The sequence below is a fragment of the Theropithecus gelada genome, chromosome 9, assembly GCF_003255815.1.
Source record: "Theropithecus gelada isolate Dixy chromosome 9, Tgel_1.0, whole genome shotgun sequence".
NCBI lineage: Eukaryota > Metazoa > Chordata > Mammalia > Primates > Cercopithecidae > Theropithecus > Theropithecus gelada.
The window spans coordinates 64,787,731-64,931,909 of NC_037677.1; the positions used below are offsets into that span (position 1 = coordinate 64,787,731).

At 42.1% G+C, this 144,179-nt stretch overlaps 3 protein-coding genes across 6 annotated transcripts; all 3 read right to left on the reverse strand.

Moving 5' to 3' along the window:
* Positions 1-2,619: 2,619 nt before the first annotated feature.
* On the reverse strand, positions 2,620-32,534 carry SUPV3L1 (Suv3 like RNA helicase). 3 transcript variants are annotated; one of them, XM_025397495.1, is made up of 16 exons: positions 32,172-32,534; positions 29,752-29,886; positions 26,633-26,710; positions 26,120-26,227; positions 24,581-24,695; positions 21,777-21,945; positions 19,471-19,582; positions 15,944-16,021; positions 14,115-14,206; positions 12,366-12,546; positions 11,718-11,811; positions 10,459-10,678; positions 8,403-8,483; positions 7,882-8,058; positions 3,798-3,946; positions 2,620-3,136 (listed from the first exon to the last, which is right to left on the reverse strand). In XM_025397495.1, the coding sequence occupies exons 4-16, from the start codon at positions 26,181-26,183 to the stop codon at positions 2,701-2,703; spliced, it is 1,968 nt and encodes a 655-aa protein (XP_025253280.1). In that variant the 5' UTR covers positions 26,184-26,227; positions 26,633-26,710; positions 29,752-29,886; positions 32,172-32,534; the 3' UTR covers positions 2,620-2,700. The 3 variants fall into 3 exon arrangements, with proteins under 3 accessions (XP_025253280.1, XP_025253279.1, XP_025253278.1); XM_025397494.1 differs by lacking the exon at positions 29,752-29,886 and having other exon boundaries at positions 26,633-26,760; XM_025397493.1 differs by lacking the exon at positions 29,752-29,886 and having other exon boundaries at positions 32,172-32,528.
* A 7,076-nt stretch (positions 32,535-39,610) lies between these two features.
* Positions 39,611-88,765, reverse strand: VPS26A (VPS26, retromer complex component A). Its single transcript, XM_025397839.1, has 10 exons — positions 88,735-88,765; positions 88,011-88,623; positions 80,749-80,898; positions 56,605-56,680; positions 55,336-55,492; positions 54,293-54,457; positions 49,703-49,809; positions 46,761-46,829; positions 43,986-44,128; positions 39,611-41,281 (listed from the first exon to the last, which is right to left on the reverse strand). Exons 2-10 carry the CDS (start codon positions 88,011-88,013, stop codon positions 41,168-41,170), a joined length of 984 nt encoding a protein of 327 aa, XP_025253624.1. The 5' UTR covers positions 88,014-88,623; positions 88,735-88,765; the 3' UTR covers positions 39,611-41,167.
* Positions 88,766-101,299: 12,534 nt separating this feature from the next.
* SRGN (serglycin) lies at positions 101,300-118,569 on the reverse strand. 2 transcript variants are annotated; one of them, XM_025397840.1, is made up of 3 exons: positions 118,361-118,569; positions 109,341-109,479; positions 101,300-102,226 (listed from the first exon to the last, which is right to left on the reverse strand). In XM_025397840.1, exons 1-3 carry the CDS (start codon positions 118,437-118,439, stop codon positions 101,983-101,985), a joined length of 462 nt encoding a protein of 153 aa, XP_025253625.1. In that variant the 5' UTR covers positions 118,440-118,569; the 3' UTR covers positions 101,300-101,982. The 2 variants fall into 2 exon arrangements, with proteins under 2 accessions (XP_025253625.1, XP_025253627.1); XM_025397842.1 differs by lacking the exon at positions 109,341-109,479.
* Between the last annotated feature and the right edge of the window lie 25,610 nt (positions 118,570-144,179).

The following is a 144,179-nucleotide window of genomic DNA, read 5'->3' on the forward strand; positions in this document are numbered from 1 at the left end:
GAATGACTGCATCATAATTACAGACTCTCAGTTTTGAGTCATAAGAGACTCTAATTTGTGATAATAGTTTTATATATTTGTGATTTACAGTCACTTTTCAAGTGTTTCATTTTGCAGATTTATACTCTTCCACATATATAACATACAAAACATTACAAGTCACTGGATATTACTCTCAGTCATTTTCTAACCACATTTTATTAGATTACCAGGTCTGTATAGTGATAGTTTCTAAGCCTTAGTCCACATCCCATGTTTAAGTTCAGTGAAATCCATAATAATCCAAGGAGGGCTCTCAGGCAAGTACTTCAAAATCTGTGAGAAGACTGCAAGGACAGGAAAGGGCTTTCAGAAAGAGCAACATGACCATAGTGAAATGGGAATGAACACCTGGAATTCAGCTGGTCCTGAAGCCCACAAAGAAAGATAAGTGACATGTCAAGCTTGTTGCAGAGAAGGAAGACTAGGCTGCTTTCTTGGTGACAATTTTAGGTACACTGAAGAGAACTCTCCAGGGTCACTCCAATTCTACTCTTCCTGTTTTGCTTCACATGCTGCCATCTTTTCTTTAGTCTCTTCTTACTACGGTGCCCTCTTTTCCCTCCAAGGGAAGGAGGCCTGAAAGGGCAAACTATCACTATTTATAAATGCTCATTAGCTAAATGTTCAAGCAGCCCTTCCCTTACAGCACCTCCCACCCCCACCTCTCTTATTTGAGGCTTTAACTTTATTTAACTTATTTACTTATTTATTTAGAGACAGAGACATTTACTTATTTATTAGAGACAGCTCTGTTGTCCAGGCTGGAATGCAGTGGCATGATCACTGCTCACTGCAGCTTCCACCCCAGCCTCCCAAGTAGCTGTACTACTGGTGAACGCCACCACACCTGGCTAATTTTTAAAAATTTTTGTAGAGATGGGGTCTCACTGCCTTGCCCAAGCTGGTCTCAAACTCCTGGCCTCAAGCGATCTTCCTGCCTTGGTCTCCCAAAGTGCTGGGATTACAGGCATGAGCCACTGTGCCCAGCCACTTCCTTATTGAACATATTCAGGACTTTCCACTTGCCTTAGTTTTTAAGTGTCTTGCCTAAGTCTTTTCTCTGACTTACCAACTCTGGCCCCCAAACTGGAGAAAACAGGAGAGTTAACAGCACTATAAGTGATGTACCCCATCACTTAAATACAATGGGACCAAATCCCCTATTTGGTTCAGTTCATAGATATTTCTTGTAACCATCTGGACAAGCATGATTATGTCTGCTATGGTGTAAGTCACAGGGGTAAGCAAATTTTAGAAGCTGCAGTTGCCTCGTTGCAGAATATCAAGAGATAAGCCCTTCCAGGCATTTCACTAGTTTATCCATAAGCAAGGCAGATACAGATTGAGTGCCACCCACTTAGCCTTTATTTCCATGAAGGCAAAAGTCAGAATGAAGATTGTCATCTCAGTTAAATGTCACCTCTAAACTACCGAAGAAAAAAGCAGAGAGAGGTTGCAAATCTGGCTACGTTCCCTCACCCAATTTGAATCAAATCATATTTAATCCCTACTGTGATGTCAGCCTCAATTCAATAGTTGCTCAAGAAATTAGTTCAGTTGTCAGAATAATCTGAGAGCTCAATTCACAGCCCAGACTGGACCCAAACCTTCAGGTTCATTTATATAATAAAACGCTTCCTGTGTGCTAGGCCCTGTGCTAAATGGCACATGATCACATTTAACCTCCAAAACAACTCTAAGTGAACGTACTGACCATTTTCTTCAAATGTGAGATCAAGCCCAGAGACGGCAAGGCTACTAAGCTGTGAGTGATAAGAAAAGGAACCACATCTGTCTAACTCCAAAGCTTCCACCTTTAAACCCCTTTTAGCTAGGTTTCTGAACAGGGTTGAAAACTTTGTTGGACAAGCATAGGCCACTATGCATCAGACTGGCCTTTGGACAAGGGAAGACCACCCTACCTAAAACAGCCCATCCCTGCCACCCAGCATCACTCTTTACTTATTCTACTTCTTTCTAGCAGTCTTCTCTAAAATTACACCCATTCATCCCACAAAGACTGATCTCTGCTATATTCCAGACACTGTGGATGCAGCAGTGAAACAGACTACAATCTCTGTCCTCATCGGCCTGACATGATTTGTTAACCTGTTCCTGTCTCTCCTACCAAATATGAGATCCATGAGGGTAGAACATTGCCAGTCTTGCTTACTGCATATTTCCAGCACCTAAATAGCCTCTGGTATATGGGTACAATAGACAGCAATGTTTGTCAAAGAATTCCATCCACGACATCCTCAGCATGGCATAGGAAGCTGGTCAAACGATTCACCAAAACGATTTTATTCCCATGCAGAGTTCCTTATGGTGCACTGTCTCAGTACTATTCTACAAATGGCCATTATATAAAGATTTAAATTAAACCTCTATGATATCCTAGTATTTTCTAAATGTTGAAAAAAAAAACCAAACCAGTTTAGTCATCAAGAGCGATTTTTCTGTGCAAAAAAAAAAAAAAAAAAACCACACACACACACACCCCCTCTCCAACACCAAAAAACTCCCAGTACCAGATAGCCACAATACGAGAGCAGGGAGTAAATGCATATGAGGAAAAAGGATTCAAAATAGATTTTTATTTGCAAAATTAAATTTAAAAAAAGAAAAAAAAAAACAAACAAAACCAGGAACAGAAAACTAGTCCGAATCAGGTTCCTTCTTCTTTCTTCTCATCCCTTTTGGATGAGTCCCAGACTCCGTTCTTTCTTTGCTGCGTTCAGTCTGTTGTGTCATCCACTCTTTTTCTAGCTGTTTCAGCATGTCTGGAGTGAGGAGTCCTTGCTGCACCAATCTGGAAGCAAGGGACAGCTCTCCTGCATTGGCGCTGGGTGGCTCAGTAGCTTTACTCCCTAGCGCTTTGGTGCCGCGTGTCCTTCTAGCTTGGCTCTTTAAGGTTCCTGACAATCGTGACTGGCTCACTGATGGAAAGCTCTCCAAATTCAACAGCTTATGCTTCTCAGACACTTTAATCAATTTAGTGATATTGTGCACACCATCTTGGATAATACCATCTAGTTCCTTCTGGAGATCTCGAATAAGGCTGGCATCTGGAAACATATCCATAAATCGGTAGCTGGGAAAAAGACACATTAGCATTATGGCAACAGCTCTTACTGCAGTCACTGGACTACTCTCAATGGCACACCTACATCTTGACATTGATTAATTCTAAATGTTCTTTTTGCAAACTCTCTTCAGTGCCTTTGCTCAACCTTTATTTCTGCCCCCACACATCCGAGGAATATGTCATCCTGAGGGAGGGTCAGCACTATACCTCAACAGACTCTGATATACTCCTAGAGAGGGACATGCCCCTCCTTTAAGAATCACTGGCCTAGAACAGGACTTCTCAAATGATAATGGACAAGTGAATCACCCAGGGATCTTGTTAAAATGCAGAATCTGATCAAGTCAGGGATGGGCCTGATACTCCTTAGTTCTAACAAGCTCCCAGGTGATACCAGTGCTTTTGGTCCAAGGACCGTCCTTTGACCAGCAAGAGTCCAGTGGACCTTCCTTCTCACCCAGCCAACTTAACTAGAATTGTAATAACTCAAGTCATTTTTGGAATGGGTATAAACCATTCCATCAGTTGAACTGCCTTTATGGACAACAGACATAATATAGAGCATCTTGCAAATATGTCCATAATTTGAAATAGAAAAACAAATTCATAAAACCTTTAATTTGTCCTACTAGAAAAATGAGAGCACATAAAGGAAAAATGTTGGTACCTTAGCCACAGGTAAAGATCCAAGACATCGTGCACAGCTTCAAGATCCATGAGGTCTTTAATATTCCTAGGTGGAAGTAAAGGCCATTTGATGTATCGGCGTAACCATGCAAAGGTCAGGGGCTCATTCCTGCTATACTGCCTGGCAAACTGAGAGGGAAAGAGGAAAAGAGTTTCATAGAAGTGTCAGAATTCCCTTAAGTCTACAATTAGAAAGAGAAAAAATAAGGAAGCAAAACAAAAACATTAATTGTGGTTGTATTTCAATAGACAGGTGGTTTCTTTTCTCCTTTGTACTTTTCTCCTTTGTTAAGAACATTTAATACTTTATAAGGCCAGGTACAGTGGCTCACGTCTATAATCCCAGCACTCTGGGAGGCTGAAGCAGGTAGATCACTTGAGCCCAGGAGTTCGAGACCAGCTGGGGCAACATGGAGAAACCCCATCTCTATAAAAAACACAAAGAATTAGCTGGGCATGGTGGTGTGTGCCTGTGATTCCATCTACTCCTCAGGAAGCTGAGGTGGAGGATTACTGAGCCCGGGGAGGTCAAGGCTGCAGTGAGCCATGATCGTGCCACTGCACTCCAGCAGCGTGAGACCATCTGGAGAAAGAAAAAAAAAAAAAAAAAAAAAAAGATGATTTCCTTCTTTTTCTAAAACCAGGGTAATAATACGTGCAACAGAAGTTCAAGGGCTACTCTGGGCACACAACCTATAGAGTATCCCTGCTTCACAAGGAGCAGTTTAAAAAAAAAAAAAAGAAGAGCTGTAGAAGGACTAACTTTCCAGGGCCTGTCTGTTAACTCTTATTTAGGAATATGTGATGTTCTAAGCTATGGACAGACAGTACCTGAAGACTCCTATTTCTATCTCATTATGTAATAGTCCTATAACCTCAAATACGAGCTTAAGTTTATCTTGTTAATGTTCTCCCTTATTATATAGAATCCCTCTGAGGTGGCCTGGTGCAAGGCTGGTCGGAAGTCAATCTTGGCTCTGCCTCCTGCGAGCTGTGTGGCTTTGGCCAAGTCACCACTCTGTGCTTCAGCTTCCTCACTGGTAACATGAGACACCACAGCCCTGTCTTGAACCACAAGACACTGCTGGGGAATGTGCTTTGAAAACCATGTTGCATTCCAGACATTAGGCAATATTATACATCACCTGTACTACAGAAGATAGACATACAACCACACAGTAAGACCCCTCAAGCAAGGGTTTACATAGAATCTTCAGCTTCAAGATTCAAGCTGATTTCAAATGATTCATTTCCTAATTAGGGGAAATTATCTCTAAATGCTTAACCTAAACAAGGTCAATACTTCAGAGAGGAAGAGTAGTTTTAGATCAACTGTGTTTAAATAATGCCACAATTGTGTTAAATTCAGTCTGGTCCACTCTGCTAAGTTTAATAAATGCCAAGTAGGATAGCCATAAAAGACAGAAATGTGACCACACTGCCTGCCAGGCAGGACAGGCCAAGCATGAGTTCTCAAGTTATCTTATAAAGGCAGTAGCTCTAATTTTTTTTGGCCACAGACAACTAATGGAAGCCCAATACATAAAAGAGCTAAGTAAGGAGTTATGCAGAGAGGGCAGGGAGAGATGCCCGCCCGCCCGCCCATCCATCCATCCATCCATCCATCCATCCAGCAGCTGGCCCTAAAGGAGCTCCATGGAGCACAGCTTCCAAATCACAGTCCTAAGGGGCATGGTAAGTCATCAGTGTGATTGAGCTCTTTCATAGTTCAGTAATGACAAAGATCAAGAAAAAAGGAAAAGCCTCTAGATTTCATATTCTAATTTTCAAACAGAAAACACATGGAGCGGCCAGGCAAGGTGGCTCACGCCTATAATCCTAGCACTTTGGGAGGCCAAGGTGGGTGGATTACTTGAGGTCAGGAGTTTGAGACCAGCCTGGCCAACATGGTGAAACCCCATCTCTACTAAAAATACAAAAAATTAGCCAGGCGTGGTGGCGGGCACCTGTAATCCCAGCTACTTGGGAGGCTGAGACAGGAGAATCACTTGAACCTGGGAGGCGGAGGTTGCAGTGAGCCAAGTTCATGCCACTGCACTCCAGCTGGGGCAACAGAGGGAGACTTCATCTCAAAAAGAAAACACACAGCGCATCATGGCGCACACCTGTAGTCCTAGCTACTCAGGAGGCTGAGGTGGAAGGATCGCCTGAGCCCAGGAGTTTGGGGTTACAGTGAGCTATGATTGCGCCACTGCACTGCAGCCTGGGCAACATAGCGAGACCTTAAGAAAACAAGCAACTGTTGACCTGCACGTTCCAGAGACTCCCTACACTTTAGTAAAGAGCTTCTATTCACTAGAATAGCTCTTTAAAGGATGGTGTGAATGGGGCCAAGGCCATGGGACTGAGTTCCACTCAGGTCAGTTTACAGCAGTTTAAGATTGTTCCATAAACTTCAACCTTATGCTAGCTAAGTTTTTCACAAATGCCAGCTCTAAGAAACATATTTTCTAGGTAAACATCTGGACATGGAAGGTCTCTAACACATATTGTTAAGAGAAAAAGAAAAGGCAAGTTGTGAGTAATTCATTAAGATAACGTTGATGGGGCTGGGCACAATGGCTCATGCCTGTAATCCTAGCACTTTGGGAGGCTGAGGCGGGTGGACTGCTTGAGCTCAGGAGTTCGTGATCAGCCTGGGGAACATGGCAAAACCCTGCCTCTACAAAATATAAAAAAATTAGCCAGGCATGGCACGTGCCTGTAAGCCCAGATACTCAGGAGGCTGAGGCACAAGAATCGCTTGAATCCAGGAGGCAGAGGTTGCAGTGAGCCGAGATGGCACCACTGCACTCCAGCCTGAGCGACAGAGTAAGACTCTGTCTCAAAACACAAAAGATAATTTTTTACAGGGAAACGCACCCTTACAAATCTAGTGTTTCCATATGAACATGCACGTAGGCAAACGTAGTGAAAAACAGTCTGCAAAGATACACACAAACTTACACAAGTAGTTATTTCAGAGGACTAAGATTGGGAGGGAGCCACATTTAAGCTATCTGTAATGTTTTCATTTTGTATAAAGAGAATGTATGTATTATTTATGTAATTTTTTTTTTTTTAAAGGACAGAGTCTTGCTATGTTGCTGGAGATGTTCTCGAACTCTTAGGCTTAAGCAGAGTTGGCCTTCCTGCCTTGGCCTCCCAAAGTGCTGGGATTACAGGCATAAGCCACAGCACTGGACTATTTACTTTATTTAAAAAATAAGTTTAGAGATAGATTCGATTAGAATATAGCTCGTATGCAGAATGCTCAGGCCTACAGAGGAAATGGCAATGAACCTCAGTGAGTCAGGACAAGATTCAGAGAAGGGGAGGCCTTTGGGTTTAGTGGGGTGGGGAGAGCATGCAAAGCAGAGGAAATAGGGCGGGCAAGGTCCCAGAGAGGTGAGAGAACAGCAAGTCGGGGCAGGAAGTTCAGTGTCCACTGTTCTTCCTGGCCCCCAGGAATCCTGTGCTTCTCAGAAGTCAGAGATTTGCATCCCTGCTCAAACGAGTAAAAAGGGGCTAGATCCCTGGCATGGTGCTCATACAAGACAGTAACTCCTGGCTCAGTGCTTTACACTTAAGAAAACTGAACACGGCTGGGCACGGTGGCTCAAGCCTGTAATCCCAGCACTTTGGGAGGCCGAGACGGGCGGATCACGAGGTCAGGAGATCAAGACCATCCTGGCTAACACGGTGAAACCCCGTCTCTACTAAAAAAAATACAAAAAACTAGCCAGGCGAGGTGGCGGATGCCTGTAGTCCCAGCTACTCGGGAGGCTGAGGCAGGAGAATGGCGTGAAACCAGGAGGCGGAGCTTGCAGTGAGCTGAGAGCCGGCCACTGCACTCCAGCCTGGGCGACAGAGCAAGACTCCGTCTCAAAAAAAAAAAAGAAAACTGAACACTATTGCTACTATTAATCCCTATTTAAGTTTTTACAAAGTCTCTCATATTACAGAGTACTCTTCTAATTGTTTTATGTTGAATAACAAAGTACTGTTTGGGGAAACTGTATGAACCTGAAGGAACTCAAAATATCTTAAAGATAAAGGCTTACCTGTAACAGTGAAGAGCACACAAAAGGCTGCTTCTTGTTGATAGGGGCCGTGCAGAAAATATACCTCACTCGCAGACTTAATGGAATATGCTGGATCAACTCTGCAGAAAATTTAAAATCATCCATATTGCAGACAAAATACTGCCCATCAACTTGTGAAAAGTCTACAAAAATATCCTGGGGAAAAAAGACATGAAATTACTGGACTGCCTAAGTCAATTAAAATGAACAATGAATAACACTCAAGCCTATAAAAGGCAATCTCTTTAATCCAGAACAAACTTCCATAAAGGCTTGCTTTAATCACTCCCTCGTATCCTTCCCCACCTGAAATACTGAGAGGAAATTCCTCAAGACTAAAGTCCCAAAAGATTTTGAGAAAAAGTTTTCGCTTGTAAAATAAATTTTATAAATAGCAACTTCTCAAAGGCAGACTATCCATTCATGCTCATGAGGTTAAGCAGTAATCACTTGACATATCAACATTTTTAGAAGAGATTCGAAAGGGAGTTTCCACTTACAATGAGATTGGAAAGTGTTGTATCAGGGAGATGGTAGGCAAACATTTCAATCTGCTCAGCAGTTGGATGAAGACCAGCTGCCTTTTAGTAAAAGAAAAAACAATCATAAGCTGATTTAAAAAAAAAAAAAAAAAAAACGACAAATTTTCTTAAGTTATTGCATGATAAAGTCCTATTCAGGCTAAGCTCTCACCAAATAAATACATTCAAGCTAAACTCTCACCAAATGAAGTAAATGCCAAGAGTTTGAGTAAAAGAAAATATATCATTTTACCATTTATTACCAATTAGAAAAGCTGATGAGATGATTTAGTAAAAATGAAAGATTATGGCTACTGAGAAATTATCTTTTGCTTACATTTTAGTCATATTTCTAAAACCTATGATGATCTGACAGCGTATAAAAAACGATTTTATGGGCCGGGCGCGGTGGCTCACGCCTGTAATCCCAGCACTTTGGGAGGCCGAGGTAGGCAGATCACGAGGTCAGGAGATCGAGACCATCCTACCCAACATAGTGAAATCCCGTCTCTATTAAAAATGCAAAAATTAGCTGGGCGTGGTGGCGGGCGCCTGTAATCCCAGCTACTCTGGAGGCTGAGGCACGAGAATTGCTTGAACCCAGCAGGTGGCGCTTGCAGTGAGCCGAGATCGCGCTACTGCACTCCAGCCTGGCAACAGAGCAAGACTCCGTCTCAAAAAGCAAAAAAAAAAAAAAAAAAAAAAAAAGATTTTATGGCCAGGTGGTGTGACTCATGCCTCTAATCCCAACACTTTGGGAGGCCAAGGTGGGAGGATCACTTGAGGACAATAGTTCAAGATCAGCCTGGGCAACATAAGGAGATCCCATCTCTACAAAATTTATTTTAAAAATTAGCCAAGCATGGTGGTGAGCACCTAAAGTCCCAGCTGCTCAAGAGGCTGAGGTGTGAGGACCTCCTGAGCTCAGGAGATTGAGGTTACAGTGGGCTATGATCATGCCACGGCACTGAAGCCTGAGTAACAGAGTGAAACACTATCTCAAAAAAAAAAGGAAAGAAAAATCTGTTTTCCAGGGTAAAACTATTTTCCATGTCTCAATTCTCCTCACTGAATTAAAATGAATAAGAAAAACCCAGTCACTTTAACTAAGGCCATAAAACTAACATACATACACACATCTAGAAAGACATGAGAGCATTTTTGAACTGGAAGTGAGTTCTCTTCACTGCACATTACAGTGCTTAGACACGGCCACAGGTAAGTATAAGGAATGAAGCATGAAACAGAGAGAGAGAAAGTGAATGAAAAAGACAAAGAGGAAAAGAGGCAAGAGAGATTAGTCATGAGGGAAGAAGAGTTCAAGACATGAGGTGCCCAGGAGGGAGGCAGGGAGGTCACGGGAGCCACCCACGAACCTAACTGTACTGCTAATAAGTTACAGAAATGATTCTAGCACAGCCTTCCCCTGGAAGCTTCTCCCTGCATGATCTCATGTCTATATTCCCCTTCATCTAATGTCACGGACAAATGAGATAAGCCATGTAAGTGAATTTTCCAGGCAACTTTAAATTTGAACTATTAATAGAAAGTTTGTTTCAAATATGTACAATTGTAACTCATTAACTAATATCAACCAAAATTTAACCACCTCCTCACTGGATGAAGTTGTATTGTTTAGGGCTGTTTTTGCCCCATACTCAAGGGTTTCGTCTGTATTCAGGCTTCTGGTCATTTTTCAGCCCACTAATGTAGCTCTGTGTGCTCAGCTGAAGCAACTGCTTTCCTCCCTGTTCCTTCCCGCTGCTAGATTCCAGAAGGAACTAAAGGCAAATCAGGCTCACTAAACTTTGTCAATCTGGACCTTCACTTGCATACCATTCTCTGATCAAAGGATCTCCATGGCTCTCCAAAGCAATAAAGTAGGGCTTTTTTAAATGCAGTTTTCATGGCACAAAACTTTCTTTCACTTATGTCTGTATCCAGAAATGTGTCTGAGACGAGAGTCTGGATGGTGGGTGAGGGAAAGAATGACTGTCCTCCACAGAGAAGTAGTAATTAACATGTTACACCTTACCGTTATAGGATCCACAGGCCTCTTCAAAATTTCCTTTAATAAACTGAGATCTTCGTGATTCATTGTTGTGACCTCTCCTTCTTTAAATTGCGAGCTGAATCTGCCAGCTCTGCCAGCAATCTGCAGGGCTTGAGAGGTGGTGATTGGTTCCAGTTCTTTCTCTCCCTTTTCATTGATACTGGGCTTTATAAGGGAGTAAAAAATAATTCTCCTTATGCTCCTGAAACAGAAATAAAAGTGATCCTGCAGACTGTATGAAAAACTCTCCAATACTTGGGTCACTGCATAATGCTCACTCCAATACTAGCTTAGGTCCTCTTGCAACCTAAGCTTGACTGCCACTTAAAAAATTAAGGAACGTCTGGCACAGTGGCTCGCATCCATAATCCCAGCACTCTGGGAGGCTGGGGCAGGAGGATTGTTTTGAGGCGAGGAGTTCAAAACCAGCCTGGGCAACATAGCAAGACCCAGGTCTCTACAAAAAATTAAAAACATCAGCTGGGTACGTTGGTGTGTGCCTGTAGCTCTAGTACTTGGGTGGCTGAGGCAGGAGGACTGCTTGAGCCCAGGAGTTTGAAGCTGCAGTGAGCCATGATCATACCACTGTACTCCAGCATGGGGCACAGAGTGAGACTGTCTCAAAAATAAATAAATACATAAATAAATAATATTTAGGCTTAACATTGTTTTCATTGAGAGATAATAACTAGCCCCACATGCATACTAGGCACTTGGACACCTGACTGAAAAACTGAAAATAAAGTGACATAGTATGATAGGTTAGCAGTAGTGGAGGGCAGCACTCAAACGTCCTAGTGTGGGCCGAGTGTAGTGGCTCATGCCTGCAATCCTAGGACTTTGGGAGGCTGAGGTGAGATCACTGGAGGCCAGGAGTTAGAGACTAGCTTGGGCAACAAAAAAATAAAAAATTAACCAGGCTTTGTGGAGTGTACCTGTGGTCCCAGCTACTCTGGAGGTTGAGGCAGGAGGATCGCTAGGGCCCAGGAGTTCAAAACTGCACTGAGCTACAATTGGATCACTGCACTCCAGCGTGGGTAACAGAGCAAGACCCTGTCCCTAAAAAAAGTCCTGGCACTATTTAATATTTTCTTTTTATGGATAAATCTCAAATCTAGCCTATAATATTTATTCTCCCAAATCAAAGTGTTTGGTCATTAATGCCAATTAGAAAATTGAAAAACAAAAAACCACCATTCAACTCACTGAATATTCATGTTTATTAAAAACAAATTACTTACAAATTAAGTCCCATGCCAATTGCATCTGTAGCAACCAAGATTTTGCATGGGTCATTGGGATCATTAAACTTTTTTGCTTGAGCAAGTTTGGTCCCTAAAACAAGAACAATTTATGTTAAATCAGTGTTCTCAGTGTTTTATTACATCGAGCTAAGTACATCTTGGAAACCCTCACTCGTGTTCTTCCCATTTTTAATGATAAAACCTTTACTGTTTCAAACTTTATTTCTTTATATCCTCAAGGAGCTACTTATCCTTTACATCCATTCCTTCAAATACTCCGTCATATAGCAACACAATCCCCCACCACACTAGACTTATTCCTGAGGACACAGATTTCAGGACTACAACTTAAAAGGACATGGTCAAGTCCAGATTTCAATGACATTTCTGTAAGAAAATATTAGTAAACTCAACATTTAAGATACGGTCTAATAATAGCAGCAACTAACAAGAACTATAATGAAAATACTTCTATTTCCACTAAATGAAACAGAAAATTATTTATTTTATATGATGTTTAACAAATTACCAATACAATCAAGCAGCTTAATTCAATATTGTTTACTATGTTTTTTATACATATCTCAACATAAATTGCAAAGATAGGAGATTTCATATCTTGTCATGATGAAAGTCAATAATTACCAGGTGGGAGACTGCCATATATAACAGCTGATTCTAATCCTCGAATTTCAATCTGCCGACTCACAGAATAAATATCATTCTTGCTAAAACAGACAATGCAGTCCCCAGGCCGAAGGTTATCTAAAGATTCTAGTGCATGGTCCAGCACGGAAATGGCGGTAAGCCTCTTATAGTCTCGAACCTACAATAAAGACATGAAATGGCAAAGTGACACACCCAACTCAACTTCTTGTGACTAGTAATTAAGTGAAAAGCTTGCAATGCAGTTAAGCTAAAAACTGATAAGTACCAATTTTTTTCAAAAGAAAACACAGAAAAACATTTATTTTGTTATTTTAAGTGTTACCATCACTTCTCATTGGCATCTCTAAAGTAATAAGATGAAACACAGTGTTTCATACATTTTCAAAGCTTTTTCTCATATATTTCATTTTCATGGCAATGTGTTAAGTTCAGAAAGGTTATTAACTGCTATTTCCATTTTATATAACAGTAAAACTGAGCCCAATAAAAAATTAACATCTGAGGCACATTTTGCAAGTCTCACCTGTGACTTGTCTAAAGAATGCAAAGCTCACTTTGGGAGGCCGAGACAGGCAGATCATAAGGTCAGGAGATCAAGATCATCCCGGCTAACACAGTGAAACCCCGTCTCCATTAAAAATACAGAAAAATTAGCCAGGCATAGTGGCAGGTGCCTGTAGTGCCAGCTACTCAGGAGGCTGAGGGAGGAGGATGGCGTGAACCCGGGAGGCGGAGCTTACAGTGAGCCGAGATCGCGCCACTGCACACCAGCCTGGGAAACTGAAACTCCGTCTCAGAAAAAAAAAAAAAAGAAAAAGAGAGAAAGAATGCAAAGCTAAGAATGGCAAAACACAGAATGGACTCCAAAATTTCTTCTACTATATTCCACTATCTCTCCTTGAAAACTGAGCAAAAAACTAAAATAACAGGCAAATTCAAAACTATTTCCTTGGTTTATGCTTATAATCCCAGCACTTTGGGAGGCCAAGGTAGGAGAACTGCTTAAGCACTGGAGTTCGAGACCAGCCTTGGTAACATAGTGAGATGCCCTCTGCACAAAAAAATAAAAAATTAGACGGGTGTGGTGGCAAACAAACACCTGTAGTCCCAGCTATTTGGGAGGCTGAAGTGGGAGGATCACTTGAGTCCAGAAGGCTGAGGCTGCAGTGAGTTGTGACTGCACCACAGCACTCCAGCCTGGGTAACAGAGTGAGACCTTGTTTCTAATAATAATAATAATAATACTTCATTTTATCATAGAACTCTGGTAAAGAAAAAGAGAAGAAGGATTAAAAGGAAACCAGTTACTTCCAACTCTAAGAATCTGAAAAAGGAATATAAACTGTGTCTGGCAATTAGATGTGTATCAAAGGCCCCAATATCTGACATACAAGACTTTGAAAATGATGAACTTGGTGGGTCTCAAACTTCTAATAATACTGATTTATTTAATTTGAAGAGATCTACTCAAGCCCCAGAAGGTTTTGTCAAGAAGTGAAGAATTTCCTGTACTCTTGGAAGACTTAGGGTATGATGACCACTCTGTCAGAACTTCAGATCATGAGGTTCAATCAAATATATATGATCTAGTTGATCACAAGAAAATGAAGCTTTCTTTTTAGTTAAGTTCTGACATTGGCATTATCTAGGGCCTCTGAAGCCACTACCTAGGTACTCTGGACTATTTGATATGCTACCTGGAGACCAAAGCATCTAATCGAATACCTCCACTTCCTCCCCCGTTGTGTACATAAGCTCCGTCACCAGGTCAATAGCAGCAGGTTCTCCACACAAATGAACTTCTTCAGCACAGAGTCCTGTCAATGCAAAACTGGGTTTCTTAATTTTAAAGATTTATAATTAAATATGCAACATTTTACATAGCTAAAGTACTTTACGTTGGCTGACATATTGCTTTACAACCTTACCAAGTATTTTCAAAAATATTATCTCTGATGCAAACCTCGAAATAACCACCCACTTCTAGTGGGCCAAGATTATCCAATTTTTATTAATCTCAGGCCTTTTAAATTGCTTTGGCCAAGGTTTCAACTCTAGCAGAGTGACACCAGCCAAGATTACAAGCTGGCATTTGGATGTTTAGTACTGAACATAGGTCCTATACTTGTGTTTTTCAAATTAGGATCCATGGAATCGCTGAGGTACCTCAGAGGTTGGGGGTTGGAGGGCAGAAGAAACTCCAAGCTCCTTATCCCTGAGCAGATACACTTCCATCTACTTTACATAACAGGTTTCAATGTATATTCTTTGTTTAAAAAAAGAGTTCAGCTTTTTTTTTTTTTCTTTCATGAGACAGAGTCTTGCTTTGTCGCCTAGGCTGGAGTGCAGTGGTATGATCTCGGTTCACCGTGGTTCACTGCAACATCTCCTTTCCAGGCTCAAGTGATTCTTGTGCCTCAGTCTCTGAAGCAGCTGGGATTACAGGCATGCGCCACCATGCCTGGTTAATTTTTATATTTTTAGTAGAGATGGGGTTTCGCCATGTTGGCCAAGCTGGTCTTGAATTCCTTGCCTCAGGCAATCTGCCCACCTCAGCCTCCCAAAGTGCTGGGATTACAGACCTGAGCCACCGCACCCAGCCACGTTCAGCTATTTGTTTTTAAATTTGAAAACACCTGCCCTAAAACATGATCAAAAATTCACTCCAACATCGAGTAGCAGAAATTTTCATTTATGTCTATGGACCTCAAGAACTCCACTTACAGGAGGCTATTCTAAAGAAATAATTTTTAAAAAAGAAAATAATCTGGGTGAAGTGGCTCATGCCTATAATCCCAGCATCTGGGGAGGCTGTGGGAAGAGTGTTTGAGCCCAGGAGTTCAAGACCAGCCTGGGAAACATACGGAGACTCTGTCTTTACAAAAAATTTAAAAATTAACCAGGGGCACGTTGGCAAACAGCTGTCATTCCAGCTACTCGGGAGACTGAGATGGGAGGACTGCTTGAGCCCAGGAGGTCAAGGTTGCAGTAAGCCACAACTGTGCCACCACACTCCAACCTGGGCATCAGAGCAAGACCCTGTCTCAAAAAATAAAAAGCTTTGGCCACAAAGATTTTTACTGCAGCCTTATTAGTAATAGGGAAAAAAAGGTCCAACTCTATGGAGCAAATTACGGTATTGCCCTTCAACAGAGATATGTGATCATATTAATATGTAATATGAAAAATATCACATGAAAAACAGAACTGAACAAAAGATACAAAATTAGATGTTCTCAAAACACCATATGCACATACAAAAAAAAAAAAAAAAAGACTAGCATGAAACACACCAAAACATAAATTGTAGTTGTGTAAATATGAGATTTTAACATTTTAACTTTAATTACATAGTTATGCTAGTTTTAGCACAGGAAAAAATGGATTTCCCATTATTAAAATAATATTTAGAAAATAAAAACTAATACTTAGTTGACTTTTTTGTGTCAAATGAAAGGTTCTAGGTGACTCTATTTGGCAATGGCAAGCAGATAAAAATGCATCTCAGTGCAGATGTCATGAAGTTCGGGTTTTATGGCATTACCACCACCAACCTAGAAGTGCTCTGGTCCAGGCCCATCCTCTGGCTGGATCTCTAATCATTTGAATTTCATCAATTACAGCCACTTCATCTGAAAATTAAAAAGTTAATGTGAGCAATAACATCTACTTAAATAGTATTATAAACAAATTCCAATACCAAAATTCAAGCATCACCATCGCCACCACCACCATCACCACCACTTACTGGGTTCTTTGTTCTAAGTGTTTTGGCAGGTTTGTTCTAAGTGTTTTAGTGTTTTACCTCCTCTTAAGTACCTCCTCCTTAATCCTCACAACAAATCTATGAGGTTAAGTATTATCACTATCTCCATTTGACAGAAAAGTCAGAAGCCCAGAGAAATTAAGTTACTTGCCTTAAGTTATACAGTAAGTAAGTGTAGAGATGAAATTCAAACCCAGGCCATCTAGCTCCAAAGTCTATACTCTTTTTTTTTTCTTTTTAATTTAGATACAGGGTCTCACTGTTGCTCAGGATGGCCTTGAACTCCTGGGTTGAAAGTGATCTTCCTAACAGTGCCTCACTCTGTCACACAGGCTGAGTCCAGTGACACAATCATAGCTCACTGTAACTTCGAACTCCTAAGCTCAAGCAATCCTCCTGCCTCAGCTTCCAAGTAGCTGGGACTACAGGCACGCAGCACCATGACCAGCTAATTTTAAAAACATTTTCTTGGGAGGCCGAGGCAGGCGGATCACAAGGTCAGGAGATTGAGACCATCCTGGCCAACATGGTGAAACCCTGTCTCTACTAAAGATACAAAAATTAGCCGGGCGTGGTAGTGTGCGCCTGTAGTCCCAGCTACTCTGGTGGCTGAGGCAGGAGAATCACTTGAACCTGGGAGGCAGAGGCTGCAGTGAGCCACGATTGCACTACTGCATTCCAGCCTGGGCAACAGAGCAAAACTCTGGCTCAAAAAAAAAAATTTTTTTTTCTTTAGAGATGGGGGTCTTGCTATGTTTCAGGCTGGCCTCGAACTTAAGTGATCCTCCCATCTCAATCTCTTAAGTAGCCAGAATTAACAGGCACAAGTCACCACACCCAGCTCCAAGTCTATACTCTTACATACTCTACCACACTGCCTCCCAAACTGAGCAGTTCCACTTGTCCTATTTTTTGCAATCTAAGAGACAGCCTGAGGAATTTGCCTGATGAGAGCTATCACATCTAGACAGAAGTAAAAGAAGAAGGCAAGCTGCAGAACAAGGAGGTGACAGCCCTTCATTTACTAATGAAGCATCTCTACAACAGGAAACCAGGCAGCTCTCAGGAGTAGAAAGTAAAGTAGAAGGAATAATTCCTTGGGCCTCAGCCATGCTTATTCTTAGGGGTTTTAAATCTATCACTATGGCAAAGAGTAGTGTCTCCTTTTATTTTCTAAAGCTAAAATGCTTCCAAATATATTATTCCAATTCCTGTAATTCATATATTATATTTTTACTTTCTTCTCCAAATACCACAGAATTGAAAAGAGAACATTTAAAAATACAATTAATATACTTACAATGATACTTAGAAACGTAAAGAAAGCTAATTCTATATTGAAAAATCATCAGATTAAAAATTACTTATTGAGGCTGGACATGATGGCTCATGCCTGTAATCCCAGCACTTTGGGAGGCTGAGGCGAGGTGGATTGCTTGAGCCCGGGAGTTCGAGGCCAACCTGGGCAACGAAGTAAGACCTCTTCTCTACAAAAAAAAAATTTTTTTAATGAGGCGGGAGAATTGTTTGAGCCCAGGAGGTCGCGACTGCAATGAGCTGTGATCGTGCCACTGCACTCACACCTGGACGACAGGAGTGAGACCCTGTCTCAAAAAAATAAAAAAAGTACTTAGTGATCTGGATATGTACAAACAAGACTAGAAGAGAGGACACAGAGAAGAAATTCTGATTTATAAACTTCTGTGCTATTGTACAATATATTACTTTATAATCTATTGATTTTTTAAAAACTATTCATCTCATGAAGTTGATTATTAAAATGAAAAAAAGCAAGCAACCAAATAGTAAAGCACCTTCCTATTTGTTTAATATATACACCCACCATGCACACATAACTATATGCATACACAACATGAACACAGATATTGACAAAGTCTGGAAAATATATACCAGAGGGTTATTTAACACTTGTTGATTCCAGATAGATGGGATTGGGAAATTATGTATGTTTGTTTTCTTCTCTTTGCTTGCTTACATTTTTATATTTTCAATAACGAAGATATGATTGCTTACATAATAAGGAAAAAGTTAATTTTCACTTAAATGTTAAGGCCAGGCACGATGGGTTATACCTGTAATCCCACTGCTTTGGGAGGCCTAGGTGGGAGGAACACACAGCCAGGAGTTACAGACCTGTCTGGGCAACACATTAAGAACCCATCTCCACAAAAAATTTATTAATAAAAAATTAGCTGGGTGTGGTGGCTCACACCTGTAGTTGTAGCTACTCGGGAGGCTAAGGCAAAAGGATTGCTTGAGCCCAGGAGGTCGAGGCTGCAGTAAGCCATGACTGTGCCATTGCACTTCAGCCTGGGTGACACAGTGAGACCCTGACTCAAAAACAAAACAAAACAACTTTAAATAGAAGCTCATTGTGGCAGTGCACATAACAGGAAAAAATTTTAAACAACCTAAATATCCTTTAGCAAATGGGTAACAAATAATTTCAGTCCTAAGATGCAATACTATAAGACAGTTTAAATGAAGTAACTACAAATATGTAGCTATAGATACTTCAACAAGACTAGATAGATCTAAACACATTTGTGGAGTAAACAAGCAAGTGGGATAACAATAATAACATAATAATCACATAAATGTTTTAAAACACAACAATCTAGAATATTGACAAATAATACATATCAGTGATATAATATCCTGAAAAGAGACAGGAAAACTATACACACCAAATATCTGTTAACAGTTAGAACAAAAGAGGAGAGAGGAATTAAACTGGAGAGTGGTATAAAGGAAATTTCAGTTACACATATTAACATTTTAGCTCTTTTCAAAGAAAAAGGGCAAGAACTTCAGGTGCAAGCATTTGTCAGTGGTGGCAGGATCGCACGTTTGTCATACTTATTCTCTTCTTTTTCTAGATTTTAAAATTTTTTCTTCACACAAAAAAAATCATATTCCACATGTTCAAGTGTATTTTAAAATTAAAAATACCACAGCCAGGCGCAGTAGCTCACGCCTGTAATCCCAGTACTTTGGGAGGCTGAGGTGGGCAGATCCCTGAGGTCAGGAGTTCGAGACCAGCCTGACCAACATGCAGAAACCCCGTCTCTAGCAAAAATACAAAAATTAGCCAGGCATGGTGGTAGGCGCCTATAATCCCAGCTACTTGGGAGGCTGAGGCAGGAGAATTGTTTGAACTGGGGAGGCAGAGGTTGCAGTGAGCCGAGATAGTACCATTGCACTCCAGCCCAGGTGACAGAGCAAGACTCTGTCTCGGGGAAAAAAAAAAAAATTAAAAATACCAAACCAGTTTCTTAAATGGCATATACATACAAGGAGTTGTAACACTGCACATCTCAACTGTACAAGAAACATGTGAAGCCTGTTTCCCATCTGGTTGAACTGTCACACGCTCTTCACCTGTCACCAAGTCACATGGCACACCCTAGAAAGACAGAAAAAAACTAGAATTATTGAAAATAATGGCAAAAATACGTTTTGGATATTTAACAGTGTGTTCTCTCTACTACCACCAAATTAATTTGTTTCACAGTTAAAACAAAATGTTCCCATGGCCGGACACGGTGGCTCATGACTGTAATCCCAGCACTTTGGGAGGCTGAGGTGGGCGGATCACAAGGTCAAGAGATCGAGACCATCCTGGCCAACATGATGAAACCCCATCTCTACTAAAAATACAAAAATTAGCTGGGAGTGGTGGTGTGTGTCTGTAGTCCCAGCTACTCAGAAGGCTGAGGCAGGAGAATCACTTGAACCGGGAGATGGAGGTTGCAGTGAGCTGAGATCGTGCCACTGCACTCCAGCCTGGAGACAGAGCAAGACTCTGTCTCAAAAAAAAAAAAAAAAAAAAAAAAATCCCAATGCTTTTTTCCCTTTTATAAAAAACAAAGTAAAATAAGAGCCACTCTCTTACACAACCTGGGGAAACTTGGAAACATCTCAAATCAGCCAGGTAACAAAAGCATGAGACACTGCAGCAGTTTCACATTTTAACTTTGTACATCTCTGAACTATCTGACTTCATTAAAATGAATTGTTTCTATATTCGAGAAGAACATTATAAATACAATTTAAGAATGTAAAGACAGGCTGGGAGCAGTGGCTCACACCTGTAATCCCAGCACTTTGGGAGGCCGAGGCAGGCGGATCACGAGGTTGGGAGATCAAGACCATCCTGGCTAACAGGTGAAACCTCATCTCCACTAAAAATACAAAAAATTAGCTGGGCATGGTGGCAGGCACCTGTAGTCCCAGCTACTCAGGAGGCTGAGGCAGGAGAATGGCGTAAACCGTGGAGGTGGAGTTTGCAGCGAGCCGAGATCGCACCACTGCACTCCAGGCTCCGTCTTAAAAAAAAAAAAGAATGTAAAGACCTCCTATTATAATTCCCTGAGAAGGAGCAATATTAATGCTATATCAGGGTGATCAATCATTCTGCTTTGTCTAGGACTATTGGGTCCCCCAGAATGGAGGACTCTTGGTGCTAAATCTGGAGAAGTCTAGGCAAACTGGGATGGCTGGTCATCATAATGGCCTGAATCTAATCATGGGGAAACATCAGACACATCCAAACTGAGGGACAGTTCACAACACAACTGACCTGTAGTCTTCCAAAATGTACAAGTTATGAAAGACAAAGGAAGACTGAGGAACTGTCCAAGATTAATGGAAACTAGAGATGTGACAACTAAATACAGTGTGAGACCCTGAAAAGAACCCTGGAAGGGTGGAGGATGGGGTATAATGGTCAACTGATAAAATCTGAATATGGACTGTGTACTAAGTAAGAGTAATCTATCAATATTAAATGTCCTGCCTCAGACAAATATCCTGTGTAAAAGTCTGTTCTGAGGAAACACATACTCAAGTATTTACAGATAAAGAGACATTACGTATGTAAATTACCAAACTGTTCAGGAAAAAAAAAAAAGAGAGAATGCAAATTACCTACCAAAACTGGTTAAACTCACATTATAAAGTCATAATAAAACAATGAACCAAAATGTAGCCCATTTAGTGAAAATGATGCCTCAGACCACAGGGCTTCAGTCCTTTCAGTTTTGAAAAGGTGGCTTCAGTCTTTATCATTAGTTTTAGCTGATAGCACCAGAGGGCTAATCTATAAAAGGTAAATTAAATATCACAGAGTAGTGCTTAACTCTGAGGGGACAAAGGACTACAGAGTTTTGACTATAGCAACAATATTTTATTCCTTAGAAAAGTAAGTGAAGCAAGTATGACAAAATGTTAAGATATGATGAGGTGGTGTAATAGGTTCAAGCTTATTTGTACGTTACTTTCTGCATTTCTCTACATACGTAAAATGTTCTTTAATATTGTATTTCATTCATTGTACTGGGCACATGTTTTCACATTTTTGTATCTCTGAAATCAAGGTGCATCTTTAGAATTGATAGCATGTCAGAGTCAGTTGGTAGCATCTTTTTCTTTCTTAACTGTATATAAAATAATGGCACATCTTACAATTGACAGCCGCTTAGATACAATGAAATATGGTAATTTCTTGTTAACAGTAAGTTACTACAAACATCTTTTCTCACTCCCACCACAAAAGAAAATTAAGAAAAAAATGAGCAAATATTTGGTAATATACTGACAGCAGCATTACTCTTTTCGAAGATCTCATGTGCCAGTAATTTTAGAGGGCCACAATACACTCCAGACTTTGCTGAGAAGTATTTCTGGATTGCGTGATAAGTCTTTCCACTGTTTGTGGGGCCTGAATGAAATATTATCTTCCGCTGCACGGCTCTAGCATCTGGGTACCTAAAACATGAGTAGGTAAACAGCTTAATCGATTAACCTCAAAATCCATCCTGGCAAAGGTATCAAATGAAACAAATACCAAATGAAATATCCTCTTAATATTCACAAGATCAAGTCTTTGAAAAACTAAACAATGGGTTTAATATCCACATTAAAATAATGACTGGTTTCCAAGAATGGTATTTACTAACTAGAGGACAGAAAAACCCAAATGCAAATTAATGTCTTGATATTTTTCCCATTGTACAAGTCTCTTTTCCTCGGCGGTTACTAAAAATAAATTTAAACTGCTATCAGTTCCATACTATGTTCACATCATTCCCACAGCTCTAAACACATGACTAAAAGCAAACATTCCTAGGCCCCTGAATTCCAACATACACAAATATAATAATGGAGTCTTCTACCTCTGGCCATAGTGGAATAACTGGCACTAGACTTGCCCTCCCACTAAAAACAAGTACAGGTGGAGCATGGTGGCTCATGCCTGTAATCCCAGCACTTTGGGAGGCCAAGGTGGGAGGATCACCTGAGGTCAGGAGTTCAAGACAAGCATGGCCAACGTGGTGAGACCCCGTATCTGCTAAAAATAAAAAAAAACAGAGGTGTGGTAGCACACGTCTGTAATCCCAGCTACTCAGGAGGCTGAGGCAGGAGAATTACTTGAACCCAGAAGGTGGACGTTGCAGTGAGCCGAGAACACACCACTGCACTCCAGCCTGGGTGACAGAGTGAGACTCTGTCTCAAAAACAAAAAACAAAAAACAAAAAAACCCCCCAAAAAAAAGTACATATATGTATGTTGTGCCTCATATGTTGCAAAGAACTAAGGTGAGTATAGCCTACTAGATGTGGGCAATATCCAGCCTAGATGATTGGAAAGATACCAATTTAGGTAAACTTGGTAAAATCCAAGTCTTTTTTTTTTTTTCCAGAAACAACTACATTTTCTCATCTATAGGTAGCTAGGGGCAACACAGTTCCATTCTAGAGGGAAACAAAAGGGAGAGCCCCACAAAACTTTGGGGGCAAGGGAGAGACTCATCTGACACTTCTTTTAGAGGTCAGGGTTTGTATATCATAATTCAAGTTAGAATAAGTGAATTAAACTGAATTTGATGGAATGTGAGTAAACCTAGAACAGCATTGAAGCACTGAAGCATTACACAACCTGAAGACTGAGAAGGATATATAATCTGAAGGATCTTTTTATTTCCCCAAGGTCTTTTGCACTGGAGACAGCATAAAAGAGTGAACAAGTGTTGGGATGAGAGAAGATGACATCAATGTGTGAGTTCAGTATAACTGGGGATAAACTAGAAGTACTTGTGATTTTATACTCGTCTTATTACCTGCCAGGGCTCATCTAGCCATGGCAATGTTTGCCTTGAATGGCAGTAAAAGCCTTTCTTTGTTGAATCAAATACTACTACACTATTACACTTCCACATTTATTTGGGGATGGGCTGGGAGTGACAGTAGCCTAGTAGTTCAGCTACCTGATTACAGCCCCATTCTTTTAGAAGCACACTTCTGCCAAGGAGTGGTTTGTACTGCTGTATTTGGTACATTTAGTCTTTTTTCTGCTACAAGTTTTCCTTACCTGTCCTTTAGTGGAGATCTTATTCATCACAGGACAGAATAATCAAGGACAACCAAAATCCTTTTGTTAATTTCAGTACCTCAGCTATCAACATTTCTGAGGTATCATTCAATGTTCCTCTGCGTCATGGAGTGAAATTCTTGTTTTATGGGTATTGGGAGTGTGGGAATGTGATAACCTAAACAACCTTTGCTCTGAAATTCCATTTTTCCCTCTTTCCTTGAATTGTATTGACCTATAGAGTTAATTTCTTTTGTACTTTTTCAAAGAAAATATTAAAAATCAATGGTCTCAAAAAAAAAAGTACAAAGCAGGGCAAAATACATGCAGTAAATGTGTGGGGACACAGGCCATAGGCACTGCAGGACTGCAATTCTTGAAAGAATAGAACACTTGGGATGAGCCATACTGCACCCCAGTAAGGCATAAGGAGGTAGAACCCAAGCAGAATATGACAGTCTCACTGAAGCGAGCAGCAGAGATCAAGTTCGGAGCAGCTAAAATGTGAAGACCAGAGTGTGGAAGAGAAGGGTGCATAGAAGGAGAGCCCAGAAGTCTGTGTGTGGGTTCCCTGTGAGTTACTGGCCAAGGGCTGGGCTAACCATGTACAAGGTAAGAATCGGCAGGGTCTAGGAATGAGCAGCCTACCAAGGGTTTGAGTGGAAAGTCTCAAAGATGTCTCAAGTGCTAGGGCATGTTGCAGTTCCAGCCATGGTGGAAAGAACTCATTAACACCCAGGCACTCAGCTAAAACACCAGGAAGGCCATAGCTTAGACTTAAGGACAACATCGTTAAGTCACGGCTATTCTAGATCTGCCCTAATAAAACCTAAAACCACACTCAATGTGCATCAAGGTGAGATACCAGTTAATTGCCTAACAGAGTTAATTGCCTCTTTTTATTTTAGGAAAACAACCTAATCCAGACTCCTTATAATTTATTATCTAGAATACAATAAAAAAATAATAATGACCATGAATCATCCAAGATTAGAAACTGAAAATTTCAAATCCACAAATGGAGAAACTAACCAGTTAGGTGGTATTCTTAAGTCACTGATTTTACGTAGATCATCCTTACAGTCCAACACAGGAAATATTTGTTTGGCATGTCTCAAGAAAAATGGAAATAAATCATCCACATGAGCTGGAAAATAAAATACTGTATTAACATGTGCAATCTACATAAAATTCATAACTAAATTTAGTGAAATCTTTTTTCTTAGTAAGCTAAGGTGCAGGGGCATTGCCAGGATAAAAAGAAAAGTCCTCTCCAGGCGCAGTAGCTCACGTCAACAATCCCAGCACTTTGGAAAGCCGACCTGGAAGGATGGCTTGAGCCCAGGAGGTTGAGGCTACACACTGAGCTGAGACTGAGCCACTGCACTCCAGCCTGGGTGACAGAGCGAGACCCTGTCTCAAAAAAAAAAAAAAAAAAAAGGAAAAAAAGAAAACAAAAATAGAAAAGTCCTGAAGTTACAGGCTTTATCCTTTTCTGGGATCCTGTTTTGTCTTAATTTTTCCTTTTAATTTTATTTATATTTTCAGGAAAACAGGAAATTGGCTAGCAACCACCATGTTCTACTCTTTTAGTACAAACAGGCAAAGATTAGCATTGGCGAAAGTTAAATTAAAAATAAAGAACCGGCCGGGCGCGGTGGCTCAAGCCTGTAATCCCAGCACTTTGGGAGGCCGAGATGGGCGGATCACGAGGTCAGGAGATCGAGACCATCCTGGCGAACACAGTGAAACCCCGTCTCTACTAAGAAATACAAAAAATAGCCGGGTGAGATGGCGGGCGCCTGTAGTCCCAGCTACTCGGGAGGCTGAGGCCGGAGAATGGCATGAACCCGGGAGGCGGAGCTTGCAGTGAGCTGAGATCTGGCCACTGCACTCCAGCCTGGGCTACAGAGCGAGACTCCGTCTCAAAAAAAATAAAAAATAAAAAAAAAATAAAAAAAAAAAATAAAGAACCTAGACATGTACATTACAGAGATGAAGGTACAAACATTTTTTAAACTTCGAAAACCACAGACAGGCAAAACATGTGTTTGTTCCTCAGCAAGAATTCTCCACATCTTAGTGGCTCTGAGAGGAGGCTGGGGCATGTCCCATTCTGCGTTGTATCCTCAGTGCTGGGCACAAGATACAGGTCTAAGAGTCAAATACATAACCAAAACCAAACCGCCTGTGGGAATAAAATGATGATATTCTGATTTTTTTTTTCTTTTATAGCAAGAACTTTGTCCTGATATGAGGAAGAAGGAAGCCAGCGGCAGAAACAGATAGAATCTGCTATGTATTAAATTCTAACTTATATAAGAGCTTTATTTCACTGGGCCCCAGTCTTCCTCCAGTCTAAGACATATGGGTGATGTAATAACTAGCTCAGGGACCCAACATAAAAGCAAACAACCTAGAAGTCATCCTGTCAAAGCACTGAGTTATTTACAGAGGATGTTACCAGACCCATTCTAAACCAAATAAGCCCTTCTAGAGAAATGAACATGAAGTATGAGAAGAAATAGAAGGTATGTTCAATAGGATTTTAAAAAGTCTCTAAACACTTGCCTGCACCGAAGCAAATATCATTCAAAACAATGTGAATGTCCACATCTAGGGAATGAGACTGCATAATATAATTTCTAAAGCTTATGAAAGCTTGGTGGAAGAGACGAGCTGTAGAAACACAAAATGAAAAGATCTAAGGCTTAGTTCTCATTTTAAAAAGCACACAGAAACACCACACCAAACTCACCAGAGAGTCTTTTTTTTCCTTTTTTTTTCCTTTTTTTTTTTTTGGTAGTACAGCTGGTTTATTACGATCTGGGCTAAAACTGAGCTAAAACTGAAGTCCTAGCACAGCATGAAGGAAGGCCGCACCTGCAGCTCTTCTGCTGTGCAGTATGGCTCACCAGGTGAGCCTTGCCAGTCTCCCACCCAGCCAGAAGCAAAGGGCAGGGACGTGTCTCCAGACGACAACTATGTACTTATTTCCAGGTCACACAAGGGGTCGCACAATCCTGACCAAGCTGTACTGTAAGAGGTAATAAAATATCTCTATGAAGATGTTTTGGGCCTTACCATCAAGTCCATAATCAGCACCCAGTTTCTGAACTTCTTTCCTCTTGTAAAACTTGTCTAAGACCTTCTTTACTTCATCTAGAAGAGAGATGTCAAAATTTAACATGTTTCCTTATCTTAGATAAATGCTGAAAAAAAGGCAAAAGAAGCTTGAAGCAGTAACACTAAAGGCAGCAATTTAATGAGTGTTGCAAGAACTAGAAGGTTTCAGTTGATCCTTCTTTATGAACTGATATGCGATGGGAGTGTTAAGAAAAATGATCAAGTCAAACAATGCAACACCCTGTTATACCTCAGAGGAATGAGCAATGCACTCTGGGATCAGAGGCAGCCTCAAGCCTTCACCAGGCCATTTATACGTAGAGAGCCACAGTGTTATTCACTTATAACCATTCTGCACATCCAAACAGTGAGCAGCTAAAACACATCCAGAAAGACAACCAATATAGCAAGGACCAGATCCTCATGCTTAAGGAAGCCAGGCTGATCTTAAGTTTGAGGATGATGATTTCAGGGACAAAAGATTACACTTGTTCTGTGCTACATGGCAAAACTAAAGTCAGTGGGGGCAGATTTCAGTGGAATTTATACAAGAACTTCCTAACAATTAGAACAGTGAAAAGTGAGAGCTTCTTGACAATTGAATTACTCAAGCAAGGGTTAGATGACTGTCATGGGAGATAACATGCCACTATGAATCAATAATCTTACAGGTAAAAATATTTTAAACTAATCAAGCTGAGACTGTATTATGGCTGTATATGTTAAAATGCTGTAGTATATGTTAAAATACTACAGCATTATTCAATAAACATTTTACTGACTCAGCCACACACTATGTATTTCTAGGAGGAGAAGCCACAATGAGCACACAGCCTTTACCCACGAAATTCAGAAAGGCCAAGTGGCCTGCATTTTTACCTTCCACAAATGTGCCAACCACATTTTCACACAGTCCAATACACACAACACTCATTGAAGAAATCAAGCCTAAACAGAGCATCCCACTAACAAAACTTTGACAGAATGAGGAAATTTCAGAATCACTGGTTTAGCCACTAGATCTGCCCACAATTAACTATGAGATACACATACACACACAGAGCATGTGTGTGTGTGTGTGTGTGTGTGTGTGTGTGTGTGTGTGTGTGTATTTGTATTTCAGACCACAGGCAGATTTCTGGGTCTCTGTTACTTTGTGCTGAGTAGAACAACAGTTTCTTTTTTTTTTTTTTTGGAGATGGAGTTTCACTCTTGTTGCCCAGGCTGGAGTGCAATGGCGCGATCTCGGCTCACTGCTACCTCCACCCCCTGGGCTCAAGAGATTCTCCTGCCTCAGCCTCCCAAGTAGCAGGGATTACAGGCATGCATCACCATGCACCATGCCCGAATAATTTTGTACTTTTAGTAGGGACAGGGTTTCTCCATGTTGGTCAGGCTGGTCTCAAACTCCTGACCTCAGGCGATCTACCAGCCTCAGTCTCCCAAAGTGCTGGGATTACAGGCATGAGTTACTGCGCCTGGCCAACAGTTTCTTGGTATCAAGGGTAGAAAAATCAATGACAAATAAAAGATTGGAAAAAAGCAAGTGCAATTGCTTGGGAAAATTCTGCTGACCTATAAACTCGATACAAACGAAAGACAGATCACATTTATTTAGAATTAATCTATTTTCTGTGACTAATACTACCATGTTATATAAGATTCATGCTGCTTTACTCAAATTAAAATGCTTCCAAAATATGAAATTTCCCATTATGTAAAGTAAAAGAAACCAGTTACAAAAGACCACATACTATATGACGCTATTAATATGAAATATACACAACAGGCAAATCAACAGACAGAATGTGGATTAGTGGTTATCTGGGGCTAAAAAAAAAAAAGATACTGGGGACTGGGGGACTAGAGTGACTTGCTAATAGATATCAGGCTTCTTTTCATGGTGATAAAAATGTTCTAAAATAAAATTATGGTGATGATTATACAATCCTGCAAATATACTACCAATGAATTATACACTTTTAAAGGGTGAATTTCTGGTATGTAAATTAAAATTGTATCTTTCTTTTTTTATTTGAGACAGTGTCTCACTCTTGTCACCCAGGCTGGAGTGTGGTGGTGCAATCTCGGCTCACTGCAACCTCTACTACTACCCAGGCTCAAGCCACCCTCCCACCTCAGCCTCCCAAGTAGCTGAAACTACAGGCGCACACCATCATGCCTGGCTAACTTCTGTATTTTTTGTAGAGATGGAGTTTCGCCATGTTGCCCAAGCTCGTCTAACTCCTGGGCTCAAGCGATCCACCCTCCTGGGCCTCCCAAAGTGCTGGGATTGCAGGCATGAGACGCTGCGCCCAGCCTAGTCTTTTTAAAAGAACATTCTGATTGCAGGTAGAGAATTGAATGGAGGGATCAAAGGCATATGAGGAGACACATAAGGGGCTATATGTGCAGTCCAGTCAAAAGATGGAAGCTGGCAATTTAGACTAAGCTGGTTGCAGTGGAGAATGAGGGAAATGAATGAATTCAATATTTATGAGGTAGAATCAACAAGATTCATCAACTGGGCTTTCTCTGATTGTTAGATGTAGGGGTGATGGATGGACGACGACCAGGTTTGACCTGAGCACCCAGAGAAGCAGGCTGGAAGGAGGAGCAGGTCTACCAGGAGGAAGGTAAGTTGTCTTGACATGCTAAGGTGAGGTGTGTGTAAGAAAGACAAGTGGAGACACCTGGTAGGCAGCGAGATATATACGTCCAGGGCGAAGGAGAGGGGTCCAGGGTAGAGACAAAGATCTGAGAGGAATACTGAATTAGTGAGGGAGAGAGCGAGAATGAGACACCCCATAGAGAACACAGAATAAAGCAGCGACGTGACGCAGGACAAAGCCTTTAAGTACTTCAACTTTTTGGGCTATGAGTAGGCAAAAGAGATTGAGAAGTGACAGCTTCTTGTCCCGATTGCTAAGCTAAGTGGAAATCTGACACCTTAACCACATGGCTATATCAGAGTGTAGTAATTTAGCATCTTCTGTAGCCCCTCCTGCCATGCTGAAAAATCATTCTAGTAAATTCAACATCTGGACCAATCCCAGTCAAAGGAGATGAAAAATCACCTGGCACACAGACCCAATGAAGTAGCTAAGGATTCTCCACCAGAAGAAAATCTAGTGCTGACAAACTTATGTCTTTATTCCATCTTCTTACAGGAAGCAGCAAAGACATTTACACTTTCAGGTAAATTGGAATAGCTGCAGAAAATAAGAATTTATCAATATTTGAATACAATAAGGCAAATTATCTCATCCAAATTACCTTATGCCTTCAAATAATATAAAACAAATGGAAAATTGTTCTTTAATGGGTAAACTATTGTTTGAGTTTCAACTCTGCAAGATGAAAAAGTTCTCATCTATTTCGCAACAATGTCAATATACTTAACACACTAGTGAACTGTGTGCTTAAAAATATTTAAGACTGGCTGGGTGCAGTAGCTTAGGTCTGTAATCTCAGTGCTTTGGGAGGCCATGGCAGGAGGATCCCTGGAGCCCAGGAGTTTGAGACCAGCCTGGGCAATATAGCAAGACCCCATCTCTACAAAAAATTTAAAAATTATCCACGCATGATGGTGCATGCCTGTAATCCTAGCTACTTAGAAGGCTGAGCCAGAAGGATTGCTTGAGCCTGGGAGTTGGAGGTTACAGTGAGCTATGATCATACCACTACACTCCAGCTTGGGTACAGAGCAAGACCCTGTCTCTAAAAAAACAAAGTATGGCCGGGTGCGGTGGCTCAAGCCTGCAATCCCAGCACTTTGGGAGGCCGAGACGGGCGGACCACGAGGTCAGGAGATCGACACCATCCTGGCTAACACGGTGAAACCCCGTCTCTACCAAAAAATACAAAAAACTAGCTGGGCGTGGTGGTGGGCGCCTGCAGAATGGCGTAAATCCGGGAAGCGGAGCTTGCAGTGAGCCGAGATCCAGCCACTGCACTCCAGCCTGGGCGACAGAGTGAGACTCCGTCTCAAAAAAAAAAAAAAAAGTAAAATAAAATAAAAAAACAAAGTAAAGAAAAAAAAACTAAAAAAAGTTTAAAAGAGTAAATTTTATGCATTTTTACAATTTAAAAATAAATAATAGTATAATTACATTATCAAAATAATACACTCTCTGCTATGGTTTGAATGTCTTCTCCAAGACTCATATTGAAATTTAATTGCTATTTTAACAGTTGAGAGGTGGAACCTTTAAGACGTGATTAAGACAAGAGGAGTCTGCCCTTTTGAGTGGATTAATGCCATTATCACAGGAGTCAGTCAGTTATTGCAGGAGTGGGCTCCTGGAAAAAAAGGGTAAGTTCAGCTCGCTTTCTCTGTCTCACAGGCTCACTTGCCCTTCCACCTTCCACCATGCAATGATGCAGCCAAAGGCCCTCATCAGATCCTGGCCTCCAGAACCATGAGTTAAATACACCTCTATTGCTTATAAGTTACTCAGTCTCAGGTATTCTGTTTTAATAGCAGGAAACAAAGACAGTCTCCCAACTCCAAGTAAAAGTGAAAGGCCTTGCTTAACACTGACTTGGAAGAACAGGTCAAAGAATAACATATACTGTGAGTTCCATCACATGTTTAGTGAAAGTACTGTACTTCTGCTCTGAAAAACATATTGTAGTCTATATTTTAGATTTACAATAGGAGGCACCAACGTCGCTTGTTGAAATGAGACATTTCTCCTCCTATTCTTGGAGGCAATTACTGGATAGCATTTCCTCAACCTCCCAGTTTCATTTGGTCAGAGGAAACTCCCTTACCTCCCTAATCATCCCGAAACTCACCTTGAAAACATTCACATGCCTCTCTGTCAAAGAATCCATCCAAACTTACGTTTTGCTGAGCAAAGCCCGCTGCCACTCACTGATGCTACCCTCTTCTTTTCTCTCTGGAGCCGGGGATACCCTACCTTGTTCTACCTTGCCATGTTCTACCTTGTATTACAGTTCGCTTTCCATACACGTGTCATTCTCCACGAAACCGTTACGTTTCTTAAGAGGGGATCGGGACCTGAGTCTGGTTCCTCTTGGCAACCACCACACAGCCTAACAGCGCGGTATGAGTCGGCGCCTCCTCAATGTCAAAGAATCCTAAAAGAAGTCTCCGCTGGCTTTTCATTGCCACATCCCATTCCCCTTCTGGGGGCGGGAGAGAAACAAAGAAGAATGCAAGAAAGAGCGGGCGTCTACCTAACAACTCAAAAAAAGTCAAATCCTCCCAACACATGAGTGTTTAAACCATTCAGAGAGCAAGTCAGTAAAAGAGAAAAGGCCGCTTCTGGGACGAGGCGTTAAGAATCAGACACAGTCCCAAGCTGTTTAAGGGGCTCACACACCAGCGAAGGAGGCAGACATTGAGAAGCACGATGACAACACTCGATGGGACCTCGGATCCCCAGGGGAAGGGGGTGCAGCTTCCTCCCAACCAGTCTCGGCCCGGCAGACACCACTCCCTGCCGCCCTCAGTAGTTCCCGCACTCACTCTTGTCCAGAGGCCGGGTTAGCTCGGCCCCGACGTCGCCATCGGCGCTGGGGCCCTGAGGTTTCACAGTCAGGGGCACGAATAAAGACGTGTTCGGGATTTTGGAGCCACCTGAGGCAGAGGAGGACGCGGTAGCAAGGACAGAAACTTGCCCCAGAAGGCTGGGAAAGGGCCCAAAGTGGGGGCGAAGGGCAGAGCAGATGGCTGCCCGGTGGCCAGCCTGGCGCCCTGCTGGGAGCCGAGCCCACAATAGGGCACACCGGGAGAAGGACATCGAGGCCGCAAGTTCTACAGGCGCCGGCAGCAGCCGCGGATACGGCGGCAGAGAGTGACGCGCACCTCCAGCGCCTGCTGCCCAGAAAGACCCGGACCGAGCAGGTAAGCTGCCCGGGAAAATGCCTGACCGTTAAGGAAAAAGCCGTGCGGTAACGGTGTTCTTTCAGGGAAGAAGAAGCTTAGCAGAGAAAACCGCTAGACATAATTCTCGTTCTGTTTCTCTGTTTTGTTGGTGATTGGGACCAGCTTTCCCTAAAGAAGGGAAAATAATCAGGCATCTTGGGATGTCATAGATGAGCGGAGGGGGCCTGCTAGTCGTGTCGCGTGATGCAAACTAGTCCTTTGGTAAGCCGGTGTCTAGAAGCACGTGGGTGAGCAGTGAGAGAATGGATGGTGGAACAGCAACTGCGAATGCTCAGGGTTCGAGTGTGTCTTGCGGACTCAAACACTAAATAGCATTTCCCAAAAGTTTCTTGCATTGTTAACCGGCCTTTCCTGATATGGTGACGTTAGCGATAATAACTTGATATGCCCCTCAGAAACGTTGCTAAGAAATAGTGTTGCACTATTAAACCCCTTGTATTACGTAAGTACTTTTGCTTTAATGTGAGCAGTTTGTGTACATCATCCTAGCAACTATGTCACAACCACATGGCAAAAATACGTGCTCTGTACCCCAGCCATAGTTTAGTTCCATTGCATTTGTTGAATACCGTGTCCTCATGTGAGGCTGCAACATGTTAGATTCAACAAGTTTAAATTAAGTTGGGCGTGGTGGCTCACGCCTGTAATCCCAGCACTTAGGGAGGGCGAGGCCGGTGGATCATCTGAGGTCAGGAGTTCGAGACCAGCCTGGCAAATGTGATGAAATCCCGTCTCTACTAAAAATACAAAAAGTAGCCGGGCGTGGTGGTGCACGCCTGTAATCCCAGCTACTAGGGAGGCCGAGGCAGGAGAATCGTCTGAACCTGGGTGCTAGAGGTTGCAGTGAGCCGAGATTGGACCACTGCTCTCCAGCCTGGGCAACAAAGTGAGACTCCGTCTAAAAAAAAAAAAAAAATTTCCCAAGTTTGGCATCTTCACATCTCTTTCTACTTAAATCATTAAGATCTTACAACTTGAAGGAACGTGTTATATAATATACAATACTGTATGTCTAATAGGATTCCAGTAACAATTTGCCACCTGCCTTTGATTCACAAAATAATTTTTAAACATCAGGGATACAAGGAGACAGTCCTTTGCTTTCAAAGTTTCTGACCTGGTTTTGGTGATAGGAACAGTACATGTTAAATAATGCACTTATTACTCTAATAGGCTAATGGCAGTTCAAAGAAAGGAGCAATTTTAGAGTGGTAAAGAGATTTCTGCCAGACTTAAAAGTAAAACATATAGAGAAGTGGTAAGTAAATTCTAGTCAGAGGAAACGATGTAAGCAGAGGCTTAACTAAGGAAAAGACATACTGAAAAAATGTAAATACCAGAGTTAAGGCAGGCCTAATTCTATGGCTTACAAATAGTGATTATATTTTTGAGAAGAGAAATCATTCATTAGGAAGTACCTAGGATAGACTAGGATAAACACAAATGTGCAGGGAGGAAGATTACAACTTTAGCAACAGTTGTAGCTGAAGGTGGTAGATTCCTGTATCTGAAGTATGATGGAGACCATGTATATGGAATGGAGAGATTTTACAAGACTCCTTAGATAATGTAGTGAGTGACTAAATATGCTAGAAAATGTCAATAAACAATGATGTGTCGTCAGATTTGGAAACTAGGAGAATGAAGGATAAACCAAACATTTAATAGGTAACTGAGGCAAGCACTATGTTATTCCTTTTAATCTTTTCATATGCTTGACAACCATTTAGAGGTATTATTGTCACCAGGTTAAATAACTTTCCCCACTAAGTGGTAGATTCAGATACTAATCTAAATCTTTTTTTTTCCTTCTTTTTGAGACAGAGTCTCACTCTGTTGCCCAGGCTGAAGTGCAGTGGTGCAATCATAGCTCACTGCAACCTCCACTTCCCAGACTCAAGCAATTCTCATGCCTCAGCCTCCCGAGTAGCTGGGACTACAGGCCTGCACCACAATACCTGGCTAATTTTTATATTCTCTTTAGTTTCACCATGTTGGCCAGGCTGGTCTCAGAACTTCTGGCCTCAAGTGATCCACCGGCCTTAGCCTCCCAAAGTGCTGGGATTACAGGTGTGAGCCACTATGCCCAGCCAGTCTTTCTGGTGTCAAAGCAAATAGGTGGGCCTTTTGGACAGGAGCAGCATATTGGGCCAGAATCAACAGTTGTACTAGTCTTTTTTTTTTTTTTTTTTTTTTGAAAGGGTGATCCTGAACTCCTGGGCTCAAGCAATCCTGTGTCAGCCTCCTGAGTAGCTGAACTACAGGTGCATGCCATAGCACCTGGCAGTTACTAGTCCTACAGATCTAGCCCAACCCTAGTATAGTTTTACAGAAAAAAAAAAAAATTCTGAAAACTATTTTAACTGTAATTTTGTTTTGCACCTCCTTGCAGATAGAAAGTGCAATCTGAATTTTAAGATAGCACATACAGGCTTTCCCTTTCAGGCATTCATTAAGTTTTACTATAAACATTGTAGTGGGAAAATTCAATATAAAATTTTGCTTTTACAAAAAAAGAGATGTCATATCTAGACTGGTCATGTCATATTTATAGCAGTAAGTGTAATCGGCACCTAACACATATTAGAGCCTCTATAAATATTTTATTTTGCTTGTTGAATGGATTAATGCAACAACTGTGTAACTGATATCCTCCTATACTTTGCCATAGCACCATAATGATCTTTTGAAAACACAAATCTTGTAAGTTACTCCTGCTTAGAGTCCTTTAGTGATTCTGAATAAATGTTCAGATAAAGCCCATATTCCATCGTATGGCATCCAGGTTCTGTCCTAAATTGGTTCGCCCTATATGCCTCTTCCAGCTTTATTTCTACTCCCCACACCTACCATTCTATTCATGGTAGAACTGTACACCAGTTATATCATTGTTTCTCACCTCTGTACCTGTGAACACACTGGGTGCTTCTCTTACACATCATAGGTTCCAGTAGGGGCTCTATCATAGAATGAAAACTATCGTAATTGTGTCTCTGGGTCAGCGGTTCTTAAACATTAGAGTGCATCGGAATCATCAGAAAAGAATCATTAAAAACAAGATTGTTGGGCCCTATCCCTGAAGTTTCTGATTCAGTAGATCTGGAGTGGGATCTGAGAGTTTACATTTCTAAAACATTTCAGATGATGCAACTCTGCTGGTCTGAGACCACACTTTTGAGAACCACTGCTCTGATTAAAGTTCCTGCAGGATAGGGCCAAGATAACACTTAGTCCATTTTGCATTGCTATAGCAGAACACCGCAGACTGACTAATTTATAAATAAAATGAATTTATTTCTTACAGTTCTGGAGGCTGGGAAGTCCAGGATCAAGAGGCTGGCATCTGGTGATGGCCCTCTTGACATAACATGGTAGAAGGCATCACATGGCCAGAGAGCAAGACATTGTGTGTCAACTCAGGTTTCTCTTTTCTTATGAAGCCACCAGTCATTTCATGGGAGACCCACACTAAGAACTTTTATCTAATCCTAATTACCTCCCAAAGGCCTCACCTCTAATCAACCTATGAATTTGAGGATTAAGTTCCCAACACAAAAAACTTAGGGGACACATTCAAACCATAGCAAGCACTAACTGGTAGTCTGTAAATATGCTAAATCCATGCATAAATATAGAAATAAATAGAAGGGGAAAGGAAGTGGGAGAAGATAACCTAGGTGGTAGAAATAAAACAAGTTAATTTCTTCTTCACCTTTGCTTTTGCTATTAAGAAAACCTGGTGTAGGTTTCACAAAAACACATCCTGTAGATTACTGTCTCGTATCTTGTCTACAAAATTCTGTAATTTGAAGTTTCTAGTATTTTTCTGACATTAAGGTTATCATGATCTAGACACTAAACTATTGCTTATCCTAAGTGAACTTTTAAGATTTACTCTTGGCCAGGCACGGCGGCTCACGCCTGTAATCCCAGCACTTTGGGAGGCCAAGGCAGGCAGATCACGATGTGTCTGGAGTTTGTTCCTTCTGGTGGGTTCGTGGTCTCGCTGACATCAAGAATGAAGCTGCAGACCTTCGCAGTGAGTGTTGCAGCTCTCAAAGGTGGCATGGACCCAAAGAGTGAGCAGCAGCAAGATTTACTGTGAAGAGTGAAAGAACAAAGCTACCACAGCGTGGAAGGGGACCCAAGTGGGTCACTGCTGCTGGTTGGGGGTTGCCGGCCAACTTTTATTCCCTTATTTGTCCCCACCCATGTCCTGCTGATTGGTCTACTTTACAGAGCACTGACTGGTCCATTTTACAAATCTCTAGCTAGCCACAGAGAGCTGATTGGTGCGTTTTTACAGAGTGCTGATTGGTGCATTTTACAAACCTCTAGCTACTAGCTAGAGTGCTGCTTGGTGTGTTTTACAATCCTGTCTACAGAGTGCTGATTGGTGTACTTTACAATCCTCTTGTAAGACAGAGAAGTTCTCCAAGTCCACACCCGACCCAGAAGTACAGCTGGCTTCACCTCTCCACGCGGTCAGGAGATCGAGACCATCCTGGCTAACATGGTGAAACCACATCTCTACTAAAAATACAAAAAATTAGCCAGGCCTGGTGGCACGTGCCTGTAGTCCCAGCTACTTGGGAGGCTGAGGCAGGAGAATCGTTTGAACCCGGGAGGTAGAGGTTGCACCACTGCATTCCAGCCTGGGCGACAGAGCAAGACTCCATCTCAATTTAAAAAAAGAAAGAAAAAAAAAAAGATTTACTCTTAGAATCATGAAATGTTAGAGCTGGAAGGGATGGGGCACTGTTGGATGCATTTGTAGAACTTGTAGAGATAGCACCCACATGGTCCTGCTCTGTCTTGCTTTCTCTCCGGGGCATAATAACAGACCTGGAAAACCTTTGCTTTATTCTAATACTGAGCTGCATAACAGTTCTAATCCATAATTGTATTATATTTTAGACCTTTTTTTTTTCTAAATGAGAGCATCTTTAATTTTATAATCACTTGTTTTGAAATCCCTTAGCTGTCTAAAAGCCTGGGCTCTCAAAAGAGCTAAAAAAATCCCCTTCCTGGGAGCAACCAGGAAAGACTGACTTATATCCTGAGAGGATAAATGGGTACCACCAGTGAACATTGTAACAAAATTTTATCTTCCATCTGTTTGCGTAAGAGCTCATTTTATCTTTTCTAAGTCATTTGTTTTCCCGTAGGTACTCTTACTCCCCACCACTTCCCCTGTGTTTTGGGTTTTTTTTTTCATAGATACAGGGTCTGGTTGTGTTGCCCAGGCTGGTCTCAAACTCCTGGGCTCAAGCAATCTTCTGGCCCTGGCCTCTCAAAGGGTTAGGCTTCTGGTCATGTCTCTTGTCTATTTAATTTGCAGGCCCCCAAGAACTCAACCTAAGAAGGTAAAAGTGGTTCTTCCTCAGCAATATCAAAACAATGAGAAAAGTCTTCGTTAAAGAAATAAAATTTTTAAGGGTTTAGATCAGTGGTTCTCAACTCTGGGTAGATTTCTCTTTTGAGACATGGTGTCTGTCACCCAGGCTAGAGTGCAGTGGCATGATCACCTCAGTGTAATTTCAAGTTCCAGTGCTCAAGGTGTGTCCGGAGTTGGTTCCTTCCAGTGGGTTTGTGGTCTCACTGACTTAAAAGAACAAAGCCGCAGATCTTTTCCATGAGTGTTACAGCTCTTAAAGGTAGCACGGACCCAAGTGAGCAGCAGCAAGATATATCGTAAATGCGAAAGAACAGAGCTTCCACAGTATGGAAGGGGACCTGAGCCGGCTGCTGTTGGCCAGCTTTTATTCCCTTATATGTCTCTGCCCACATTCTGCTGTCCATTCTGCAGAGCACTGCTTGGTTCGTTTTACAAACCTCTAGCTAGCCAGAGTGCTGTTCGGTGCGTTTTGTTTCTTTCTTTTTTTTTGTGAGATGGAGTTTCGCTGGTTGCTCAGGCTGGAGTGCATTGGTGCGATCTCGGCTCACTGCAGCCTCCGCCTCCTGGGTTCAAGCGATTCTCCTGCCTCAGAGTAGCTGGGATTACAGGCATGTGCCACCACGCCCGGCTAATTTTGTATTTTTAGTAGAGATGGGGTTTCTCCATGTTGGTCAGGCTGGTCTCAAACTCCCGACCTCAGATGATCCGCCCACCTCAGCCTCCCAAAGTGCTGGGATTACAGGCGTGAGCCACTGCACCCAGCCTGATTGGCGCATTTTACAAACCTCCAGCTAGCCACAGAGCACTGATTTGTGTGTTTTACAATCCTAGCTACAGAGTGTTGATTGGTGCATTCTACAATCCTCTTGTAAGACAGAAAAGTTCTCCAAGTCCCCACACGACCCAGAAGTTCAGCTGGCTTCACCTCTCAAAGGGATCTTCCTGTCTCAGCTTCCTGGGTAGCTAGCTGGGAACACAGGTGCATACCACCATGCCCAGCTCATTTTTAATTTTTTTGTAGAGATAGGGTCTCACTGTTTTGGCCAGGCTGGTCTCGAATTCCTGGCTTCAGGTGATCCTTTCGCCTCAGACTCCTGAAGTGGCTGGGATTACAGGTAGTTTTTTGAGGTTGTTTTGTTTTGAATGCTTATGGCCCAGTCTCTGAGATTCTTGTTTCATTGGTCAGAGTAGGACCCGGGCCTGGTTATTTTTAAAAGTTTCTAAGGTGATTCTAATATGCAGCCAGGGATGTGAACCAGTGGATTAGACATTGTAACTCTTCACTAAAGACACAAAATTTCTTTTTCAGTTTATGACATCTAATTAACTGGCTGACTTTTGACTGAAATCACCAAATACTAAATTTGAATTTTTATTTTTCAAATTGGTTATGCTACAAAAAGTCTTGAGCAAAATGGATAGGCATCCTGTATATGACAGTTTTAAGCCAGCCTATTAAAATCATTACATAGCTATTTAAAATTGAAACCAGTAATATTTATAAAAATTCATTATCACAATTACAGCTTCCTAAACTATTGAACAATCCTATCCTTAACAATAAATCTAACAATGAGATTTGAGAATAGAGCTATTTTAATGATTCAAACAGCAAACTCAGTTTCTGTTTCAAATTCTTTATTATACATCATGGTTGCACAATTTGAGGCTGGTTAAATACAACTGGTTTTCAAAATCTCTTTGAATATTTTCTACATTACTACATGCAAATGACCATGAAAATATTTGGCATTTTAAAATTTTGAAACTCTGAATAGGCACTTACATGAAGGAAAACATTACCATTCATAGATATCCACATGTAGAACAGATGCTCCAGCACATGGTACATGGACCCTTTTGCCAGTAAAGCTGGTTACTGACCATTTTATCAAAGTGCCATAGCAGTAAAACAGGTTTAAAGAAATGTTTTGGGTTATTTAGCTTACTCATAAAGTAAGGTTAACTGACAAGACTTGCACTGAAGTGCATTAAAAAATATTGGTACAAAAACCAATGAACCGTAAGTGAAAGTAGTTTCCATACAGCATGTTTCATTTTGGTTCCTACACTCCACATTTAGTGTATTTGCGATCAGACCCCATGCACATGAATGGATGACTGCAATCTTTTTTAGAGACTTTAAACAAATGACTTGAATTTAGTGTTAAAAAATTAAGAGACGGGATGAAGTTTGAATGTGAGTTTAGCCAAAGTGAAATTACCCAGATCTAGATAACTACATGCTTCACAGGTCCTCCTCAGTCCCCCATCCCAAAATTTTCCCCTGAAGAGAGAATGAATTTATGAAGAAAATGATATTTGCATACACATGGCAAAAAGAATCCTTAAATTGAAATATATAAATATGTTTCAAAGTATTTATGGAAAAAACAGTTTAACAAATCTAAAATGCCAACCTAAGTCAACTCCACATTGCAGAAAACACACAGCAGTACTACTGGAAAATAGCAAAACTGTTACTTAATATGGCCAAAAAAAAGGCCATAATGACCTGCCACATAATCCCTTGGGGAAAGAAATCTAATATTCATAGCACAGAAGACCTCAAAGAGGATAAAATTCTGGAAACCATGGAATGGTACTCAGAAGTGCCTGCGGTGAAGCACTCCATATGCTTTTCTCAAACACATATGTAAAAACAAATGTTGTTCTCAAAAATATTGAGATGCCATGTTTTAAATCTTTGCAGGACACAAGGGGCCACTCAGGTTTTCTAATTTTATTTGAACACAAAATATTTAATTCTTTGCATGTAGAGAATAAGAGGTAATCATTAGCCTGAAAAGAGAGAAGGATTTAAAATCAACATTATGCAGAAAGAAAGCAAAATTACAAATACCAGCCTACTCACATGAAAAATTTTCATGTTTACGCTGATGCATATCTGAGTGCTTATCATCAAAGTAGGAAGTTTAAAAAAAAAAAAAAGGCAGCTTAAGAAAGTTCCAGTGTTTCAAAGAAAGCACTTTTAAAAATGTATATACATGAAAAGAACATTTCATTGTATCATAAATGCAGCACTGTAAGATAAAGGAAGACTAATATATATGGAGTTTTGGCCTTTTTCCGCCCCCTCTGGCTGCAACCATCTTTAACCTGCTGAACTTAATCTCAAGGGTTACAGGAGTTTTTTGCTTTTTTTCTCCTGTTCAGTTCACATTTCAGGCTGTTCAGCAGATGCCTGTGATTCTGGAGATTCAAATCGCTGGTGAAAGTTTGTTCTCTGTTTCCTCAGTTTTTCAGGAGCTTTTCTCCATAAAATTATCTCCTAGTAAACAAATGCAAGATATTAACAAATAATGTGTGATATGATGCCTTATCTCTATGATGCCTTAAATTTTCACCATGGAAATCATAATTGCCACTTCAATTTTAACCATAATAAAATTAAATTCTTCCCTACAAAAGCCCTCCTCTTTTCTAACTGATCCACTTTCTTCCAGCTCTAATTTGACTGCCCCTTCTACCTCCAGTGCTCCTATCACCAGCACCCATGCATTCCACCACCACCAATCCAGTCTGGCAAGAAGTCCTATTGTTACTTTAAAGAATTCCCCAAATCCATTCTTTGGTTTCTGTTCCACTGCCCTCATCGAAGTTCAAGTTCTTGTCACTAGATATTAAAACAGCTTCCTCAGAGGCAAGAGAGGCAGAGCCCTTTCTATCTAATCCTTCATTATCACTACCAGGTTAATCCTGTAGCACATTGCTTGGATTGCCCTTTAGTAGTTTCTCAGTGCCTCCAGGATAAATCTCCAAACAGGTATTCATGCCCCTCTATAACCTTTATCCAATTTACCAACATTGCTCTCTTCCCTCCCTAGACCCTCTTCCCCCATCAGCCAAACTGAGTTACTCTCAGCCTTCAATGCAATCCAAATAAACTCGCCCTACATCTTCCCCACTCTTCAAATCTCTATTTCTCTACCTAACTCTTACCCTAACCAATCCATCCTGAGAACTTCCCTCTTCTAAATTCCTAAAATTATCTGCTTCATTAAGTCATTATAGGCTGGGTTGGTTTGCTTGTTTTTTCCCCCAACATCAGAATTTAAACATCCAAATGAGTGCACATGGGAAATAACACACTACCTCCAATAGTGCCATGATATGAAATTGATTTTGAAATTGTAAAAATCATGTAATTTATTTTGAAGTTATAAATTACCTATGTTTAATTATACAGCACTAGGATGGCAATACTGGAATAGGTTTTCACTCTTCTAAATTACTGTCAAACTATTATTTAAGTATTCTGTTTATATTATTTTTCTTTTCCCCAGACATCTACAATGTGAGAACATGGAGGACAGATCACGTTTATAAAAGGTAGTTTTTGTATTTTTCACAGTACTTAGCAGAGAATAATTTCTAACTTAGCTTTGAACTCTCAACTGACATTCAACTATGTATTTATTAATCTGATTCAGAATACAAAAGACCATTCTAATTACTATCTTCATTCAAAATTCACCAAAAACTTCTAATTGATTTTCAAATGAGAATAAGTTTGTAATGAACACTTTATATTAAAAAAAGTATCTGAGGTGGCCAGGCGCAGTGGCTCATGCCTGTAATCCCAGCATTCTGGGAGGCTGAGGCGGGCAGATCACCTGAGGTCAGGAATTCAAGACCAGCCTGGTCAACATGGTGATACCCCGTCTCTACTAAAAATAGAAAAATTAGCCGGGCATGGTGGTGCATGTCTGTAATCCCAGCTACTCGGGAGGCTGAGGCAGGAGAATTGCTTGAACCTGGGAGGTGAAGGTTGCAGTGAGCCGAGATCACACCACTGCACTCCAGCCTGGGCAACAGAGCAAGACTCCATCTCCAAAAAAAAAAAAAAGAAAAGAAAGAAAAAAAGTATTAGAGGCTGGGCATGGTGGCTCATGAATATAGTCCCAGCACTTTGGGAGGCCAAGGCAGGTGGATCACTTTAGGCCAGGAGTTTGAGACCAGTCTGGCCAACATGGCAAAACCCTGTCTCTACAAAAAAGAAAATACAAAAATTAAGACTGGTGTAGTGGCACACACCTGTAATCCCAGCTACTTGGGAGGCTGAAGTACGAGAATCGCTTGAACCTGGAAGGCGGCGGTTGCAGTGAGCTGAGATCACACCACTGCACTCCAGCCTGGGCAACAGAGCGAGGCTCTGTCGCAAAAAAAAAAAAAAAAAAGAAAAGAAAAATTATTAGAATTCAGTCATCTCATGGACATTTATAACAGAATTGTTTAAAAAGGAATAAATCACCAGGGCACAGTGGTACATGCCTGTACCTCCCAGCTACTCAGGAGGCTGTGATTGGAGGATTGCTTGGAAGATCCCCATCTCAAAAAATAAAAATAGTAATAATAATAATGATGTATATTTGTTGATAAGAGAAAGATATTCAAGACACTACTGAGTAAAAATGCAAATTAAAGAATACAGCTGGGCACGGTGGCTCATGCCTATAATCCCAGCATTTTGGAAGGCCAAGGCAGGAGGATTGCTTAAGCCCAAGAGTTCAAGACCAGCTTGGGCAACACAGTGAGACTCCATCTCTACAAAAAAATTAAAAACAGTAAGAAGAAAAAGCAATATCCATAATATGATCTAAACGCACATACATTAGTCTCAATGGTGGTGGAAATTCTGCTGACCTTTACTTCATTCTTTGTTCCTTATTGCCTTATTTTTTTTCTAAATAAGCAGCAGATACTGTTTTTATTAAAAAACAAAAACAAAAGAACTTGTAAGAGAAAACTAAAAGCCCTGAAAAATTATAGCTCATTCTGGAGTACTGAAGAATGATTGGGGAGGGATCTATCATAGGATTCTATTCTCCTCTACTTCTTTATCTGTCATACCCACAGTGTTTTCATTTACTTAGAAACTCCCACTCGCTCAGTACAATTAAGCTTAGAAGAGCGCTTTCAAGGTATTTTTAGATCTGCCGCAGAACATAATACCAGCCTAAGTGACACCATACCTGCTGTTTGAAGTACCTCCGGTCTTCCTCATCAACAAGCACTAAATTCAAAAAGTACCTTACTGAAAATTTTTTGTTCACATCTCTCATTGTTGGAGTTGGATCATATCCTGCTAAAAATAGTCTTATTGGAATGGATTCACCTGAAAGAAAAGGAATTTCCACTTAATTCTAAAGATGATTAAATATAGTCACATAACAGGTAGGACTAAGCACTATAGAGTTGACAATAATGCTTCACATCCTCACAAGACGCAAAAATAACAAAGACCAGGGTTTCTCATCCTCAGCAGTACTGATATTTTGGGCTGAATAATTCTTTGTTGTGGGGAGGGTCCTATCCTTTGTAGGATGTTTAGCAGCAACCCTGGCCTCTACCCACTAGATACCAGTAGTACTCTCCAAATTTAACAGCCAAAAAATATCTCCAGACAACACCACACATTCATTTTGGGGTGAAGTTGCCCGTAGACAAGAACTACTGTTCTAGAGTCAGAATACCTGGCTTCAAATCTCAACCACTCATTGGTTGTGTGATCTTGAACAAATCACTTACTCATTGTTTAAGTTCTTCATCTGTGAAATGGGGAATAACAATAGTATTCACAAGGAATGTGTAAGGACTATATGGGTTAATATACCTAAAGAACTCAAACAGTGCCAACAGATAAGTGCTCTATAAGTTGTTTTGTTATCTTCTTTCATGAAGTTTACCATAATTTCTAATCATGTGTATAAATTCTTGAATGCTTGTTACTCATACATTCAAAGCTAAAAACGGACAGGATGATGACATCCTTTTATTACCAAAAAGACTGTTACTCAGATTCTCATTGCTTCTGTTTTCCTAAGGGTAATTATTTGCATATTCCTTTTTTTTTTTTTTGAGATGGGAGTCTTGCTGTCACCCAGGCTGGAGTGCAATGGCGCAATCTCGGCTCAGTGCAACCTCCACCTTCTGGGTTCATCCAATTCTCCTGCCTCAGCCTCCCGAGTAGCTGGGATTACAGGCGCCTGCCACCATGCCTAATTTTTTTTTTTTTTTTTTTTTTTTTTTTGAGACAGAGTCTCGCTCTGTCACCTAGGCTGGAGTGCAGTGGCGCAATCTTGGCTCACTGCAAGCTCCACCCCCCGGGTTCACACCATTCTCCTGCCTCAGCCTCCCAAGTAGCTGGGACCACAGGTGCCCGCCACCATGCCCGGCTAATTTTTTGTATTTTTTTTTTAGTAGAGATGGGGTTTCATCATGTTAGCCAGGATGGTCTTGATCTCCTGACCTCGTGATCCGCCCGCCTCAGCCTCCCAAAGTGCTGGGATTACAGGTGTGAGCCACCGTGCCCGGCCTTTTTGTATTTTTAGTAGAGATGGGGTTTCACCATGTTGGCCAGGCTCACCGGTCTCAAACTCCTGACCTCAGGTGATCCACCCACCTTGCCCTCCCAAAGTGCTGGGATTACAGGAGTGAGCCACCACACCCAGCTTTTTCTTTTTCTTTTTTTTTTTTGAGGCAGGATCTCCCTCTGTCAAGATGGCAGTGGTGCCATATTGGCTCACTGCAACCTTGCCTCCTGGGCTCAAGTGAACTTCCCACCTCAGCCTCCCAAGTAGCTGGGACCACAGGTGCGTGCCACCATGCCTGGCTAATTTTTGTATTTTTTATAGAAATGGGGTTTTGCCATGTTGTCCAGACTGGTCTCCAACTCCTGGGCTCAAGCAATACACCCACCTTGGCCTCCCAAAGTGGTGGGATTACTGTGCCCAGCCCTTGAATTTTTTTTTTTTTTGAGATGGTGTGTCACTCTGTCTCCCATGATCTCAGCTCACTGCAACCTCCACCTCCCGGTTCAAGCGATTCTTCTGCCTCAGCCTCCCAAGTGGCTGGGATGACAGGCATGTACCACCACACCCAGCTAATTTTTGTATTTTTGGTAGAGACGGGGTTTTGCCACGTTGGCCAGGCTGGTCTTGAACTCCTGACCTCAAGCGATCCGCCCACCTCAGCCTCCCAAAGTGTTGGGATTACAGGCATGAGCCACTGCACCTGGCCTGAATATTTTTTACGTAATAATTTTCTCATGCACACCAATTTGCTGAAAGATATAAAACTTACCATTTTACATAAAAACTGGTGGCTGCTGGAATTTTACAAAGTAATGTTGCATAATACAAGAGTACACATATAAGGGACCCAACCACCTAGCTCAAAGAGTTTTAGAGCACCTGACACTACATTGCCTCATCTACACTTGGCACTTAATAAATGGTACTGACTTTGTGATGTAAGTATAAACAGTGAAGAAAACCCAGACATAAATTTAAAATGATAAATACTGGCTTCATTGTCTCAGATACTGAAGATTATCTAGTAATGGAACTGCTTATTTTCTTGAGTGCTATAATGACTTCAAAAACCCACAGGAATTAAAGGTCAGCCACATTCCATTTTGTGGTCAGCAGGAGAAAAAAAGATTTACAAAGATCAACTATTGTATAATAGAAGACAATGAAAATATTACAAATTCAAAACTAGAGAATAGACACATATAACTATTTCTACTAAATCCTAAATTGAAACTGAAAAATCAAACCTTATTTCAGACTAGGAAGTATAATTACAGTCTTCTTTGAAGCTATACAAAGATGACCTTAAAAGCTATCATTATAAGAATGGTTTTAAGAATTCAAAGATACTTTCACACTAAACAAACACAAACAAAACTGCCATGAACACTGCTGTTTGCACTACACAAAAGTAGTAACTGAAAAGTATGTTACCTTTTACTGGTGCACCATCCATTATTTCATATTTGGCGATTGTTTCTGTTTCTGTTGTGGTACTGGGTCCTAGTGCAATAATGTAAATAATATTAATTTAAATATTCCAGAATATAATTACTAGCCTTATGTCTTCTTGTTTTTCCACTACATTATTCTTTTTAGAGATGGTGTCTCGCTCTGTCACCCAAGCTAGAGTGCAGTGGTGCAATCATGGCTCGCCACAGCCTCAACTTCCTGGGCTTAAGCAATCCTTCTGCCTCAGCCTCCCAAGTAGCTGAGATTACAGGTGTGTACCATCATGCCTGTTTTTTTTTTTCAATTTTTGTAGAGATGGGTTCTCAATATATTGCCCAGGCTAGTCTCAAACTCCTGAACTCAAGCAATCCTCCCACCTAAGCCTCCTGAGTAGCTGGGACTACAGGCGTGCACTATCATGCCCGGCTAATTTTTGCATTTTTTGGGATAGAGATGGGGTTTCACCATGATGCCCAGGCTGGTCTTGAATTCTTTGGGTTCAGATGATCTGCCCGCCTCAGCCTCCCAAAGTAGTGGGATTACAGGTGAGCAACTGCACCTGGCCAACAATTTCTTTTTAAACAACAAAGGAGAATTTGAAGTGATTTTAAAATCACTAAATTTATGAGCAAGTAGAAACATGGAGATTAAGAAATCACATATGGGGGTACATGTTCTCAGGACCTCTTGAGATCATGCCTTGGGTAAGAATTTTATTTTAAAATAAAATAATATTAATAAATCACAGATGTTTTAAATTATGAATACTGACTATAAATTCTTATAAAGTGTTGCCTAAAATTATTTTCAGCAAAAAAACCAACAATGTTAGAGGACAAAGTTAAGTTTATATATTAAAATTAAAAAGCAGGGATGAACCAATAAATGCTATCGGGACAACTGGTCAGCCATCTGGAAAAACGTAAAGGTGATACATACCTCACTTCTTATATCACAACACATTTCAAATGAATTAAAATTTTAAAAATGAAACAAAATCCCTAAACCACAATGTATTACTTCAGTAGAATCAAGCACAGAAAATTATTTTTAGAACTTCAATGTGAAAAAGACCTTTCTAACCATGGCATAAAACCCAGAGGCCATAAAATGAAAAACTGATACATCTGACTACATAAACATCAATAACTTCTACATGGCATAAACCACCACAAACAAGACAAGCAAGGGAAATTTTTGCTACCCTTAATATTAGAAAAAGGAATTCAGGGCACAATGGCTCACACCTGTAAACCCAGCAATTTGGGATGCTGAGGCAGGAGGATCGCTGAGTCCAGGAGTCTGAAACCAGCCTGGGCAACATAGTGACACCCTGTCTCTACAAAAAATAAAAAAATTAGCTGGGTGTGGTGGCATGCGCCTGTGGTCCCAGCTACCCACAACGCTGAGGTTGGAGGACTGCTCAAGTCCAGGAGTTCAAGGCTGCAGTGAGCTATAACTGTACCATTGCACTCCAGCCTGGGCGACAGTGTGAGACCCTGTCTCAAAAAGAAGGGTGGAGGGGGATTGATTTCTCTAATACATAGTTTCTACAAATAAGTAAGAAAAAGAATATAATAATCCAATAGATAATGGGGCAAAGAATATGAATGGCTTACAGAAAATAAAAATTGTTTTTATTCATATGAAGAGATGTTCATCTTCAATAAGAAAACTGAAAATTAAAACTACAATGGAATATATTAATTAGCTTGACTGTGATAATCATTTCATAATGTAAACATTCCATCATACACCTTGAATATTGAAAATTTTTATTTGCCAACTATGCCTCAATAAAGCAGTGGGGGAAAAAGAATCCTTAAGAAAAATCCCAAAACTACAATGGAGTAGTATCTCCCCCTTACCCATCAAACTGGCTAAAAGTTTTTACAGCATTGTGCTCAGGAGAATATGGGGGAAAAGAGGCACTCTCCTACATTCACTACTGATAGCAATGCAAAGTGGTATAATCCTTAAAGAAGACTTACTGATAACATGCATCAAAATTATAAATGGCCAGGTGCAATGGCTTATGCCTGTAATCATTTAACACTCTGGGAGGCAGAGGTAGGAGGACAGTTTAAGCCTAGGAGTTCGAGACCAGCCTTGGCAACATAGTGAGACCCTGTTTGCCACAAAAGGGTGGAAGAATTATAAATAAATATACTGTTTAACCCGTGAATTCCACTTCTAAGATTTTATCTTGCACACATGTCTCCACACGTGCAAAATGACATTATTTGCAATAGCAAGACTGGAAACAACCTGTATGTCCACAAACAGCAGACTGGTTCAATTCTAGTGTATCAATAAAACGGAAAACTATTAAAAAGATAAAGTATTCTACACATTAGTATGGAAAGTTCTCTAAGATGCCCTACTAAGTGGCAGAGCAAAGTATTCATTATAAACCACCATTTAAGTAAAAAGGGGTTTGTGTTATACATAGGTGTTTGCCTGTATACATAATAACTAATTGGAAAGTTTTGGTTTTTGTTCTTTTTTGGAATGGTCTCACTCTGTTGCCCAGGCTGAAGTGCAGTGGTTATTCACAGGCACAATCCCACTACTGATCAGCACAGGAGTTTTGACCTGCTCCACTGAGGATTTTTAAACTTATAATAAACATATTACCTATGAGTAGAGTACAGAAATAAGATACTTTTTACTGTATACTCTTTTACATTTTATTTTTGAACCATGTGAATTTATTACCTATTAAAAAATTAACTTTTTATAAAAAATAAATTCCAGACAATCAAAAATTAATTTTAAAAAAAGCATTAAATAATTTACTGTCAGTAATATTAACCAGCAAAATTAGTACTCAATGTGGATATCAAATTATGTTTAAACAATACTTTAAGATTTTAAAAATGTCAACTAAAATAATTTTAATTTACATACTCTTTTCAACTTACCAATTCCTGTGATCTCTTTTTTGATCAGCTGTAACTCCATATGTTGTATTTTTATTCTTACTAATAAGAAGTAAATTTTTCCAACAATCACATCCTTTAAATGATACCTATTGGGGAAGAACGTATCTCACTAAATATCAGTTTAAAAACAAGCAAAAAGAGTGAACTATGTCCTAAAAGATTTTGATAGACATCTTTAGTATAATTATTTAAGGATACCATTTTGAGGCTCGGCACAGTGGCTCATGCTTGTAATCCTAGCACTTTGGAAGGCCGGGGTGGGCGGATCGCTTGAGGTCAGGAGTTCAAGACCATCCTGGCCAACATGGTGAAACCCTGTCTCTACTAAAAATACAAAAATTAGCTGGGCGGCCGGGCGCGGTGGCTCAAGCCTGTAATCCCAGCACTTTGGGAGGCCGAGGCGGGCGGATCACGAGGTCAGGAGATCGAGACCATCCTGGCTAACATGGTGAAACCCCGTTTCTACTAAAAATACAAAAAACTAGCCGGGCGTGGTGGCGGGCGCCTGTAGTCCCAGCTACTCGGAGGCTGAGGCAGGAGAATGGCCTGAACCTGGGAGGCGGAGCTTGCAGTGAGCCAAGATCGCGCCACTGCACTCCAGCCTGGGTGACACAGCGCGAGACTCCGTCTCAAAAAAAAAAAAAAAAAAAAAAATTAGCTGGGCATGATGGCACATGCTTGTGATACCTGCTACTTGGGAGACTGAGGCAGGAGGACTGCTTGAACCCAGGAGGTAAAGGCTGCAGTGAGCCTAATCGCACCACTGCACTCCAGCTTAGGTGACGGAGTGAGACTCCATCTCAAAAAAAAAAAAAAAAAAAAGTACTATTTTGAGCTCTTTCCTGGCCGCTGCTGAGTTGCACGGAGGTGGCGGCTTGGGTGCATTCAAGATTCAGCTTCACTCACTGCCATGGCTGAGGAAGGCATTGCTGCTGGAGTATACGTATAATGGGCGTTACTACTGCTTTACAAGAGGTGCTGAAGACCACCCTCATCCATGATGGCCTAGCATGTGGAGTTTGCAAAGCTGCCAAAGCCTTAGACAGGCACAAAGCTCATCTTTGCGTGCTTGCATCTAATTGTGATGAGCCCATGTATGTTAAGTTGGTGGAGGCCCTTTGTGCTGAACCCCAGTTGATGACAAGAAACTGGGGAATGTGTAAGCCCCTATAAAACTGACAGACGGGGGAAACCCCATAAAGTGGTCGGCTGCAATTGTGCAGTAGTTAAGAACTATGGCAAGGAATCTCAGGCCAATATGTCATCAAAGAATACTTCAAATGAATAAATAAAACTTTGGCTCACCAGAAAAAAAAAAAAACATTTTGATTATTCATATTGTTTAGTGTTCTTTTTTTCAAAAAAGTATTCATCGTTTCACTATGCAAATAAGGAATCAAACTTTTACTTGACTACCTCAGAGAGAATAATTACCCTGGGTAACTGTTCCGGCTGGGCTCAGTGGCTCATACCTGTAATCCCAGCACTTTGGGAGGCCCAAAGCAACAAGATTGCTTGAACCCAGGAGTTTGAGACCAGTCTAGGCAACATGGTGAGATGTAATCTCTTCTAAAATTAGCTGGGTGGTGCAAAATTAGTGGCACATGCCTGTGATCCAAGGTACCCAGGAGGCTGAGGTGAGATGATAATTTGAGACTGGGAGATTGAGGCTGCAGTGTCCCATGATTATGCCACTAAACTCCAGCCTGGGTGACAGAGCCAGACTCTTTCTCAAAACACACACACACACAAAAATGCTTGAAATATTTGGCATATGAAGATATTTTCAACATTAAAAGACACAGTTTGGTGTCATTATTACTCAAGTTCTACAAGAGTGCAGCTAACATAAATCATCTGCCCACAAAGACAAAGTAAAAGAGACTACCTACATGGGTTTAGTCTGCTGTTGTTATATCTAATACCCAAAGGTCGCTCCCACATACCTTGTAATGATGTGGTAATAAACTTAGGAATCCCTATAATATCCAGAGGACTTTTTAGCCTCCTCCCAGGTTTGGCTCTCAAAATCGTATCTGAAGAGTTGATTAATATAACTATGTCAGGCCGGGCACGCCTGTAATCCCAGTACTTTGGGAGGCCAAGGTGGGCAGATCACCTGAGGTCAGGAGTTCAAAACCAGCCTGGCCAACATGGTGAAACCCCATCTCTACTAAAACTACAAAAATGAGCCAGGCGTGGTGGCACATGCCTGTCATCCCAGCTACTCGGGAGGCTGAGGCAGGAGAATCGCTTGAACTGAGGAGGTAGAGGTTGCAGTGAGCTGAGATCGTACCACTGCACTCTAGACTGGACGACAGAGATTCCGACTCTAAAAAAAAGTAAATAAATAAAAATATGCTGGGCGCAGTGGCTCACGCCTATAATCCCAGCACTTTGGGAGGTCGAGGCGGGTGGATCACGAGGTCAGGAGTTTGAGACCAGCCTGACGAACGTGGTGAAACCCCGTCTCTACTAAAAATACAAAAATTAGCCGGGCATGGTGGCGGGCACCTGTAATCCCAGCTACTCAGGAGGCTGAGGCAGGAGAATCCCTTGGAACCAGGAGGCAGAGGATGCAGTGAATCGAGATCACACCATTGCAGTCCAGCCTGGGTGACAGAGCGAAACGCAAACAAACAAACTCTGTGTGTGTGTGTGTGTGTGTGTGTGTGTGTAAAATTATGTCAGTCTGAAGGGAAGCTTCAGTGGTAAGTTTCAGGTCCTAAACTATTTGATAATTTCATCAACAATATAATTTTAAGATTCTGAAGGCCATATGTATTACATTTTCAGTGATATAAACCTGGGAGTGACAACCAATAAAAATAATGTAACAAAAGACTGGGGTAGGAGGGGGATAATACAGGGTACATCCATTTCTTAAACAAACTTTAATTAAAAATAAAACAGAAGGGAAACCTATAAATTAAAAAATTTAAGGCTCAAACAACCAAACGCAATGTGTGGCCCTTGTTTTGATATTGATTTGAACAAAGCATGTGAAAAAAGAAAGATATCTGTGAGCCAATTAGGGAAATGTGAATACTGCCTGGGTGTATGAAGATATTAAGAAATTACTAATATTTTTAGATATAAGAGTATTGTAGTTATATTTAGAATGATATATAACTTTTTAAAACTTTTTTTCTGAATAGACACAGAAAACAAGCTTGTCATATAACATTTAAATAAGAGATATGTAAAGTCAATACATAATTTCATCCTTTACAGATAACCACTGTTAACAACAGAATATCATTGCAGACTCTTTTCTATTTATATCAAAATACATGAGTATTTTACAGAAATGAAATAGTACTACACACACGGTTTTTATGGCTAACTTTTTCACTTAATAATATCATGGACACGCTTCTGGAGAACTAAATACATATGTCTCAACCTTTTTTTTTTTTTTTTGAGATGGAGTCTCGCTCTGTCACCCAGGCTGGAGTGTAGTCACGCGATCTCAGCACACTGCAACCTCTGCCTCACAGGTTCAAGCAATTCTCCTCCCTCAGCCTCCCGAGTAGCTGGGATTATAGGTGTGCACCACGACACCCATCTACTTTTTGTATTTTCAGTAGAGACGGGGTTTCTCCATGTTGGCCAGGCTGGTCTCAAACTCTTGACCTCAGATGATCCGCCCACCTTGGCCTCCCAAAGTGCTGGGATTACAGGCACGAGCCACTGCACCTGGCCTCAATCTTTTTAACCCTTCTTTAGCATTCCACAGTATGGTTGGACCATAATTTATTTAACTGTTATAATACCAGTGGGCATTTAAATGGCAATCTTTTGTTCATATAAGTAATGTTTCTGAGAACATCTTAGTCCATGTCTAAAATAATACAACTTTCCATAGGTTATAGTGAAGCATATTCCAGATATATAATTTAATTGATAAAATGATATAAAATTTTATGGGTTAAATTAAATGTCTGGAATTTGCTTCACTATAACCTATGGGGAGTATGAGAGCTGAATACAGATAAACCAGATTGTGTATTGATAACTGTTGGAGCTGGGCAATGGGTACATGAGGATTCATTATATTACTCAGTATACTGTTCAAATATTTTAGTATATGCTTGAAATTTCCCATAATAAAGTTTAAAAAGGCATTAAACACAAAGTATGAGCCAGTTTTGCAAAAATACAACATATATAAACATATATACCTTCCCCCTCCCCCCATGGAATGATATACAAGGGGACATTAACAGTGATATAAGTGGTAAAGGTGAAAATATGTGAAAAGAGATGGCCAGGATGGGGTAATGTCAAGCCAGTAAGATAAACTGTATCCTCAGAAGGATTGGCTGCCTTCTGAGATGGCGACATCCTCTACACAAAGTGGCCAAGCAGAGATTCATCAGCAATAGAACATAAAAGACACCTTTACTGGTGGAAGCCAGACCAAACTCCTAAAATTTATTTTAGCTCAGAGATCCCGTTGATCTGTTAACATCAGTCAATTCTATCCTTACTTTGACCAACTGACAAAGACTTGAAAAGTTAATTTTTGAATTTTCCCTGAACAACTTATCTGCGAAACGTTCTTACTTTGATTTATTATATTCAAATTCTATATGTAGACAATCTTCAATGCCCACTTCCATCTTAATAGAGTTGTTAACATCAGGATAGGTGGCAAGCTGGTGAACAATAAGATCATATTCTTTTACCAAATCTGTCAGTCTTCTCACTATTGTCACTTTAAGAAAATACCTACAAAGTTAAAAGAGAGGATGAGTTAAATCACCTATAATAAATTTTCATGTTTTAAATTAGCAAACATTAACCGCAACTAAGCCTTCTCCTTGCTGGACCTCCTTTGGGATCAACTTACTTCACTACTTCACAAAGGAGTTCCAATTTTCTTTAATGCCCCCGACATAAAAAAAAATACAAAGTTCAATTTTAAGAATAGTGTAAATACTTTACAGATGAGTTTGGAGAGCTGTAATCAAGCCTACTTGAGGAAACCTCTCCAGATCACTTCTTTAAGGAACTGCTATTTGAAATTTGGGTTGTCAAACCCAGTTCCAGATAGATAATGCCAAATTAAACAGAGAAAGCAGGATCTCGGACCTGATGCATTCAGATTAATATCCTCAAATACCCTGGACTCTCAGGCATCCCTGGCTTCCTGCATACAGACTCAGTGAAGGGAAAGGACACTGAATTGAGAGGTTAGAAAACTAGGTTCCTACTCCTGTTCTGCCATCCACTACTTGTGTCATTTTAGATGTATCAGAGCCTCTCTGGTACTCCAGATTACTTCTGAACCATATACTAAATGAGATTTTCTGGGAAACTAGTGGTTTTAGAAGGTAATTCAGTTTACATGACAAATGAAGTACATAAGGGACAATGCATACCAGGGAAGTGTATAACTGAAATGTCTCATAGCAATGTTGTCTAACTCTATAATGTTAGAACGCTCTATTACCTCAAATCAGCATTAGCCAAAGTATGTGACGGAATTTTAAAAAATCTTAAATCTTCCAATCTAGAACTATAATTAGAGGTTCAAATAAGGTATCAACAGTAGTTACTACTTTCTGGTTTTGATTCTGTTTACAGTTTATAATACACATTCATACCTCAAGCGGACATTGGCACCGATGTAAGATTCATATGGCTTTTCAACTTGCATAAATTCAAAATCATAACTTCTGCTCTGAGTCAGTTCTCCAGGTAAGGCTAGTTCTTTCACTAGGTTTACAAATTCATGAGTATTACTCTTGTCATTGAAAAGCTCTAAAAATTTTAAAAGGCAGAAAGACCAATTATTTAATATCCATTTCAGTAAGACCCAAATGTCTACTTCAAACGCAATTTTTACCAAAAGAATTATTGAGTTTATCTCCAATAAAATAGACCTATGCTCTGAATTCCATTATCCTTTTTATAATTATACTTCATGTAGACATAAAAGATTGTGTCAAGTGGCATAGCACAATGAAAATTTCTATTAAAAATGAGTTCATTCCTTTGATGTAGTTGGGGCTCTCCCAATATGAAGCCATTTGACACATTACCAGCAATTATTTGAACTTCCCCCAGACAAGGCAAAAATTCTGTTTTGCTTTAGTTAGGCAAATATATTGCTTTCATAAAATTACAAAACACAAAAAGACTAAAACCAACTATCAATTACTACAACTTGCCTTTCGGTCAGAATAGACATATAAATACACTCTCAGTCAGAATAGATATATAAACAAATATCTACCCATTCCAATTCTGAAACTTTAAAAATGTACAGTGAAACTTAGCTAAATTTGAAGCCTAGTTATGTAGACAGTATTATAAAGACATATTTTCCTTTCTCTTGTGAATCTGCAGTATAGAAAGATGTATATACAGTTTAACTCCCTACTAAATAAAGCATGTATCTGAAATAATGTATGGAAATGTACATAAGTTGATCTAAGTCAAGAAGAAACTACACCTTTCCTTCTGACATGGAATTTTGTGTTGACACAGGTGAGTCTGGCTACAGGCACACACTAGATCAGGAAGACAAATGGCATGGGTAATTAGAAGATGAAGAATGAAGGTGAGGCTGCTAATTACAAGGATGGTGAAAAATGTAGGCAGACGAAAATTTCAGCAGGTCAACTAATTTACTTGAATTATTTTTCAAGGCTGGTAGTTTCATATATATCATGAAATGATAAATATTATTTCATACAAGTCAAAGAAACACAATTTAATATAGTTATAAAGTAAGTCCTCTCTTTTGTTATGCAAAATCAATTCCTTCCTTCTACAAAGCTAAGCTGTAATTCAATTATTTCAGTGCAAAATCCAACCCTCTTCAAATTCAGTTATCACAGAAAAAGAAGTAATACTATTTTAAAACTCACCAATTTGACCTACAAATTCAATTCTAATTCCTTGGTGCTCTAGCCTCTTTCCAGGTTGCTTAAAGGCTAGGTTTACCTGCCAAAACATGAAATTATAAGAGATGTTAACAATCCTTTGAGTGGGCCTACTAGTAGCTTCCTTTCAGATGAATGCAATATATAAATACTTCAGGTATTCATTTATTAAGTTCGAGACACCACCACATACCCAAATCAGGATGATGTTATACCACCAGAGAAGGTGTAATTTATTTATACACAATCATGGGTGAACCTCTTACTTACATCAACACAAAGTCTGCTTTGTTAAGAAGGAATCCTTAATAGCTGGAGAACTATAAAAAGACTCAAAGAAAGGAACAGCCTTCAACTATTCATACTTATTTTCTGATCAAACAAATAATTCTATGACTAATAAAAGCATATTAATGTGAGGTAATTACTAATTTCAAGAACTGACCTAAAAACAGATACAATTCCAGGACATTTAAATCAAGCAAGACTAACATACACATAACTAGGACTATATTATGGACAATGCTCAGAAATTTGTGGGTCAAATCATAGCTTCATACTTATTGTAACTGATGTATCCCTTCCAGTTTTCTGTAACCAATATATTATTATAATTCCTAACCTTAAAAGCAGTGCCTTTTGTCCTGAGTCTGCTACCCACCATAAAAACAGAATGCCTAAAGATTTAAATTCAAGTATGATTCATCTTATATACTTTCCCACCCCCTACCCCAGAAAGGACTCTGTTGCTTAAGCTGGAGTGCAGTGGCACAATCTCAGCTTACTGCAGCCTCAACCTCTTGGGCTCAAATGATCCTCCTTCCTCAGCCTCCCAAAGTGCTAGAAGTACAGGCATGAGCTACTGCACCTGGCCATTATCTTACATACTTTTGGAGTAAAGTATATAATCTCAAAATCCCTAAACTCATATATCTGCCAAGTGGAAATCTTAAATACACACACACACATTTTAAGAGATAGAGTCTCACTCTGTCACCCAGGCTGGAGGACAGTGGCATGATTATTGCTCACTACAGCTTTGAATCCCTAGGGTTAAGTGATCCTCCTGCCTCAGCCTCCAAACAGCTGGGACTCTAGGGATGCATAACTATGCAGGCTAATTAAAAAAATATTTTTTGGCCGGGCGCGGTGGCTCAAGCCTGTAATCCCAGCACTTTGGGAGGCCAAGACGGGCGGATCACGAGGTCAGGAGATCGAGACCATCCTGGCTAACACGGTGAAACCCTGTCTCTACTAAAAAATACAAAAAAACTAGCTGGGCGAGGTGGCAGGCGCCTGCAGTCCCAGCTACTCGGGAGGCTGAGGCAGGAGAATGGCGTAAACCCGGGAGGCGGAGCTTGCAGTGAGCTGAGATCCGGCCACTGCACTCCAGCCTGGGCGATAGAGCGAGACTCCAGCTCAAAAAAAAAAAAAAAAAAAAATTTTTTTTTGTAAAGATCAGGTCTCACTATATTGCCCACGCTGGTCTCAAACTCCTGGCCTCAAACAGTTCTGCCACGTTGGACTCCCAAAATGCTGGGCTTACAGCCATGTGCCACTGTGCTGGCCACAAACTCATCTTTAAGATCTACCCAGAATTCTTTTTTTTTGTTTGTTTTAGACAGTTTTGCTCTTGTTGCCCAGGCTAGAGTGCAGTGGCACCATCTTGGCTCACCGCAACCTCCATATCCCAAGTTCAAGCGATTCTCCTGCCTCAGCCTCCCAAGTAGCTGGGATTACAGGCATGTGCCACCACGCCCAGCTAATTTGTATTTTTAGTAGAGATAGGGTTTCATTATGTTGGTTAGGCTGGTGTCAAACTCCTGACCTCAGGTGACCCACCCACCTCGGCCTCCCAAAGTGCTGGGATTACAGGCATGAACCACCACGCCCGGCCAGATCTACAAAGAATTCTCCTGTTTGGCTATACCACCATTTACCTGCTAAATCCCCTATATGGTCATATAGGTTGTTTCTCAATTGTCTTTCTTGATAACACTCTTCTTCTATAAGTATTACCTGAGACAGTCAAGGATACAACTTCACATTGCTTGGCGTGGGAGTCAGGACTCCATTTAAGTACCATTAGTTCACTGTGAGATGACCAGGGTCTACACTTGAAGCCAGCCTGCCCCTATGATGGGTGTTTCTCTGCATGTGTTTACAGTCCTACCTGGTTCTCATTCTCTAAGGTTCTGGTTGTATTTTGTATATTCATGTATTCACTGGCTCATTGAATGTACCCAGCCCTGTGCTGGCTACTACTGAAAAGTGTATGTAGTCTGATAATATAATCTTACCCTCAAAGAAGAGAAAAATCAGAAAAAGCAAAGAAAAAGTAGAGAATCAGGTGGAGTCTCAAGATATTGCCCAGGCTGGTCTCGAACACCTGGCCTCAAGCAATCCTGTTTCAAGCGACCATACCCAGTCAAATTTATAACTTTTCAATTTGAGAAAGATATCTGTAAACTGTATATGTTAGAAATAAAATTCCAAGCTAGGTGTGGTGGCTCATGCCTATAATTTCAGCACTTTGGGAGGCAGAGGCAGGAAGACTGCCTAAGGTCAGGAGTTCGAGATGAGCTTGGACAATATAGCGAGACTCCATCTCTACTAAAAATTGAAAAAAAAAAAAATTAGCTGGGCATTGGGGCACGTGTGCCTGTAGTCCCAGCTACTAGGGAGGCTGTGGCAGGAGGAGCGCTTGACCCTAGGAGGTCAAAGGTGCAATGAGCTAAGATTGCACCACTGCACTCCAGCCTGGACAATAGGGCAAGACCTTGTCTCAAACAAAAAAAGAAAAAAAAAGGCCAGGCACTGTGGCTCATGCTTGTAATCTTAGCACTTTGGGAGGCCAAGGACAGTGGATCACTTGAGGTCAGGAGTTCCAGACCAGCCTGGGGTGAAACCCCATCTCTACTAAAAATACAAAAATTAGCTGGGCATGGTGGCACATGCCTGTAATCCCAGCTACTTGTGAGGCTGAGGCAGGAGAATCACTTGAACCCGGGAGGTGGAGGTTGCAGTGAGCCACTGCACTCCAGCCTGGGCAACAGAGCAAGACTCTATCTCCCAAAAAAAAAAAAAAAACACAACATTTAAGAATCAGGTAGGATCCTTTTTCATACAAAAAAGCATACTTCCAGGTTTATTTATTTGAGCCCAAGAGGTTGAGGCTGCAGTAAGCTAAGATTGTGCCACTGTACTCCAGCTTAAGCAACAGAGTCCTTTCTGGGGTGGGGGGCGGGAAAGTATATAAGATGAATCATACTTGAATTTAAATCTTTAGGCATTCTGTTTTTATGGTGGGTAGCAGACTCAGGACAAAAGGCACTGCTTTTAAGGTTAGGAATTATAATTATTATTACTATTATTATTTTGAGACGGAGTATCACTCTGTCGCCCAGGCTGGTGTGCAGTGGCACAATCTCGGCTCGCTGCAAGCTCCACCTTCCAGGTTCACACCATTCTCCTGCCTCAGCCTCCCGAGTAGCTGGGACTACAGGTGCCCGCCACCACACATGGGTAATTTTTTGTATTTTTAGTAGAGACGGGGTTTCACCGTGTTAGCCAGGATGGTCTCGAACTCCTGACCTCGTGATCCGCCCGCCTCGGCCTCCCAAAGTGCTGGGATTACAGGTATGAGCCACCGTGCCCAGCCGTTTATTCTTTACTGTAATGAATGCTGGTAATGTAACTTTTAAAAGCTTTTCTTAATGTTTCTCAAAAGATAATATAAATCAAGGACCAAGAAAAAGAGGTCCAATTACTTCTGTCTGTAAACTGCATAGATTAAAATATTCATCTTCTGTATCTTCCCTATCTTATAACCAATATAAGTTAGTTACTTGCCTTCAAAATAACTCAGAAAAAAGCAAATTGTGATACACCATATGATGGAATATTATTAAAAGTTTAAAAACAATAATGATAAAGAATTTTTAATGACGTGGGAAGATGTGCATGATGTGTTATGTGAACAAAGCATGGTTAAATTGTATACAAGTATATGCCGATCATATTTTTGAAACTACAGAAGAAAATAGGTTTTTTTTGTTTGTTTTTTTGATACGGAGTCTCGCTCCGTCACCCAGGCTGGAGTGCGGTGGTGCAATCTCGGCTTACTGCAAGCTCCGCCTCTCTGCTTCCCGGGTTCATGCCATTCTCCTGCCTCAGCCTCCTGAGCGGCTGGGACTACAGGCGCCCGCCACAATGCCCGGCTAATTTTTTGTATTTTTAGTAGAGACGGGGTTTCACCATGTTAGCCAGGATGGTCTCCATCTCCTGACCTCGTGATCCGCCTGCCTCAGCCTCCCAAAGTGCTGGGATTACAGGTGTGAGCCACTGCGCCCGGCCGATGTCAAGAGTCTTAACACCAATTCACGTATACTTTTCTAACTTCTTATAATTCAAAAACTTGCAAAAAACTTGCAAGAATAGCACAAGGAAATCCCACATAACCTTTACCCAGATTCAACACAAGTTTTATATTCTGCCCCATCTGCTTTATCATCTTCCCTCTATATAGACATGGGCAAGCATATATATACTTTTTTCTACAACAAAGAGTAAGTTGGAGATATGATGCTCCATTACCCCTAAACATTTCACATGTATTTCCTAAGAAAACAGTCTCTGCCGGGCGCGGTGGCTCACACCTGTAATCCCAGCACTTTGGGAGGCCAAGGCGGGTGGATCACTTGAGGTCAGGAGTTAGAGACCAGCCTGGCCAACATACAAAAATTAGCAGGGCGTGGTGGCACGCACCTGTTCCAGCTACTCAGGAAGCTGAGGCTAGAGAATCGCTTCAACTCGGGAGGCAGAGGTTGCAGTAAGCTGAGATCATGCCACTGCACTCCACCTGGGTGACACAGGGAGACTCCATCTCAAAACAAACAACAACAACAACAAAAAAAACCAGGAAAGTTAACATTCCATGGTCTATATTCAAATTCTATCAATTGTTCCAATAGGGTCAGGCACAGTGGCTCATGCCTGTAATCCTAGCACTTTGGGAGGCTGAGGTGTGAGGATCAATTGAGCTCAGTAGATCGCGGCTGCAGCGAGCCATTATTACACCACTATGCTCCATGCTGGGCGACAGGAGACACTATCTTAAAAAAGAATTATTATTTTTTTTTTTGAGACGGAGTCTCGCTCTGTCACCCAGGCTGGAGCGCAGTGGTGTGACCTCGGCTCACTGCAAGCTCCGCCTCCTGGGTTCACGCCATTCTCCTGCCTCAGCCTCCCGAGTAGCTGGGACCACAGGCGCCCACCACCACGCCCAGCTAATTTTTTGTATTTTTAGTAGAGACAGGGTTTCACCGTGTTAGCCAGGATGGTCTCAATCTGCTGACCTCATGATCCACCTGCCTCAGCCTCCCAAAGTGCTGGGATTACAGGCGTGAGCCACCGCACCCAGCCAAAAAAGAATTTTTAAAAAAATGTGCTCCAATAATGTACTTTATAGTCTTTTCCTCTCCTGTCCAGGATTACATATCTCTTTAAAAGGTATCCGTTTTAATCTAGAACATTCCTCAATCATCACCTTTCTTCACCCTGATTTAAAAATACAGGACAGTTTATACACTGTACCTCAATTTGGTGTGTCTGATGGTTCATCACAGTTAGGCTCAGTTTATGCACTTTTGGAAAGAAGGCCACAAAAGTGTAGTTGTATCTATTTCAATGCATCATATTAGGAAGCACACGATGCCAGTTTGTCCCAATACTGATGATGTTAATTTTGGTCACTTGGTTAAGGTAATGTACCAAGTTTCTCTAATTTAAAGTTGTTATTCTTCCCTTTGCTATTAATGAGTAATTTGTGTGCAGATACTTGAGACTATATATATGTTTAAACTGAATGTAAAAAAAAAAAAAATCTACATACAAAACATACTCTCTGCTCCAACAAACGAGTCTCAAAGCTCATGCCTCAGTATACAATATTCTAGAGATGTCTCAAATAATGCTATCTTCAAAATTTATTTAAGGAATTATATTATTCTACACTGTTTAAGACAAACATATACTATCAATGTACTACACACCATTTATACATTCATTTTAAATCAGACACCAAATTATGTGTATATTATTGTTGCTGGATATTGTGATTATCCAAAATTAGTTTCCAACTGCTGCCAGTGGAAATCCAAGATTAGTTTGCAACTGCTGTCATAGTCCATATGCATACTGATGAAAGATGCTACAAAAATATTCCTTGCTTAAAGAACTAAACTATGAACTACTATAATTTTGGACTAAACATACACCTGTGTTCACTTTTGCAACAGGGAATAGATGCAGAGTTCACTGTAAGTGGCTTGTCAATAGTAGTAGCACCTCAAGCCAGTTTATTTACCACAGATTCAATTTCTAAAAAACAAATAAAAAGGTCTTATAAATGAAAGCAGAGAACAGTAAAAATTGACTTCTAAAATAATATCTCACTTTGGGATAATTAACAACTATCTTAATTACTAAATATCTCTTTACCTTAAATAGATAAGGTAAGAGGTTCTCTGCCTGTTGTGACAGAACCTATTTCATATTTATAGAAAAATATTCTCAGCAATACCTAAACAGTTTGACAAAGTTTTCATATGAAAACACAATACAGGGGCTGGGCACGGTGGCTCATGCCTGTAATCCCAGCACTTTGGGAGGCCCAGACATGTGAATCTCTTGAGTCCAGCAGTTCGAGACCAGCCAGGGCACAATGGCAAAACCCTGTCTCTACAAAAAAATATAAAAATTAGCTGGGCATGGTGGCACGTGCCTGTGGTCCAAGCTACTCAGGAAGCTGAGGTGGGAGGATCACTTGAGCCCAGAAGGTGGAGGTTGCAGTGAGCCGAGATTGTACACTACAGCCTGGGTAACCGAGCAAGACTCTCTCTCAAAAAAGGGTTAAAAAAAGAACAAAACCATTCCTTCTTAAAGCTGCCGTCTGGAAACTGTATAAATTGTTTTTGTTTTTTGAGACGAAGTCTCACTCTGTTGCCCGGGCTAGAATGCATGCAGTGGCGCGATCTCGGCTCACTACAAACTCTGCCTCCCAGGTTCAAGCGATTCCCCTGCCTCAACCTCTCCAGTAGCTGGGACTACTGGTGTCCACCACCACACCTGGCTAATTTTTGTATTTTTAGTAGAGATAGGGGTCTCACCATGTTGGCCAGGCTGGTCTTGACCTCAAGTGATCCGCCCGCCTTGGCCTCCCAAACTGCTGGGATTACAGGCGTGAGCCACTGTGCCCGGCCAAAACTGTATAAATTAAAGGAGAAAAGTCCTCTCTTCAAAGTGAGTTTTACTTTTTGTACTTCATTATAAATTTGGATTGCAAGTCAAGATCAAAACTTAAAAACAAACCTGTAAACAAACAAGAATTTTAATATTTTGAGGGTTTTTTGCCTTTTAAAAAATGTCCTGGTTAAGGAATTGTAACTTATGAACCCCTCTCAAAAAAAATCCCCAGATAAATCGCTAGTAAAAATGCTCACAATTCCAAAAAAACAACTATACTTCAATACTTTTTTTTTTTTTTTTTTTTTTTTGAGACGGAGTCTCGCTGTGTCACTCAGGCTGGAGTGCAGTGGCCGGATCTCAGCTCACTGCAAGCTCCGCCTTCCGGGTTCACGCCATTCTCCTGCCTCAGCCTCCCGAGTAGCTGGGACTACAGGCGCCTGCCACCTCGCCCGGCTAAGTTTTTTTTGTATTTTTTAGTAGAGACGGGGTTTCACTGTGTTAGCCAGGATGGTCTCGATCTCCTGACCTCGTGATCCGCCCGTCTCGGCCTCCCAAAGTGCTGGGATTACAGGCTTGAGCCACCGCGCCCGGCCCGTAGCTATCGTTGCAAAACATTATCAATGGAATTAATTCCACTGAATTATATACTTTAAAACTGTTACAAGGAAAATTTGATGTAATATATATTTGACCACAATTTTTTTAAAAAAGAATGAAGTGTTGACCAGGCACAATGGCTCACGCCTGTAATCCCAGCACTTTGGGAGGCCAAGGCAGGCACATCACAAGGTCAGGAGTTTGAGACCAGCCTCGTCAACATGGTGAAACCCCGTCTCTACTAAAAATACAAAAATTAGCTGGGCACGGTGGCAGATGCCTGTAATCCCAGCTACTCCGAAGGCTGAGGCAAGAGAATTGATTGAACCCAGGAGGCAGAGGCTGCAGTGAGCCCATATTGCACCACTGCACTCCAGCCTGGGAGACAGAGCGAGACTCCATCTCGAATGAATGAATGAAAAAATGAATAAAAATAAAAAAGAATGAAAATGAATGAATAAAAATAGAAAAGAATGAAGTATGTGTACATACTACGACATGATGAACCTTGAACACATTATGGTAGGTAAAAGGAGCCAGACACAAAAGGTCACACAGTACATACCATTTATATGAAATGTCCAGAATCAACAAATTCAGAAAGAAAGAAAGGAGATTTGTAAATTAGTGGTTCTCAGGTAGTGACTGCTAGTGGTATGGGATTTCTTTTTGGGGTAGTGAAAATGTTCTGGAATTACGTTTTGATAATGGTTGCTCAACTCTGCAAATATAGTAAAAATCACTAACTATACACTCTAATAGGTGAATTTTATGGCATGTGAATTATAATTCAATGAGGCTATTAAAAAAAAGAAAAGAAAAAAGTACATGCCACAAATAGGCCAACAGAACAGAACAAAGTTCTGAACAGGTTCACACAATCTCTGATTTATGACAAAGGTGGTATATTACAGTGCAGCAGGAGAAAGGATGGCTTCTTCAATATACGTCCTGGGTTCATTAGCTATCCATACAGAAGAAAAATAAATTTGACCTATCTCACACCACAGACTGATTTATGACAAAGGTGGTATGACAGTGCAGTGGAAAAGGATGGCTTTTTTAGTATACATCCTGGGTTCATTAGTATCCATACAGAAGAAGAAAAATAAACTTGACTCCTATGTCACCACCACAGACAAACTGAAAACCAATTCCAAGCAAAACAAGGATCTAAATGTGAAGTATAAAAATAAAATTTAGGCCAGGTGTGGTGGCTCATGCCTGTAATCCCTGAACTTTGGGAAGCTGAGATGGGTGGATCAGCTGAGGTAATGAGTTCGTGAGCAGCCTGGTCAATATGGTGAAACCCTGTTTCTACTAAAAATATAAAAATTAGCTGGGTGTGGTGGTGGGTGCCTGTAATCTCAGCTACTCAGGAGGCTGAGGCAGGAGAAAAGCTTGAACCCGGCAGGTGGAAGTTGTAGTGAGCCGAGACTGTGCCACTGCCCTCCAGCCTGAGCAATAAGAGCAAAACTCCGTCTCAAAAATAAATTAATTAATTAATTAATTAACATTTATAGGAGAAAAAAAAAACAGGAGAATATTTTTGTGTCCAAGGGGTAGGCAAAGATTTTTTAAACTAGATATGAAAAGCATAAACAAAAATGAAACATTAAATACCTACTGTTATTAAAATTAAGGACTGTTTATCATGATACCATGAAGAGACTACAAAGTCAAACCAGAAAGTAAAAGATATTTACAATACATATATAGACAAATGACTCCATACTAGATATATAAAAGACCTTTATCAAGAATATACAAAAAATCCTACACATCAGTAAGAGAAAAAGAGTCAACTAGATAGAAAAATGAGCAAAACTTGGAACCAACCAAGATAGTAGGTAAATGGATAAACAAACTTTGGTACATCCATACAATGGAATATGATTTGGCACTAAAATTAAATGAGCAATCAAGTCACAAAGATATATGGAGAAACTTTAAAAGAATATTGCTAAATGAAATAAACCAAACTAAAAAGGCTACATTCTATATGATTCCAACTACATGACATTCTAGAAAAGACAAAATTATAAAGACAGTGAAAAGATCAGTAGTTGCCAGAGACAGTGGATGGCGGTGGTAGTGCAGGTGCCAGAGCGGCATGACTAGGTGAATGAAACACAGGGAATTTTTAGGGTGGTTAGACTATTCTATATGATATCACAATGATGGATACATGACATTATGCATTTATCAAAACCCAGAGAATGTACAACAGAGTAAACCCTAATGTAAACTATGGACTTTAGTTAATAATAATGTAATCATGGTTCAACAATTTTAACAAATGTATCACACTAATGCAAGATCAGTAACAGTGAATCTACGTGGGGCTAGGGTGAGGAAGAAGGAAGTACATAGAACTCTACTTTCTGCTCAATTTTTTGAAAATCTAGAATTGCTCTTAAAAGTTTTTTTTTTTTTTGAAATGACTTGGCTTTCTTCCCTTTTCTTCTTGTTCTTCCTCCCTTTACTTTCTCACTCTCTACTTTGCAGATCTTTTCCTAACTCATAGCTTCTGTTTACTAAAAGCTTAAGTTACTTTGGCTTCATATTCTCTGTCTTAACTCATTCCTACGTTTTTTTCTATTGCCACCTGGCTTTTGTTTCCCCAAATTCAAATCTCTGAGAGAAACATTTGCCCTATATACTTCCTGTTTGCCAGAGCTTTTTGTACCTGATCATCCATCTTGTAGTTTCTGATTAGCTTTTCAATCTTTTTATCTCCTATTAGTCTCCTTTTTTTTTTTGAGATGGAGTCTAGCTCTGTTGCCCAGGCTGGAGTGCAGTGGCGCAATCTCGGCTCACTGCAAGCTCCGCCTCCCAGGTTCACACCATTCTCCTGCCTCAGCCTCCCAAGTAGCAGGGCCTCCAGGCGCCCGTCACCACGCCTGGCTAATTTTTTGTATTTTTAGTAGAGATGGGGTTTCACCATGTTAGCCAGGATGGTCTCGATCTCCTGACCTCGTGATCTGCCTGCCTCGGCCTCCCAAAGTGCTGGGATTACAGGGTGAGCCACCGTGCCTGGCCTCCTGTTATTCTTCTTTAAGTGGTGATTTAATCATCTTTTTGGAACTAGTATTCTGATATTTTTATTTTATAACCCACTAATTCTTTTTTGTTTTTTTGTGTGTGTGTGCTTTTTTTGGGTTTTGGTTTTTTGGGGTTTTTTTGAGACAGGGTCTCACTTTGTTTGTTTGTTTGAGATGGAGTCTCACTTTGACGCCCAGGCTGGAGTACAATGGCATGCCATCTCGGCTCACTGCAACCTCTGCCTCCCGGGTTCAAGTGATTCTCCTGTTTCAGCCTCCCGAATAGCTGGGACTATAGGCGCACGCCACCATGCCTAGCTAATTTTTGTATTTTTAGTAGAGACGGGGTGTCATCATGTTGGCCAGGCTGGTCTCGAACTCCTGACCTCAAGTGATCTGCCCACCTCCGCTTCCCAAAGTGCTGGGATTACAAGCATGAACCGCTGCATCTGGCCTGACAGGGTCTCACTTTGTCGCCCATGCTGGTTTCCTAGGCTCAAGCAATCCTCCCACCTCACCTACCAAAGTGCTGGGATTACAGGCAAGAGCCACCATGCCAGCTTCAACCCACTAATTATTTGTTTGTTTGTTTGAGATGGAGTCTCACTCCGACACCCAGGTTGGAGCATGGTGGTGTGATCTCGGCTCACTGCAACTTCTGCCTCCCAGGTTCAAGCAGTTCTCCTGCCTCAGCCTCCCGAGTAGCTGGGACTACAGGCCTGCGCCACCGTGCCCAACTACTTTTTGTATTTTTAGTAGAGACGGGGTTTCACCATGTTGGCCAGACTGGTCTCGAACTTCTGACCTCGTGATCCACCCACCTTGGCCTTCCAAAGTGCTGAGATTACAGGCGTGAGCCACTGTACCCGGCCAACCCACTAATTCTTAAAAGTGCTATGTGATGTATCCTTTTATCGTGTGAATAAACCTTTTATTGAAATATTAAAAAAGAGTACATGAGTTGTAAGTATATAGTTCAGTGAATTTTACAAAATGAAGTCACCCATGTGCCTACAACCCAGATCAAGAAACAGAACAGCACCAGCACTACAGGAGCCTTCCTTGTGACCCTTCCAAAGCATTAGTCCTCCTTCCCCCAAAGGTAAGCTCTACCCTGGCTGCTATCATGACTGATTTGTTTTGTCCGTTTTTGAACTTACTTCATATAAATGGAGTAATTCGGTATGTCATGCATCTCTAATATCTGGCTCCTTTCACTCAGATTGTAAGATTCATCCAGGTTGTGTGAAATGATAGTTTTGTTCCTTCTCACTGGTGAATAGATTTCATTGTATAAATATACCGCAATCTATCTATTCCACTTCTGTGGGATGTTTAGGTTATTTTCAGTTTGGGCTGCTATGAGCAGTGCTGCTACAAACTTCTTACGTGTGTCTTTTGATGCTCAGATGTTTGCATTTCTCTTGAATATGTACCTAGGAGTGGAACTGCTAGATACAGATAATGCAAACCAGTTTTCTATTTGGTTATGTAAGAATCTGAGGCTGGACACAGTGACACACGCCTGTCATTCCAGCACTTTGGAAGGCAGAGGCAGGAGGATCACTTGAGCCCAGAAGTTTGAGATTAACCTGGGAAACATGGGGAGACCCCAACTCTATAAAAATAAAATATTAGCTGAGTATGGTGGTGTTTGCCTGTTGTCTGAGCTACTTGGAAGGCTGAGGTGAGAGGATTGCCTGAGCTCGAGAGGTCAAGGCTACAACGAGCCATGATCACGTCACTACACTCCAGTTTGGGTGACACAGCAAGACCCTGTCTCAAAAAAATTAAATTTAATTTGAAAAATAAAAGAAAGCAATCTGGGTGATAAAGACTCAAAACCAAGGTTTCTTGAACAATAACTAAAGGAAATAGCATATTTAGCTTTGAGAAGACTTAGGATAAACAAGACAGTGATGTGGAAGATGTTTAAAGAGAACTCTTATTTAGAAAGAGATTAGATTTATTTTACGTATCTCTAAAAAGCAGAGTGGATAGTGTTAACAGAACAGCAGAATCCCCACACTCCGAAAAGTAGGCATACAGAAGCTCACCTTAGAAATATTACAAAAGGAATTTATTCCTGCTGTGGGCGAGATGTCAGACCCCCAAGATCCAACATAATATCTAATATATGAAGGATTTTCATGCAGAGCATCCTACAGTGCAAAGCCAAGTTTGGAAACCAATGATCCAGTCCAACCTCCTAAACTTACAGGTGAAATCCAGGAAATTAAATGACTGTCCAGAGCTACCTACCAAGACAGCAGTAAAATTAAGGCTAGATCTTCCAATGCCAGCCCAGTGATCTTTTTATATACTAGGACATTACAAAAATCCTAGATTGGTGTGGCAAGATTTGTTCTTAGTGACACATGCTTGGTTGTATACAACCCGTTGTTTCCTCTTCTTTCCTTCAAGCTTTCTTTTCAGTATGTTCATTGATCATCTATTTAATAATCTAGAGATATGTCAGGAATCAATATTAAGTTTACCTGAAACAAACTTTCTGCCCCATTTTATAAGTAAGGGCTTTTCTTATATTCTAGAACCTCTCCCATTTTCCACAATTACTAAAGGACTCCTAGCAGAGATTTGGTGACCAGTTTTGCAAAATTCTTTCAGTATTATCGCACAGCATTTGTCTGGTATGGTCACCAGGATGTCTGAAAACTAGTTAGTTTATTTTTAATCTCCTTAACCATAACAAGGCTTTCATTCTGTTTTAATTTTTAATGATCCTACCTTTCCCAATTTAAATCTTTTTTTTTTTTTTTTGGATGGGAGGGGGGGAAGCTTTCTTTTGCACTTGTTATATTAAGGTAAGTGTGCCAAATGAGCATATTATTTTCTTATTCATCTTATTCTAAATATGAGGTTTAAAATGTCTTTCTTAGCTTTAAAAGCCTCAAGCTCATTCTCAAGATAGTCTTTTTGAGGTTATTACTACAAATCCATACCACTTTTTTCATTTTCTTTCTTTTTTTTGAGACGGTGTCTCGCTCTGTCACCCAGGCTGAAGTGCAGTGGCGCGATCTCGACTCACTGCAAGCTCCGCCTCCCAGGTTCACACCATTCTCCTGCCTCAGCCTCCCGAGTAGCTGGGACTACAGGTGCCCACCACCATGCCCGGCTAATTTTTTGTATTTTCAGTAGAGATGGGGTTTCACCGTGTTAGCTAGGATGGTCTTGATGTCCTGACCTCGTGATCCACCCACCTCGGCCTCCCAAAGTGCTGGGATTACAGGCGTGAGCCACCGCACCCGGCCTCATTTTCTTTAGTTATCCTAATTTTACTGAACACAAGATAATCTTTAAAATAATCCTCGGCCAGGCACAGTGGCTCACGCCTATAATCCCAGCACTTTGGGAGGTCAAGGTTGGGGAATCACTTGAGTCCAGGAGTTCGAGACCAGACTGGGCAACACAGCAAGACCCTATCTCTAAAATAAATAAATAAATAAATAAAAATTAGCCAGGCAGGGTGGTTCACATGTCTGTGGTCCCAGCTACTTGGGAGGCTGAGGTGGGAGGATTACTTGGGCCCCCAGGGGGATGGGGCTGCAGTGAGCCATAATCATGACACTGCACTCAGCCTGGGCAACACAGTGAGACCCTACTTCAAAAAAAAAAAAAAAAAAAAGGCCTGGCACGATGGCTCACGCCTGTAATCCCAGCATTTTGGGAGGCCAAGGCGGGCAGATCATGAGGTCAAGAGATCGAGACCATCCTGGCCAACACAGTGAAACCCCGTCTCCACTAAAAATACAAAAAATTAGCCGAGTGTGGTGGCATGCGCCTGTAGTCCCAGCTACTCAGGAGGCTGAGGCAGGAGAATCACTTGAACCCGAGAGGCAGAGGCTGCAGTGAGCAGAGATTGCGCCACTGCACTCCAGGCTGGCAACAGAGCAAGACTCCGTCTCAAAAAAAAAAAAAAAAAAAAGGAATCATTGTGAAGAACTTAAGAAGGAATACCTGGGTCATGGTGAGTACTCAATAAATATTGTTATTATAGCAAACCTCTTTTCATGTGAATGAATACAGGTCTATATCATCACATTAATAATGGACCTAGGCACTTAATGGTTATTACCATAATTAGGTTTTTTAATGTCTGGACGTTTAAGTGGCTTTCAATTTGTGAATATTATAAACAGTGCAATGAACAAAGTTGATTATTATAGGATAAAATCTGATCAGAAGAATTTGCGGATCAAAATAATATTAATATAGGCACTGCTCAAATATTTCCAGCTGTATACATTCTGAGCGCATGGTATGATGCACCCTACCTTCTTGTGGTTGGGTGATGTACGAATGAGACTGCTTCTAGAGACAATAAATTTGATCAAAAATGTTCTTTGTTACTTCTAGGACAGGGCATTTTAATGGCTTGTGAGAGACTCTGCAGAGATTTCTCTCCCTCAGCCATGATGAGTGTGATGTTCCAGAGTGGCTGCTCCATCACTGAGCACGACACAGAACAAGGCCCTCAGCTAACTCACAAGGAACATGTTGCCTGGGCAAGAAAGAAGCCACTGCCACTGTTGTTTTTAAGTCACTGAGTTTTGGGGTTGTCTATTACATAGTAATAATCCAGCCTATTCTGGCTACTATAAATGATATCCACTTTTGAAGATTTTGATACATATTGCTAAACTGCCAGAATGGTTACACACGGCCTTTTAAAATCTCAGATCAATTTCTGGGAAGATGGCAACATAGTCTTTGAATCTCTCCAGATCCTCACATAAAAACAGATGGACCAACTAGACAGCAAAACCAAAAAAAATCTAAGGATCTAATTTACCACAGAAAAAGATAAAGTATTCCCACAATCCCAAAACATAATGTGTAGGGACAAACCAGGTTAATATCCACAAAACCTGCATGATACTAATGTTGTGTGAGAGGAATCCAAGAAAGCAACGGAGTGTCTGATGGACCTAAGAACCCCCAAACCACTCATATATATTCACTAGAAAGCATGGCGTCAATCTGAGAATAAGAGCTAAAGCTGGAAGGGGTTTTGCACAATCCAATAATGTAAGAACACTCAAAACTGACCAGCCAGGCCTCCTGTCTAGGATAGCTGGTTAGAAAAACTATCCTAAACCAAACCATCAAAAGTTCAGGAAGGGCCAGGCACGGCGGTTCACACCTGTAATGCCAGCACTTTGGGAGGCTGAGACAGGTGGATCGCCTGAGCTCGGGAGCTCGAAACTAGGCTGGGCAACATGGTGAAACCCCATATATACCCCAAAATACCAAAATAAATAAATAAATAAATAGTTGGGTGTGGTAGTGTGCCCCTGTGGCCCCAGCTGCGCAGGAGGCAGAGGTGGGAAGATCACTTTAGCCTGGGAGACGGAGGTTGCAGTGAGCTGAAATCGCGCCACAGCACTCCAACATGGGTGACAGAGTGAGATACCCCTCATGAAAAAAAAAGTTCAGAAGGTTGGGGGCAGTTGCTCACATCTCAGCACTTTGGGTGGCCAGGATGGGAGGATCACTTGAGCTCAGGAGTTTGAGACCAGCCTGGGCAACATAGCAAGACCCTGTCTCTACAAAAATATGTATTTTTTAATTAGCTAGGCATGGTAGCACATGCCTGTGGTCCCAGCTACTTACTTGGAAGGCTGAGGTGGGAGGATCGCTTGGCCTTGGAGGTCAAGACCGCAGTGAGCGTGGTCATGCCACTGCATTCCAGCCTGGGCAACAGAGCAAGATCTTATCTCAAAAAAAAATTTTTTGGGGGAAAACTAATTTCACATAAAAATTAGCAACATAAATATATCAAGGTCAAATCCCATGCAAAGTTATTTTAAGGAAAAAAGAGAAGGAACAGAATGGCATTTCTACAGACAAGACAGATCAAAACTGTAATTTATTTCAAAACAGGCTATACAATATTAAGAAAATGATACAATACATGAAAGAAAATCTTAGGCTAGGGTGAGAAAAATCAGAAAAGAATTAGAAGAAAAAATCATTTTAGAAATAAAGGTTAAGCAGAAGGAATACAAGAGCAAAAAAGCACACTCAAACAAGACTCAACAATATTGATATTAAGAGAAGAAAACCAAAGCAAAGGAATGGAATAAATACTAATTAATAACGGCTGTAATTCAAGAAAACTTTCCTCAAATGAAAAAACTGTCAACAATACCCTATGCCAGAAGACAATGGAGTAACAATAGATTTAAAACACTCAAGAAGGCCAGGCATGGTGGATCACACCTGTAATCCCAGCACTCTGGCAGGCCAAGGCAGGTGGATCACAAGGTCAGGAGTTTGAGACCAGCCTGGTCAATATAGTGAAACCCCATCTCTACTAAAAATAAAAAAATGAGCCAAGCATAGTGGTGGGCACCTGTAGTCCCAGCTACTCGGGAGGCTGAAGCAGGAGAATCGCTTGAACCCAGGAGGCAGAGGTTGCAGTGAGCTGAGATCACGCCACCGCACTCCAGCCTGGGCAACAGAGCAAGACTCTGTCTCAAAAACAATAAATAAATACAAAATAAATAAAATACTCAAGAAAATGTAAGCCAAGATTATTCAGAAAAACTAACTTTCAAGTACAAAGGACACAAAAAAGCCATTACCAATATGCAAAAACTTAGGCCTTATTGTTCACATGAGCATTTCCTGAGGAATCTATTACACTCTAGTAACTAGACAATAAGCTTCAGACAGTGAAACAAATAAAGAGACAAAGATATAAGGACTGGTGGTGCACATTATATGAAGAGTTATTTATAAAACCAAGACTAAGTGAGGGCTGAAAGGAAGCACATAAAGTATATAATTACTATACACTCTGACAATGTACTGACTATGGTACATTTAAGAAATGTGAGTAAAATAGAGCAAATGCTAAATTTTTTTTAACTAACTTCATAATCATATTGGTAGTGGTAATATTAGTATCGTTATTCTGAGACTATTATGTATATAATGTGGCGTAAAGACAATGAGTAAATTATGCGATATGTTAATTACATCTTCCCCTTTGACTCTGAAAATCAGTATTTTTGATGCAGAAGAAAGGAGATACACATGTAACATAAGAGGTTAAGTAAAAACTTCTAATTCTCAAATTGAATTAGAAATGACAATATGATTCCTGAGGTATTTTATCTTAAATAATCTACACAAATAAAAATACATGTATTTATTAAATCTATATTTTAAAAACCCTCCCCATCTATCCACTGAGCAGCCTAGAAATAATGTCCAACACAGTAGCAATGAGCCATCTTTGCATGCAACTATGGCCTTGAAACATATGGCTGAGTGCAAGTATGAAGCAGAAACATAAAAGACCCTTAAACATCTTGTCATACCAGTTAGCAAGAAAGCCACCAAAAACTCCCAGGGTTTTTGGCAGTTTATTAAAAACTTAAACATATTTAACATAAGACAGCAATTCCACTCGTAGGTACATGCTCAAGAGAAAGGAAAACATAGGTCCACACAAAACTGCTACACAAATGTTCACACCAGCATTAGTCACAACAGCAAAAAAAATACAAACATCCCAAATACCCACCAACTGGTGAATGCATAAACAAGAATGTGGTATAGCCATAAAATGGAATACTATTCATCAATGATATACTAACAACAAATGCTACAGTATTGATGAATCTCAAATACATTATACTAAGTGAAAGAAACAAAACAGGAAAAGACCACATAATTCCATTTATATGAAATGTCCAGAATAGGCAAATTCATAGAAACAGAGATCAGTGGTTGTCAGAGACTGGAAGGAGGGGAAATGGAGAATGACTGCTAATGGTACAGCATTTTAAAAAATTTCTGGAGTAATGAAAATGTTCTGGAATTAGTGGTGATGGTTGTACAACTCTAAATTTACTAAAAATTTTAAGCACACTTAAAATAGGTGAATTTTTATGGGGTGTGTGTGTGTATATATATCCCAATACGCCTTTAAAAAAAGAAAGATCCTAGGGCCTCCAAGTCCAAAAGACATAAGAGTCAATACAAATGTGGTAGGCAGAATTCTAAGATAGCCCTCAATATTACTATCCCATGGTGTGCACATCTGTATAATCCTCTTGAGTGTGGGTGAGTCCAGTGAATGTGACAGGATACCACTCCTGTGATGAGGTTACTAATCAGTTGATTTTTTTAGTTCATTAAAAGGGAGATTATCCTAGCTGGAACTGATCAAACCAGGTAAGCTCTTTAAAAGAAGATGAATGTCAGAGCGATGTTCTCCTCCTGGCCTTGAAGATAACACAAACTGAGAGAAAGGGGCCACTCAGTAAAGATCTGAGGGCAGGCCGGGCGTGGTGGCTCAAGCCTGTAATCCCAGCACTTTGGGAGGCCGAGACGGGTGGATCACGAGGTCAGGAGATCGAGACCATCCTGGCTAACACGGTGAAACCCCGTCTCTATTAAGAAATACAAAAAACTAGCCGGGCAAGGTGGCGGGCGCCTGTAGTCCCAGCTACTCGGGAGGCTGAGGCAGGAGAATGGCGTGAACCCGGGAGGCGGAGCTTGCAGTGAGCTGAGATCCGGCCACTGCACTCCAGCCTGGGCGACAGAGCGAGACTCCGTCTCAAAAAAAAAAAAAAAAAAAAAAAAAGATCTGAGGGCAACCTCTAGGAGCAGACAGCCAACTGCACAAGAAACAAGGGTATCAGTAATAGCACTACAAGGAAATTTCTGCCAAAAACCAGTAAGCCTGGAAGAGAATCCTGAACTTCAGACGAGACTGCAACCTTGGATTGATTTTAACCTGGTAAGTCCCTGAGCATAGGACCCATCTAACCCATACCTGGACTTCTAACTCACAAAAATCCTAAGACATAAATTTGTTATTTTAGGCTGCTAAGTTTGTGGTAATTTGTTACACAGGATTGTACAACTGGAGCTTCAATAGGGCAATATTTATAAACATCAAGTATGTTTAAATCATGAGTTTATAAATGTTATTGAGAAATAAAACTAATAGTTTACACCTTTGCAGGATAAGGAATCAAGTTATTATTTTTTAAAACAGGTCAAAGGCCGGGTGCGGTGGCTCACACCTGTAATCCCAGCACTTTGGGGAGCTGAGGCAGGCGGATACCAAGGTCAGGAGTTCAAGACCAGCCTGACGAACATGGTGAAACACCATCTCTACTAAAAATACAAAAATTAGCTGGGCATGGTGGCACATGCCTGTAATCCCAGCTACTTGGGAGGCTGAGGCAGGAGAATCACTTGAATCCGGCAGATGGAGGTTGCAGTGAACTGAGATCACACCACTGCACTCCAGCCTGGGCAACAGAGTGAGGCTCCGTCTCTAAATAAATAAATAGCCAAAAAAGGAAAAAGGTCAAGCATTCTTTTTTCTATATGAGCTGTACCACTAGGTCACAAGAGATAGATAACATCTCTTTATAAATGTATTGCATCTAATAAGTAAAAACAAAATGACAGAATTTAAAGTATCACCATTCTGCAACTCCCAGTGAGTTAAATCAACCTAGGTACTGAGTATCAACAGTTGCAAAAAAGAAAAAAGACAAGCTGGGTGCGGTGGCTCACACCTGTAATCCCAGCACTTTGGGAGGCCGAGGCAGGTGGATCACGAGGTCAGGAGTTCGAGACCAGCCTGACCCAACATAGTAAAACCCCCTCTCTACTAAAAATAAAAATACAAAAATTAGCTGGGTGTGGTGGCGCATGCCTGTAATCCCAGCTACTCAGGAGGCTGAAGCAGGTGACACAGCAAGACGAAGAATCAAAGATCTTCAAAGATCTTGATCAAAGCAGAAGCAAACTTGAGTCTGATTCAAGCCTCTGGACCTACCTGCCAACTTAAACGTAATAACTACCAGGAATACACAAACATAGAGAACTCTACAATTCAAATGATCAAAGTGTTCTTGAACAGATATTATAAGTTAAAGAAAGGTATAAAGAGGGAACCTGGGATTAAAAGAGATTTTAAAACCATATCAAATTTTTCTTAAATGAGCAAGACTAAACAAGAAACACAAGAAAGTGCTACTATAAAAGTCAGTACAGTGGTTACTTTTGAGGGGATGGGAGTGTGATGGAGACAGGACACATGGAGTAGCTGGCAAAGTACTACTTCTTGACTTGGATGATGATTATAAGAAAATATGCCTTATAATAATTTATTTTTGTTGTGATGGTTTTCTACATGTGTTTTGTTTTTCAATGAAAACATTTAAAATGAAAAAAATCTCAGACCAATGAACAGATTCAAGATACAGTAACTTTTGAACTGAAAATACTTACCTATAAGAGATCTTATCATTTTAAAAAATGCCATATATAGTTGATCAGGTCTACGTATGATTTCTAGCAATTCCAAAATGTAATTTTTATTTTTATTTTTATTTTTTTATTTTTTTTTGGAGACAGGGTCTTGCTCTGTCAACCAGGGTGGAGTGCAGTGGCACGATCTTAGCTCACTGCAGCCTCTGCTTCCCAAGTTCAAGCAATTCTCCTGCCTTAGACTCCAGAGTGGATGGGATTATAGGCGTGTGCCACCACATGAGACTAATTTTTGTATTTTTAGTAGAGACAGGGTTTCATCATGTTGGCCAGGCTGGTCTTGAACTCCTGACCTCAAGTGATTCGCCCGCCCTGGCCTCCCAAAGTGCTGGGATTACAGGTGTGAGCCACCTCACCCGGCCTCTAAAATGTAATTTTTTAAAAAATTATTTACTTAGTGTTAGAGACGGGATCTTGCTACATTGCCCAATCTGGTCTTGAACTCTTGGGCTCAAACGATCCTCCCTCCTCAGCCTCCCAAAGAGCTGGGATTACAGGCATTAGCCACCATACCTAGGATCAAAATGTAATTTGAACACCAACTATTCTTTTTAAAAAACACACTGGAGTAGCTTTATTTTTACCTTAAACATCCCCCCTTTCCTTTATCCCATAAACATCAGTCATGAACTTCAACTGGTCCAGGTGACATAAGATTACTTTCAACTAGACTGAGGCTATTCTCTACAAGACTTAAAAACAGTAAATAAACCAAATAAATGTTTAGTGAAAGCCTATTATGTAATCAACACCATCATGTATGTTATGGAGACTACAGAAGCACACTCTGATCCCCTGATCTTAAGGAGCTTACAAATTAGCAGGAGAGATAGTTACATGTCATATCTGTAAAAGAAATATCTGAGATATTAGGTTGTCTCTCCCTAGAAAGAAATCTAGATTGGTATTACTATACCCCCAGCCCATTAACAAGTCATTTCAATAGGCCAAACACTACTACTTTTACTCTTCTTTCATTTGACATGCTCCATCCTTTTGATGATTGTCTGCTCTTCTTTAGGCCTCTCTTTTTCTCCATTTTTTTTTTTTTTTTTTTTGACAGATACAGGGTCTCCCCATGTTGCCCAGGCTGGTCTCAAATTCCTGGGCTCAAGGGATCCTCCCTCCTCGGCCTCCCAAAGTGCTGGGATTAAAGGTGTGAGCCACTGCACTTGGCCTTTTTCTTTTCCCATCTTTTAAAAGGAAGAATACAAGTTAAGTTGAAAACCAAAAAATTCACTTCAGATTCAACACTAAGACCCCAATAGGTAACCTGGCAAAGGACCAGAAGAGAGAATGCAGTCCAAAAAAAAAAAATAACCTCAAATGGCTGGTAAATCTAAGTTCAATTTCTCTAGTAACTAAATAAATGCAAATTAAAATAATAAGATTGTTTCTGCCTATCAAAATAGCAAAGATTACAAAGTGATCATATTCAGTGCTGCCTTGAGTGAAAAAGACCCATAGGTGGACATGTAATTTAATGCAAATTCATTTTCCAAATTAATGTGTATTAAGATCCTTCAGATATTTCATGAATTGTGGCCTAGCAGCTCACTTTCAAGAATCTATTCTAAGGAAATAATCTTGTCCTACAGAAATTTAGAGAAAAATTTATATATACAGATGTCCATATTACCAAAGATATGAAGAAAGCCATCTGAAAAACAGAAACTGCTTAAATATCAAATAATAGAGGAAAAGGTATGCTTAATATATTACATATACATAAATATTAGAGGAAACATACCCAAATTTTAACAGTGAATTATTTCTATATGAAGAGACTATATATATTTTATTTCCAAAACTGCCTACCACATGAATATATTAACTGAACAAGGAGGGGAGAAAAATCCTAGTATTTTCTATTTTAAAAATTATTTCAAATGTTTTGTGGCTTGCTTTTGTCTATAATATTACCATTCTCCACTATCACTGACCACTAATAAGTATTGATCATATTCCCTAAAATATAAGAATAATCAGCCAGCTGTGGTGGCTCAAACCTGTAATCCCAGCACTTTTGTAGGCCTAGGTGGGTGGGTTGCTTGAGCCCAGAAGCTCAAGACCAACCTGGGCAACATGGAGAAACCCCATCTCTACAAAAAAACACAAAAATTAGCTGAGGTGGTGGTGTGTGCCTATAGTCCCAGTTACCACAGAGGATGAGGTGGGAGAATCACCTGAGTCCAGGAGTACAAGGCTGCAGTAAGCCATGATCACACCACTGCACTCCAGCTTGAGCAACAGAGTGAGACTCTATTTCAAAAACAACAACAACAAAAAAAAAACAAACAAAAAACCCCAAACAAAAAACCGTATACATTACTGGATAAAGAAAAAGAGAAAAAAGTGAAACCTTATAGAAGGCGTCATAAACATATCTGACCATGCATAGACACATCCCAAAAGTACTGAAGTACTCTACAGAGTAGCTAGAAATAAGATCAACAGACACAACAGTAGCAGTACAGAGAGTTACAAAGAATGTGAAAAAACCTTTAGAAACTTATACCAGAGAATTACTCTCAATCTCTAACCTAATGTTAAAGGGAAAACAAACTTTGGGCAAATTACAGCTCTGATCTGGAGAAACTGTCTGAAACTAGACAGAAGCACATAATCACAAACAGAAAAAAAAATTTTTTTTTTCATGAACCACACAGGAGACTTAAACAGAAAATTCTGCATGAAATTTAGAGGCTCTTCCCTTGAAACCCTTCCAGGGTAAGAATCGTTCCTTTGCAGGAAAGATTATGTTCTAATCAATCAAATATTCTAGCTGACCTTTGGGGAAAAAAAAATCTCTCTCCCTCACAAAATTATTCAAATTTAAGAAACAGCACAAACCACTTTGGTAACTAATTCTGATATCTTACAATTAGATAGTTTTGTCAAACAAAAGATTTACCTTTCCTGAAACAGATTCTCCATCATAGAAGAGATAGTGTTTTTCTACTTTGCCATCTTCAGTTTTCATTTCTGCCATTTTCCTGGTTTCCCCATCATTAAGAACAATATCGATCTCACAAATTGGACCAAAAAAGCCTCCAAGAAAACTCTGAAATAAAATGAAAATGGTCATAATTATCATGTTTAGTCAGACACTACATTTTATAATTTGAATTTAATTACCTATGACCTACAGCAGATCACTTGAGGTCAGGAGTTCGGGACAAGCCTGCCCAACGTGGTGAAACCCTGTCTGTAATACAAAAATTAGTCGGGCATGGTGGTGCATGCCTGCAGTCCGAGCTACTCGGGAGGCTGAGGCAGGAGAATCACTTGGATCCGGGAGGCAGAGGTTGCAGTGAGCCAAGATCGCACCACTGCACTCTAGCCTGGGCAACAGAGCAAGAATTTGTCTCAAAAAAAAAAAGAGCATTCATAACTGTTATTCATAATACCCCCAAATAGAAACATCCAAATATCAATCAACAGAAGAATAGATACACACATTTTAGTATATATTCATATAAATGGAAACACCAAACAGCAATAGAATTAGAAAAGATACAACTACACACAAGAATGAATCACATACACATAATGTTGACTGAAAGAGGTCAGACACAAAAGGAATACACAAAATGTATGTATAACTCCACTCACATAGTAAGTAAAAAACATGTAAGGTATATTACGGTATTACAAGTTAGGCAGTGACTGAAAGACAGCACAAAGGGAGCTTCTGGCTGCTAGTAATGTTCTGGCTGTTTTTTTAATCTGAGCATTTGAGACAGAGGCATTTCACTTGGTGAAAATTAATCAAGCTATACACCTATTCGTGTACTTTTCCATAGTTATTTTACTTCAATTGTTATTTTTTTTTGCAATTTTCCTAATGTTATTTTTATTTAGATGTCAACAGCTGAAAATAATAAAAGAAAACACTGAACTACAACAACCCTTTTGATTTATAATTAGTTTCTTACCTAATACAGGTGTGCCTCATTTTTATAATTGATAAAATTCTGAAGTTATGTGTATGCCAATTTTTCAAACGTCAAACCCTAAAATGTAAAAAATGAAAAAGTCCCATAATTCATTTTTAAGCAAGAAAATTTTCCTGTAATTGGCCGGGGGTGGTGGCTCACGCCTGTAATCCCAGCACTTTGGGAGGCCAAGGCAGGTGGATCACCTGAGGTAGGAGTTCAAGACCAGCCTGACCAACATGGAGAAACCCCATCTCTACTAAAAATACAAAATCAGCCGGGTGTGGTGGCGCATGCCTGTAATCCCAGCTACTGGGGAGGCTGAGGCAGGAGAATCGCCTAAACTCGAGAAGTGGAGGTTGCGGTGAGCCGAGATCGTATTGTTATTTTAAACACAAACACACACACAATGTATTCTCTAATGTGGTCTACATATATCTGACACTATTCTTCTCTCCAGCCACTCAGCCTCCAACATTCAGAGTTCTTTCTTCAACAGTTGCAATTTGCTAGTGTTCTTCTTGTCTTAGAGCCAAGCAAAGTATTCTTAAACTAATTCACCCTTTGAGTTTCAGTTTGACTCCCTATCCATGAGACCTTCCTTGACTTCCTAATCAAAACTGGATTCTCCAAATTTCGGTTTCACAAGGCTTATTTATTTAGTACCTGACTCTCCTACTGAACTGTAAACTCCATGAGGCTCATGTAAGGCAGCGTATGGCATTTAGCAGAAGGCATTAAAATACCTGTTGAATGTTAATTTTGAACAAACACATACCATTCTAATAACAGAAAATAAATATACAAGAGAAATTAACTGAAATCTGGAACAGTTGATAACATTAGCCTTTCTGAGAAAATTAGCATTGGTACAGTAGCAAACTATGTCGATGGAATTTATATTAAACCTCAGTTCTGTCCCCACTTAGGAGAGTCATTACTTTGCTTTAAGTTAGCTTACTTCGTGGCTATATAGGGCACAAGGTGATACTATACTCAAATGAGATGATGTTTTCCTAAATCCTATATTAACAAAAGGGATAATTTTAAGAAACCAACTAAAAGAATTACCAGATTAGTACTTTTGACATATGCAGCAAATTTTCTTTTTAGGCCGGGCACAGTGGCTCGCGCCTGTAATCCCAGCACTTTGGGAGGCCAAGGCGGGCAAAGCGGGCAAATCACGAGGTCAGGAGTTCGAGAGCAGCCTGGCCAACATGGCCCGTCTCTACTAAAAATACAAAAAATTAACTGGGCGTAGCGGTGCACTCCTGAGGCAGGAGAATCGCTTGCACCCAGGAGGCGGAGGTTGCAGTGAGCTGAGATCACGCCACTGCACTCCAGCCCTGGCGACAGTGAGACTCCGTTTCAAAAAAAAAAAAAAAAACTTTCTTTTTGGCAAGATGTTTTAATCTTTTCTGGCAAAATTACAAATAACAAACTCAAACTTTAACCAGAAAACTAATTTTAATCAGAAAACTATTCTGAACTAATTTAGAAAAAAAGAGAATGGAAAGCATCAGTGATAGGTCACACACACTGTCCATTCCAAGGTAGCTTCCATACTCCAAACACTTCCTCAAAATGGTAAATTTTGAAATACTGTAGTACATTTTCTCCTAAGGGCTACAGAAATGAGAATGTATAGCAGCTCAAAATCAAGTAGTAATCAAATATGTGCTCAGCTAGCAGGGTAGAGGGGTTGTGTGGGAGGAGCAATCACGAAAGGGTAGAAGACAACATCTTCAAGTAGCAGTCTATTTTAGATGGAAAACAAAATTGGTTATATTGAAGGATAATGCTAATTGGCAGAGAGAGCAGTAAGAATGAGCTCTCCTTCCATATGACATCCACATTAACTCATTTGAGTTATAAAACAGCGACGGAGAAATTAAAATTAATTTCTTTTTTTTTTTTTTTTTGAGAGACAGTCTCACTCTGTTACCCAGACTGGAATGCAGTGGTATGATCTCAGGTGACTGCAACCTCCGCCTCCCGGGCTCAAGCAAGCCTCCCACCTCAGCCTTCCAAGTAGCTGGGACTACAGGTGCTCACCACCAAACCTGGCTCGTTTTCATATTTTTTGTAGAGACAGGGTTTCTGCCACATGGCCCAGGCCAGGCACAAACTCCTGGGCTCAAGTGATCCGCCCACCTCAGCCTCCCAAAGTGCTGGGATTACAGGCATGAGCCACCTTGCTTGGCCTTAAAATTAATTTTCTCATTCCTTCTGACACTTCCCAGAGCTACTTAAAAGAAAAATGCAATTTGAAAACTATAAAAATTGTTTTACAGAGAAAAGGAAATATTGTAACTTTTTTCCACATGCATATACTTAACACGCATAGAGTTCCACTTGGGATTTGAAAGCTGACATTAAAAGATCAAATCGCCAGGCATGGTGACTCATGCCCATAATCCCAGCACTTTGGGAGGCCGAGGCAGGCAGATCACGAGGTCAGGAGATCGAGACCATCCTGACTAACATGGTGAGACCCCATCTCTAATAAAAATAGAAAAAATTTGCTGAACATGTTGGCATGCACTTGTAGTTCCAGCTACTTGGGAGGCGGAGGCAGGAGAATCGCTTGAACCCAGGAGGCAGAAGTTGCAGTGAGCCAAGATCGTGCCACTGCACTCCAGCCTGGGCGACAGAGCAAGACTCCGTCTGGAAAAAATAAAATAAAATCACTGAAGTTAAAAAAAATGTTAATAGAACTAAAATTGCCACTAATTAAAATAGTATAAACCAAGTTCATTTTATAAAATTTCACAATTAACTAACAATGTAATTATCAACAATGTTTTGACACCATTCTTTAAATTTTTAAATTCCTAACCATTAAAAATATGTGAAAAACTGTGTGTTACCCTCTATTATTTTCTGGATGCAAGAAATATTTCACAATTAAAAAAAAAGTAGCCGGACACAGTGGCTCACACCTGTAATCCTAGCACTTTGGGAGACTGAAGCAGGAGGATCACTCAAGCCCAGAAGTTCGAGACCAGCCTGGTCAATATAGCTAGACCCCCCATATCTACAAAAATTTTTTAAATTAGCCCAGCCTAGTGGTGTGTGCCTGCAGTCCCAGCTACTTGGGAGGCTGAACCCAGGAGGTGGAGGCTGCAGTAAGCCACTCCTGACTGGGCAGCAGAGCAAGAGCTTGTCTCAAAAAAAAAAAAAAAAAAGATATTTTTCAATACAATCAAAACACTAAAATTGGAAGCAATCAAAAGGCATTTTTAAAAAGCCTGGTATAGCATATGCAAAAAAGTAATAGGTTGAATAATAAATTACTGCACTTTAACAAGTTATTCCATGAGAATACAGCATTGGGTTAACATTCAGCACATCAAAAATGAACTAGTTGGCCGAGCACAGTGGCTCACGCCTGTAATCCCAACACTTTGGGAGGCCAAGGCGGGCAGATCACTTGAGGTCAGGAGTTTGAGACCAGCCTTGCCAACACGGCAAAACCCATCTCCACTAAAAATAAAAAAAAAAAAAAAATTGGCCGGGTGTGGTGGCCCATTCCTGTAGTTCCAGCTACTCGGGAGGTGGAAGTTGCAGTGAGCCAAGATCACGCCACTGCACTCCAGCCTGGGCAACAGAGGGAGACTCCATCTCAAAAATAATAATAATAATAAAAGAACTAGTCTTACTAAAAAACACCTCCAGAAAATTGTGGATATCTTACATTTACAGGTAGAGAACAAAAAGAAAAAATAACTGAGGAAAAAAGCTTGTCTTTTAGAAAGAGTTGAAAGATCTCTACCCAAAGTCTTGCTTTCAAAGTTTTTTCCAAGACAACTTCTGTCATTTGAAATAGAGTAATGAAATTAAATTATTTTTCTAATTATTGTAAATCAAATTCTAATACTTTTGATATGTTAAAGAGGAAGTAAAATACAGAACTGTCAAACTGGTAAAGACTAGAAGGAAAGAGAATGAAATTTGTTGAGGGTTAGGATATGATGTAGATGGCAATTCAATTTTGAGATTTTTTTTTTTTGAGACGGAGTCTCACTCTGTCGCCAGGCAGAGTGAGAGTACAGTGGCGCGATCTCGGATCACTGCAACCTCCGCCTCCCGGGTTCAAGTGATTCTCCTGCCTCAGCCTCCTGAGTAGCTGGGATTACAGGCGCGCACCACCACGCCTACTTTTTTTACTTTTAGTCGAGACTACAGGTATGCGCCACCACACCTAGCCAATTTTTTTTTTTTTTGTATTTGTAGCCAAGATAGGGTTTTGCCATGTTGGTTAGGCTGGTCTCAAAACTCCCGACTTCAAGTGATCCGCCCACCTCGGCCTCCCAAAGTGCTGGGATTACAGGCGTGAGCCACCGCACCCGGTGAGATAAGTGCAGAAATACTACTCACTTCTTTTGGTAAAGATATCTTCAAGGGCGCGTTTGGAATATCGCAATTTTCAGGATTAACTATGAATATGCAAGTTAAAACTCTTAAGGAGCTTTTAAATAACTGGACTGCAATATATGTGACTATAAAAACATGCTAGCAATTGTTTTTACAGTTTTCTAATCTTGGTCTAAACCTCCTATCACTGACTTTAGGTTAATTTAAGATTTTTCATATAATTTGTAAACCCAATATTGAGCATTACCAATTAGCAAAAATACACGTAGATACATAAAAAGGCAACTTTTTAGTCCTCACTGAAGGAATTTCATCAAGTCCACTGGATGTAAAGAAATGCAACTCATTGCATTTCTGAAGTGGAAGGCTGACTCTCAATTCATTTACTTAGCCCATACACAAGCAATGAAACAGCAAATTTTCATACATATATTCATCTGTGCCCATTTCAATGTTTTAAAGTTTTACAATTTAGTTTGAGGAGTAACTTGAAAATAAAAATAAACTGCTCATGAACATAATTCAAAAAAGCATATTAAAAGTAATAATTACAAATGTAAGCAAAAAATAGGAGGACTTTTTAAGTTTTCTTTTCAAATGATATTCATTTAAAGAGGCCTGCCCTAACTCCCTGACTAGGCAAGGTCCCCCAATACTTCCTTCTTAGCAACTGTCACAATTCTAATTTCCACGTTAAACAAATAATTTACACAAATAAATGTTTATCTCTCCCTACATTGTAAGTTACGAGAGCAGGCGCTGTTTCCACTTTACTCGAGTCCCCTGGGCACACCTGAGCTATTTGTTGAATGAAAGAAAAAAAGCTCTAAGAATTAACATGAATGTCTGGATTTTTTTTTTTTTAATGAAAGCAACACCATTACTGATTTTAAAAGTTATTTATTCAAAGTAGCTTTTAAAATACATTCCTGGCTTGGCCTTTTAGCCAAAAGTCTCAAGCAGTCTATTGAATCAGTGAGCTTTGGGAAAAGCAGGTAGTATTAGGACAGCATACAGTAGGCGCTAAATGAAGCGAATTGACTACTACCAGAAAATGGGTAAAATGAGATCTAACCTAGAGGAGACTGCCGACACCCAACTAAATATCATTATGCCCAGGATAGTGCTTCCACGGACTGTGGTGAGAGCACTGATTCCTCTCCCTCCTCTGCTTCCCAGGCCGTTTCAACAACCCAGAGCGTTAAGTTCAGAGAAACAGCTTGGGGACGGAAATGAGAGCCAATGCTTAAAACGGCGGGCACCAGACGGGCGTCTCTGGAGTTAAAGACGTCCCCCATTCCAACGTCCTTTTATTTTTCTCTATTTTCCAAGTGTCAACAGAAAGCCTCAACTGGGGTCATGAAATCAAAGAATGTCACCATAGTCAGGTTTTAAAATATCAGTTTATCAAGTTCGTGACACACTGAGTGCCCAAGTCCCCCGCAGAGTCCGGAGCTGGGGGGCTCCCGGGTCACCCCATCTGGATGGAAGAGAGGCTGCCCGGGAGGAGAACAGGCACTGGCTACCTAAGAAGGGGAGGCGGCGACGAGCCCCCGCAGAGGCGGGGTCCGAGTCCCCAGGCAGAGCCACCCACAGGCGGTCGAAGAACGCGGGCAGAGGCTCCGACATGGCCAGGAAAGCACGCCGCCGCCGCCCGTAGGTGCTCGGGCCTTGCCGAGACCGGGAAGAGGTGGCGCCGCCCGCTTTTCCCAGACCCAGGGGTGGCCCGACAGGCCTAACCCCGCTCCCCGCCCTGCTCGCCCGTCCCCTCCTCCGGCGACGCCCGACCCGCGGTTGGCCAGCCCGCCGCGCGCTCCGGGGCGAGGGCGGGAGGCGAGCGCGCGGGCCGCCGCGCACTCACCATTGTCAGCGCCGCCGCCGCGTCCACTCCACTCCTCTCCTCTTCCCTCAGGAGAACTCCCAGCCCCGGCTCCCTCCGCTCCGGCGCCCCGTCACGTGACCTCGGGCCGCCCGCCACACGTGACCACTCCCTTCCTCTCCCCCTCCACCCGCACCCGTCCCTCTCCCGGCCTCACGCCCCGCCCTGCTGGCCGCCCGACTGCGGGGAGAGGCCGCTTGGAGGCGGGGCCTTAGGCTCCACCTTTCGGGGGGCGGGGAGGGTCGGGAAAATGACGTCGAGTGGGCGGGGCCCGGGCAGACGCAGGTTCGCGGGCTCCTCCTTGCCCTGTCTTTGGTCAGCGGACTAGCTGTTCCGTGTCTTGCCTCTTTGCCACACCCAGTTCCTGTGAAAGTTTGAGCGGCTGGAAGGAAGGAGGAGAGGAAGGGTTCTTCTGGAGGCGCTCTCCTTGGCTGGGTCCCTGGGTTGCCAAGGCAGATGGGAGCCCCTGCTTCCTTAGGCCTGGTAAGAGATGTGCTCTCTTCGTCCAGGGCGAGGCGTTCTGCCCCCTTGCCGGAACACAGCCCCGCTCCGCCTCCATCTGAGTCTGGGTTTTCTTAACTTGGCTTTCTCGCCTCTGAAGAGAAGACCAATAGAAAAAATCCTAGGATACAACTTTCATTGCTTCCAAAGTCCCCAGATGGCCCCTGAGCGACCCACCCTGAGCCTGGAGGGCTCACAAACCCACCGTTCCGCCCAGCCGTTCTGAGAGGGCAAAGCTGTTCCCCCAAAAGTCCCACGGTGCAACTGAAGACTACGCTGGCCTGAACTGTGATCCTCCTCCCTAGTGTAAACCTGTAGGACCTCCAGATGAGGAAAGTACCGTGTGGGATTTGAAGGGCCACAGTGCACTCTATGCATAACCAAAGCAGAAGAAAAATCCATCACTGAACGCACTATAATTACCCCACCTTAACAAAATCAAGCTTGTGAGGCAAGGCCATAAAACAGGTCTCAAAAAAAATTTTTTTATACTTAATCCTCAGTGTGAGTCTCAAATTTGAGAGAATTGAAATCAGAGTATCATCTGTAACCGCAATAGAACTAAAACTAGAAATCAACCTAAAAAAGCCAGAAATTTCCGGAAATATTGGAAATCAAGCAACATAATTCCAAATCTCTAGGTCAAAGAAGAGATCAATGGAAATTTAAAAATAAGTTGAGGCCGAGCACGGAGGCTCACACTTGTCATCCCAACACTTTGGGAGGCCAAGGCAGGCGGATCACCTGAGGTCAGGCACGAGTATCTCTTGAACCCGGGAAGCGGAGGTTGCAGTGACCCGCGACAGAGTCACTGCACTCCAGCCTGAGCGACAGAGCAAGACTCTGTCTCAAAAATAAAAAATAATAAAAATAAAAATAATTTGAAATAAAAATAATACAACATATCAAATTTGTGGAATGCCCCTGACACTGTGTAAAAGGAAAATTCGTAGCTTTAAATGCACATATTTGGGCCAGGCGTGGTGGCTCAAGGCCTGTAATTCCAGCACTTTGGGAGGCCGAGGCGGGCGGATCACTTGAAGTCAGGAGCTTGAGACCAGCCTGGCCAACATGGCGAAACCCCGTCTCTACTAAAAATACAAAAATCAGCTGGGCATGGTGGTGCACGTCTGTAATCCCAGCTACTCGGTAGGCTGAGTCAGGAGGATCACTTAAACCTGGGAGGCGGAGTTTGCAGTGAGCCGAGATCCCGCTATCCGTCTCAAAAAATAAATAACTAGGCCGGGCGCGGTGGCTCACGCCTGTAATCCCAGCACTTTGGGAGGCCGAGGCGGGCGGATCACAAGGTCAGCAGATCGAGACCATGGTGAAACCCCGTCTCTACTAAAAATACAAAAAATTAGCCGGGCGCGGTGGCAGGTGCCTGTAGTCCCAGCTACTTGGGAGGCTGAGGCAGGAGAATGGCAGGAACCCGGGAGGCGGAGCTTGCAGTGAGCCGAGATCGCGCCACTGCACTCCAGCCAGGGGGACAGAGCAAGACTCCGTCTCAAAAAAAAAAAATAAATAAAAATAAAAATAAGAAATAACTATAGTAATACTGATATTGCTGTCTATTTGAACTGTGAAAATAAAACAGCAAAAACAATGCAAATTTTTAATTAATAAAAGTGAAAAATTGTTTTTTTTTGACTTAGAAGATTTGCCTGTCACCTTGAGAGCTACTCTGGTTCCTACCTACTCTTTTCTGGGACTTAAATATCAACATAGCAAAAGAATAGATGAAAATGTCACACAGGCAAATAAATGCTAGTGAAGCCAAGTATAAATAAGATGTGGCAAAGAAAGTCACGCTAGAGACCAATTTGTACTAATTATTTATTCTACTGATCAAAACCCAATAAATAATTGTGCTATCATAATAAATACAAGGAGTAACAGATTTGTTGAACTGGTTATTTATCTGTCTGCCTACCTATCAATCTATTCAGCAAGCCAGAATGTTAGAGTTAGATTGTGAGCAGTACAGTGTTTCACCAGCTGAGAACTGTGGCATCTCTATATTTGCCCTCTGCCAAAAAAAAAAAAAAAAAAGGTGGGAGGGTGTGAAGAAAATGTGACTAACTTATAGAGATTGACTTTCATCAACAAAAGTACCGAGTTTAAGTCAGAAAGTATTAGATGGTAAGATAATCTGAGCTTTTATCTATAAGAAACCAGTTAAGAGAAAAACAGTCATTTATTCAAATTCACAAAGACTAAAAATTCACATTAATAACTGTGAGAGTGTCAGGGAGCAACTGTTTGCAGAGTTCACTGGCAAAGTTAAGGGAAGAGAATAAAATACAAATACACAAAAGGGATAAAGAAAGAAAATACAATTTAGGCTGGGCGCAGTGGCTCACACCTGTAATCCCAACACATTGAGAGGCCGAGGTGGGTGGATCACTTGAGCCCAGGAGTTTGAGACCAGCCTGGGCAACATGGTGAGACCTCGTCTCTTACAAAAGCACAAAAATTAGCTGGGTGTGGTGGCATGTGCCTATTGTACAAGCTACTCAGGAGGCTGAGGTAGGAGGATAACTTGAGCCAGGGAGGCAGAGTTTGCAGTGAGCCGAGATTGCACCATGCACTCCAGCCTGAGCAACAGAACAAGACCATGTCTCAAAAAATAAATAACAAATTAATTTAATTTAAAAAGAAAATACAATTTAAAGCGTGCCAGTGAAGTATAGAAAAACTTTTTTCCTTTAATGTCCCAGAGCAGATAGAATAGATTTTGCTTAAAAACTTCAGCAAATGCAGCTGTAATCATGGTAAATATTCTTTTTTTAAAAAAATTACAATTATAAAAGCCATACTTTTTTTTCACAATATACAGGTTTTTTTCTTAAATGTACCAACACTTAATGTTTTATCTCACTATTCCTCTTTTCTTTTTAAATTGAGATATAATGGATATAATGTACATACAGTGACATATGTTAGTCTTAAGTGTGCAGGTTGATCAGTTTTGACAAATGCATACATTTAGATTGTGCATGGTGTCGCAGGGCACAGTGGCTCATGTCTATAATCTCAGCACTTTGGGAAGCCAATGCAGGAGGATTGCATGAGGCCAGGAGTTCGAGGCTGCAATGGTCGCGTCATTGCACTCCAGCCTGGATAATGGAGCAAGACCCTTGTCTCTATAAAAAATTTAAGAATTAGCCAGGTGGTGGGTCATGCCTGTAGTCACAGCCGCTCACGAGGCTGAAGCAGGAGAATTGCTTGAGTCCAGGAGTTCCAGGCTATAGTGAGCCACAATGGTGCCACTGCACTCCAGTTTGGGCTGCAGAGTTAGGCCCTGACTCTTAAAAAAAAAAAAAAAAAAAAAGCATATGTTTGTTTAACCCACACCTTCATCAAGATATAGATGACTGCCATCAACCCCAGAAAACTTTCTCACATCCTCTCTCAATCAATCCCATCTCCTAGATGCAACCACTGTTCTGATTTTTTTGATATTGGTTAGCTGGTGTTCTGTAGCGAAATAATAACGGAATTATACCACAACTGTTCTTTTGTGTCTTGTTTCATTCCCTAAGCAAAATGATTTTGATACTTGTTTATGTTGTTGTATGCATCAGCAGTTTGTTCCATTTCATTGCTTATTGTAGTATTCCATTGTGTGAAGAGCCCACAAAATACTTTTTTTCCTGTCAGTGGACATCTATTTTTCCCTTTTTTTCTATTGTGAATAAAGTGCTGCTATGTACACACCTTTTTTTGTGAACCTAACCAAAGTAGAATTGCTGGGTTAGCTAGGTGTATATTTAATTTTACAAAAAAATGCCACATCACTTTTAAACTGGTTGTGCCATTTTATCCTCCCATCACGAGTGTGTGAAATATTAATGTTTCTACATCCTTGCTAACATTTAGTGTTGTCAGTGTTTTTAACATTAGTCATTCTTATGAGTGTGTGGTTTTCTCACTGTGGTTTTAATTTGCTTTTCCCTGATGATTAATGATTCTGAACACTTTTTCATGTGCATATGGATCATTCATATATACCTCCCTTTGGGAAGTGCCTGTCAAGACTGCCAATTTTTAGTTAAGATGTTTATTTTCTCATTATTGAGTTATAGTTTATTAAATATTTTGAATATAAGTCCTGTATCAAATATAGTAATTGAAAATATTTTCTCCCACCCTGTGTGCTTATTTACTTTCCTAACAACGTCTGTTGATGACTTGAGAATTTGGACTTTTACATTTAGGTGTAAAATGAGATCCATCTCAAACTAAAATTTGCAAATAGTATGGGGTAAGATTTGAGAGCTTATTTGTGTCTACATGGTTCCAGCACCATTTGTTGCAAACACTTTCCTTTCCATCTTAAATTATCTTTGATGTTGGCGCGGTGGCTCACGTCTGTAATCCCAGCACTTTGGGAAGCTGAGGCAGGTGGGTTACCTGAGGTGAGGAGTTTGAGACCAGCCTGGCCAGTATGGTGCAACCCTGTCTCTACTAAAAACAAAAATTAGCTGGGCGTGGTGGCGCATGCCTGTAATCCCAGCTACTTGGGAGTCTGAGGCAGAAGAATCATTTGAGCCCAGGAGGCAGAGGTTACAGCGAGCCAAGATCGGGCCATTGTACTCCAGCTTGGGCAACAGAGTAAGACTCTGTCTCAAAAAAAAAAAAAAAAAAAAAAAAAAAATATATATATATATATATATATATATATCTCTATATCTTTGGTGTTTTTGTCAAAAATCTATTGACTGTATAATTGTGAGCGTATTTGTGAAATTTCTAGTCTTTTCCACTGATCTGTTTGTCTATCTTTATGCAATACTACACTGTCTTCAATACAATAGCTTTATAGTAAATCTTGAAGTAAAGTGCTGTAATTATTCCAACTTGTTATTTTTCAAGAACGCATTGGCTATTCTAAATTCTTGTATTCCAACATACATTTATAAGTTGTTAATCCGATTCTCCAAAAACAAAATCTGCTGATTGGAAATGAGTTGAACCTACACCTCAATTTGGGGAAAATTGGCATCTTAACAATATTGGGCCTTGCAATCCATGAATATGGTGTATTTCTCTATTTTTCTAAATAGGTAGAGAAAATAGCTTTAATTTCTTTCGGCAATGTTTTGTAGTTTTCAGTACCTTTTACATCTTTTGATAAATTTTTTTCTAAGCATCTATTTTTGGACACTATTGTAAATGGTATTAAACTTTTTTTTATTTTCTGGCCAGGTGTGGTGGCTCACACCTGTAATCCCAGCACTTTGGGAGGCCAAGGCAGGATTGCCTGACCCCAGGAGTTCAAGACCAGCCTGGGCAACATGGCAAGACCCCATCTCTATACCAAATTTAAAATTTTATTTAAATAAATTATTTTCTAATTGTTCATTGCTTGTGCAAGTGTTTGTGTGTGACTTTTCTACAATAACTTGATATCTTGAAACCTTGCTAAATTTCTCTGATAATTTCTTCCCATCTTTTCCTCTCCTCTTTCATCCTGAGTCTTCTATTAGTCACATACTGGACTTCCTGAACTGAATATGTCATTTTCTTATCTCTTCTTTTCTATTTTCCATCTAGTTGTCTCTTTGTTCTCCTTTCTAAATAATTTCTCCAATATGGTTTTTTTTAAATGACTGTATTATAGTAGCCAACTTCTAAGATATTCCCCAATGATCCTTGCCTTCCAGTATTTACACTCCTTTGTAGTCCCTTCTCAAATGCTGTCAACGCTGGTCTGTGTGACCAACAGAATAAGGTGGAAGTGATGTGCGTGACTTTCATGGCTGCTTCTGACTTGCTCTCTCTTGGGTCACTCACTTTGAGAGAAGTCCAATGGAGAGGTCCACATAGTGAGAAATTGAGGTTGCCTGGAAATAGCCAGAACTAACTTGCCAGCCATGTGAGTGAGCCATCTTGGAAGCTGATCCTCTTGCTCTCGTTAACTCTTCAGATGACTGCGGCCTCACCTGACAAATTGACTGCAATTTCATGAAAATCTCCTTGACAGAACCACCAGGGTAATCCTCTCTCAAATTTCTGATCCAAAGAAATGAGTATCTTCCAACCTCAGGCTACTTCTCTCTCCACACAGAGTGGATGGCCAGGAGCACCACCCAACGCTCCTGCCCACTGGGAGGACTTCCCCTCAAAGCTGCTTTTCAAGTCCACTCCTGAGTGGCACTATAGTGTAGCTGACATCCACTTTTGGCTTGCTCCCATATACCAGACCAATCCATGTGTGAACCAAACTGGAGTTTATTCCTACCCTGGCAGTTGGTCATTAGGAAGCCCTCATACAGCCATAGATGTGAGTCCAGGAATAAATGTTGGTACATCAGTGGCAATGACATGGGGGTCTGGTCAGTGACCACTGTGATTTTCTGTGAGAAGTCCAGCCAGTTCAGGTCTCTTTAGATGGTACTATGACAGAGAGGGAGAGTTAAAATAATCCTGGGAATAGGCTGTAAATGTATACTGTTGTCTGTTCCAAGAGAATGTAAACTGTTTCTGATCCTCTTTTTTTTTTTTTTTCTTTTGACAGGGTCTGGCTCTGTTGCCCAGGCTGGAGTGCAGTGGCGCAATCTCAGGTCCCTGCAACCTCTACCTCCCAGGCTCAAGCCAGCCTCCCACCTCAGCTGCCTGAGTAGCTGGGACTACAGGCGCATGCCACTACAACTGGCTAATTTTTGTATTTTTTGTGGAGACAGAGTTTCACCATGTTACCTAGGTTGGTCTTGAACTCTTGAGCTCAAGCCATCCATCCACCTCGGCCTCCCAATGCTAGGATTACAGGCATGAATCACTGTGCCTGGCCTCTGACCCTCTTTTTAAAAATGGAGAGATGAGGTCTCACTATATTTCCCAGGCTGGTCTCGAACTCCTGGGCTCAAGTGATTCTCCCACCTCAGCCTCCTAAAGTGCTAGAAGTATAGGCATGAGCCACTGTGCCCAGCCTTATCCTCTTTTTTTAGTAGTGATATAAAAGAAAGCGTTTGTCAAATAAATGACTATTAGGTATCTAAAGCTATGTAACTCTGCTCTAGCAAAAGTGTTCCACCTGGAGACGCTGCTGTAATAGAGCTACTACAGATGCACCTCAACTTACAGTGGGGTTACATCCCAATAAACCCATCATAAATTGAACATATTTATTTATTTATTTATTTATTTTTGAGACTGAGTCTCTGTCACCGAGGCTGGAGTGCAGTGGCACAATCTCGGCTCACTGCAACCTCCGCCTCCTGGGTTCAAGTGATTCTCCTGTCTCAGCCTCCAGAGTAGCTGGGATTACGGGTGTGCACCACCACGCCCAGCTAGTTTTCCTATTTTTATTAGAGACAAGGTTTCATGTTGTCCAGGCTGGTCTCGAACTCCTGACCTCAGGTGATTCACCCGCCTTGGCCTCCCAAAGTGCTGGGATTACAGGCATGAGCCACCACACCCGGCTGAAAATATCTTAAGTGAAAAACACATTAAATACACCTAACGTATCAAATATCATAGGTTAGCCTAGCCTACTTTAAGTATGCTCAGAACTCTTACATTAACTTACACTTGTTGAAAATAATCTAATACAAAGCCTATTTTATAATAAATATCTCTATTTATTATGAATGTCCTATTTTAATGTCTCATGTAATGTATTTAATGCTGAAAGCAAAAAACCATATTCGCTACTGCTGCCCAGCACCACCAGAGAGCATCACACTATGTATCACCAACCTGGAAAATGTCAAAATTCAAAAATTGAAATTTAGTTTCTACTGAATGTGTATCACTTTCACACTATCATAAAGTCAAAGAATCATGAAATCAAATCATTGTAAGTTGGGGGCTCTCTGTACTCAGTTGAATTTGTGATAGTCCACTGGCACTCTCCATTTGCTTTTTGTGAGGCCCAGACTGGTGAATTAAATGGAGGTGCATTGGGGACCAGCATTTCTGCGTTCTTTGTTTTTGGTTTTGTTTTGTTTTTGTTTTTTTGTGACAGAGTCTCACTCTGTCGCCCAGGCTGGAGTGCAGTGGCTCGATCTCGGGTCACTGCAACCTCCATCCCTCGGGTTCAAGCGATTCTCCTGCCTCAGCATCCTGGCTAGGATTACAGGAACCTGCCACAGCGCCTGGCTAATTTTTGTATTTTTAGTAGAGACAGGGTTTCACCATCCTGACCAGGCTGGTGTTGAACTCCTGACCTCGTAATCCACCTGCCTCGGCCTCCCAAAGTGCTGGGATTACAGGCGTGAGCCACCATGCCTGGCCGCATTTTTTGTTTTTAAAGGTGCTACTAATCACTGACATGCCCCTTAGGATGAAATACGGTTTTTGATTTATTGGTAGATGGTGGGAGGGGTGGCTTCAGAAGTTTCCACTTGGCCTTTTCCATCACAATAGCTTCTATCACACAGATCGAGAAACCAGTGTGGAGGTTGTACTAAATACCAAGTAAGTCCATTCTAATGATACATTCAGATACTGGGGAAATGGCCACTGTGAGCCAGACCTGGGTGACGATTCCACCTTGTGCCCCCACTAAAAAGGAGGCCTGGTGATGTCTTGGGTGATGCTTTGGGTCTGTGTTTCAAAATCAACTCAGATCCTGTGACTGACTGTTCCTGAAATGTTTGAATATCCCACTTTTCCCCAATATATGGTACCTGAGAAAATGCCCATAGATCCCTTTGACTCAGCATTAGGGGAATCATCACTACATACACTTGCTACAGTCTCACGGGGTTCATTTTCCAGAGGAACTAGTTTCTGTCTTAGCCAGTGGGCTCCAGGTCTGAAATCTGACTCAGGTAAGAAAACTGGTTAAAGCTATCGTGTTTTTTTGTTTTTTGGTTTTTTGTGTGTTTTTTTTTTTTGAGACAGAGTCTCACTCCGTTGCCCAGGCTGGAGTGCAATGGCGTGATCTCGGCTCACTGCACCTCCACCTCCTGGGTTCAAGCGATTCTCCTGCCTCAGCCTCCTGAGTAGCTGCGATTACAGGCACGCACCACAACACCTGGTGTGGTGTCTACTAAAAATACAAAAATTACAGGCATGAATCACTGTGCCTGGCCTCTGATCCTCTTTTTAAAAATGGAGAGATGAGGTCTCACTATATTTCCCAGGCTGGTCTCGAACTCCTGGGCTCAAGTGATTCTCCCACCTCAGCCTCCTAAAGTGCTAGAAGTATAGGCATGAGCCTATAATTTTTGTATTTTTAGTAGACACAGGGTTTCACCATGTTGGTCAGGCTGGTCTTGAACTCCTAATCTTGTGATTGGCCCACCTCGGCCTCCCAAAGTGCTGGGACTACAGGCATGAGCCACCGTGCCCAGCCACCATAGTGCTTTTTTATTGAGGCAATTGCCCTATGCCTCCTGACCATCTTGATCTTTCTGGTTGAATAATGTGGTGGTTAATTTTAGGTGTCAACTTCACTGGATTAAGGGATACCTAGATAGCAGGTAAAGCATTATTTCTGAGTGTATTTGTGAAGTTATTTCCTCAGGAGATTAGCGTGTGAGTTGGTAGACCAAGTGGGGAAGATCTGCCACATCCCTGCATCCCTGGTCCAAGGCCTTTGGACTTGGACTGAGCTATGCTACCAGCTTCCTTGGTTCTCCAGCTTGCAGATGGCCTCCACCATCACATGAACCAATTGCCCTAATAAATCTTCTCTCATATGTCTACATATATGTCCTAGTGGTTCTGTCTCTCTGGCAAACCCTGCTTAATACAATAGATTGAGCAATACTTTTGCTGGCTGTGCAACTACATTGCCTCTAGAGATGCCATCTCCTAACTCAGTGCCCATCAGGCTCCCCTGGATACATCTCCGACCTTGTTGCTCATTAAGATAACTGCACCTCTTGGCTTCTTGGCTGGGTGCGGTGCTCACGCCTGTAATCCTAGCACTTTGGGAGTCCAAGGCGGGCAAATTGCCTGAGCTCAGGAGTTCGAGACCAGCCTGGGCAACATGGTGAAACCCTGTCTCTACTAAAACACACACACAAAAAATTAGCCAGGTGTGGCAGCGTGCGCCTGTAGTCCCAGCTACTTAGGAGGTTGAGGCAGGAGAATTGCTTGAACCCGGGAGGCGGAGGTTGCAGTGAGCTGAGATCGTGCCACTGCACTCCAGCCTGGGCAACAGAGTAAGACTCCATTTCCAAAAAAAAAAAAGCAACTGCACCTCTTGGCTTCTGATGGTTGAGTACTACCACCTGGCCTCTATTATTTTGGTACCCATTATTCCCACTGCTATTAATAAGCCCAGTTATGTGACAACATCAGCCCTGCCCGTCAGAGGAAAGCCACTGCAGATGGCTCAGAGGTGCTGATTGCTCTCACCAGGCTATTCTTTATTGCTTTGGCCTTCCTGCAAAACAGTCATCTGGTGGGTTTGCAAGGCTTATATAGTCAGTTGATTCTATCATGTGCATTTCCTTAATCCTATTGACCCCTTTTTCCACTCTCGGGCAAGACAATTCTAGTATTTCCACTTCACTTAAGCGTGGGCTGTCACTTTCTCCAAGTGTCTAAGAGCCATTTTAGCAGAGTCTCAACATCTTCTCCCAGGGTTCTTGCCCAGGCATTAAAACCTGTATCCCAGGAGGGTACACTCACATTGCCAAACACTCCCTTATCCAACTTTGTGTTCTATCGCCATCCCTGGATCAAGAACTTCTAGAGTTAAGTCTTATAGACACCCTCTCAGCTTTTAAGGTCCACATTAGCTACATTCTATAGAACTTTCAGAGTATTTTACCTTTCCTCCTGAGCAAGCCCAACACTTCCCTGTTGGTTTATACTGACTTCACTTTGATATTTATCTGCTGTCTAGGAAGGGAGGTGGGGACAGATCTTGAAGGAGGGTGCGTGTTATCTTTAAGGGTAGAGACCTCTTGATTGTCTTCAACAGGAAAGCATTAGTTTTTTTGTTTTTTGATTGTTGGTTTTTTTGGTTTTTTGGGGGGGGACAGAGTCTCACTCTGTCGCCCAGGCTGGAGTGCAGTGGTGTGATCTCGGCTCATTGCAAATTCCACCTCCCAGGTTCAAGTGATTCTCATACCTCAGTCTCCCGAGTAGGATTACAGATGCTCGCCACCACAATCAGCTAATTTTTATATTTTTAGTAGAGACAGGGTTTCACTATGTTGGCCAGGCTGATCTTGAACTCCTGACCTCAAGTGATCTGCCCGCCTCAGCCTCCCAAAGTGCTGGGATTACAAGCATAAGCCACCACACCTGGCCAGCATTAGTCCTTAAAGCACGGGACTCTTAAATTCAGAGGTTCAAAGGAATCTGAGGATTTAAAACCTGAATGTATCAGCCCAGATGTCTCCATCTCTCAGGGTCCCATTTTTCCCCGGTAAGGACTCTGAGCTTGCATAACACATTGGGCTAAGCTGACAATTTAATATTCTTGGAATTCTGCAATTTTTTTTTTTGAGATGGAGTCTCCCTCTGTCGCCCAGGCTGGATTGCAGTGATCTTGGCTCACTGCAACCTCCCAGGTTTGAACCGTCCAGGTTCAAGCAATTCTCCTGCTTCAGCCTCCCAAGTAGCTGGCATTATAGATGCCTGCCACCACGCCCAGCTAATTTTTGTATTTTTAGTAGAGACAGTGTTTCGCCATGTTGGCCAGGCTGATCTCAAACTCCTGACCTCAGGTAATCCACCCGCCTCAGCCCCCGCAAAGCGTTGGGATTGCAGGCGTGAGCCATCGCGCCCAGCCATCTGCTATTCTCATAAGTCCTGGGCCTGGTCCTCAGCCTTTTGAGTCCTTCTATTACAGAAGAGAGTTTCTTAATATGCTGCCAAGGAGGCACAATGATTTTCACATTTAGCCTTTAATTAATCATCCTTAGCCTTTCATTGTCTTTTTCAAAAGCACTAATTAAGTACAGCAATAGCCAACCAATACCATTGTCTTTATTATTACTACTTGCCAACATTTCTCAGACTCCTAGTACATTATACCCTGGTGCACTCCCTTCCACTGGTACACCATCTTGGTTCATCACCAGTGAAAATTTTAACAATTGCACTGCTATCTTGTGCCTGTGCTCATCTACGGCCAAGGATGGAGTCCTTATTGCCAGCCAGGCAGCAGGCAATCTAGCTCCAAAATCCCATCTCAGCATCCATTTCCTATCCCTCCTGGCACAACCTGTCACAAGTTGTGTTCTCCAAGAAGCAAATTCTGAGATGGAAACCAGCAGAAAATTTCTAAGGGAGCACTCTCAGGATAGACACCTATGAGTGGAATGGAAGGAAGTAAAACTGAGTAAAGAAGAAATTGAGCTACAAAGTAGTCCCAGCACAACCTGAGCTGACCCTGTGGGGAGTTTTGAATCTGTATGACCCTTCTGAGTTCAGGCCTTGATATACCCACGTCAGCCAGTCACTGGATGCAGGCTGCCCTGCAAACAGCATGACCTTGGGCAAGGTGGCTCTCGCCAGCAGAGATTAATTTGAGTAAGTATTCAGTTCTGAAGCTGGGATCTGGACAGTGTAGCACAGAATCCATGACGGCAATGCAAGGAGGCTTTTCAGAACTAAGGGGAACAGAGATGGAACTATCTTTCAGGTGAGGAAGTGCTTTGAGAGGTATAACCCTCTTGCTAAGGCATCATTGCTTTCTTCACCTGCTAGTTAGTATGATTTAATTCTAGTTACAAAACTTGTGTTTACTGTAGAATACGTTTAAAGTTGTTTTGTTGATAAGACTTCTAGAGAAACGTCTGGCCAAAAATAACTATTTCCTGGGTTTAGAACAAGAGATCCGAGACAACTTAACCTTTGGTTATATTTCTGCTTTAATATATAGTAACATTTGAAAATACGCAGATATCCAGGAAAAAAAGGTAAAGCAGTATGAGGTATTGAGAGCACAACTGTGCTTTAATTTGGGAGTTATTTGGGGTGTTATGTAACAGCAATCGTACTTGTAGATAAACATGTCCACTAGCTCTGCAAACACATTCAAAGGTAATAGTATATAGTATACTCCACACTGTAAAATATGTCAAATACCCCCACTCTACGAATTCACTGTGCTTCATTATTTTTTTGTTTTGTTTTTATAAGAAAAGGGGCATATCTGTAATTCACAATCCAAGTCAGATGCTTAATTTAGGTACGAAATAATACCTGCCAATTTGCTTCTCAAACCATTTTTTTTTTTTAAAATATATTCTTTAAAGCCATTTTATGGCCATGGGAATCTAATTAATTTCATAATGATGTTGGCTGAATATGATACCAAAAAATGCAGGTATTTTCAAGAACAATAAGATAGATAACAGCATTAAAGCATAATCCTTTAAGAATTCATGAGAAAAAAAGGATGATAAAACTTAAGCTTCTTTTTCAGATGTTTAAAAATGTCTATAAAATCCTTTGTCCCAAGGTTGATCATTTAACCATGGTACACAAAATATGCTAAATACATTGCCTGGTGTCAAGGTGGGAAAATTCTCTTTTATATCATAAAATCCTCTTCTAATCCATGTTGACCCAAGTCCTGGCTGTCTGAGGGCAGATTCCTGTCAAGAGACCTAAGGTTGTCATGGAAAGCATCACTTTCATCTACTGGTTGGTAATCTTGTTCCATTTCAGTTACAAAGCCACTCCCAGATCCTGATCCAGAGCCGGAGCCGGAACCTGATCCAGAATAGTCCTCAGAAAGTGGGAAGATACGATTCAAGTCCTGGATTCTTGTCTTTCTGAAGTATGAAAGAAAAATGGGGAAAAAAAACAGTAGAGTTTGATATGTGGGAAAGATAATTTTAACAGTTTTTTTTTTTAAGATAAGGAGATAAATAGAGCGATCTAGTTGCTTAAATTAAGAGATTTAAAAGCTTCCAAATTATTCAATGCTTTAAAACCAACAAAAAAACAGGTCAAATGTTCCTATGTGTTTGCCTATACTTATTGCACCGATCAACTCCACATCTACCTATTGCAGATAAACAGTGTTAATTTTGTTATCACTAGCATATACATTCTATATTTGAAATTTACTTAAGAAATCATTTTTATTTTTATTTTTTTAATTTTTATTTTTGGAGACAGAGTCTTGCTCTGTTGCCCAGGCTGGAGTGCAGTGGTGCCATCTCAGCTCACTGCAACCTCCGCCTCCCAGGTTCAAGTGATTCTCCTGCCTCAGCCTCCCAAGTAGCTGGGACTACAGTTGTGCACCACCACACTCGGCTAATTTTTGTATTTTTAGTAGAGATGGGGTTTCACCATATTGGCCAGGCTGGTCTTAAACTCCTGACCTTGTGAACCACCCACCTCAGCCTCCCAAAGTCCTGGGATTACAGGCGTGAGCCACTGCACCCGGCCCAATAAATCATTTTTAAAAGAAGGCCTCTTGGCCGGGTGTGGTGGCTCATGTCTGTAATCCAAGCACTTTGGGAGGCCAAGGTAGGTGATCAATTGAGGTCAGGAGCTCGAAACCAGCCTGACTAATATGGTGAAACCCTGTCTGTACTGAAAATACAAAAATTAACCAGGCGTGGTGGCACACGCTTGTAATCCCAGCTACTCAGAAGGCTGTGGTGACAGAATCACTTGAACCAGGGAGGCAGAGGTTGCAGTGAGCCAAGATCGCGCCATTGCACTCCAGCGTGGGCAACAGAGCAAGACCGTCTCAAAAAAAGACCTCTTTCTCTCTAAAGGAAGGACAAACTGCCAGGTGCGGTGGCTCACGCCTGTAATCCTAGCACTTTGGGAGACTAAGGCAGGTGGATCACCTGAGGTCAGGGTTTTGAGACCAGCTTGGCCAACATGGTGAAACCCCGTTTCTACTAACAATACAAAAATTAGCCGGGCATGGTGGTGCATGCCTGTAATCCCAGCTACTTAAGAGGCTGAAGCAGGAGAATCGCTTGAACCTGGGAGGCGGAGGTTGCAGTGAGCCGAGATCGTGCCACTGCACTCCAGTCTGGGCTACGAGAGCAAAACTCCGTACCCTCCACCAAAAAAAAAAAGAAAGGACAAACAACTAACAACTAAGTCAGCCCAGACAGATGACATTTTTTCCTAAATTAAAATTTCCATAAAAGTTCTAATAATTTACAGTGCTTCAACAAAGCTCACTTTTGAGAAATTCTTTGTAAGAAGCTAAGCTTTATATATATATACCAGCATATAAACATTCAATTTCCTATCAAAAAATGACCCTGTCTCCAACTTGCATTCATTCAGCTGAAGAGTGCTGAAAGGTAAGGCTGCCTTCTGGGTTGACTGTGATGATTAGAAATTCAAAGAGCACAAAATGGTCCGAGCAATGACGACAGCCCTCGGTGACAGAACAGGGTAACGAAGGATCAGAGACAAAAGCTGAGTGTCACAGCTTACAAGTCATTTCCTCCATGAAAATAATAAACCACCAGCATATAACCAATTAGAGTTTTAATTCATGTACACATTCAATAAATATTTGTTGAACCTCTGGTCCTTGTTTTGAGGGCCTGGGATAGAACAGAGGCAGACCAATGAAGCTCCTGCTCAAGAAGTTTTTATTTTAGTGGCGAAGACAGACAGTAAGTGAATAAATGAATCAGGAAAATCGTAGGTGGTACAGATAAATGAAATTGACTAATGTAATAGGGAGTGACCAGGTGGCTACTTTAGCCTGGGGTGTCAGAGCTGGAAACACAGATTTGGTAGTTAAACCCTTGGAACCAATGGAGGTCATCGACAGAAAACATGTAGATAGAGAAGGGGGACCAGGCCACAGCCAGGGTCACACCAACATGTTAAATATTGAGCAGAGGAAAAAGCACAACCAGAGAAGTAGGAAGAAACAGGATAAGGCAAGGCATGTAAGCCCCAAGAAAAAAGCATTTCAAGGGAGGGGTCAACAATTTTTTTTTTTTTTCTTGTAAAAGAAAGGGCCTTCTTCTGTTGTGTGGGCTGGAGTGCAGTGGCATGATCATGGCTCACTGCAGCCTCACCCTCCCGAACTCAAGCCGTCCTCCCACCTCAGCTTCCTTTGTAGCTGGGACCACAGGCGTGAGTCACCATGCCCGGCTAATTTTTCTATTTTTTGTAGATAGGGTCTCACTATGTTGCCCAGGCAGGCTCGTCTTGAACTCCTGAGCTCAAGTGATCCTCCTGCCTTGGCCTCCCAAAGTGCTGGGATTACATGCATGGCACAGTCAGCCATTTTTGAAGGCAATTAAGGGTCAAGCAAGCTGAAAATAGAGAAGTAATCAGTGACTTTGTCAACCAGGGTGGAGTGTAGGAACAGAAGTCTAGCTGCAGAGGGGGTGAGGAAAGGAGGGAGCAGGCATGGGTGGCCCTTTCAGGAGATGTTATTGTGAAGAGGTGCAGAGAAGGGCAACTGCTGGAGAGGACGCAGAGTCAAAGGAGAGATGTTGCCTGAACATAGGAGATACTAAAGTACTGAGATACTGATGGGAAGAAGTATACTAAGATACTGATGGGAAGAAGACACTGGGTTCGGAGAGATAACTGCAGAATGGAAGTCCTGGAGAAGATGCATGGGAAAAGGATACTGGCCATAAAAAGAGGTGGCCTTGGAAGCTGCAACAGCCAGGGTCCAATCAGGAAACTTCTCCAGATCTTTAACACAGAAGGAATTCCTCATACAGGTGATGGAGGAGAAGTAAAGCCAAATGGGGGATAGCGAGGTAACCCAGAGATTAGCAATAGCAAGAAAATATTTCCCTCGGCTGGGCGCAGTGGCTCATGCCTGTAATCCCAACACTTGGGGAGACCGAGGCAGGCAGATCAATTGACGTCAGAAGTTCAAGACCAGCCTGGTCAACATGGCAAAATCCCATCTCTACCAAAAATACAAAATTAGCTGGGCATAGTGGCACGCCTGTAATCCCAGCTACTCAGGAGGCTGAGGCAGGTGAATAGCTTGAACCTGGGAGGCAGAGGTGGCAGTGAGCCAAGATCGCACCACTGCATTCCAGCCTGGGTAACAAGAGTGAGACTCTGAAAAAAAGAAAGAAAGAAGGAAAGAAGGAAAAGAAAGAAAAGAAAGAAAGAAAGAAGAAAGAAAGAAAGAGAAAAGAAAAGATAAAGAAAGAAAGAAGAAAAGAAAAGAAATACTGCCCTCTTTGGGCTACAGCTATAGTGGAAGGAGGTTGTCTATTTCCTGAGCCCGGGGACTAGAGGCATCTGGTGGGAGCTGAGGCCATGGGCGAAACACAGTCCTGCCCAAGGTGCCACCCAAGGCAGGGAGTAAGGAGAAGAAACATGCCTCTCTCCCTTCCTCCCAAGCTCTCAATCTCTCTTCCTTGCCTCCCATCGGCCAAAGTCAGCCACAGCCCTGGGAGCCTGAGAAATGCAGACCCCAGGGGTCAGTTCTCCTCCCACCCCACAGCTAGTACAGAGCAGGGCCAGGGGAGGACAGGAGGATCAGAGGGCAAAAGGGCTTGGGATCGGCACAGAAGCAATGTGGGAAGGAAAGCACAGGGTCAGGGTGAGAAGCAAAGTTACTGGCTTTGAGGAAGGAAAATAGAGATTTGAGCAGAGGAGGAACGGTGTGCAAGCGTTCTTTTGGAGAATTTGAGCTATTCTCTTAACATTTTGTTTTATTTTTTAATTTTAGTTTTAATTGTATTTATTCATTTTAAATGTATTTATTTATTTTGAGACAAGGTTTTACTCTGTCACCCTGGCTGGAATGCAGTGCCACACCACGGCTCACTTCAGCCTTGACCTCTCAGGATCAAGCAATCCTCCCACCTCAGCCTCCCGAGTCACTGGGACCACAGGCATGCCTGGCTAGTTTTTGTATTTTTCTGTAGAGACGAGGTTTCTCCATGTTTGGCTAATTTTTGTATTTTTCTGTAGAGACAGGGTTTCTCCATGTTACCCAGGCTGGTCTCAAAGCAATCTGCCTGCAATCTGCCTGCCTTGGCCTCCCAATCTGCCTGCCTCAGCCTCTTAATAGCTGGGATTACAGGCGTGCCACCATGCCCAGCTAATTTTTGTATTTTTAGTAGAAATGGGTTTCCGCCATGTTGGCCAGGCTGGTCTCCAACTCCTGACCTCAAGCAATCTGCCTTGGCCTCCCAAAGTGTTGGGATTACAGGCGTGAGCTATAGTGCCTGGCCACTAATTTTTAAACAGAGATGGGGTCTTGCCGTGTTGCCCAGGCTGGTATCAAATTCTTGGCCTCAAGTGATCCTCCCACCTCAGTCTCCCAAACTGGGGGGATTACAGGCATGAGCCACTGCAGCCTAACATTTTAGATTTAAATGAATTAGTATTGAAACCAATGACTTAAAGCAATGGAGGATGCTGTAATATTACATTCAAACTTAATGCTGAGACCTTAAAGTATGAATGCAGGAGTAGGACTACAAAGTACAAAGTTGCATATTGAAGACTGTAATGATGTAATCACTAACGCAGTGAATACCAGTGATGGAGAAAGTCACCAGCGCTGGGAATGGTGGCTCATGCCTGTAATTCCAGCACTTTGGGATGCTGAGGTGGGAACTGCTTGAGCTTAGGAGTACATGACCAGCCTAGGAAACATACAGAGACCCCCATCTCTACAAAAAAAAATTTTTTTTTTAATTAGCTGGGCATGGTGCTCTGTGCCTGTGGTCCCAGCTACTAGGGAGGCTGAGGCAGGAAGATCACTTGAGGAGTTTGAGGCTGCGGTGAGCTATGATCACACCACTGCACTCCATCCTGGGTGACAGAGAAGACCCTGTCTCAAAAAAAAAAAAGAAAAAAAAAGAGGAAGTCACCAGGATCCCAAAGTGATGTGAAATGTACCTGGTTTGGAGCACGATGAACCACCTGGCTTTGAGGATAATGATTTTCTAGGTTTGAGCCTGGAGATTAAAACTTTTATAATAATCCTTTTCTTACTATATATATTTTGCTGCATCCTATATAGCTTTAGTATTCATTGAATTAATGGTTTCTAATATAATTCAATTTTTGTTACTCATGAATTTATATCAGGTCTTTTTTGCAAGTTTAAAGCAAGTTTTATCTGATCAAGAAGAGATTTGATTTTTGTTTTACAAGTCATGGCCAATTATTCTTCCTTTCCCTAATTTTTTTTTTTTTTTTTTGAGACAGGGTCTCACTGTGTTGCCCAGGCTGGAGTGCAATGGCATAAATAGGGTTCACTGCAGGCTCAACCTAGGCTCAAGAGATTCTCCCACCTCAGCCTCCCGAGTAGCTGGGACCACAAGTGCACATCACCATGCCTGGCTAATTTTTGTATTTTTTGTAGAGATGGGGTCTTGCTGTATTGCCCAGGCTGGTCCCAAACCTCCTGGGCTCAAGGGATCCTCCCACCTCAGCCTCCCAAGGTGCTGGGATTATAGGCATGAGCCTCTGCACCTGGCCATTTTTAAAAATAATTACCATCTAATTGAAGAACATTTTTTAATATAAAAAATGTATTTGAAATAGAGATAGGGTCTCACTATGTTGCCCAGGCTGGTCTCAAACTCCTGGGCTCAAACAATTCTCCTGCCTCGGCCTCCCGAAGTGCTGGGATTACAGGCATGAGCCTCCACCCCTGGCAGAAGAACACTTTAATCACCTCCTCCAAGAAAAAACCTCATACCCATTAGCAGTCACTCCTTATTCCTCCCTTTCCCCAGCCGCTGGAACCCACTAATCTGCTTCCTGCCTCTAGGGATTTGCCTCTATTCTGGACATTTCATCTAAATTGAATCATACAATATGTGGCTTTTTGTGTCTGGCCTTCCTTCACTCTGCATAATGTTTCCAAGGTTTATCTATGTTGTAGCATGTGTCAGTACTTCATTCTTTTTATGACCCAATAATGTTCCTTTGTATGCTTATATCACATTTTGCTTATCCATTCAGTTAATTATTGGATTTTAATATACAGTGTGTTCTGTTTACACAAATAAAACAATGTTCAATCATTTTCAATACCTGTTGATGAAAAGCCCTCAATGCTCCTGTCTACCATCCACAAAAAAACTTTCAAAAACAGGTGAATCATGTATACTCGCACATGTCATATGCCAGTGTATACAGTACAGTTTTACTATGTACTGCAGAGTAAGAGCCAAACTACCAAAGCAAGAGCTTGAATCAAAACACTCTGGACAGCTTGAAGAAAAACACTCCCACATCTGTGCCAAGAGGTTGTGAAATTACAGACACTTTAAAATTAGAGAAAAGGCCAGGCATGGTGGCTCATGCTTCTAATCTCAATACTTTGGGAGGCCGAGGCGAGTGGATCACCTGAGGTCAGGAGTTCGAGACCAGCCTGACCAAGATGATGAAACCCCGTCTCCACTAAAAATACAAAAAATTAGGCTGGGCGCGGTGGCTTACGCCTGTAATCCCAGCATTTTGGGAGGTCAAGGCAGGCAGATCACTAGGTCAGGAGATTGAGACCATCCTGGCTAATAAGGTGAAACCCCATCTCTACTAAAAATACAAAAAAATTAGCTGAGAGTGGTGGCAGGTTCCTGTAGTCCCAGCTACTCTGGAGGCTGAGGCGGGAGAATGGCGTGAACCCAGGAGGTGGAGCTTGCAGTGAGCCAAGAATAAGCCACTGCACTCCAGCCTGGGCGACAGAGTGAGATTCCATCTCAAAAAAAAAAAAAAAAAAAAAAAAATTCAGCTGGGCATGGTGGCGGGCGCCTGAAATCCCAGCTGCTCGGGAGGCTGAAGCAGGAGAATCACTTGAACCTAGGAGGCGGAGGTTGCAGTGAGCTGAGATCGCACCATTGCACTCCAGCCTGGGCAAGAAAAGTGAAACTCTGTCTCAAAAATAAATAAATAGATAAATAAATAAATAAATAAATAAATAAATAAATAAATAGAGAAAAGTCCACTTACGGAAAAAGGTCAGTCCTCAGCCGGGGGATCTTGTTGGATTCACTTGGAAGTAGGTCGAACATTGGTCCTTTTTCTTCAATGCAGTTTGCAGAATTACTGTCTGGATTGCAGCGCACCCATTGGTACCTGGCTGGATAACCTGCCCAACAAGGAACCCACATTGTTACTAAGTATCTACTACACAGCTTCTAATCACTCTGTTCTAAGAAGCTTTTATTTTTGCTTTTTTTCAAGACAGGGTCTCACTCTGCTGCCCAAGCTGGAGTGCAGTACTGTGATCATAGCTCACTGCAACCTTCAACTCCTGGGCTCAAGCCATTCTCCCACCCCAGCCTCCTGAGTAACTGGGACTACAGGCGCACCACCATGCCCAACTAGTTTTGGTTTGTTTTGTTTTTTGTTTTTGTTTTGTTTTGTTTTGTTTTGTTTGGAGAGATGGGGTCTCACTATGTGCCCAGGTTGGTCTCAAATGCCTGGGCTCAAGCAATCCTCCTGCCTTGGCCTCCCAGAGTGCTGAGATTACAGGCATGAGCCACTGCACCCAGCCTGCCCTAAGAAGGTTTTAACTAAATAGATTCTAAATTTGGTAAAAGGCAAAATGTAGACAGATTTTACGCCCATTCATATAACAGCAGCACCTACTACATGCCAGCGTTTTATATAAATTGTCCTTCTTACTACATTCCAAAAAGTAGCAGAGTTTAAAGTTAGAATAGGCCTTGGAATCAGCTGCCTGGAGGGAAGTCCCAGCTCTGCTGACTCGTTATGAAACCTTAACTTCTCTGAACCCTTACTGTAATATGAAGATACTAATAGTGCCATAAATCTATTACAAAAATTAAACGAGAAAATAAACGTAAAGAATTTAACACAGTGCCAGGCACACAGTAAACACTTGATAATATTAACTGTTGTTACTTTTGTACTATTATCTCAATTTTACACAAAAGAAAATTGCAGCCACACAGGCTCTAAGTAAAGAATCCAGGATTCCAACCCACATCTGACCCCAAAGCCCACATCTTTTCATAGAGATGAGTCAAATCAGGTTCAGAAAGGGGAAGGAACACACTGTGTGGTACCCGTGGTATTACAGAATTCTAGTTCTTGTGTTTTAGGGCCATACAGTATCCTTAGGAATGAAAAGTAGATAACAATTTGTCCTGTGTCTTTGCACTCAGATTTCACAAGAACAAGTCTCCTCTATCCACAGAGGCCCAGGCAGCTTGGAATATCTGAGTCTCAGCTTCTTCTCAATTTCATTTCTACGGAAAAGGTTCCAAATCTGATGTTATAAGGTTATATAGGAGATTTATTTATTTATTTATCTTATTTTGTTTTATTTTATTGAGAGAGAGTCTTTCTCTGTTGCCCAGGCTGGAGTGCAGTGGCACAATCTCGGCTCATGGCAGCCTCCGCCTCCCGAGTTCAAGCAATTTTTCTGCTTCACCCTCTGAAGTAACTGGGATTACAGGTGCTCACCACCACGCCCAGCTAATTTTTTGTATTTTTAGTAGAGATAGGGTTTCACCATGTTGCCCAAGTTGGCCTCGAACTCCTGAGCTCAGGCAATCCACCCACCTCAGCCTCTGAAAGTGCAAGGATTACAGGCATGAGCCACTGTGCCTGGCCTATATAGGAGGTTCTTTATTAGCTAATGAAATAAAATCTTCCTTCCTCAATTTAGCAAAGACAAAGGCCTGGTGGCGAGAAATACTTCACCGCCCTTCAAAAAGTTCATCTCCTCCCCACTCCAAGCATACACTTTATTCTAATAAGTGCAACTAATAATTATCTAGCAAGAAGGAACATGTCTAGGATTCTTGAAAGGCAGGAAGGGTGGTTTTAAAGCTCACCACAAAATAATGGAAAACACTCAGATAAATTACAAGGCATCAACTCATAAGAGAATACTAACCAAATGAAGAAAAGTCCTTTTTTTTTTTTTTTTTTTTTTTTTTTTAATGGAGTCTCGCTCTGTTACCCAGGCTCGAGTGCAGTGGTGCAATCTCGGCTCACTGCAACCTCCGCCTCCCAGGTTCAAGCGATTCTCCTGCTTTAGCCTCCTGAGTAGCTGGGATGACAGGTGCCCACAATCACACCCGGCTAACTTTTGTAGTTTTAGTAGGACACGGTTTCATCATGTTGGCCAGGCTGGTCTCGAACTCCTGACCTCAGGTGATCCACCCACCTCGGTCTCCCAAAGTGCTGGGATTACAGGCATGAGCCACCACGCCCTGTCAAAAGTACTTTTTATGGAAAAGATGATGTGGCATTGTAGAAAAATCTATACTTAAAAATGAGTGAGAGGGTGAGAAGCGGGTAGGGCAATACCTTTTTTTTTTTTTTTTTAAATCAAATAAAAGTAAAAATTAGGCTGGGTATGATAGCTCACGCCTGAAGTCCCAGCACTTTGGGAGACTGAGGTGGGAGGATCACTTGAGCCGAGGAGTTCATACCAGGCTCGGGCAACATAGGTAGACTCCCACCTCTGCCAAAAAAAAAAAAAAAAAAAAAAGATTTTAAAAATTAGCTGGATGTGGTAGCATGCACCTGTAGTCCCAGCTGCTTAAGAGGATTGCTTAAGCCTGGGAGGTCACAGTGAGCCAAGATTGCACGACTGCACCCAAGCCTGGGTGACAGAGCAGACTGTCTCACAAGAAAAAATTTACAAAATTAAAAATAAATAAAAATAACTGAGAAAATCAGAATACCACTTTGTGTGAATAAAAGTTTCAATTATATAAACAGACATGGGGGGGAAACGGAAGGAAATACACAAAAATAACTGGTGGCAGAATCTTTGTTTTTTTTTCTCATTTTGTTTTCTAAATTGCTATAATAAACAATATTCCTCTAAAAACATAAACATTAAACACTTTAATATAGAAAACAGTAAATATTCTCCCATTGGATTTTCTTTCTTTTCTTTGTAACTATATATTATTCTATCATAATCTTTCCTGTGATTCCTGAGTATAGCTTACAATGTCTGGTCTGGGAGAGCTGTTTGTCCAAAATGAGTTAGCTCTGCCACTGCCTGGAGGCTGGGGATAAGGCAGGCAAAATTACTTTTCAATGTCTGCCCCTTACTGGCTGTGTGATCTTGGCCAACTTAAACTCCCTGTGCCTCAATTTTCTCATCTGTAGGATGGAGCAGTAATAGAGCTAATAATGAGATATAAATGTTAGGTTCTCAGAGTAGTACCTAGCACGTAGTCAGAGCTCTTCACTGCTAGTTTCTCTCATGAGAAGGAGGACCACAATGGCCTATGATCTCTGATAGTGAACATCTTATAAATTTAAATTCAAATTCCTATTCTACCATTTAGTATCTCTAGGATTCTCAATTTATGGACTTTCTTTCTTTCTTTTTTTTTTCTTTCTTTCTTTTATTTTTTTTTATTTTTTTTTATTTTGAGATAGAGTCTGGCTCTGTTGCCCAGGCTGGAGTGCCTTGGCACATTTCAGCTCACTGCAACTTCCGCCACCTGAGTTCAAGCTATTCTTCTGCCTCAGGCTCCCGAGTAGCTGGGATTACAGGCGCGTGTCACCATGCCCAGCTACTTTTTTGCATTTTTAGTAGAGACGGAGTTAGCCAGGATGGTCTCGATCTCCTAACTTCGTGATCCGCTTGCCTCAGCCTCCCAAAGTGCTGGGATTACAGGCGTGAGCCTCCACGCCTGGCCTAGTTCCCCTCTTTCTTTCCTTTTGATTCTTTCCTGAGGTAGCATTAGTTTGGCATCTAATTGCTACTTATACACGTCTCTTCCTGTAGGCGAAATAAAAATCCAGCATCCTCTCCAGCAGAGGGCGGTGTCTTCACACCTTATGCTGTCTAGACCAGCTCTGTCCAATAGAAACATAAAGCAAACCACATAGAGTTTTCAATGTTCTAGCGGCCATATTTTTAAAAGTAAAAAGTAACAGGTGAAATTAATTGTAATACATTTTGTTTAACCTAAAAATATATTCAAATATTGTCCTTTAACATATCATCAGTATAAAAGTTATTAATGGGATATTTTGCATTCTTTTCTTCTTACTAAGGCTTCCAAATCGTGTATATTTTGCATTTACAGCATGTCCCAATTTGGCCTCGCCACATTTCAAGTGTTCAGTAGCCACAAGTGACTTGTGGCTACCATACTGGACAGAGCAGGCCTAGGCAGTCCTTCTGCAAGCCACTGACACACTGAATATCAAGCTGAGAAAATTGCTTACATAGGAAGCTAAACAGAAAAATAATGCTTAATGAGAAAGTATCCAGGTGAAAGACCAATCTTTTCACCAGCATGACAAATGCAACTGTAGCAAATTAGTAAAAAATATTTCTAGAATACAAAATTCCCCCAGAGTTCAGAATCTCAGCTAATTAAAAATCGTAATGAAGTCTTTCTTCTTGGGGGTGATGAAAATGTTCTAAAAGCAATTATAGTGATGGCTGCATGACTCTGAACATACTAAACAACACTGAATTGAACACTTTTTTTTTTTTTTTTGAGACAGTCTTACTCCATCATCCAGGCTGAAGTGCAGTGATGCGATCTCAGCTAACTGCAACCTCCGCCTCCCAGGTTCAAGTGATTCTCCTGCCTCAGTCTCGCAAGTAGCTGGAATTACAGGTGCACGCCACCACGCCCAGTTAATTTTTGTATTTTTAGTAGAGACAAGTTCTCGCCATGTTGGCCAGACTGGTCTCAAACTCCTGACCTCAAGTGATCCACCTGCCTTGGCCTCCCAAAGTGCTGGAATTACAAGCATCAGCCACCACACCTGGCCTAATCATTGAATCAAACATTTTTAATGGGTGAATTGTACGGTATGTGAACACCATCTCAACAAAGCTATTTTAAAATTTTATAAATAAATCAAAAGTAGAAGGATTCCCACTCCAAAAGTCTATCTAATTCGGGGCCGATGATGTTAAATGTACTTTAAAATAAAGAACAAGTTACACACACTAAATTCTTGACATAGCTATTCAAGGGCGTTGGCAGGATGTGAAAATTTGCAGTTCCAGCCCCTGTGGTTGTGAGAGTATCTTGACTCTATCTTGCTTGAGATAAATGTCTTGTGATTACAGTGGGTATGCTCATGGACAGAAATGTTATCTTCCTAAAAGGCCCACTGATGGGATTTGTTGGTTAATTGTGAGGTGGATTCCAAGGGAAAGAATGGTTTTTATTTGAATCCTATCCCTCACTGCCCACCTCCTCCACCACCCTGAATCCTCATACTTTCTATGAGTAAATGTTACCAAGGCAAACAACTTTCTCCAATAGTCCATACCTTTTTGTATTATGGCACTAACTTTTCCCCCAACACAATCACAATGTACTAAATTTTTTTTTGTTTTTTGAGACGGAGTCTCAGTCTATCGCCCAGGCTGGAGTGCAGAGACATGATCTTGGCTCACTGCAACCTCCATCTCCCAGGTTCAAGTGGTTCTCCTGCCTCAGCCTCTTGAGTAGCTGGGATTACAGGTGCATACCACCATGTCCGGCTAATTTTTGTATTTTTAGTAGAGACGGGGGTTTCACCATGTTGGCCAGGCTGGTCTTTAACTCCTGACCTCAAGTAATCCACCTTCCTCGTTCTCCCAAAGTGCTAAGACTATAGACGTGAGCCATTGCACCGGGCCTAATTTCCTATTCTTAATGGAAACTTACTGCAGGCATGTTAGAGAAACTTAAGCAGCAACTACCATGAAGGGGAAAAGAAGACCATTTGATTCATTCAGAATGGTAGCATTATCTAAGCCGGAGTGACTTCCTCCTGGTCTATCAATTCCACAGGACGGATAAGCTTCCCCAACTCTTGCACGGTTTGACAAGCTATAAAAAGCTCCTAAGTTTACTTTCAATTTCTCCCTCAGTTCAGTGGGAAATATTATAGCAAGGGCTACAGTCAAAGGATTTTTTGTTTGTTTGTTTGTTTGTTTGTTTAAATAAAGAAAACCTCTAATCCATGAGCTGCAGTAGAAAGTTAATTCTGATCTTGAAATTAGACGACCAGTTCAGTTGTTAATCAGTTGTAATGGGTCTTGGGCATGACTCACAAATTTTTTGCAAGAGGTTGATGTATAGAGCAAATGAGATGAGAAATGTCAGATCCAGTTTTCTCCTCTATAATTAATGCTAATTCCTCCTCACAGGGAATGTGTTGATAATTACCAGAGAATGGATGTGAAATCACTTTACAAACAGCAGCACAATGAGTGGATCAATATCGTTCCTGTGAGCTAGGAGACAGTATACAGTGGACACATGGGGGCCTGGCCCCCTTGGCTGCACCTGTTCATGGATATTCCATTTTTTTTTTCTTTATGCGTATATTGGAAAAGAGAGGCAATAAGAGTGTAGGATTCACAGGCCTCATCAAATCCCCTGGAGATAGATTAGTCATCTGTGCTCTCCAGCGTTACCCACACATCCCCAAATTTCCATTTCTTTGTGCTCGGTAGACACAATCTTACGCCACATCTTTACTTGGGTTTGACTAATAGTAAAAATATACCACCATCAAATTCATATGTTGAAGTTCTAACCCACAGAATCCCACAATGTGAAATTGTTCAGAAATAGGGTCACTGCAGATACAGTTAGTTAAGATGAGGCCATTAGGGTGGCCTTGATCCAATGTCTGGTAACCTTCTAAGAAGACCGTATTAAGACACGGATGCATGGAGGAAAGACCATGTGCAGACAAGGGAAAAGGTGCCATCTATAAGCCAAGGAGAGAGTCCTCAGAATGCGACCGACCCTGCCAGCACCTTGATCTTGGACTCCCATTTTCAGAACTGTGAGGAAATAAACTTCTGTTGTTTAAGCTACTCAGTCCGTGGTACTTTGTTATGGCAACCTGACCAAACCATTATAGTAACCTGAAATGGTTTTGAATATGCTCAGTAAAAGCAAGCCAAAAGCCTAGCTGATTTGATCAGCTAAACCAAGGGGCTAGATAAACACTTTTTACAAGACTGGAAGAATGTTGTCGAATAATATCTGGCATTGCGTGGAGGTATGAGGAAATGGTGTCACGACTCTTCACATCACAGCCTTGTGCTGCAGTCACTCACACGTGCAGCCAGTCAGGGACATCTATTTCCCTGCACGCTCAGATGTGGGCACAGGCCCTTGAGCCCGATACCAAGAGCCTTTTTTCGGAAACACCCTAGTTTGTCAGTTTCTTCCTTGTCTCTTTCTATGGTTCCCTTTTCTAACAAAGAGCTAAACCTATGAGGTCATGGTATAAATGCTAGTATTCTATACAATTTCATGATGAATTGTTTTCTTTCTTTCTTTCCCTTTCTTTCTTTCCTTTCTCTCTCTTTCTCTCTTCCTCTCTTTCTTTCTTTCTGACAGAGTCTTGCACTGTCACCCGGGCTGGAGTACAGTGGTGTGATCTCAGCTCACTGCAACCTCTGCCTCCCAGGTTCAAGCAATTGAGCCTCAGCCTCCTAAGTAGCTGGGATGACAGGTGCGTGCCACCACACCAGGCTAATTTTTTTTGTAATTTTAGTAGAGATGGGGTTTCACTATGTTGGCCAGGGTGGTTTCGAACTCCTGACCTCATGATCCGCCTGCCTTGGCCTCCCAAAGTGCTGGGATTACAGGTGTGAGCCACCACGCCCGGTCTTCTTCATTTCTTTCTAATAAATACTGTGCAAGGAAAGTTTTTGTTTTCATTCTAGTTTTCCTTAATGAATCTTAGTGGGAAATTCACGTTTCTGGGAAATTTTGAAAACATAAAGACTTACGTATCTCTGGTTAGGGTATGCTCAGCACCATCTAGCCACTCAAGACTGTACTAAAGTATGGACCTCATTACTCTCGATCTTGTCAGACCACATGGTTATTTGGGAATTATTTCATCAAGCTGAAGATATTCCCCAAAATATCCCAGGGAAGCCTGTTCCCTAAAACTGACAACGTTTTATATTTTTAAAATACATAGATTAATAAAGTTCCAGAAACATTACTTCCTCTTTTTTCAGTATTAGCATAACTAGAAGAAAATTATTTTATAAATTTCTAACATAAAATGAATGTCTCTGCGATCATCTGTAAGATTTCATCTCCACCGGAAGCAAGATCATGACAACCAAAAGTCGCTTTGACGAAACAAATCTAGAAAATGTGTGTCATTGTGACTCAACATTTCCCTTACCATTTGGCCTAACCTAATGTTTTTCGACTATAAGCTCAGCCATCTCTCTATCGAGCCATGATCTCTGTCTTATTTAGACATGATTCCTTATTTACCAAAGAAGAACAAATGGTATTTTTCTTACAAGCCTATCATTTTCATTGTCTCAGTCATTAGAGGTTTTAAGTTGTTTTAGAGTCTGACTAAACAACACTAAATGATAGATAAACGTAGGAAGATATTTCCGAATATGATGTTTCTCTGAGCAACAGTATAAATACCAAATTATTTGGCCTTCTCTTTAAAATCTGAGAGGGTTTACATTAACTATGTCTAACCATAATTGAGTTTTCAGTAAGAACCAAATTTATCTTTAAAAAAAAAAAGAAGAAAAAAAAATACACACAGTCAGATTCACCCCAATTGGAATATAACATCTCCCAGTATTAAAATAACGATGACACCGTCACAGCGCACTAGAACTTGGGGCTGATGTAGACACTGAGGGGTAGGCAGAAACCCCCAAACACTTAAAGGTGCCATCTCCTCCATGCAACACACACAGGAGTCATTTTCTGGATTCCTTGAGCTTTTTAAAATGTATAAACCTCACATTTTCATCCCAAAATAGCACATTTCAATCATTGTAAGAGTTTACAAGAATGCACAGGCCGCCGAGTTTAATTTTTCTTGGTACCAAACTTAACTGAACTTACATTAAAGGGTTCGGCGACCCCAAATCCTTCTTCTTTGCCTCCTTTCCCATAATATTTATTATACATTCTATGCCTTAAAATGAATCTAATGACTTGTATGGACTATGGGGCTTACAGAGAAGATGGCTGGGGAATAAGACTCCTGAGTCTTACCTTGAACTGAGGATTCCAGAACCAGGATGAGGGCAAGAGCCAGGACGAGCTGACTGCATTTGAGTAGCTTCTGCATCATGACCAACTCACTCCAGCTCTCCCGGCTGCACGCCAACTTCTTGATTAGGAAATGTAGCAGGGTGCTCTCTGTCCCTTTTAGAAAAGGTTCCAAAACCTCAAACCCTGCCCAGAACACACGTCACAATTTCCTGAACAAATAGAAAGAGATCCACATCAAAACCCAGAAAGAAAGTGGGGGGGGGGGGGAAACACAGTAAAATAACTATTCATACCCATTATGAAACTGTACTGGACTCCCCCCAGGCCTGCTTTTTCAAAAGTTTTGTTGTTTGCCACTTGCCTGCCAGAAATCTTTTTCCCTACTGAAACAGTAGAATCAGCATTCGGGACAGTTTGTTTTTCCTTTCCTTAGGTATTTTTAGTAGAGACAGGGTTTCACCTCAGGTAACAATCTAAACACGAGATTGCTAATATTGAGAATCTGCTGCATTTTTGATGAGATAAGGGAGCTGGGTGCTGCCTTTTCATCACCGAGCACTTTCAACATAAAACATTAACTTCATTTTATTTTTCACCGGGGAGTAGCATATCTCACTGAGCCAAGCTCATGAAGTGAAACTTCAAAGCTGAGCTCTAACCTTCAAGAATGAGTTGTCGGATTTCAGATGAACAGTTTCTTCTTAAACTCAGTTTCTTGCATTGGATCATCGGCTCTCTATCTCAAGAACATACGATTTTCAGTTACAAAGACCATGGTAAAACAGAAAAATTCTTTTGCATTCCTCTCTCCTTCACACTGAGCATTTCTTATGGTTGGATTCCATTTCTACTTTTATCTGTTCTCCTAGTCAAAACTTTCAACTTGAGTTTTGGGTCCTCTGGGCTTGAATAAGCCAGAAATCAGGAACGAGGGAGAGATTGTACTCACAGCGAGCTGCTGGACCTCAGCAAACAACACAAACCTCTGCCTCATGTAGATAAAGGAACAGCATTTTCCCTGGGCATCATGCAGATTTCTGGAGGACTAAGGCTCTATATTAAAGTTATACAATAAAGGTCAGGTGCTGTGGTCCACGCCTGTAATCCCAGCACTTTGGGAGGCCGAGGCAGGTGGATCACGAGGTCAGGAGATCAAGACCATCCTGGCTAACACGGTGAAACCCTGTCTCTACTAAAAATACAAAAAATTAGCCAGGCATGGTGGCAGGCGCCTGTAGTCCCAGCTACTCGGGAGGCAGGGGTAGGAGAATCACTTGAACCTGGGAGGCAGAGGTTGCAGTGAGCTGAGATCGTGCCATTGCACTCCAGCCTGGGCGACAGAAAGAGATTCCATTTCAAAAAAATAAAAATAATATAATAAAATAAAGTTATACAATAAATACAAGCCTATCATACATCCTTGCCCTTGCGGCGTATACATTTTCCTTACTTCCTTTCAAGATTCAAACACTCTCCATTTCAACATGTCTATCCCTACCGCTACCCCAGACGGCTTAATGCACATGCCCCACTCTCTATTCTCATCCTCGCCCTTGCCTGGCCTTTGATAGGAGGGAGGAGTTTCCCTTCCCTTGTTTTAGGCTTCCTGCTGATTCCTTTACCATTTCCTGCTAAGGACAGAGTCTCACAGACTAATAGTCACGGTGCAAGAACACAAAGAGTGCACATTTTGGTTCTCTTCAGAAGCCCCTCAAATCAGCCAGAAGTGTGTCCTCCAACCCAGGGGCATCTCCAAGCACAGCAACCAACCCCAAAATGCACTGTCCCGGAAAGCTTTCCACTGAGGAACGTTGGTTTCAGTTTGAAATATCAGCTGTCATCTTTGGTCCTTTTTAATCTAACTCCCAATTGAAAACCCTGGCACCAAAACAATAGTTCTCATCAATAACTTTGATGAGTTTCCTACAAATCCCCAGAGCTGATTAGGGCTTGTGCTTTAAAATGGTAATTTTAGGGGCTTTTTCCATTTGGGAACTTCATTGTTTTTTTTTTTTTTCTTTCTTTCTTTCTTTCTTTCTTTCTCTGGGTCATGGTGGTGGTGGTGTTTGTTTTTTATTTTTTTTCCCTCTCTCTCTCTCTGTCGCTTAGGCTGGACCTCCACCTCCTGAGTTCAAGCAAGCAGGTTTGGCTAATTTTCTCTTTCTCTCTTTCTTTCTTTCTTTCTTTCTTTCTTTCTTTCTTTCTTTCTTTCTTTCTTTCTTTCTTTCTTTCTTTCTTTCTTTTTGTTGTTGTAGAGATGGGTTTTTTTTCAGGTTGGCCAAGCTGACCTCGAACTCCTGACCTCAAGTGATCCACCTGTCTCAGCCTTCCAAAGTGCTGGGATTACAGACGTGAGCCACAATGCCCAGCTCATGGTGACTTTTAAAGCACAGGTGCAGTATTCATAAGCATTTGCTCTTCATAAGCATTCAGCGTAGCGTACCACTACGCTGATAATCAAGTTTCTTTTTCCAAGAAGTCCTCCAGTTTCATTTCCCTAGCCCTACTTCAAGCTGTAGGGGAGCAGGACACATGCTGCAGCAGCTGGAAGTCCTGGGTCCAAGCCCATGTCCGTCACTTACCAGCTGAGCCACGCTGGGCCACTCACTCTTTATGCGTCTCTTGTTCCAGTTGTAATGATGGTGTGGGAAGCCAACAAGAGGATGTCCTCAGGAGCACATGGCATACGCAGTGAGGGAAGCGTTGGCAACAGTCCTCAGGGCTGGGCACGATCTTACCCAAAGATTCCACTATTAACCCAATAGGACCCATATCTTTCCCTAAAATTCAATCTACGATATACATGTTTTCCACAATTTTAAAAGACAAACCCTGTATCAGACTTAATCCTTCTTTTACCAGGCAACCTGAAATGCACCTACTTTACTTCACACACAGTTGATTTGGCCATAAAATGAGTATTCTTATTCCTTCACAGTCACCTGGAACATGACAGAAATCAATTCTTGTTATTTAATAAAGTAACAGGTCACCGGCAGGGCGGGGTGGCTCACACGAGCACTTTGGGAGGCCAAGGCAGGTGGATCACCTAAGGTCAGGAGTTTGAGACTAGCCTGGACAACATGGTGAAACCCTGTCTCTACTAAAAATACAAAAACATTATCTGGACATGGTGGCAGGCACCTCTAATACCAGCTACTCAGGAGGCTGAGGCAGGAGAATCGCTTGAAACTGGGCGGCAGAGTTTGCAGTAAGCAGAGATCGTGCCACTGCACTCCAGCCTGGGCAACAGAGCAAGACTCCATCTCAAAAAAAGAAAAAAAAAAAGATAAATTGAGGTTATGAGAAGAGATACTGAAGGCAGCATGAAACTGCACAGAAGGGCAGCTCCAACGCTTATTTCTTTTTTAAAGCTCCAGGTTAAAGATTCCGCCACTAGCAGCCTCTAGGCCTTTTGCTTGCCTCTTCATTGAGAGGGTCTTGACTCTGAACTGGGCACTGCATCAAAAAAAAAAAAACAAAAAAAAAACAAAAAAAAAACCAGTAAATAGATACTGCACCAAATCTGTATGTTTCATGCAAGGATGGCCCTTGCATGAATTTTTGATTTCTAGAACTAGAAGGGACCTTGCAAATCATCTAGTTCCCTCACTCAGGTGAGAAAAATGCCAAGTCCGGAAAGGTTAAATGATTTGCCCCTGGTCACACTGTAAGCAAGTGGCAAACCAGGGTTAGAACTCAAGCTTCCTAATCCGTGCCCCCGGATAGATGAGGAATGAAAGGGAAACAAGATCAAGATTTGTAAATAATCAAAAGTCCTTTTTGTTATTTTCTTGTAGAGGTACATGCTAAACATTGCTGTTTAGCATGATAAAATGACTAGGATTTGCTTCTAAATAATCCAGTTTGAGGGGGATGGGAAGGGTATAGTGGTGGTTTGATAACTGCTGAAGTTGAGCAATGAGTAAATGAAGGTTCATTCTACTATCCTCCCTACTTTAATATATTTTTGAGAATTTTCATAATAAGCCAGCACAGTTGCCCACATTCGTAATCCCAGCATTTTGGGAGGCCAAGGTTTGCAGATCACTTGAGCTCAGGAGTTTGAAATCAGCCTGGGCAACATGGCAAGATCCCAACTCTATGAAAAACACCCAAATCATCTGGGCATGGTGGCTTATGCTTGTAGTCCCAGTTACTTGGGAGGCTGAGTTGGGAGGCTCGCTTGAGCCAGAGAGGTGGAGGTCACAGTGAGTCAGATCATGCCACTGTACTGTAGCCTGAGTGACAAAGCCAGACCTCTCTCAAAAAAATTTGTTTTCCATAAAACTTCTAAAAAATTATCATTTAAAAAAGATATCTTCATTTTATTTAGAGTCCATATAAATGAGAAAACATCTGATTTTTAAAAAGATGTTACAGAAAAAAAGGCATATTTTTTTTAAAGTGACTCATTTTTTCATGGATCTCAGGCAACTTTGAGTTTCCTATTATTTTGATTCTACTTCCATTCCCACCCTCAATCATTTAGGCGACAGGGAGACTGTGGCCAAGACAAAAAAAAAAAATCGTCGTTCTTTTTTCTTAAGACAAAGTCTTGCTATGTTGCTCAGGCTGGAATCAAATGCCAAGGCTCAAGCAATTCTCCTGCCTCGGCCTCCCAGGTAGCTGGGACTACAGGCACATGCCACGCAGGAAATTATCTTGATGCTTCTCGTCCCAAGGGAGCAGCTCTCATTGTGTCCTTGGTCTCCTTACTGAGTAACAATGGAGGGGTGCCCTGGGAGAGGGCATAGGCTCAAGGGCATCCCTGGCAGGACCATGTAGCTCCTTCTCCAACTCCTCCCTTCTCATCACTTAGCTACACATCTATTAATGTTAGTTTCCCATGGCCTGGTGTGGTGGCTCACGTCTGTAATCCCAGCATTTTGGGAGGCTGAGGCAGACAGATGACTTGAGGTCAAGAGTTCGAGACCAGCCTGGCCAACATGGTGAAACCCCTTCTCTACCAAAAATATAAAAAATTAGCCAGGTGTGGCAGCATGCACCTGTAACCCCAGCTACTCAGGAGGCTGAGGCAGGAGAATCCCTTGAACCTGCCAGGCAGAAGTTGCAGTGAGCTGAGCTTGTGCCACTGTACTCCAGCATGGGTGACAGAGGCAGACTCTGTCTAAAAAAAAAAAAAAAAATAGTTTCCCAAGAGCAGGATTGTCCCCCTTCTTAAAAGTCTTCAGAGTCCTAGTCCAGAAACCTCCCTAGATACCTAAAAGTTGAGGAATTTGGGGTTATTGTATTGTTTTTGTGTCTGTTTTGTTTTGGAGACAGAGTCTTGCTCTGTCACCTAGGTTGGAGCACAGTGGCCCTATCATGGCTCCCTGCAACCTCCACCTTCTGGGTTCAAGTGATCCTCCTGCCTCAGCCTCCTGAGTAGCTGGGATTATGGTCATGTGCCACCACACCCAGCTAATTTTTCTATTTTAAGTAGAGACAGGGTTTTGCCACATTGGCCAGGCTGGTCTTGAATTCTTGGCCTCAAGTGATCTGCCTACCTCAGCCTCCCAAAGTGCTGGGATTATAGGCATGAGCCACTGTGCCCATTCTAAAACTGTACTTTAAAATTTTTTTTCTTTTTTTTTTGAGACAGAGTCTCAACTTTATTATCAGGCTAGAATGCAGCAATGCAATCATGGCTTACTGCAGCCTTGACCTCCTGGGCTCAAGTAATCCTCCCTCCTCAGCCTCCTGAGTAGCCGAGACTACAGGCATGCACCACCACACCCAGCTAGTTTTTTAATGTTTTGTAGAGATGGGGTCTCACTATGTTGCCCAGGCTTGTCTTGAACTTGGGCCTTGGCCTCTCAAAGTGCTAGGATTACAGGTATAAGCCACTTTGTCCAGCCAAAATATCCTATTTTTAGAAAAGAAAGGCATTAAAGGACTTCTCAAAATGCTACTCTGAGTCTAATAGGACACAGAATTTCAATTCTAAAACTATAGGGCTTACAAAAAACTATAGGATATTACAAATAGTGGAAACAAATCTCTCAGGATATTTCAGAAAGGGCACAGGAGTAGGCATGTGGGTTAAGGGAGCAGAATGCTTTGAATAGGAATCAAGAAAAGAGGTCTTTATTTGACTTCTTCTTTTTTTTTTTTTGAGTCAGAGTCTCGCTCTGTCACCCAGGTTGGAGGGCAGTGGTGCGATCTCAGCTCACTGCAAGCTCCACCTCCCAAGTTCATGCCATTCTCCTGCCTCAGCCTCCTGAGTAGCTGGGACTACAGGTGCCCACCACCATGCCTGGATAATTTTTCGTATTTTTAGTAGAGACAGGGTTTCACCGTGTTAGCCAGGATGGTCTAGATCTCCTGACCTCGTGATCCGCCCACCTTGGCCTCCCAAAGTGCTGGGATTACAGGTCTGAGCCACCGCACCCGGCCTGTTTGACTTCTTAAATCTTACCTTTCTCCCAAGACACACCATCTATCGATGCTATTCTAAAATTATTTTTGTCTATCTTTAGTTAATTATCTTTTCTAATTAAAAAATTAGGGCTGGGCGCAGTGGCTCACACTTGTAATCCCAGCACTTTGGGAGGCCGAGGTGTACAGATCACGAGGTCAGGAGTTCGAAACCAGGCTGAGCAACATGGTGAAACCCCATCTCTACTAAAAATACAAAAAAAAAGCCGGGTTTTGGTGGCAGGCACCTGAAGTCCCAGCTACTGAGGCAGGAGAATCTCTTGAACCTGGGAGGTAGAGGTTGCAGTGAGCCAAGATGGCACCACTGCACCCCAGCCTGGGTGACAGAATGAGACTCCGTCTCAGAAAAAAAAAATATATATATATTAATAGGCCAGGCACAGCGGCTGATGCCAAGGCAGGAGGACCACTTTAGGCCAGGAGTTCAAGTCTGCAGTGAGCCACGACTGTGACACTGCACTCCAGGCTGGACCACACAGTGAGACCCTGTCTCAAAAATAATTAACTAATTAATTAATACTTACTATGGAAAAGTCAGCAGGTGAAGAATTGCAAGGGGGGACTTAAAAGAAAGGACAAGTCCGGGCTCAGTGGCTCACACCTGTGATCCTGACACTTTGGAAGGCAGAGGTGGGCAGATCATGAGATCAGGAGTTCGTGACCAGCCTGGCCAACATGTTGAAACCCTGTCTCTACTAAAAATACAAAAATTAGCTGAGTGTGCTGAAGTGCGTCTGTAATTCCAGCTACTTAGGAGGCTGAGGCAGGAGAATCACTTAAACCTAGGAGGCAGAGGTTGCAGTGAGCTGAGATTGTGCCATTGCACTCCAGCCTGGGCAACAGAGCAAGACTCCGTCTCAAAAAAAAAATTTAAAAAAAAGAAAGGATAAATCCTTTGTCACCTACCATGCAGAGATGATGACTATCATGTCTTCCATCATGATGACTTTGAGCGTGCAACTCGAAGTAGCACACACCACTCCCTGGCACACTGGATCCCCCTCAGCTTCCTTCATTGCTCTTATTTTATACCCTATCCTGCAGCACTACATAGCCCCACCAATGTCCCCAGAACTCACCTGGCTGTTCATTCCTGCCAATCCTATAACCCATCCATCCATTCCACCACCATAAGATACTGAGCTCCCTCCAAAAATAAGCAACCTATCCAAGTTCCCAAATTCAGTGACAGTATTTCCAACATCACCCCTACTTCCTTCTCTTCCAAACACACACCATTATACTCCATACCTGCATTATACTTAAGGTTTTGGGTCACTAAGGAAGAAGGAAGTTCTTGCCCCTTAATTTGTAATCACAGAACATGAACTGGATCTTCAACGGCCTCTTCGTTTCAGTTCCCAGAGGCTGACCACATTTACCAATCAAGTTACTACACTTTAGTTGGTTCTTATCTTTTGCCAGACTCTAGGCTTTTTTTTTTTTTTTTTTTTTGGCTTTCGTTAGAAATTTAAAATATAAACAGCATCACTTAGTGAAATGCTATTTAGAAGCTTCATTGAGATGGTAAAAAATGTTTCCTATAATGAATTTTAACTTTTTTTTTTTAAAGACAGAGTCTGGCCCTGTCACCCAGGTTGGAGTGCAGTGACTGGATCATGGCTCACTGCAGCCTCAACATCCTGGGCTCAAGCAATTCTCCTGTCTCAGCCTACCAAGTAGCTGGGATTACAGGCACTCGCCACCACACCGAGCCAATTTTTGTATTTTTTTGTAGAGACTGGGTTTCTCTGTGTTGTCCAGGCTGGTCTCAAACTCCTGACCTAAAGTATCCACCTGCCTTGCCCTCCCAAAGTGCTGGGACTACAGGTGCCCGCCACCACGCCTGGCTACTTTTTGTGTTTTTAGTAGAGACGGGGTTTCACTGTGTTAGTCAGGATGGTCTCGATCTCCTGACCTCGTGATCCATCCACCTCGGCCTCCCAAAGTGCTGGGACTACAGGCGTGAGCTGCTGTGCCCAGCCGCTGCTCTAGAATGTAATCGGTTCAAATACCTATTGACCAGAAAATCAACAGCAGTGTTTTCTGGACAGTAGGATCACAAATGTTTCTTCTTCATCTTTTCCCAGACAACTCTAAATTTTCTAGAAAAAATTATGTATCATATTAATAATCAAGAAAAAATGCTCAATAAAAATATTTTGGTTGTTTACAAAAGTTTTATTCTAGGCTGAGTGCGGTGGCTTACACCTGTAATCCCAGCACTTTGGGAGACCAAGGCGGGTGGATCACCTGAGGTCAGGAGTTCAGGATCAGCCTGACCAACATGGTGAAACCCTGTCTCTACTGAAAACATACACACACACACACACACACACACACACAAAATTATCCAGGCATGGTGGTGCAAGCCTGTAATCCCAGCTACTTGGGAGGCTGAGGCAGGAGAATCACTTCAACCCGGGAGGCAGAGGTTGCAGTGAGCCTAGATCGTGCCACCACACTCCAGCCTGGGCAACAGAGGAAGACTCCTTCTCAAAAAACAAAACAAGAGTTTAACTTTAAAAATCTGTTAATGGAGGATATACTTTAGATAACTTCCTTTGGAGTACAATGAGTCTAAAGAAATTGGGTCGAAGATTAGCACTCAGGACTGCCTGAAAACTCAAGACAATATAGTTAGGAATATTACAGGTTGAATGAGAGTAATACAGTAATCATGAAGGTTGAATGGCAAGAACATTTGTGGGTTAAGTAGATAATCCAAGTGTCACCACAAACGATTATTTCCACACCAGGTGTGGTGGCTTATATCTGTAATCCAGCAGTTTGGGAGGTCGAGGTGGGAAGATTGCTTGAGTCCAGGAGTTTGAGACCAGCCTGAACAACATGGTAAAACATACCACCTTTACAAAAAAATACAAAAATTAGCCAGGCATGGTGATATGTTCCTGTAGTCCCAGCTACACAGGAGGCTGAGGTGAGAGGACCACCTGAGCCAGGGAAGTCTAGGCTGCACTGAACCATGATCACGCCACTGCACTCCAGCCTGGGTGACAGAGTGAGACCTTGTCTCAAAAAACAGTATTTCTGGCCGGGCCTGGTGGCTCACGCCTGTAATCCCAGCACTTTAGGAGGCCAGGGGGGCGGATCGCTTGAGCTCAGGAATTCAAGACCGGCCTAGGCATCATGGCAAGACCCTGTCTCTAATCATAAATAAATAATAAAAATAGGCCGGGCATGGTGGCTCACGCCTGTAATCCTAGCACTTTGGGAGGCTGAGGCGGGTGGATCACCTGAGGTCAGGAGTTCAAGACCAGCCTGGCCGACATGGTGAAACCCTATCTCTATTAAAATATACAAAAAATTAGCCAGGTGCAGTGGCGCACACCTGTAATTCCAGCTACTCAGGAGGCTGAGGTGGGAGAATCGCTTGAACCTAGGAGGCAGAGGTTGCAGTGAGCCAAGATAGCACCACTGCACTCTATCCTGGGCTATAGAGCGAGACTTCATCTCAAAAAAAAAAATAATAATAAAAATAAATAAATAATGAAAATAGAAATAAATTAGCCATATATGGTGGTGCGTACTTATAGTCCCAGTTACTTGGGAGGCTGAGGTGGGAAGATCACTTGAGCCTGGGAGGTCGAGGCTGCAGTCAGCTGTGATTGCGCCACTGCACTCCAGCCTAGGCGACAGAGACTGTCTCAAAAAAAAAAAAAAAAAAAAAAAAGAGTAGTGTTTCTTTTCAGATTTTAGAGCATCCATGGTGGTAATAATAGTCTTAGCTTATGGAGGTGAAAGTGAGGTCCTTTTCACTTTTCCCAAGAACTTGGAAATAGGGATATGAGACCTCCTTCAAGAAAGCTGTGCAGGGAAGATGTGCAGATTCACTGGAACGTGACTGAATGGAGGGAGGGAAGGATGAAGAGAAGAGACTCTGTTCTCAAAGTTAAGTCAGCCTTCCCCAAGGTACATCCTACCTCAAAGACCAGCTGTCTCCTTGAATAGGGTCAAAGGGCACTTCCCTAGGGAGAAGGGGGTAGTCTCTCCTTCTGGATGGGTGGGAATGGATGGGCAGGACAAATTTGCAAATTTTCCTTCACAGGACTCCTAACGTAGTTTTCAGATACAGACTAATTCATCTAGAAAAATATGGATCCGACCAGGCACGGTGGCGCACACCTGTAATCCCAGCACTTTGGGAGGCCAAGGCAGGTGGATTGCTTGAGGTCAGGAGTTCAAGACCAGCCTGATAAAACATGGTGAAACCCTGTCTCTACTGAAAATACAAAAATTAGCTGGGCGTGGTGGCAGATGCCTGTAATCCCAGCTGCTCAGGAGGCTGAGACAGGAGAATTGCTTGAACTGGGAAGGCAGAAGTTGCAGTGAGCCGAGACTGGCCATGGCACTCCAGCCTGGGCATCAGAGTGAGACTCTGTCTCAGGAAAAAAAAATATATATATATATATGGCCCCAAGGTGCCCAGCATTTTGAAGTCTGCTCTTGCTCACATAGCTACTGCCATGGTTAATAAGGTTCCCATTAGGATAAAGTGTTAGGATAAAGGCCGGGACCCTAAAGACTCCATTGAGGGCCATCCTACCAATGCTGGCTTTTAAGCAAGGTCACTCCTCAGAGTTTCCAGACAGAACCCAAAAACATGTTCTGTTTCCTGTCCTAATCTCTACCTCAACTACCTTAGTCTCAGCTGATACTCAATGAAGATATTCTCCCCAATAGTCACATCTTTTTTATTTGTTATGTTAATTGACAAATAAAAATTGTATATATTTATTGTGTACAACATAATGTTCTGGAATACATTGTGAATCCCTAAATTGAACTAATTAGCATGCATTACTTCACATACTTAGTGTTTTCTGTGGTGAGAACACTTAAAATCTACTCTCAGTGATTCTCAAGAATACAATACATTGGGCCGGGGGCAGTGGCTCAAGCCTGTAATCCCAGCACTTTGGGAGGCCAAGGCAGGTTGATCACTTGAGGTCAGAAGTTCGAGACCAGCCTGGCCAACATGGTGAAACCCCGGCTCTACTAAAAATACAAAAATTAGCTGGGTGTGGTGGTGTGCTCCTGTAATCCCAGCTACTCAGGAGGTTGAGGCAGGAGAATCACTTGAACCCCGGAGACAGAGGTTGCAGTGAGCTGAGATTACGTCACCGCACTCCAGTCTGGGAGACAGAGTGAGATTCCATCTCAACAACAACCACCAAAAAGAATACAATACAGTGTTATTAAGTATAGTCAAGGCTGGGCATGGTGGTACATGTCTGTAGTCTCAGCTACTGGGGAGGCTGAGGCTAGAGGATCGATTGAGCCCAGGAGTTTGAGACTGCAGTGAGCTGTGATCGTGCCATTGCACTCTAGCCACTGTCAAAAAAAAAAAAAATTAACTATAGCCACCATGTTGTACAATAGATCTTTTGAACTTATTCCTCTTAACTGAAATTTTGTCCAACATTTGTATTTGCATCTTAATAGAGGATAATAATCATTGAAAGACTGATGATCTTCTTAGTATTTCATCCTCAAGTCAGGTTGAGATAAGGGGTGCGGTTAGTAGAGAGGGAGGAAAAGACCGTTGGGGCAAGCAAGAGCTTGCTCAATATATCTCAGTTCAAAACCACAATCTTGGAATGTGGGGCTTGCATTGGGATCCTCCTTGTTCTTTTTTTTTTGAGATAGAGTCTCACTCTGTCACCCACACTATAGTGCAGTGGCATGATCTCAGCTCACAGCAGCCTCTGCCGCCTGGGCTCAAGCAATCCTCCCATCTCAGTCTCTTGAGTAACTGAGACCACAGGTGAGTGCCACAACACCCAGCTGATTTTTTGTATTTTTGGTAGAGACAGGGTTTCTCCATGTTGCCCAGGCTGGTCTTGAACTCCTGACCTCAAGTGACTTGCCTGCCTCGGCCTCCCAAAGTGCTGAGATTATAGGTGTGAGCCATGGCACACGGCCAGGGATCCTCCTTGTTCTGTGTGACTAGAAGACCCCCCATCTCAGAGGCCCGTCATCATAGTGTGATTAGGAGGAGTCTGTGCCCAGCCTGATTCGCCCACCCAAGCTCACTGCCAAGAGCCATCCTCTTGTTCCTTAGAACTGCACTGTCCTACATGGTAGCCCCATGTGGCTGTTAAAAACTTGACATGCCGCTGGCCCAAACTGAGATATGCTGTATTTGTGGAATATACATTGGATTTGACATAGTAAGGAAACAAGCATGTAAAGTCTCATTAATAATTTTTACATTGATTACACATTGAAAAAATAATATTTTGGATATACTGGATTAAGACATATTATTAAAATTAATTTCACCTGTCTTCTTTTACTTTTTAAAATATGGCTACTAAAAACTTGAAATTATGTTTGTGGTTTGCATTATATTCTGTTGGACAGTATTGGCTTAGAAAATGGTAACTTTTGTCATTCACTCTTTCTTCTTCTGCCACCAAGCTGATAGTAAGCCCAATCAGTGAATCTTTCATTTCAAATATTGTATTTTGAATTATAAATGTTCTATCTGGTTCTTTTTAAATATATATTTTTTGACTGGGCATCATGGCTCATGCCTGTAATCCCAGCACTTTGGGAAGCCGAGGTGGGTGGATCACTTGAGGTCAGGAGTTCAAGACCAGCCTCGCCAACATGGTGAAACCCCATCTGTACTAAAAATACAAAAATTAGCCAGGCATGATGGCACACACCTGTAATCCCACCTACTCAAGGAGGCTGAGGCAGGAGAATTGCTTGAACCTGGGAGGCAGAAGTTGCAGTGAGCCGAGATCATGCCATAGCACTCCAGCCTAGACGACAGAGTGAGGTTCTGTCTCTCTCTCTCTCTCTCTACATATATATATATATGTATGTATGTATATATAATATTATATATTATATATGTATTCCAAAAAGAAAATGGTAACTTTTTTAAAATTAAGGAAATTTCTTTTTTTTTTTTTTTGAGATAGGATCTTGCTTTGTCACCCAGACTGGAATGTAGTGATGCCAATCATAGCTCATGCAGCCTTGAACTCCTGGACTCAAGTGATCCTCCAGCCTCAGTCTCCAGCCTCAGTCCTGGCCTCAAGCAATCCTCCTACCTCAGCCTCCTGAATAGTTGGGACTACAGGCACACATCACTACACCCAGCTAATTTTTCTTTTTTTTGCAAAGACAAGGTCTCGCCATGTTGCCCAGGCTGGTCTTGAACTCCTGAGCTCAAGCGATCCTCCTGCCTCAGCCTCCCAAAGTACTGGGATTACAGGTGTGAGCCACCACACCCAGCCAAAATAAAAGAAAACCTTGGTTAGAAAAGAAGAGAGATTCATGACCTGAAAGTGTATCTGCACCAAAAAGTATCCCATAAATAGACAGTCCTCAATGAAAAGCATTCAGACATCATTTGGACGAACCCATGTAACCCAAAGACAAAGCACCACTTGTGGGTTTCACTACAATTTTCCAGGTACCACGCTGAGGACTTCATGTGTATTAATTCATGTGATCACCATAACTGCCCTGGGCAATAGGCATCTTTTTTATACCTACAATACAAATGAGAAAATTGAGACACAGAAAGGTTCGAATACAGGGATTTGACTTCTGGCAATCTGACTTGAGATCCTGACTCTTACTTGTTCCGACATTCCTGTGAGCTCTCGTTTGTTGAACGTAGCTTTCTAGGAGGATTTTCTTTATCAGTCCAGTTTCCCCAGCAAGCCCGTCCCACCTCTGCCCTGGCACTTAAAAAACAAACACTCCTGTCTGTCGTGAGCAGGGAAAGCCCTTCCTGAAATCACAGGGCCCTAAATCCCAGAGTTTGGGCCGAACCCTGTATCTGCCAACATGATGCTCTCAAATCCCTCCTTTTAGCAACTTAGTAGATTACGAGAACATGACTTTGTACTTCTGACCCCAGCAGCCTGAAGGCTAGGACAGTCTGCCGGGTTTTATTCTTTCCTAAGTTGTCAAAGACCGTTTTTTTCACAATTTGCATAATACTTTCCAAACCTTCCCAACAGACAGACGGTTGGTTGCTTGCAAATGTTCTGAACCTCAGCTAAGGAACTACTGCCAGGGAGCAGCTGAGAGGGCCCCCCACCCCTACCCACCACCCCAACCCTCACCCACCACCCCATCCCCACCCGCCATCCCAGTACAGCAACTGAGGGTCCTCCCACCCCCCACCCACCAGCCCACCCCCCACCCCACCACAGTAACTGAGAGGGTCCCCCCACCCACCACTCCAACCCCACCCACCACCCCAGCACAGCAGCTGAGAGGGTCCCCCCAACCCTCCACCCACCCCCCCCCCCCCACCTCCCACCCAGCACAGCAGTTGAGAGGGTCCCCCAACCCCCCACCCCCCCACCACCCCAGCACAGTTCTAGTTCCCACAAAGTGAAGATGGTTAAATGGTGGCAAAAGGAAAACTTGTGCCTCTTTTTTTTTTTTTTTTTTTTTGAGACAGGGTCTCACTCTATTGCCTAGGCTGGAATGCAGTGGAATGATCACAGCTCACTGCAGCCTCAATCTCCCAGGCCCAAGTGATCCTCCACCTCAGCCTCCCAAGTAACTGGGACTACAGGCGCGCATCATCACACCCAGCTTATTCATTTATTTATTTATTTTAGAGACAGGGTCCCACTATGCTGCCCAGGCTGATCTTGAACACCTGAGTTCAAGTGATCCGCCCCCCTCCGCCTCCCAAAGTGCTGGGATTACAGGTGTCAGCACCCCGCCCAGCCTCACTTCATCTTTCTTTCCTGCCTTTCTTTTCCTCGGAAACCACACAAATCAGATGGTTTTGCTTTTGATTTTTAAAAGTCTCAATCATAAGAATAATTAACTTATATACCCTGACAAGATGCTGCAGTTTCCATCTTATTTATAACAGTGCTATTATTACAAGGCGCACTCAGGGGCCTGCAAGCACCCAGTTTTCAGTTGTTTCCTTTTATAGATGAGGCCAGAGGCCCAAGGAGCATGTGGCTTACTGAAGGCCGTGTACTAGTTATGAAAGAGCCTTTCCACCACCACATTGGTCTGATTTCCATTAGCCTAAGAGTTTGGGCAGAGGGTGGTCCCGGGGTTGGGTAAATGACCCCACCCTCAGAGCAGCCACAATGCAATTAGCATAGGCATGAAACCCTCCTTCTTCCCTTCCCTTGGCCCGTTCTCAGACTCCTTATCTCTTGGGTGACCCCTTCCTGATGTTTGTGTTGGATTTTGTTTCTTTTAGGCTCTAGCTATTCCCTCCAACTGAAATGCTCCACTCCCAGATACTTACATGGTTAAATCCCTCAGCTTCGAGAAGCTGAAATCTCACCTTCTTAAAGAGGCCAACCCTGGCGACCCACCTAATCCTGCAACCTCCCCCTACACCCTACAGTATGCCATAACCCCCTTCCTCTCTTTTATTTATTTATTTATTTATTTATTCATTTATTTATTTATTTATTTATTTTTTAGAGACAGGGTCTTACTCTGTCATCCAGGCTGGAGTGCAGTGGCGTGATCTCAGCTCACTGCAGCCTTGACCTCCCAGACTCAAGTGATTCTCCCATCTCAGCCTCCCGAGTAGCTGTGACTAGAGGCATGTGCCACCACACCCACCTAATTTTTTTAAATCTTTTGTAGAGATGGGGTCTCACTATGTTGCCCAGGGTGGTCTCAAACTCCTAGCCTCAATTGATCCTCCTGCTTCAGCCTCCCAAAATGTTGGGATTACAGAGGTGAGCCACCATGCCTGGCTTCCTTTCTTTTTTTTTTTTTTCTTCTTTTTTTCCTGAGATGGAGTCTCGCTTTGTTGCCTAGACCGAATTGCAGTGGCGCGATCTCGGCTCACTGCAATCTCCGCCTCCCGGGTTCAAGTGATTCTTCTGCCTCAGCCTCCCGAGTAGCTGAGACTACAGGTGCCTGCTACCACACCTGGCTATATTTTGTATTTTTTAATAGAGATGGGGTTTCGCCATATCGGCCAGGCTAGTCTCAAACTCCTGACCTCAGGTGATTCGCCCACTTCAGCCTCCCAAAGTCCTGGAATTACAGGTGTGAGCCACTGTGCCCAGCCCAGAGCTGTTCTTGATACTCACAAGCTCAGACTGTGAGAACCTCAAGGCCAAGATCAAGAATGGAGTCCCTGCCATACCCTCGCAGTGCTGGGCACTTAGGCCCTCAGGTTCCAAGTCAACTCCAACCTGTATGAAAACGTCAGGGGAGGAAAGATTAAAGCTAACATTTTCCACCTGCACCCCCCCACCAACTTCTTTACACCTTCATTTCTTTTTTAAGTGTTCTGGAATATAAAAATAACAAAGTAAGCTAAAACAAAATTCTGAGCAGAGATGGAGGACCCCGAGCCACGTGGCTTGCTTTGGACCCTGTGTGCACCCTCAGTGCCACCCTCATGGCCCAGTGCATACCCAGTGGAAGGAGAGAGTCTGGAGAACTCTGGGCACTTTTGTCAGGGCTGCGAACAGGAAATCCGCCCAGTGGAAACGAGCCAGGTCCTCTGGCTTTGGAGAAGAATGGGCTGAGAGATGTGAGACACTGGGAGAGCGTTTTCAGTCGTGCGAGAGAACGTGCTGGTCGGCACTTTTCCAGCTCCACAGGCGATGAAGCAAGAAACAATAGTTCTATTTTTTAGTACAAGAGAATTCAGTGAGACTCAGAAAGGATGCCTTATTTAGAAGGAGGTTAAACACCAGCAGAATATAACCAGGAGGAATTTGAAATCCCCAATTTTGCAGTAAAGTATCTTTCGACTGAAAAAAAAAAAAGAACAAACAACATTCGTAGAACAAAGATCATGCTTCTTTTCACAATTCTTATGGATTCTTATTTACTTATTTATTTATTTAAATTTAGGACACGCCAAGACCTTTGAGTATCCAATAGATACTAAACATTAGAGTTACGATGGCAATAAAATGATGTGGTTGGGAGCTGGGGCTTAGAGTCACACTACTTGGGTTCAAACTTATCGCTTTCTAACTGGGATCTCAGGCAAGTTGTTTAACCTCCTTGTGCCTCAGATTTTCTGTCTTTTAAATGGGGATGATAGGCCAGGCACGGTGGCTAATGCCTGTTATCTCAATACTTTGGGAGTCTGAGGCGGGGAGAATTGCTTGAGCTCAGGAGTTAGAGACCAGCCTGGGCAACATAGCTAGACCCCATCTCTATTTTTTAAAGAAATAGAGATCATAATTGCACCATCCTCATAGGAACACAGTGAGAATCAAACAAGCCCATCTGTGTGAAGACCTGGAGCGTGGTAATTACGAACAATGCCAGCCACACAGTCAGTGCCCCGCTCACCATCAAGGTGTGGTAAAGTTAGAAGTTCTGGAAGGCATACATCATTTCCCAGAGGGGAAGGGCTGGGATAGGGACCAAAAGGGCAATCCTTCATTTAGACAGAAGCTGCAGGAGACACACTAGATCTGGAACCGAAGGATAGGGAGTTTGCGGGTACAATAGACAATTGGGAAGTCGGGAAGGAAAAACAACAGAAGTAAATCCTTCCTGAGAAATCGTAAACCCACTTTCTTTGGTCTTCTTTAAAGAGGCGAGGAGGGGCTTACTACATGCCAGGAAGGGTGGATGTGAGAGCTTACCTGGTTCTCACACAGCTCTGCCAGACTGGCCTTCTGGGTCCCACCAGGGAGAAGGGCTCAAACCTGGCAGAAAAAGGGAAGGAGCTGGCCGGGCACAGTGGCTCATGCCTGTTATCCCAGAACTTTGGGAAGCCGAGACTGGAAGATTGCTTGAGGCCAGGCATTCAAGACCAACCTGAGTAACATAGGGAGGGAGACCCTGTCTCTATTTTAAAAATAAAGTGGGGTAGGGGCCGGGTGTGGTGGCTCACGCCTGTAATCCCAGCACTTTAGGAGATCGAGGCGGGTGGATCACAAGGTCAGGAGATCGAGACCATCCTGGCTAACATGGTGAAATCCCGTCTCTACAAAAAATACAAAAAATTAACCGGGCGCGGTGGTGGGCACCTGTAGTCTCAGCTACTCAGGAGGCTGAGGCAGGAGAATGGCGTGAACCCGGGAGGCAGAGCTTGCAGTGAGCCAAGATAAGGCCACTGCACTCAGCCTGGACAACAGAGTGAGACTCCGTCTCAAAAAAAAAACAAAAAAAAACAAAAAACAAAAAAATTAAAGTGGGGTAGGGAGGCAGAACAGACCCCAGGTTTCTTTATGTTGACCAGGCCAGGTGGGATTATAATAATAATCACATGTAAAATATGAGCAGGCACTGATGTAAGCACTTCGCATGTACAGTAATAACTGTTTAATCCTCTCCACGGTCCTCTGAAGATTGTATTCCTGAGGAAGCTGAGGATATAATTTGATCGGTGGAAGGTGAGTGCCGGGGGAGAAACGCAGGGGTCCTGTCCAATCCAGGGCAGGCTTCCAGCACTCAGGCTGAGGTGGACTCCAGGAGGGCTGACCCCATAGCAGACAGAGTCCAGACCCCATCAACCCTGTCACCACCAATTTGTGAAACACAAATTTGATGGTGTCTTCACCCTCCAAACCCTCCAAAGACAGACATCTAAGCATGCACAATTTCTTCCTCGTGGAAATGTCCATTTAAGGCCCCTTAATCCTGGCCACAAATCTCATTGGGAGGGGCTTCTCAGATAGAGTCCTTCAACAGCATCTCTTCTTCTGCAATGTGCGTGTAAAGCAGAGACAGGGAAGGCCCCACAGTGGGTGTGTGAGACAAGACCCCATAGATGTCCAAGTCCAGAGATAAGTGGGTCCTCAAGACACCTGACCGCTTGCCTCAGTCCCCTAGAGAGGATAATCATTGCCTCAGGTTAGCCACACAGGAAGAGGTCAGGGTCACCACTGATTGCCCTTCCCAGGCAGGGGAGACAGGAAGCAAGGCCCCTCACTGCCTGGACCCAATGTCCCCTGGATGTCCCAACCCTTTTGCTACCCTTGGCCATCTCTGACCGGTCCTGTGCGAGGACGCCAGCATGTAACCTCCAGCAGGCCAGGGCTGTCAGATCTCCAGGGTAACTGCATGTGCCTGGCACACAGCAGGCTCTTTTTGCGGCTCAGACGCAGATGGCTCCTGACTGACTGCATGCAGCAGGGCGGCGAAGAGCAGGCTGACATCTGACATCTGCCAGCTGAATGCCTCAGAGAGCCTGTTCAACCTCCCTGTACTCCAGTTTCCACATCTGTTAAAACGGGGATTCCACAAGCATGTAATGAGGATCAAGTGAGTTGAAACAGGAATCCTTTGTAGTGCCTTGGCCTGCAGCACTCAATGGTACTAGCTGTTAATCAGCATAACTATATTTAGCTGCATGACACTGGGCAAGTCGCTTATCTCTGAGCCTCCATTTTTGTTCCTATGAAGTAGGGATATTTCTACCTCACATAGTTGTTGGGAAAATTGAAAAAGAATATCATGTGGGTCGTGCATGGTGGCTCATCCCAACACTTTGAAAGGCCAAGGTGGGCGGATCACCTGAGGTCAAGAGATCGAGGCCAGCCTAGTCAACGTGGTGAAATCCCTCTCTATTAAAAATATAAAAATTAGCCGGGCCTGGTGGCACACGCCTATAGTCCCAGCTACATGGGAGGCTGAGACTGGAGAATCGCTTGAACCTGGGTAGCGGAGGTTGCAGTGAGCCAAGATTGTGCCACTGCACTCCAACCTGGGCGACAGTGAGACTCCGTCCCAAAAAAAAAGGAGAAAAAAAGAAAGAGAGTATTACGCATAGAGGGCTTGGTGCCCTGCGCGGGAAATGATGGGTAAGGAGCCAACCGTTGTCTGTATTGCATTCCATTCTCTCAGGGTCTTGCAAGTTGAGCAACCAGCTAGCAGTGTATAAAAGACAGAATTTGGTCTGAGCCTTCCTGGCTAGGGGCACATCATGAATAGTTCCCAGACACAGTTTCTTCCAGCCCGACATGGTGGTTCATTTTCGCCAGAGTGAAGTCACCTTGCAGCTCTTTTTCCCTTAAAGAAATGGCTCAGAATGGCCCCCTTTCTAGATCTGTACCTGAGCAGGGATCTTCAAAACTCTGCTCTCAAAGAGTGACTAACAGGGAATTCAGACACAGAGGTGGTTGGTGACGGAATATTTGGAGCAAGACCTTTACCAGTTAGCAAATATCAAACCAAGCCAAAAAACATCCCACTTGCTCCTCCCTGCCAAGCCAAGTCCACCCACGTCCTGACAAAGGCGCTGGTGAGGCTGGCCTAGTTGTGGACCCAAGAAGGGAGAGATGGCAGCAAATACCTTGCTGCTCAGCTGCACAGATGCCTGCATTGGGAGCAAGAGGGAGGCCAACCTGTGGTGACGGATTCTGGGTCCTGGGTCACAAGGAGACATGAGTTAGGCAGCCGCTCCTCCCTGAGAGCAAGGCTTCATCACCTCCTTTGGACTCTGGACTGAGAATGAGGTCCCACATCCAACGAGGGGTATTTCCTCCTCTTTTGTGACTTTATTTACATGCGGAAAAGCTTAGGAGTTTAAATAAACAGATAAATAAGTAATTTGATTATACATTTACTAAATCACTTTAATTGAAGAGAACCAACTTACATGCAATCAAGATGAGAGTTGACAAAACTTATTTTCCTTTGGATGGTGGTTTTCAGGTCAGATATGACTTCTTTTCCCAAGAAGTCTTCTCTGCCAATCAAAATGCCTCTGGAGGCCTGGCAAGGTGGCTCATGCCTATAATCCCTGTACTTTGGGATACCAAGGTGGAAGGATTGCTTAAGCCCAGGAGTTCAAGATCAGCCTGGGCAACATGGAGAGACTCCGTCACTACAAAAATCTTTAAAAATTAGCTGGGTGTGGTGGTGCACACCCATAGTCCCAGCTTCTTGGGAGGATGAGGTGGAAGGATTGCTTGAGCTCAGGAGGTTGAGGCTGCAGTGAGTCATGTTCACGCCACTGCACTACAGCCTGAGCAATGACAGAAACCTTGTCCCCCTAAGCACCTCTCAAGTACAGTAATAATCGTTTGTGCCCCCTCACCAAAAAGAATGCCTCTGGGTACCTCCAAAAAGAGGTAACCATTTGGCGTAATCTGCCCACTGAACCACTAATTCAATGAGTATTTACTAAGCACCTACTATGTGCTAAGTGTGGCCCTACTAGGTGTGAGGGCGGCAGGGGAGATGCATGAAAAAAATGAACCCACTCCTCAAGTAGTGTCATCTAGCCAGGACACCACAGGACTTCTGCTACTCAAGCCCCAGCTGTGTCCACCATGAAGCATAGCCACAAAGGTTTGGTTTTTATATTGCAATAATGGCGTAACAGAATTTAAGAAAAACCTTTAACGGTCACTGCCCGTAATCTCACTAACACAATCATTTCCATTTGCCTTTGCCTTCCAGTTTTTTTTTGTTTTTTGTGTTTTTTTTTTTTTTTTTTGAGACAGAGTTTTGATCTTGTCACTCAGGCTGGAGTGCAATGGTGTGTGTCTCAGCTTACTGCAACCTCTGCCTCCCGGGTAGCTCCCTCAATCGATTCTCCTGCCTCAGCCTCCTGGGTAGCTGGGATTACAGGTGCGTGCCACCATGCCCAGATAATTTTTACACTTTTTTAGTAGAGGCAGGGTTTCACCATGTTGGTCAGGCTGGTCTTGAACTCTTGACCTCAGGTGATCTGCCTGCCTCGGCCTCCCAAAGTGCTGGGATTACAGACATGAGCCACTGCACCTGGCCAGTTTTGTTTGTTTGTTTGTTTGTTTGGCTTTTTAGCGATAGGGTCTCACTCTGTCACCCAGGCTGGAGTGCAGTGGCTCAATCATAGCTCACTGTAACCTCCAACTCCTAAGCTCAAGCAATCTTCCTGTCTCAGCCTCCCAAAGCACTAAGATTATAGGCGTGAGCCACCGTGCCTGGCCCGTTTTTAACTACATCATGTTTTAAGTAGTAGCAATCACAACATGCTTAGAGATTGTATTTTTCTACCATTTATATTTTTATATCTTCCTGCCTAATCTTCCTTATTAGCTTTTTTTGGAAAAGCTACATGCTGTTCTATCCTGGCTCCTGTCATTCTGGTTCATGTGCTAAAATGACAAAACCATTCCCCATTACTGGACTGGCATGATTTGGGTTTTTTGTTTGGTTGGTCAGTGTTGTGGGAAACTGCAGTATTTGTGGACCGAGCCATGTCTATGGAGAACACAGTCTGTCCAGGTCCTGTGCTGAGGTCACTGGAGGCCTAGTCGGTCACCAGGCAGCCATGGTCCTCACAGAGCTTAAGGCAAGAAACCAGCAAATCATTTTTGTTAAGAAGTGAAGACACCTTGGAAGACATATGAAATGAGTCACACCAAAAACCCCAGCAAAGCAAATTCCAGTCTGAGGGACCCAGAGGAGTTAGACGTTTTCAAAATGACTGAAGAAAAGTGTTTGAGAAAGTCCCCACTCCCAAACTTTAGTCACCAGCAGAGCTGAAACTACCTCCACACAGGGTTGTATTTCCAAACGGTAGCTCTTCTGATCTCATTGGCGATGGAGGGAAAACCCCCCTTTATTTCAGAATGAACCCTCTAACCCTACTGACCAGCCAGGAAATCCCAAACCTGCCTCCTGCCCGCTGGGACTGCAAGTTCAGCCTGTGTCCATGGGGGAATTACTGCATGGGTTGGCTTCTCTCTGAAACTTTCTCCTCTCCACTTGCCACTCCAAACAGAGCATGAAAAAGAAACCCCAGAAAAAGAACCACAGCTTGGGTTTCCACATTTAGCAACTTTTCCACTGTTTCCCTAGAAATAAAAACAAGAACACACATTCATTTACTCCACCCCACCAAGACCGTCTCCTACATAAAATGCAGCTCTCTGGTCCCCATACCCCAACCCCAGCTGCCAGAAGCTGAAGTGGAAGAAAAAACAAAGGCGCCCAGCTAGAAACTCGGGCAGCCTAGAGCAAACTTCTGCATGTCTGTGGGTGCTCCCTCTTCCTCTGTACTCCAAGGTCCCACAGGGCCCGCTGTACACTCATGGTGTGGGGAGGAAGGGATGGTTCTTGGTCAGGTTCTCTCTTCTGGAAGCTTCCACACAGCAGAGCCCTGTATTATTTTCCCCTCCAAAGTGTATGTCCAGTGCTTTGCAAACCATGGTTGATTTGGCAGAGCATTTATCACATATAGTCACAGTGTACTCTGAAGAGCAGTTTGCTTGACCCTATAAAGCCTTGAGCTCTTAGGGCAGGATACAGAACCCACAATGACAGCTTGGGGGGTACCCTGGAATCAGGGAATATGGAGCCCTCTCCAGAAGCTTCATTTCTTCCCAGTCTTTTGTTAGATAGGAGGTCCAGGACAAGTCACCTCCAGATGGTCACCTCCAGATCGTCAGGTCTTGGTGGTGGTGGCACAGCGAGATCCTCCCCACCAGCAGAGGGCCTCATACTGAAGGGGTCCTTAGTCTGAATTTTCCTGGCTTTAAAACGTTTCAGAAGAGGAAATCTACCACTAGACTCAGCTCAAAGAAAGCAGAGCCTCATGGTACTCAGTAGGTGCTCAATAAATGCATGTATTCTTGCTCAACAAACCCTTAGGGATGGTGAGGGCATCTGCAGAGAACCCCAGATTATAGCCAGAAAGAGCTTTACAGAGGAGGAGCCCAGAAACTCTAGCTCTTGGTTCTCAAACTCGGCTGAATATTGGAGAATTCAGGCTTTAAGAAATCCTGATGTTAGGGGAATGGGTGTTTGGATTGATGTGTGACAAAGCATAGTCACATGTCCAAGATCGAATCTAGGTGGTAGATATACAGCTGCTCACTGTAGAATTATTTCCATTTTGCTGTGTGTTTAAACATTTTATTTTATTTATTTATTTATTTATTTATTTTTCTGAGACAGGATCTCACTCTGTCACCCAGGCTGGAGTGCAGTGGCGCAATGTCGGCTCACTGCAACCTCTACCTCCCAGGTTCAAGCGATTCTCCTGCCTCAGCCTCCCGAGTAGCTGGGATTACAGGCACACGCCACCACAGCTGGCTAATTTTTGTATTTTTAGTACAGATGGGGTTTCCCCTTTTTGGCCAGGCTGATCTTGAACTCCTGACCTCAGATGATCCGCCTGCCTCAGCCTCCCAAAGTGCTGGGATTACAGGCATGAGTCACCATGCCCAGCTGAATATTTTCATAATGCAATGTTGAGGGGGAAGTCCTGAGGCCTGGTCTTGCCTCAAAGATTCTGATTTAATTGGTGCAACCTGTGTATTTGCAAGAGCTCTCAGGTGAGTCTACTGTCCAGGTGAGGCTACTGTCCAGGTGAGTCTACCGTCCAGATGAGTCTACCGTCCAGGTGAGGCTACTGTCCAGGTGAGGCTACCGTCCAGGTGAGTCTACGGTCCAGCTGAGGCTGATCTCCATGGCTCTAGTCTGGGCTCATTGTGGGCCAGAACAGCATCATGAGTATCACCTGGGAACTTGTTAGAAATGCAGATGTCCAGGCTCCACCCTGCCCAGGTGTGCAGAGCCAGAAACTCTGGAGGTGGAACAAACAATTGATGTTTTAACAAACAAATGACTTCCTGTGATTCAGGTGCATGTTAGCTAAGTTAGTGGTTCATAAACTTGGGTGCATGCTGGAATCACTTGAGGAATTTGGGGGACAAAATAAACAATATTCCAGGATAAACCTCCTACCCTTTGAATTAAGACTGCAAGGCAGGAGGCTGCAACATAAAGGAAAAGTGTCCTGTCTAATCCAGAGCAGTCAGGGGCAGCCACTGCCCTCAGTGCAATCCGGTGCAACAGGGGACATTCTTTCCTCCCAGGCTTGTCACCAAGGACCTAGGAGAAGGAGTGAATAGGGTGACGGGTATCAAAATGGATCAGGGTCTCCTTCCTACAGATGAAGAAACTGAGGATCCCAAAATGGAGCAACTTGCCCCAGCTCATACACCAAGGCAGGGGGCAGCCAGGATTCAACCTAGTTCTGTCTCCAACTAAGTGGTTTTTAGTATATTCATAACCATCATCACTATCTAATTCCAGAACATTCTCATCATTCCAAAAAGATACCCTGTACCCTTTCACTCCCCATTTCTCCCTCCACCCAGCTCCTGTCAACCACTAATCAACTTTCTGCCTCTGTGGACGTGTCTGTTCTGAGCATTTCATGTAAATGGAACCACACACTTTGTGGCTTTTTGTGACCAGCTTCTTTACTTAGCATAATGTTTTTGAGGTTTACCCATGTTGTTGCATGTATCAGCACTTCGCTCCTTTTTATGACCAAATATGTGCTTGTATGGATCTTCTTGGTTTTGTTTATGCACTCACCTGTGGATGGGCGTTTGCGTTGTTTCCATTTCTTGGCTATCATGGATAATGCTACTATGAACGTCCTTGCACAAGTTTTTGTGTGGACATA

What these genes read in the sequence shown, in the direction of transcription:
- SUPV3L1 (XM_025397493.1), bottom strand. Translation starts at nt 32,445, where the DNA reads ATGTCCTTCTCCCGGTGTGCCCTATTGTGGGCTCGGCTCCCAGCAGGG. An exon ending in TGATATTTGCTTCGGTGCAG is followed by an intron (nt 24,696 to 26,119) that starts GCAAGTGTTTAG and finishes TTTATTTTCCAG; the next exon opens with CTCATGTGGATGATTTATTT. An exon ending in ATATGGCAGTCTCCCACCTG is followed by an intron (nt 11,812 to 12,365) that starts GTAATTATTGAC and finishes TTCTTGTTTTAG; the next exon opens with GGACCAAACTTGCTCAAGCA.
- VPS26A (XM_025397839.1), bottom strand. An exon ending in GGTGCCAATGTCCGCTTGAG is followed by an intron (nt 54,458 to 55,335) that starts GTATGAATGTGT and finishes TTAACTTTGTAG; the next exon opens with GTATTTTCTTAAAGTGACAA. An exon ending in GGAGGTACTTCAAACAGCAG is followed by an intron (nt 41,282 to 43,985) that starts GTATGGTGTCAC and finishes TTTGTTTACTAG; the next exon opens with GAGATAATTTTATGGAGAAA.
- SRGN (XM_025397840.1), bottom strand. Translation starts at nt 118,439, where the DNA reads ATGATGCAGAAGCTACTCAAATGCAGTCAGCTCGTCCTGGCTCTTGCC. An exon ending in TCTGGAATCCTCAGTTCAAG is followed by an intron (nt 109,480 to 118,360) that starts GTAAGACTCAGG and finishes CTTGTTGGGCAG; the next exon opens with GTTATCCAGCCAGGTACCAA. An exon ending in CTGAGGACTGACCTTTTTCC is followed by an intron (nt 102,227 to 109,340) that starts GTAAGTGGACTT and finishes TTCATACTTCAG; the next exon opens with AAAGACAAGAATCCAGGACT.